This window comes from Sphaerodactylus townsendi, linkage group LG03, assembly GCF_021028975.2.
Source record: "Sphaerodactylus townsendi isolate TG3544 linkage group LG03, MPM_Stown_v2.3, whole genome shotgun sequence".
NCBI lineage: Eukaryota > Metazoa > Chordata > Lepidosauria > Squamata > Sphaerodactylidae > Sphaerodactylus > Sphaerodactylus townsendi.
The window spans coordinates 54,212,157-54,321,960 of NC_059427.1; the positions used below are offsets into that span (position 1 = coordinate 54,212,157).

General features: G+C 42.1%; 2 protein-coding genes across 3 annotated transcripts; both read left to right on the plus strand.

The window, feature by feature from the left end:
- Nucleotides 1-1,785: 1,785 nt before the first annotated feature.
- On the plus strand, nucleotides 1,786-8,404 carry HESX1 (HESX homeobox 1). Its single transcript, XM_048491502.1, has 4 exons — nucleotides 1,786-1,975; nucleotides 2,154-2,353; nucleotides 2,702-2,803; nucleotides 7,661-8,404. The coding sequence occupies exons 1-4, from the start codon at nucleotides 1,786-1,788 to the stop codon at nucleotides 7,757-7,759; spliced, it is 591 nt and encodes a 196-aa protein (XP_048347459.1). The 3' UTR covers nucleotides 7,760-8,404.
- A 15,433-nt stretch (nucleotides 8,405-23,837) lies between these two features.
- On the plus strand, nucleotides 23,838-107,808 carry IL17RD (interleukin 17 receptor D). 2 transcript variants are annotated; one of them, XM_048490722.1, is made up of 13 exons: nucleotides 23,838-24,017; nucleotides 82,521-82,578; nucleotides 86,934-87,059; nucleotides 90,563-90,681; nucleotides 91,879-91,999; nucleotides 93,958-94,002; nucleotides 94,102-94,253; nucleotides 95,395-95,460; nucleotides 96,577-96,631; nucleotides 97,988-98,098; nucleotides 98,591-98,775; nucleotides 101,722-102,661; nucleotides 106,102-107,808. In XM_048490722.1, exons 1-13 carry the CDS (start codon nucleotides 23,889-23,891, stop codon nucleotides 106,215-106,217), a joined length of 2,223 nt encoding a protein of 740 aa, XP_048346679.1. In that variant the 5' UTR covers nucleotides 23,838-23,888; the 3' UTR covers nucleotides 106,218-107,808. The 2 variants fall into 2 exon arrangements, with proteins under 2 accessions (XP_048346679.1, XP_048346680.1); XM_048490723.1 differs by having other exon boundaries at nucleotides 98,612-98,775.
- Nucleotides 107,809-109,804: the final 1,996 nt, after the last annotated feature.

Genomic DNA, 109,804 nt, shown 5'->3' on the forward strand with positions numbered 1-109,804 from the left:
GAGTTCCAAAGAACTTTGACTAGCCCAGTGGCGTAGTGCCCACCGGGAAGGGGGGGCGCAACGCCCCGGGTGGAGCCACAGTGGAGGCATGGCCAGGCTGTGGGGGGGGGACATGGCAGGGGCATTCTGTGGCAGGATGCTGCCACAGCAGGGGCACAGGGCACACATGCACCTGGGTGCAGTTTTCCCTCGCTCCGCCTCTGGACTAGCCCAAGGTCACCAAGCAGGAATGTAGGAGTGCAGAAACACATTTGGTTCTCCAGATAAGCCTCTGCCACTCAGATGGAGGATTGGGACATCAAACCAGTTCTCCAGATTAGAATCCACCTGCTCTTAACCACTATGCCACTAATATACTTGGATGGAAGACCAGCAAGGAAGCCCAGGGTTGCTGTGCAAAGGCAGGCAATGGCAAACCACCTCTGAAAGTCCTTCACCTTGAAAATCTTACAGGGTCTCTGTAAGTCAGCTATGACAGAAAAAAAAATGCTTTACTAATGTTTCTTGTCCCCAATGGGAATATTACAATAGATGGTTCCAATTTAGTCTTATTTTGTTTGTAGAGATCAGGGTTGTTGGTAATCACATCTCTCTGAAATACTAGTAACACTCCAATAAAAACTAAAGGACTAAAAAATAAAATTACACATATTTTGTCTTCCTGCCTAACAGAATTATTGCTGGGGGATCAAGTTTCCCAGCGATACCTTTAAAATACTGGAAAAACTAAATAGTTCCAAAACAGATATCTTACAGTATTTTTTGCAGCATTGCTATTTTGCTCACTCATATACTTTCATTTTTTTTGTTCGATTGTCATTATAAAAAACAAGCTTATTATGATTGTCATAAATATATAGTATAATAGAAAAGTCAATGTTGTCTCTTCAGACCTCACTAACAGGGTACGATCCTGTTTCAATCAAATGAAAGGATCATCTGCTCTTTACTTCAATAGGATTGTTCTCAAAAGTTCTGTACAAGTATTTGCTAGACTCCTCTGAGAATTTCAGCATGTGCTACCTTTTGATAAAGCTGCATCAAAATAATTGAAGTTGGAATAAAAAGCAAACAAATGCCTACCTTTCTAAAGTACTTGGTTCAACTGTTCCTGTTAACTAATCCCGGCTCTTGGAAGACAATTACACAGAGCCCTGACAACCTTGCCAACCCGCTGTAGCGTGCCTCATGCCAAACACCATTGTTATTTCATTGACCATGTTCGCTGTTACATATGCATATGAAAAACAGAAGCTTCTTCATCAGGATTACCCTAATAGCATTAAGAGATTATTATTTTTTAAATTTCATTGGAAGAAAATTCACTTAAATGAGATTACTTATTACTTGACTGGTTTCCTATCATGCAGTTATGTTTAGGTAAGTGGAGTCCACTGGAGTATTATTTCTTTATTTTTTAAAAAAGAAAAACCTGATTTTATACATTAATGGTTTCAAATAAAAGAGAGGTGCTACGTTTGTGCAGTGGCTCTTTTGAGAAAGTTAAGTCTGATGTTCTGGTTAGAGGAGATAACACTTTTTGTCCCTCTTGGTGCCCCCCTCCTGGTGTCACCATTAGTTGCTAATTACTTGCAAACAAATAAACAATTAACTCCTCGTGCCTCTTGGTGGGAGAGTCTTCATTGACATGCTAAAACTTTCTAATAAAAGATTTTAATTAATGACGTGGGGAATCCAACCCCCTTGTCAACAAAGCTATAAGGAAGACCTGCAAGACAATCCTGAGGTACGGGTGCATTTGGTAACTAGCCTGACAGGAAAAGAATGGCAGACAGATCCCTGGGTTCTGGCAATCCCACCTCTCACAATCATCAGGACAAATCCGGTCTTGGAGAAAACAAAAATGCATCATGTTCATTTTCTATTGAAAGCATTTTGGGGATGGAGCAGAAAAAAGATGGCACTCCAGCTGCAAAGCCTCACAGGCCATGGGTGGATAAATGGAATAATTTAGGTAAGACAGCGCTTTAATCTATTTTTTTTCTTTATTCTTTATGTAGTAATGTAATTTATAAATAGTGAGAATTCAGGAAATAAACTGTATGGAAAATGGCAGTTTGTCCTTAGTTAAATTAAGCAGTGCAATGTTTCACTAGATAATCTTGTAAAATTTCACATTTTTTACTTTTTAGGAGAGGATTGTAATCCTCGTTTGCGCATCCCTGCTATGTCCTATGCAGTCCCATTGTTTCATGCAAGCAACTACCCAGATGTGGAAGAAAGAGTTCTGAAATGTGAAAACTATTTTGCAGTCAATGAAAGGCTTTCTTACAAAAGGGAATTGAGTTGGTATCGAGGTAGGAGGCCAAGGACTGCATTCACTCGAAAACAGGTAGGGATTCAGTACATTTAATCTATTCAAAAATGTAAGAATGGATGTTTTGCTCAGTACATTGTTTAATAAGAGGGCATCTATTAGTAAGAAACGAGAAGTGCCTGTTGTACCAAAGTCTGTATGACTGAACCTTTACTGAATAAAAAAAGTTTTCCAAATGTTAATACGTAATTAGCACTGCTGTTTGTCCAAAATAACTTCATTGATTTCCCTTGACCTGCTCTGGGGTTTTTAAAATTAGAATCTGATCCAGAATTTAATCAGAAAATTCAAGTTGAACCAATTAACGTTACTTTTTTTCTGCTGAAAAATAAAATAAGGCATAATAGACTTTCTCTTTATTAGATTGAACTGCTGGAAAATGTTTTTAGAGTGAATTCTTATCCTGGAATTGATGTCAGAGAAGAACTCGCCCAAAAATTAGATTTAGATGAAGATAGAATCCAGGTAACGTTTAAAATTAATTAATGCAACATTTATGTGAACACAAGTGTTATTTCTGTGCAGTTTGGCACAAATAATAGTGATATAATTATCAATAGCAAAAATTATGACCTCTAGAATACAGAGTTATGGTTGCAGGAGGAAGACCTGCCCCATAACACCATATTCATTTGCATTAATGCAATCTTAATATGACATAAGTGATTGCCAGACTTCCTTGCTAGGTGGAGTGCCCATTTTCCAGGGGAGCCCTCAAATAAATGAATCGAAAAGGAATAATCAGACACTTCCATAACCTCTCTGCCAAACCCAAATGTTTGCATGAAATGTAGGGTCTATTAATTGTTGAAAAAGACTAGCTATTTTCAATTTTAAACTTTTATTAATTGGTAACTAACAACTTCCTTTAAAAAGTTCCTTGTTATAATCTATTGCTTGTAAAGGGCAATTCTAGGCAGAGTTGTACCTTTCTAAGACCATGGACTTCAATAGATTTAGTACTGTTAACTCTGTTGTTGAGAATTCTAACATACAGTCATAGTAGCAAGCTAAGAGGAGATTTTTTTCACGCATGATAGTAGTCTTCAAAATTAAAAGGGAAATTATGGATAGGTGGAAGTGAGTGCATTAAGTTGATGGTATTATGATCACTACCAGTTTGGGAAAGTACTAAAATGGCCTCTGTTGTTGTTTTTTTACAGAACATATTTGTGTTTTAAAGAGTAGCACTTATTCTTTAAATGAAAATGTTACAAATTAAATAGCCAGTTTTAAAAAAAAGTCTAGATGGAGATGAAGGAAAACTTCAGTTGGGGGGAGTTTATTCTGGCTCTACCCTTGCTGCAGGTCTACCTCTGTCTATCAAAAAATGATTCTGATTAAGAGAGGTGGGATCCAACCAGTTCTCACCACTTCTCTAGAAGTGGTTACTCATTTTTTCTGAGTGCCGAGAAGGGGTTACTAAAGCAACCTCCCTGCCCAATAGGGACTGGAGGTCCATGTGTGCGGCGGCGCCACTGTTTGAATCCCACCACCATCGGAACCTGTAATTAAAATTTCTGGATCCCACCACTGATTAAGACATCAGAATACATACAGTGAAAGAGGATACAAGTGGAACTTGAAAGATTAACAACATTTGTTCAGGCTTAAGTTTTAATGAGTCAGAATTAACTTTACAAAAACTTATGCTAGAATAAATGTCAATAAACTTTCAGGTGTCACTAGACTTCAGTTTAATTTTTGCAGCTACAGTCTAACATAGCTACATCTGGACTATGTATAAGTATACCGTTAACAGACATTCATATTAGCAAAAATGTTGTTTTTTGAAATTTGTCGAAGGGAGTTTTGACTGTTGAAAGCCCCCCCCCCCCCCCCCCCCGGCCCAAATCCTCCTAGTTGCTAAAATTCAACTGGGCTTGAATCTAACCCTTCTACTGCAGAACAACACAGCTTTCTGTTCAGGTGTAATGAGGAAATTAAAACATGATCTGCCATAAACACAAAGTAGTGAAAATACATTTGAGGGTGTAAACAGGCATGTGGACAGGGGTGAACCGGTGGACATTGTCTACTTGGATTTCCAAAAGGATTTTGACAAAGTTCCTCACCAGAGACTGTTGAGAAAACTCAGCAATGAAGGAATAAGAGGGGAAGTCCTCCTATGGATTAAAAACTGGTTGAGGAACAGGAAACAAAGAGTGGGTGTAAATGGGAAGTTCTCACAATGGAGAGATGTCGGGAGTGGTGTCCCCCAAGGATCCGTTTTGGGACCAGTGCTCTTTAACCTATTCATAAATGACCTGGAAGTAGGGGTGGGTAGCGTGGTGGCCAAGTTTGCAGATGATACCAAATTATGTAGGGTGGTGAGAACCACAAAGGATTGCGAAGAGCTCCAAGGGGACCTTGATAAATTAGGTGAGTGGGCTCAGAAATGGCAAATGCAGTTCAATGTAGCAAAATGTAAAGTGATGCACATAGGGGCAAAAAATCCAAACTTCACATACACGCTACAGGGGTCAGTGCTATCAGTCACAGACCAGGAAAGGGATTTGGGCGTCTTAGTTGATAGTTCCATGGGAATGTCAACTCAGTGCATGGCAGCTGTGAAAAAGGCAAACTCTATGCTGGGGATCATTAGAAAAGGAATTGATAATAAAACTGCAAAGATTGTCATGCCCTTATATAAAGCAGTGGTGCGACCGCACTTGGAGTACTGTGTCCAGTTCTGGTCGCCGCATCTCAAAAAGGATATTGAGGAGATAGAAAAAGTGCAGAGAAGGGCAACAAGGATGATTGAGGGACTGGAGCACCTTCCCTATGAGGAGAGGCTGCAGCGTTTGGGACTCTTTAGTTTGAAGAGGAGGCTGCTGAGGGGGGATATGATTGAAGTCTACAAAATTATGCATGGGGTAGAAAATGTTGACAGAGAGAAATTTTTCTCTCTTTCTCACAATACTAGAACCAGGGGACATTCATTGAAAATGCTGAGGGAAGAATTAGGACTAATAAAAGGAAACACTTCTTCACGCAACGTGTGATTGGTGTTTGGAATATGCTGCCACAGGAGGTGGTGATGGCCGCTAACCTGGATAGCTTTAAAAGGGGCTTGGACAGATTTATGGAGGAGAAGTCGATTTATGGCTACCAATCTTGATCCTCTTTGATCTGAGATTGCAAATGCCTTAACAGACCAGGTGATCGGGAGCAACAGCCGCAGAAGGCCATTGCGTTCACATCCTACATGTGAGCTCCCAAAGGCACCTGGTGGGCCACTGCGAGTAGCAGAGAGCTGGACTAGATGGACTTTGGTCTGATCCAGCTGGCTTGTTCTTATGTTCTTATGTTCTTATGTTTATTGAGCAACCTCAGAACATTTCCAATATATACAGTGGAACCTCGGTTTTCGTTGGTAATCTGTCCGAAAAGAATCAATGAAAACCAAAACCGATGAAAACCAAGGCAAATTTTTCCATAGGAATAAATGTAAATTCAATTAATCCATTCCAGGCACTCCAAAAAACATACAAAAACACATTTCTTGGTGAATAACCATAGTGTTTAATGCTGAAAACAGTAACAAACAATAACACTAGGATCAGCTTCAGAGCCAGTGGACCAATGTCACACCAGAGGTCTGTTTCTGACGCTTCTTTAAAATTTGTCTGAAATGGGGCAAGACATTGTCATTAAACAAGTTGCAGACATGGCCTGCAACAGCTTTGTCTGGGTTGTTTTTCTTCACAAATCCCTGCACCTTACTGCAAATTGATGAAAACTGAGGCAAATCTATGAAAACCGAGACAAAATTTTCACTTAAAAAATCGATGAAAACTGAAACCAATGAAAACCGAAGGCAATGAAAACCGAGGTTCCACTGTATATAAGAAGAAGAGTTTGGATTTATACCCTCCCCCCTTTCTCTCCTGTTGGAGACTTAAAGGGGCTTACAATCTCCTCCCCCCCCTCAACAAACACTCTGTGGGGTGTTGGGGGGGGGGGGGTTTGAGAGAGCTCAGAGAGCTGTGACTAGCCCAAGGTCACCCAGCTGGCATGTGTTGGAGTGCACAGGCTAATCTAGTTCCCCAGATAAGCCTCCACAGCTCAAGTGGCAGAGCGGGGAATCAAACCCGGTTCTCTTGATTAGAGTGCACCTGCTCTTAACCACTACGCCACTGCTGCACATATGAATGACAACTTTAAGCCTAATAAAATAACCATTTTTGTTTCATCTATATTCAGACTGGCCAAATTAGCACAATAGGCAATGCAGATGGGAGAGTGGGATAGTGTCCACTGGTTCTACAGCTCACCTACATGAAATCAGCCTAGAGTTGCCAACCTCCAGATGGGCCAGGCCTGGAGATCTCCCAGACACTAAAAAACAGTTCTCCTAGAGGAAATGACTGCTTTGGAGGGTGGACTCTCTGGCATCACACCCCATTGAATTCCTGCCCCCCCCCCAAACCCCTCCACCCGCAGACTCCACCCTTAAAATCTCCAAGAATTTCCCAACTCAGAGCTGACACCCCCAAGTCTGATGCAGAATGTACATGCATACAAACTGTACTCACAGCTTCTCTGCCTATGAACCAGCTTTTCAGTATGCAGTGGGCATTATTGTTATATTCTAGTCTACATATCTTTGAAATTAATAGAAAACTCTCCTTTATTTCAACTTCTTTTGCATTATTGTAAATACCCACTATCTATGGTTTTGACTTCTTTGCTTCAGGTGGACTTTTTGTGCAGTATCACTTAATGCTGAAGACTCAGCATGAATTAGTGAGCTCTCCTTTGCAAACTTTAGTACCCTTGTTCACATAAGTACATTCTACAACCATTGCCCAGAAACTAAGACCTTCACTAGTGAGGCCTACAGTGGTTTTACATTCATTTCAGCAGAAACGAAATCCAGTCTTTCAGAGCCACCAAATTCACACAAATATTTTAGAGTGTGTGGGCATGCGTGCAGATGTGCATTTGTGAATACATGTGTATACTAATATTTAAACTTAGCATCAAAATAGGATGTTTCTTGTATATATAGGAAAGAGCAGTATGGTGTAGTGATTAGAATGCTGGAATAGGATCTGGGAAACCCAGATTTGAATTCTTATTGTGCCGTGAAAAATTGCTGGGTGATTTTGGGCTAGTCACACATTCTCAGCCTAATCTACCTTATAGGATTGTTGTAAGGTTAAACAGATGAGAGAACAATGTAAGTCACTTTGGATTTCCATTGGGGAAAAAGGGGGGCATAAATGAAGTAAACAATTTTCCCCAATTCTTTCTATACAGTATGATGTTATTAAAGGTGAATGATAATTACAAGTATGCATTTTCTATAACTTTCAGATCTGGTTCCAGAATCGCCGGGCAAAAATGAAGAGATCACACAGAGAATCTCAGTTTCTAGTGGTGAAAAATGCTTTCCCACAAAATATGATAAAATAGGATGAATCTGCAAAAATCGCTTGTATATTGTAGCATTTTGTGAAGTGTTCATAAACTCAATATAGTATTAAAGAATTTTCACATTATTTCTTAAAATCTACTAGGATGTGTTTCAAGTAGTTTTCAAAGAGTTTAATAATTTTACTGTGGAAAATAAACTGAGAATACAACTGTTGCATGATTCCTCTTAATATTTAATTTGGCAATAGCATTTCCTTTAACAGTTTTTATATATATACAAAAAGAAGCAGTAGCAAAGCTATTTTTTTAGTTAACTGACCAAAGGTGGTGATGCACTTGTTCTGCTGCTGGGATAAATTATAAAGATTTTATGGACATCAGTGGAGCTTTACAATTTTACAAGAGATGCTATACATTACTCTTTTGTGGTTGTTGTTTCATTACTGTAGAAATTTGCAAAGTCTGTGAAATCAGGATTCCTGCAGGACTGTAGGTGGTCCTGAGGGCTAGTTTATCTTCAGGTGGTTTTCTTTTTCTTTGAAAGACAACAGAAGCATTATATGAGGCGGGGGGGAGGAAAGGGGCTTTTGTTGAAAAAAAGAGTAAAAAGCCACATGTGCTACATTGTTTGCACAGTTGTCTGGACTGTCACTATATTTAAGAGGAGGAGAAATGTCAAAAACATAAAACCTGTTCTCATTCAAACCCTCTCCTGTCATTATGGAAAACAAAGATGACATGTACAGAAATTGTTTTCAACATTTCAATGATTTATGAAAATTAAATAAAGAAACCAAAATTTCTGAAAGTAATGTTTCTTCTAATTATTCATAGAAATAAATGTGTGTTTACTGAGAATTCCTAAGATAAAAACTCCAAGTATTGACAATGTTTAGAGAAGTCTATACTGAAGAGAAAGTTGATTATAAAGGAATAGCAGTGAGTCCTCAAAGACTTTGTGCTGTTCAGTAACATCTCAATGTGTCTAGTGCATATTAACTTTGAACTACATTTTTTTCGCTAATGTCATTATTATACTAGTAACCATTTAATCAGTTATTTATGCAACCAATTGAACATCCCCATATGATGCAATCTGAGTTGTGAAGACTGTGTGACAAAAGCTAATGAATGGTCTGACTAGGATCCAGAAGCCCCAAGTATGAATCCCCAGTCTGGGTAGAGGCTCTTGGTGGGTGACCTGGGCTGCAATCTAAAGATTGTTTATGTTTTTCATATTGAAATATCCATGCAACTCTTAGAAATCTGGACCTTCTAAAATACAATTTCTCTCCTTTTCCCTCTCTGCACCATAGGGAAGTGCTTACGGTTGTGCATTGTGAAGGCAATGCACACCCATGCCTCTGGGCTAGACCCTCCAGGGGTATCATTGTGAACTCAGCATGGACAGCAGTCACAAATGCTCTGGCTAGCAAGGCTTCGGTGCAGGAGATATGCAGAGCGGCCACTTGGTCCTCGTTACAAGATTAACACGTCTAGTACTGCAGATGTGAGCTTCGGCCGCAAGATACTGCAGCACATCCTTCCTAAATTATGGCCCACCCAGGTAGGGGACACTACTTTAAAAGGTCCCATGGTAGAGAGATGTCCTACTGCTCAGGGGAGAACAACCATTGGACACTTACCTCCTCTGAGCCAAGGAGGATATCTCGCCCACCCGATCCTGGATACAGCAAGGTCCAGATTTTTTTTTTTAAAGGAGAATAAGTAGGTTCCTTGGGGAAAGTTAATTCGGGGCTAGGGACAGTTATAAGGTTAGTTCTGTTTCCTGTTAAGTTAGCAGCTGATAATTTATTCCAGTTTGATGAGGTCAGGGTCCCTTCCTCTCTCGGTTCCTTGCCTTTTTCCTATCTGAGTCCCAGTGGCTACGCCATTGTCTACATTGCTCTTCGGAGACCCCAAAACAGAGAAAGAAGAAGGGGTGACCCACCAGCAACAGGAAGCTGAAGCTTTACTTCCTGCCTTTCTAGGAAGCCAGGAAAAGTCACCCATGGTAGAGAGATGTCCTCCTTGGCTCAGAGGAGAAGGACCCTTCACGGTAAATGTCCAATGGTCGTTTTACTCGAAGTAAAGTAAAACTTTTTGGGATTTTTGGGGATTTTTGTATAACTGAATGGACAAAATAAATACCATGATTCCAAAAAGATTGCACATGTTGAAATAAAATATAAGACAATCTGAACTATTCTAAGGCACACTGAAGTTTCAAATGGCAAATAATTCTTGCTACAGAATGCTAGAAAAGCCTGCTCCATTCCCCAATCATAAGATAATTTTGCATGAGTGGCAAATGGAAAACTGGCATTTGTAACTCAATAAAGATAGCTGTTCCCACTGTTCTGTGACTGGACACCTGTGGGTGACTTTCGGAAGTCTTGACCCTGTGGTAAGGGCACGAGTGGATATAACGTGTGTGCTTTTTAAAATAGCCTTACAACTTGCCTAATAAAACCCATTTGGAAGGAAGCACCATTATTTTCAGTGGGATTTTATTACACATAAGTGCATACAGGACTTCAGAATTAATCATGTAACCGTGTATATCGACCAGCCTATAATAATTTAGCACTGAAATGAGAAATGACCATTCAGGCAGGAAAATGTACTGAGAAAAATTCACAAGTGAAGAATCAGGAGTTATAGTAAATTGAACAGACTGCCAGTTTGTAGTGTATGTGATAGGAAAAAGTGACTTTGGACCAATGAATCATTGGGTCTTCCTCTGTGATGGAACAAGAGACCCACAAATTTAGTTTTGGATCAGCTGAGCTCTGAACAAAAGCCAAATACTTAGCAACTGGATTCTGATTTGCTCATTTGACATAAAGAAATTAGACCATAAGGAAATGACTTACAAAGCATTCCAATGTTTATTTTACTAAGGTTGACAATTGGGATACTGAACAAAAGATAGCACCATTTGTAAACATCTTAATTTGTTCAGTGATGAATGAGGAGGATGCTTCTGATTCAAGGCCTGTGTAATTAAACCCCCTCTAATTTAAGATCTTTGTGACCAGTAATCACCAGATCAGGTTGTTTAAAAATCAATAGGTGCAACTATGTTATTATTCAATTGATCAATTCAGTTTTCTTAAACTTAATCTCATTTGCTTTCCTTCATTTTATAAAGCTTAATATTCTATGATTAGATCAGTTACCCTAAACCATCATTTATTTTTTGATAAAAAGGGTAGATGATGCTAAAACAGCAGTACCATAAACTGATTTCTGGATGAAAAAAGGTCAATTATTAGCAACATGAGCAAATGTCATTTCTATATACTGGGAAAAAAATCTATATTTCCCTTATAGTCAATGGACTGTGATTCGGTAATTAGAAAAACTATAGTTGCATGCAAAAAGTCTTCATCTCACTTTCTCTGGATGTGAGTTGGTTCCACTAATTTGAGAATTAAATCTTATGTGAATGAATTAAGGCTGCAGTCTTACTTATAATTACTTGGGGGTAAATCCTGTAGAACTCAATGGCACTTTCTTCAAAGTCAACAAGCACAGAGCTGCATGACCAGTTTTTCCTCATTATTTCAGCATTAACAGCTTTAGGGTACAGTAAAGGGAGTTAAAGTGTCATTGCATGTACAGCACAACACAAATATGAGGAAATAGGAGTGTTTTCTTGCATGTACCTTTGTTCTGGGAAGCCAAATCCTGAGGGTCAGTGTGGTGATGGTATGGCAGCTATCCACACAATAGCAGCAGCACTGATCAAATCCTAACGGCCGTCCCTTGGGATGGGGGTGGGGGGCATTTCCATCCACACCGTACAGACTGCACAGCTAGCATACTGGAGTCCATAGCAACTCTGGCAGTGGTACCTGATGACATTATGGTATAGTGGTTAAGAGCAGGTGCACTCTAATCTGGAGAACCGGGTTTGATTCCCTGCTCTGCCACTTGAGCTGTGGAGGCTTAACTGGTGAACCAGATTAGCTTGTGACCTTGGGCTAGTCACAGTTCTTCTGAGCTCTCTCAGCCCCATCCACCTCACAGGGTGTTCATTGTGGGGTGGGGAGGAGGGAAAGGAGATTGTAAGCCCCTTCGAGTCTCCTTACAGGAGAGAAAGGGGAGACATAAATCCAAATTCTTCTTCTTCATCCTTTTGAGTGACAATGTGCAACAAGTTAATGCCTGTTGATGAAGCTGTTGCCCCTCAATGGTATTGTCCCCCTCCATGGAGTGCCAGAGGTTGTGGTGAAAAGACACAGCCACAGCACATCCTCAGTTAGGCATGTGGCCTGAGTGTTGTCCCATAACCCACCCATGTAGCAGACTAATGCCCACCAGTCTCCTAGCAAGAATGCTCCGGGTCTTGCCCTTACAGGGAACTCCCATTTTGAAGCCTGTAGACATGCACATCTTAGCACAGGCCTAGCAATGAAAAATGGAGCCTGGATCAAACTGATATCAAAATGGCAGTGAATCACTGTGAGAGTATATAAGGAATGTAAAGACAGATCTTCAATTAATCTGCCGAAGGAGAAAGAAGAAGAAAAAAGATCAGACTGAAAGCTTCAGTTCCCACACCCAAGACCAGCAACCTAACCACTAGGCCAAGAAGGCAGACTCAAATGAGACCTGCTATCAAGCATGAGGCAGCCCTGATAGCAACACCAGCCATATTGAACCCGGCTGACAACCTTGCATTGAATGGAAAGGCTCTGGGCTATTGCACGGTTAAAAAGGCCAGAGGCAGGCAAAAGATCTGGAGCTGATGTTTTGCCCTGCTAAACTGCAAAAGGGAAAACAGGACAGCCAAGCTGAGGAGCTACCCTGGACATTGATCATTTTGGCTGAGATACCCCTTCACAATCCACCCATGCCACATCCTTGCACCCTGGCCACCCGCTGTGACAACCTGCATGGCTTATTGAGTGCCAGCAGTGCCATGAGAGAGTGTGAGAGAAATGCTCCCCCCACCCAGTAGATCAGATAAATCTCCCTTCAGACCATACCCAGTCCACCCCCTATAAGACCTGCACAAAGCAGCCAACAGAGATTTGAGTAGGAAGGGGTGGGGACTGCAGAGGGGTGAAGAGGTGACCTGCAATGCATGAATGCTCATACTGAGCCACATCATCAGTCTTTAAGGTGAGCTCCCAAAGGCACCTGGTGGGCCACTGCGAGTAGCAGAGAGCTGGACTAGATGGACTTTGGTCTGATCCAGCTGGCTTGTTCTTATGTTCTTACCACTGGATGGCATTATACAATGACATGATGGTGACTGACAACACAGATCCCAGCCTGAGTTTCCCTGAATCGCAGCCCATCCCGGCAGATGTATGAAAGGCAGAGCATTATGGGGGGATGCTGTGAGAGAGTGGGTATGGGAGGGGATATGAAGTAAACCTCATCCACTCAGACAGGGACAGAACTGTAGCTCATTCCAGACTTTACAGAACAACAGCAGGGAAATAATCACATAGTTTCCAGTGTAACCCCTGTGCCTTTGCACACTGCTTCAGGAAGCCGTGGAGAAATGGGGCAAGCAGGATGGACTTCCTGGATTGCCTGCCTGTGTGAGGATACTGCAGGAGCTGGGTGGGAACCAGTGAGTTGACAGCCCTGTGACACTGAAACAGGATCTATATTGGTCACTGCAATCAGGTTTACATAGTGTGTGAGGGGGTTGTGATTGAGTGCGAGGGAGGAGGTTTCATCACCTCTGGGGAAAGGTGCAATTAGCTGTGGCTATAATCACCATCTTGTGCTACACAAAGGTATCTGAGTGGGACTATAACTGGGGAGGGGGGGCATTTTGCCTTTTCCATCGCATGGGTGCTGTGCTGCCAGTAGGCAGGGGCATGGCTGGGTCTGACCCCGCAGGGCAAAGCAGGCGGCAAGCACAAGCATGGTCAGGTCACAGTCCAATAGGTCAAGGCATTGGAAAACCAAGGAGCAGGCTAGGAATCAACGAAGAACCAGGCACACAGTGGCGACAGGTAATACACTTGTTGCACCCAGGCAGAAGCAAGCTCACAGCAAAGCTTATACAGAGAGCCTTGTTCAGGGGGATGGAATTCTGTGAGGAGTTAGTCCTCAGATGCAGAGACTTCTAATCTCTCATACCTCGCTGCCTAACAAGCACTCCTTCTGTGCTTCTGCAGTGGCAGCCTCTGCTTCAGCCTCCTATGCACAGCTGGCTCATCACTGGGTTCCCTAGGGGAGGATTTGCAGGCTCCTCCACCTGCATGTCATCAAGCAGGGAAGGGCTGGGTGTTGGCTTTGCTGCCTGTTCTTCCCAAGAAGCAGCCAACTCTGGCTGCACTGTGTTCTCAGGTTCTGCCTCAGAGTCCTCTGTGTCCTGGTTAGTACGCAGGGGCTGGCTCATGACAGGTGCCTATGTGGTCTGCTTGCAGTTTTTGATGGCATAATTTTATTTCAGTTCTAGACAGGCATTCCCAGACTGGGATGGCTTAGGGAGTCAATAAAATCCTGACATGCCCCTGGGCCTGCCTCTTTACCAATTGGCACAGAGGATTGTGCTGGGAGTGTTTTGCTAGGGATTCAAGATGCTGCTGCACTGGAGACTGGCCATGGGGCAGTAGCAATAGAGTACCCCCCCCCCCCCCTGTATTTCCGATACATGCCAAGATATGTCTGGAATATGCAAACACTGCCGGTGGTCAGCTCCATGAGTGCTTTTGCTCCCCACCCCCCAGGATTGCACAGATAATATCTGAGGACAGCTAAAATAGAGTCCCAGGAGAACTACGGTCATTTTCTATACAGTTCAGATGAGCTCTTAGAAGGTACTCAACACATTTCTCTAGTTTACTTGGCATAAAGTTTGCATTCCATTTTCACCCTCTGCAGAAGGACCTCTGAATGAATAATAGAAAACAAATTACTATGCTTGGCAAGATTACAAAATACTGTAAATTGAATTCCTCCTAATCTATGCAGTGACAGAGCCCTCACACTTGGCAGTGAGACACTGAAGTGTCAGAGGAAGGACTCTATGTGACTGTGGGCCTATTCACTTGTTATTTTATGAGGAGAAATCTCAACATGGTACAAGTCTCCGGCAGGTCCGAGCACCAGAGCAAAGAAGAAGCTGTTTCCTTGCGCTAGTATAGAGACCTCTTAATGCATCCTGTTAACTGAAGTGTTTATAATATAAGAGAAGTGACACGAGAAGTATTTTAAACATCACAAATTAACTGTTTTCCCAGGATTCAGCCAGCTTCATTTTACTGAATATCAGAATCAACTATAGTGCAATTCTGTATGTCAAGAGTACATTTTTTAACTTTTTGAATATTTTACTTTTTATTCCATAGTTTTTAAAGAGTACATTCATGAGAAAGTTCCAGCTTCCACTGCTTGAAGGTGCAAGAGTTATTATAAATCACCCAATGGAATAAGAATCTTCAGAATCTTAATAACTTTTATGTCAAAAACATTTTTCCAGGCTTTGCTTACTTTTTGTGGTGCCTTTGCCTTATTTACACATTCCTAGGATTCATATTTCATATGAAAGCATGCATTGTTTCCTCTTGTTCTTCACTGTCTCTGTCCAATTATTTATCCATTCCACTGAATTGCTTATACCAGTTATGTCCAGTATTTTTGAGTTGCATTTGGTATGAAAGATATCAAACACGAGGAAATAAGAGAAAAAATAGAACATGGACCAGAATATTCAGTGTATAGCCTCAACTAACTCTACGTTGAGAGTTAGGGATCAAGGCCACAAGCGCACTGCAAAATTCAACATTAGGTCTCTCAAAGGGCAAGCAACATATTTTGAATCTGGACCTAGTACAGACAGAAAAACTTTTAAAATCTGGCCACGTTCAGATAGGGGCTACTTTCCTACAGACCTTGGGGAATCCCAAAGAGAAGAACTTTGCTTTTTGGTTACTGTGGGTTGAGTGGAGGAGCAGTAGTGGGAGCCGCAGGCTAAGGTGGGTGGATAGGCGAAAGGGCACTGGGAGCGGGGTGGTGATGGTGGAAGAGGAGGAGAGAGATGTCACCATTGCATGTGCCAGGCTGCTAGGAAAAAGGAAGAGCTGGAGCTGCCTCCATATAAGCCAGGCAGGTAGAGGTGGTGGCACTGTGGGTCAGAGGATGGAGAACTGGACTGCCCCCGTGAATGAACCAGGTAGCCAGGCTGGTTGGCAAGCAGGTACCCAGCAAGGGAGCAAGAGGGATACAAAGGATGGAATTCTGCCCCCCACCCCCCATCTCCACAAGTCTTGCAAGTTCTACTCTTGTAGTACTAATCTAATTCTGGACTATACCATTTTAAATTGCAGTTGGTGGCTTATATGATTCAACAAAAAAATTCCCCTGCATTTAGACAAGATGTCAGATAGCTAAAGTATGAGGCCAGAAATAATTTTATTTCCTCTTCTGCTAGCTGTGGGACCTGGAGATTCAATTACACCAAACAAATGATATAAATGACTGGATTTCTTGTGTCTTTCAGTTTTATTTAAAAGCAAAGTGGGGAGGGGTTCAGGGCCACCAAGCCCTGTTCTCTGGGCTCTTTTCCCAACCTAACTTCCTCCCCAAAAGCATAAAGGTTCCTCTGTGAAGACAATGGTTTGAACACAATTTTCTCTTACTGAGTTTGTTCATCACTTCAAGTTAGATTAGTCTCCTATTACACATGTAACAGTGAATTAAACTGTTTAACATTTTCATTTTTCTGTGTCACTTCTCCCCCTTGTGGCATCATGTAGATCTGCAGTCTTTTTCCTTTCATAAACTAGTTGAAAAGATGCCGTAAATTAAACTACAGACCTCCACTTCATCCATTTGAAGGATATTTTTGAATAAACTATTGTAAATATTGTATGTATGTATGTAAGTATATATACACATATACATGCTACCAATCGAAAATATGATTATGTTCACTTATAAAGATATTTATCCATCTGCCAAAGAAAGCTTAATCATACTCAGGATGATGGACCAACAGCCAAACACTTTGCCTTCCAAGGTAGCATCTAACTACCCATCAAAGCAGGGAATATGGAGCAAAAACCTCATCAGATTATCTCAATATATTGATAGGGGAGAAGGTGGTTCCGAGGCGTATCAGTACAAATGCATTTAGAGCTTTAAAGTTCGAAGTCAGCACTTTGAACTGGGCTTGAAAGAGGACAAGAAACCCGTGAAACTGCAGAACTATAACCACATATGGACCTTGAGCTTGTTTGGAGGTTCTAGCAGGGGAGCGCAGCTATCGTATACCCTTGACCGAAGAACGGTACACTCCTATCTGGGATGGTTGTCCTCTTCCACTGAGCGCGCAGCTTTGGGAGGGACGCACATGGAGCGGTGAGGGAGGTAGGGGGGTAGCAAATACTTTTTTTAAAAAAAAAGTGGTATAATGTTTTGATGCTTCACCAGCTGGATTCAGCCCTGTCAGTAAGAAGAAAGAAATAGCATTTTCTCAATCACTTTTGATAAAAGATTGAACAGTACAAGATTCCTATAAAAATTAAAGTCATTCATCTTTCTCTCTGCTAAAAGACAAGAATTGCAGTGTAAAATAGGAATGGGACTGAGTTCTAAACACTAAGGCCCCTTCTGCACACGCAAAATAATGCGTTTTCAAACCACTTTCACAACTGTTTGCAAGTGGATTTTGCCATTCTGCACATTCAAAGAGCACTGAAAGCAGTTTGAAAGTGCATTATTCTGCATGTGCGGAATGAGCCTAAGACTGTAGGACTATTCAGTACTATTCTATGCTGTATTCTATAAGGTTTCAATGGGTAATATGTGATTTTAATTGTTACTTTATGATGTAAGTTGTGCTGAGCCTAGCTTTATTGGGAAAGGGTAGGTTAAAAATTGAATGAATGAATGAATGAATAAATGAATGAATGAATGAATGAATGAATGAATGAATGAATGAATAAGCATCCTCACTCAACACATTTATTTAGAGTTGATTTTGCTGATTTCAACATAAGGTAAATTGAAGAAAGTGGCTTATGATAATAGTCTAAAGCCAATTTTTTTTTAAAAAAACATTTTTGTTAGTAAATCCCACTAGAATCATTAGACATTATCTAGGGTAAGGCTGCAACCGACATTTCCTTCATCTCGCAATCACTTTTACAGTCAAGAGAGCTGGGAAATGGCATTCCCTGCAGGGAGGGATTTATGGCATTCTTTTCTGCCAGTGCCAGACGTGTGAGGTTTAAATGTAATATATGTCTGCCAAAAATCTCAGGAGTTTTCCCCCTCTCTCCTTGTTCTCAAATGATAGAAGGACCTGGTGGGAAACATCTGATCAGCCTGTGAAAACTGCTTGTTTTACTGTTCGTTGTTTTCTAGAGATTTTGCTCATTCCGCAGAGGAATCCTCCTGCCCAGCATGTGTCTCCCTCCATATGGGAACAGCTGCTGAAGAAGCTGAAGTTTTCAGCTAGAAACAAGGAGGAAGAATGGCAACTAAAACCATCTGCAGAACTCATTACACTGATAGCCATGACTGTTGAATATGCACCAAGTGAAAGGTACGCATTTTTACTCAGCGACAAGAGACTATTGTGAAGAAAAAGCAACTGAATTCGAAACCCTAAGTTCAGCAGCATTTCAGAGCATCCAAAATGATGTTTAATTCTGCCATGTGATTTTTTTAAAAAACTTTGAAACCACGGACATGTAAAAATAATTAAAATATGAAAGAGCTAGATATGTTGCAGGTTATGTTCCGATACAACAGCATCCAATTAACTACTAAAAGTAGGATTGGCACTGACAGCTCTGATATGGGATATGTCAACCAGTGTCTTAGCTATAAAATTCTCATTCTTTAATGGGAAACTTGTCTAGGGTCAAAGGTTCAGTTTTCCAGACTTCCAAATTGTTAGTTCCTGGAATGTATATTGAAAGCACTTCTCACCTACTAATTGCCTTGCCTCTAAGCCACAATTTGTGGCTTCCTGCCTATCTGGATAGCAATACTTTGTTGTTAAGGCTCCTAAAAACTAGAATTGGGCTTGTCTGACTCAATGCAGATTCCACTGAACAGTGCATGATTTTGCACTTTGAATAAACATTAATAAGTTAGGGCTGCAAATTGAATAATGGAATTAGATCGGTAAGCATAGCTTAATAATTTTATAGAGAATGATTGACAACTTTAAGAGGCAAAGAAACAATTAAGTGTAGTGATAAAGTTTCTCCCCCACAGAGGATGTAAGGTCTCTTGACTTCAAAATACAGGCTTAAGCAGGGTCCTGTGTGTGTATGTTATGACAATAAGGTTGTTGTTTCCTGATGGTTCACCAAACTCCTCATGGGATGTTGTTCATTTCTGTCATCTAAGATACTTACAGTACAAACCTAAGCATGTGGGGAGACAGTACAAACCTATTTGAAAGATTTCCAAAAATGGTAAAACTTGTACCAGATTATATACAATGCTACATTATTTGTATGCCTACATTACAACTGAAATATCCATGGTTTCTTTTTGAGATCCATTTTAAGCAACACACAATACAAAGACAACAACCACCTGGTCAGGTTTCTTAAAATATAATGTATACTGTTCGGATGTAGGATTTAAGTTTGTGTATTTGTGACCGCCCAAGTGACCAAAACATGTCTGGACTCTGGTCTTTTGTGGTTTACTGTGAAATGTGTGTTTCATCACCTGTACATTATAAGCTTTTTAAAAATCTTAGCAAGACGAAAGTCTGCAGTTATTCTGCTTAAGCCTATTTTCTGGCATCAGTGGGCTGTCGGGGGGGGGGGTGGGGCTTAGTTGGTATCATAAGCCCTTCCAGCCCACTTTCCACCCACATTACTGGTGTAACTAGAAACAGTCGCACAGAACTCATCAAGACCAAAAATAACTCCCACCATTTCCCCAAGCCAGCAGTCAATCTAGCCAAGGCAGCAATACATCAGATGACAGGACATGAAGAATGAAACATCTCTTTGACCTCATATTGGGCATTCTCAGAACACACAAGGGGAGACTTTAGTCATTGGGACTCTAGGGAAAAGGCACTAAGCACAAATAGCCAAGGAAGAGAACATATATTTTTTGCCTATGTTAGTGGGGTTTCATCCCAAATCCGAAATACCAGTAGCATTGCTGCTACTTACCTTTTGGCCAGAAACAACCCAAGCAGCAGCAAAACTAATGTGAAGAGACTGGGATTGCAATCCATACCTCCCGCTGTTGGGAGCATTCCTCTAATAACACACCCAACTAGCCATACAGATCTAACACAAAGGACAGTAAGGATTCTCAAGCAACTGCCCTATCAAAACCAATCATTTTTACTAGGTCAGGTAGGACTGTAGAGCAGGGGGGCCCCACATGGTTCCCACCAAGTGTTTCTAGATAGTAAACAGGACCAGGTGGGACTTTTGATCAACCATTGAAGATTTGATTGGCCTTGCAGATTTTTTAAATTGTTACTTTGGCCACCCAGACATGAGAATCTTCACCATATGACTGCAGATAAGCTGTGGCAACCATTTTGAAGCTGGCTATTCCTATTGCAGCACTCATTTTGTGGCTATTACCACTACACCAGAATTCAAAATGTATAAGGCTAAAAAAATGGAGACCCTTGCTGTAGAAGTAGGTATAGCATACACATGGTTCAAACCCACATGGGACTAGCTACAAAACAGTCCTAGAATGAGGCCAAGGTGCAGCTGTTGTTTTCACCAAAAACAATAATTTAAGATGGGCTATTCATGCTCATTGGCTACACCTCACAACAATATGAATGCAGCAGTCCCCCAAACACCAATCTTCTGCTGCATTTATAATGTTTACATCCAAGTTCATTAATTTTGTTTTCCCTTTCATCATTCAGCCCTCTCCTGTACAGCCTTATTAAATGCTTGAAATATTTCACTCAGAATAAAACAGAGGCAAGATATGCATCAGTTTGAAACACTGCTTCAATTAAATAAGAAAGGTTTTCTGTAAATGTGACTGTTGCAGGTCCCCACCTGCCCAGGTATAAAGAAACAGATGAGATGTCAATGGCTACCAGAACAAAAAATGAGAGGCAGAACTAGATTGCTTTGTCTCTGTCACAGGTATTGAAAAGTCGAACTAGCTGAACTTTCAGAATTCTTAGATTGGGTTTTAAGATGTTTTTAAAATAGCAATTTAAATCCAAATTAGATTAAATGGGAATTCTGATGTGTGCGTGTTTATTCCTACTGCTATTATCTTAATTAATTTCACTGGAGGTTAGAGCTAGAGAGAATGGGATGGCTTCCTCTACTGACATGAATGGAGATAGCCACATGATAGAAATTATTCATACATTCCTTAGACTGGGCACACAACTATACAAAATGACAAGAACAGTGAGACGGTAATCATGATGGGTACTTTGAAGGGGATGGAAATCAGTTCCAAAGCGCTTTACTATTCCTGTACATAATTTAGTGCCCCAAAGTGACAGATATTCTAATTTTTAAATTTATTTTTAATTTTATTTTATCACAGGGAGAATTATCCTGTTTTCTACCTTCGCTAACCAGCCACATAGGAAACAATAGGACTTTATGATTTTTGGACCTAATGCAATTTCTAACGGAAAAGCAGACCCAATTAGTAACCCCCTCTTGGCACACACAAATAATTAGTAACCCACTCTCGGGAACTGGTGAGAACCTGCTGGATCCCACCTCTGCCTTCCCCTCCATGCCACCCCTCCCCCCCCTCCCCCATCCCTTTGCTCGGATGGGTGGGCCATGTCCAGATGCCTCACTCCCTCCCATCCCCCACTCCCCTCCCTTGCATGCCACCCCTCACTCCCTTCCCTCCCCCACTACCCATCCCTTGCATGCCACCCCCCCCCTTTCCTCCCCTCTGCTAGGGCAGGTGGGCCATGTCCAGATGCCGGGCCCCCTTCCTTTCCCGCCACCTCTCTCTCCCTCCCCTTGCATGCCACCCCTCCCCTCCTTCTCCTCCCTTGCATGCCACTCCTCCCAGATGTGATGTTGCTGCTGAAGAGTTTGGATTTATAGCCCACTTTTCTCTAGGAGTCTCAAAGTGGCTTACAAACTCTTCCCTTCATCTCCCAATTCAGATATCTTGAGAGGTAGGTTCCCCAAGACCCTTGGAGATCCGCTGGATTTTCTGGCAGCAGTGATAGGGACCCTGGGATGCTGGTGCAACATCCAGCGCTATGTTCCAGAGCTGGGGGGGCAGTGGTGCCCACACATCGGCGGGATCGTTCCTTCACCAGGGTTTGTGCTCCAGGGAGGGTGAATCTGCCAGTGCAGCAGCACACCACTCCCAAGAGCGGATTCAGCCCACCCACCCCCTTTGGATGGGGCACTTGGGATTTGAATGTAAAAGCCATTTCTGCTTGAGCTGTATCTTAGTGATTCTGTGGTCCTGAACAAAAGTCAAGGAGGGTCCCTGTACACACTCCCGTTATTTCCACCCAACACACTCTGAACAAGAATAAAGCACCCAATATTTACAAGGCTCCCACAGTACTGCTGTGCCACAAAATGTGGAAAGTCAGAATGTTCGAGAAGCGCATGGAATGGAATAGAACTGAAGAAGGATAGAATAGCCCAGATGGGCACTTTCTTGTGTGGAGCTGATATTGCATTGCCTCATACACATTCTGCCCTGTTTCCACTATACTGGCCTGGGCAGTTTGCATTCATGTTGTAATTTAGTTTTTATTCCTAATCCTCTTGCATTGCTCACTGAATGATCTATATTGTATGATTATATTTTTTCCCTCTTTCTTCAGTAATCCACCACGAGCTTCAATGAGAAAGATGGGCTGTAAATAAAGCATGCTCATTCACACATGCACCACACTGCCTTCCACCACCATTATCTGCCCTAAGGCTATCAATCCACCGGACCCTGAGCAAGTGCCCTAGCTGCCCCACAGTCAGACAGGACATCTTTTGTACTTTGGAAGAGATTGGTTTTCTTTCAGTCTGTTGATGACCCACAAATGACTACCATAGAAATGTGTGACAAGTTAATAAAAATGTTTGTGCCTGATTGACATTTGTGGACATAGCTGCAACAACACTATGTTTTAAAGTAGCATGAAGATACATTTTTCAATGGAAGAAATGGCGTACACACACAGTTTTTGATCCCATCTTTGTTGGCTTTGACAGTATCCACCTACCCTCTGCTGACTGATAAATAGTTTCACTCTGTTGTTTTTAGGGAGCTACTGGGTACCTATATCTCTTTGTTAATAGCTCTATATACAAATGTGAACACATTGCTGCAATGTGGCAGAATGCCTAAATCTATCTACCTAAATCTACTTTATCTATCCCTGGAGCAAAATGTAATCCTTCCATGAAATCTGAGATAGTGTCAGAAACACTGGATTATTAATTTCAGTAACTATTCTTATAAACAGAGGCAAATTAAGGAATACATTTATATCCTGCCTTTCTCACTGACACTCAAGATGGATCACACAGCACAAGACAATGGAACCCACAGGAAAAAATGAAATAGGTTTGGGATTGAAGGTATCACAAAAAGAGAACTCTAAATGCAGATCCGAAAACCAGCAGAAGCATTAACATGACCCGTTAAACAATGCAGAAATTGCAAAGTAGGATCATACTTAAAGCACCAAATAGTCCCTGCGGTGCGTTAGTACCTACTATACACATTCCTGCTATGTACCCCAAATTCCTATTTGAGCGCACTTTTGTTTCTGTGTTAACACCCCAGAAGTTAAGTTGCTGCTGTGTTCTTTGCGAAGATCCTCACCACCCCACCCGTTCCTTTCAACTTTCCTTTGGGGAGACTGCTGGTTACTCCTGAACAATTTCCCCCTTTCCTTTGATGCAAAAGCGAAGAAGAAAGAAAGAAATGTCTCACTTGGTTTTACTGCATCTCAGATGTTGCAAATTAAATTAAAGGGGGGGGGGGGGGGAGAAAGCAGGAGAAGGCAATTGACCCGGCACCTAGACACATGGCGGTCGTTGTCCAGCTCCTCGTCTCCCTCGCGCGGGGGGTGAAGGGGGGTGTTAAACAGAGTGTGGCATGTTTTAGTGCACTCCGTCGCGCATGCGTGTTGTCCTTTCTTCCCTCCCCTCCTCGGCTTTTCCAACCTGAAGTTGCTTCTGGCGCTGAGATCGCGAGCTTCGGGGCTGCAGTTGCAGGCGTGATGATGGCACCTTGGCTGCAGCTCTGCTCTTTCTTCTTCTCGCTCACCGCCTGCCTTGACGGCCAGCGGCTCACCGGGTCGGCCACAGGGACCAAGAAAGGGCCAGCGGCTGATGCTTGCAGCTGGAGGGTAAGCAAGAGAGACGGAAATAAGTTTTTGCGTTTTGGGGGTTCTCGGCGTTGCCCTGGGCTGAGCGGGTTTCCTTTTCTTTCTGCTAACTTCCGCGGATTGGGGAGGGCTGTGCCAAGGTGCCTTAGCGACCCTCTACTTCTTTTGGGCATGGGATCTTCCCGAGTCCCCGCGGGTGGGGGAGCAGTCACAGGTGGCATGCATGCTTTGGTCCGGGCGTCTTGCCATTGCTGTGCGAGGCGCGACGGGATGTGGTTGTGCAACTAATGAAAACTCTAAAACCCACTCTTCGCTTTGGGGGCATCTTGCGATTGATTGGAAAAGTTGGCAGTTGCAGATTGTGGGGTAGTTGTCGGTGGAGGGCAGCCTGCGTTTTCCCACTGAAGGAAGTCTGGGCTGGGCAAGGGTGAGGAGCAGAAGCCGACAAGTGTGAAGTCACTCCACAGGTCTTTTATCTGTCCCTCCTGCCTTCCTTTAACTAGACCTGCCCTGGGAAGAGGGGATAAAAGGCGATTGCTTTGCCTTTGTTATTTTAATGACTGGAGGCTGGTTTGGCTACAGGCCCGGTCATTAGACCGAAGGGGAAATATGTGTGCGTGGAAGGTGATAAAAAGTGTTTTAGGGCTTTACCTTTTGTTCCTGTTACCAGCTTGCTGCTTGCAAAGTTTTCTGCCTGGCTTTTCCTGAGCGTGACTCTTTTCTTTGAACAGATCTTGTTTTTTTCTGCTCCATCTTCAGCCTTATTAAAAATTCCAGATGAATGCTTGTCGAAAGGCATGAGTGACTTTCATTGCCTCTCCCTTTTTGTTCGACTGTCAGGGAGATTTCCTTGAGTTCAGATCATAACATTGAGAAGAGGGGAAAAGTTACGGCAAGAAAGCACAGCCCCCTTCACCCCGCCAAATAAAAAAAGAAAGAAAGAAAAAAGAAACTGGTGGAATTTATAGGAAGAACAAGAGAACAGACAAGTATTGACAAAAAAAATTTCAAAGGGAAAAAAAGTGCAAATGTAGCCAAAGTTTTGTAAAGAACTTAACTTTCCACTTGTTGAATTTGCATCTGGACTTCCATTAACTGATATGTTTAGATTGACAGTATGTTCAGCTGCTGTTTCTGTTGACTATTTCACATAGCAAAAGTGGTATTTTATTTGCATATTTCAAAGCTACCTGTAGGCCCTACAGATTTTAATAGTTATTAAAACATTTCATTCTTTTTTTCCTTTATATATAAGGGATATTAAGAAACATAGCAATAGTGAATGAATTGCATCTGCTTACTGTCAATGCATACACATTTCTTCTGTATTCAATCTTCTAAAAACTCTTCAGATCTTAAAACGTACTACATAATGTGATGAAAACGTATCTTCTGTTAAAACAAACCTAAAGTTACTTGTTTTCTAACACTGGAAATGTGGTCTGTATTTCCAATACATTACTTTGAATATGCTTTTCTTGATTAGTGATTAAAATATACTGATGCTGCTTGTGTGATTTTTCTTACTTGAGGACAAAAAATGCTGTGGGCTGCAGGATGGCATCCATTGTCTTTGTTGTATAGTATTTATCTTGGGCTGCATGTAAGTTTTGAATAGACTTGACATACTATTAAATGACTGATGGCCCCTGTAACACATTGTCTGCTCTGGGGCAAGGCAGCCTTTGATGTGCTACCCTGTAGGAAGTAAAAAGACTATTTGCTCTATTAAAATTCCTTGGTATTTCCTCTGTTTAACCACAGGCCACTTCCCTTCTGCCACTCTAAACACTGCAGGGACACTGACTGATTGAAAAGGCACAAGCCCTGAAGTAATTGCATCCCATTCAGACAGATATCCTTAGTGTAGCTTATTTATAATGAGTACCATCTAGATCAGGGGTGTCAAACTCATTTGTTATGAGGGCCGGATATGACATACACGTGACTTGGTTGGGCCAGGTCCGGTGGGGGGGGGAGGCGGGGTGCCTCAACACTGGGGGGTTGCCTGGACTGGGGAGCACACAGCAGGGTGCCGGTTTGGCTGGAGATGGTTGCCTTGAGAAGGCTTATCAGACCCACCAAATCTGATTGGGAGTGAGGGGAGGTTGCCTCAGCTGGTTCTTGGTCCTGATGTTGACACCCCTGCTCTAGATGAAAGATAGATACAAATGTTCAAAAGCAAAATAAAAATAAAAGTAGTCTCATTGACTGCTGAGAGTACACAGTAAGGCAAGAGTTTTGAGTTGTAGTATTTCTTGAACTATAGGTTTTACCATTTTTTCCACGCTTCTAACCTTGTTGACTCACTCAGTTGTGTGGGAAATTCTGCAGATAGTAGTTAAGAAATACTGGATAACTGCGGAATTGAAACTTTTATTGAGAAAGTATAGGACCAAGTATTTCAAAACCTTAATAGATGTAATTCCTACCACATGTGAAGCAGTTTTAAAGGTTATGAGATACAGTTTTGCTGTCCAAATGATGACTGAAAAGGAACTTGTGGTTGCATAAGGGTTTTTTTTTTTTAACCAGGCCCTGCTTGCTGAATACATTAAATTTTGCATTTAGGAAGCATTCATTCATTGATGTGCACAAATAGAAGGGGAGAGGGCTTATAATAAAGTAAGGTCAGTGGGCCCAGCAATCCAGAACATTGGTAAGTTATGTTCCTTTACAGGGGGCTGATGAGAATAATCACAAGAGTAAAATTTATGCAATGTCTAAATTGATTTTTTTTAAATGTATAATGTAAAATTAGTGAGGTAATTTTTTGAAAAGTGCAAAAATTTAATTTTTAAAATTTTCAGATGGCATTTATTGTGATGTGGATGAATACACAGCCTTACAACCTGTCTCTTTGAAGTGAGTCAGATGGCTCAGTGTACATGCTTAAGGTATATGTTGTATTAGAGATGCTGGCTAATTAAAGCTGCAAAGAACGTTGTAAAAGGCTATTTAACAAAGGCCAGCTGCTTTATCCAGCAGCTACATGAGAGCAGGGCTTTGAAGCGAACTTGCCCATTTAATTCTTCCTAAAAGATAGGACTTGAGTTTAGCATTTTACTAGGATATAATAAAATGACAGAAGTGTAGTTCCTTATTGGTGGACAATAAAACTAAAATTGTTCACGGTTTAAATGTGAAACAAATTTATTTTTCTTTAGGGATGCTAAAGGCTAAAATTAAAAGACTCAAATTCATGTAAAATTATTGTAAAATACAGTGTTCTGTTTTATCTTGTTTTAAAGTATTTTCTTTCGGTCATAATAATAGTTCATAGTGATATTTGTAGAAAAGTGTACAATGTTATTACTTTTTAGGTGAAAGCTGCTTTACTTGACGTCTTGATGGTTTTCCCCTCCTCTATTTGATTCTTAAAACAACTCTGTGAGGTAGGTTAGGTTGAGAATTATTGGCCTGGAGCCACCAGTAAGGTTTGTGGAAAACCCTGATCTTTCTGGTGCTAATTCAGTATCATAACGGCTACACCATAGTTAATAGCGTGTTCTGAGACTTTAGCATATGCCTATTTGAGGTAACTACTGTACAAGTAAATTGGAGGTGTAAGGAAGTAATCTGGCTCTTAACAGCTGTTCTACATTTTACATTTAACACATAGTTAGTTTTTAAAAAATCTCAGTTTGTGGTGAATAGTCTGTCTTTTCAAATCCACCTTGTGACTACATGCCTTCACAGATACCAGCATGTACAATTCTTAGTGGTACGTGGAGGCATTATCATTAAGACTGCTGTTTAGTATGACATCACTTAACTGGATCCCATAAGTGGGAACCATAATAGTGTAGTATTTAAGAGTGGTGGACTGTAATCTGGAGAACTGGGTCTGATTCCTTGCTCCTCCACACAGGTGGCAGACTCTGCAGAACAAGACTAGATTCCCCTCTCCTCCATTTGCAGCCTGCTGAGCTAGTCACAGTTCCCTCAGATCTCTCTCAGCCTCACTTACCTCACAAGGTGCCTGTTGCATGAGGGAAGGCAATTGTAAGCCACTTTGAGACTCCTTTCAGTAGAGAAAAGCAGGATATAAAAACCTACTCTTCTCAGCAATTGGGATTCTGGTGTTTTGACAGCCCTGCTTGCAGACTCCTTCACAAACTGCAAAAAGTGTGTAGAGACTGGGGAGCTGCTAGTGGGTGGAATCCTGCATCCTCTTTAAATTTAATGTGTACATATTTGCCTTTTGTAAAGTACAGATCTCTGTTAACCACCTGAAACAGATTTTTTCATTTATAAATACGTCCACTTGTGCCACTGAGCTTCATTATGTTAACAGAAAAAAGTCTACTGCTCTCTTCCTATTTTGCCTCAAGATATTGGGGTGAGGCAGTGGTGGGATTCAAAAAATTTAACAATTGATTGTTTACAAGCACCATTTTAACAACCAGTTCTGCCGAAGTGGTGCGAATCTGCTGAATTCTACCACTGATTTTAGGGTTCCAAGAGGGTGATACCACTTTGAGAGTTCAGAAGGATTTCAATAGTTTCATTCCCAGTGTGTTTGTATATGGAAGCAAAGCTACAAGGGTCTTATGGCGAATGAATAGTATAGTAGAGGTAGGACTTGCTGACTGGAAGTTCAGGTGGTACATTCCCATTTTAAATTTTATACTTTCTTTGCTCTGTCTGTGTAAATTGTAATCAAGTCACAAATAACTTAGGTTAACCTTTTTACAAGGCAAGAGACTAACAGAGGTGATTTGCCATTGCCTGCCTACATAACAACTCTGGTATTCCCTGTGGTCTTTCATCCAAGTACTAACCGGGACCAACCCTGCTTAGCTTCTGAGATCTGATGAGATAACCACCTCTTTAATCTGGAGGTGTGGAAACAGAGACTTGGACTGCAGACAGCATCCATCAGTGAGGTGACAGGGCAATGCCCCCTCACTTTGGGAGCTTCCAGGAGATCTGGAAAGAAAAGGGATTTGTAGGAAGGACTTTTTTCAGTGTTGGGTTAGATGCTTGGGGCAGGCCTGGATCTAGGGGTTGAGAGGGAGCAGGTGCCCCAAGTAAGTTGGCAGAGAGGGGGTGGTGACAGAAGGTGAGGGAAGCTCAGTTACCTGGAAGATATGGCTTGTTCTACAGCACACATGGGCCCAATTCCCCAGATTAGGGTGCTGATAGGATGTGAGGAATGCTGGACTGCCCAGCAGAGATGACTCATTCTGCATTGTGTACCCCCATTCCCCCATTAGGCCGCTGCTACAAGTTGGGTGGGGAAGGTAGAGGGAGACCCTGGGCCTCAGAGGGAAGAAGAGTTTGGATTTTACCCCCTTTCTCTCTGTAAGGAGACTCAAAGGGGCTGACAAACTCCTTTCCCTTCCTCTCCCCACAACAGACACCTTGTGAGGTAGGTGGAACTGAAATAGTTCTGAAGAACTGTGACAAGCCCAAGGTCACCCAGCAGGCTTCTTGTTTATGTGCGGGAAAACAAATGCAGTTCACCAAATTAGAAAACACCTGCTCTTAACCACTGCCCCACACTTGGCTAACCAAGTTGCAGTCCTTGATAAGGCAAAAGCTATGGCTGTTAGTTGAACAAGACTGAGGTGAGTGAAAAGGAGGGGTTCCTGGGGAGATGTTCAAAGATGTCAAGGTGTATGCAGTGGGAGACTTTGACCCCCAGATTACCTTCCTGTGCCTCACTAATCTCCCTCGTTTCCCTGGCCAAGGCACCCTCCGCTCTTCTACTTGCAGAACCTTCCAACTCCTTGTCTTACTGCCTATCTTCTTGGATTGTGCTTTATTGTGGGAAGGAGCGTGAGGTGTGGTTGGAGTTTCCCGTGTCAAAATTATGTGTGTTGTATTTTTTTAAAAAGTCTGTGAAAAACATCCTCCTTGGTTGGGTTTTTAATGTGGGCAGATGGCTTGAAAGAATATTCAGATGTTATAGATAAAATAATGTACTAGTGTACTTATTCATAAACAATTTAGTCTATCATTTAAAGGAGTTGTTCATTAAGTGTGTGTGTGTGTATAATCTGTGTGAGGTGTTATTTTGTATTTTAGGTCCCCTTCAAAAAGAGTGTAGATCTGGCCTTGACTTGGAGTACAGACCCCACCTTTGTTTTTATGTTCAGCTTGGGAAATTGCTTGTGTCTCAGCCAGGCTAGCTTGCCTTTTATAAACTGGATGTCGCAACAGCAGATGTTGGCTCAAATATGTGTTTTGTTAGTGGTTCACAGTCTTCCTATGCCTCAGGTGTGTTGCTTGTTGTTGCCTAGGCCTTTTTCCCTTGGGTTCAAAGTTGTTGGGAAAAGGGTACTTTTCCTTCTCCCCCATAGCATCATGGTGTATTCATGCACCTTCCAGGTTTTCTCTGACTTTCTCAGATCTTTCCCAAACCTGCTTTACTACAAAGATTTGGAAAAGATTGCTACAAAGACAAAAATGGCTGCCATGTGATCAGCAAAGTTCTCTCAGTCCTGCCATTTTCTGTGCTTCTGCAGTGGCCATTTCCCCTCATATTACTTTCCTGCCTCTGCAGAGATCATTTCCTTCATACTAGCACCAGGGAGTTTTGTTTTTAAAATTAGTAACCAAATCTATTGTTATAACAGTCTGTCTTTCAGGTTCTTTAAATTCCCAGTATTAAAAAAGTCTGTGGCCCATTCCTTACAGAGATGTGTGTTTCAACTTATATCTCTGTGATGAAAGGGTTAGAAACATATTTTGTGAAAACGAATGCTGGGAATTCAGAAGACCTGATGCACAGATTGTTATAGTATTATAAGAATGTTCAACTGTCAGTTAAAAAGACAACTGAAAAAGCTCCAGTTGTGCAGGGGGAAATGACACTGCAGAGGGACTGGGACAGGTGGAAGGCACTAGTGGGGAACATTCACAAATCCATGTGGAGAAGAACACCCTAATCAGCATTCTGTTTCCATGCAGATTCTTCCAAAATCCCTCACACAGGTTGAGAAGTTGGTAGCCTCTTCTGTTACTGTTGAGTTCCTTGTAAGGAATTGCTTCTGAATATTGTGATTTTATTTAGCTATCATTCATCTTAGAAATACTACATGCTAGGTTGCCTTGGCCTGTGCCTGGCAGTTCTGGGGTCTTTTGGGGAGCAGGAGTGGGAAAAGGAAGCATCCTGGATGCTGTAATACCACAGCTTCCCCCCAAATGCTCTAAGAATACCCTCAATCTCTGTGGCAAAGACCACAGAAAATGGGGAAATTTCTAGAGTGTCACAGAGAGGACTTTTGACATCATTTCCAGACAGTGCCTGAGAAGTGATGTTACAGAGTCCATGCAGTTGTTCACCTTACCTATTTTCTCCTTTAGTTCCAGTTCTCAAGTGCGGGTGATAAAGAGTGGGACAAGTTGTAAGCTATATTCAAAGCTTGGATAGGCATGAAATAAGCTTTGGGAGAGTAACTCGCAGGGAAGATATAGTGGCAGTGGCATGGCAGGCTTGGTGGTGCTGTATTGGTCTACTCCTAGAGAGTCACCAGCAGTCTTGAATGAGTTCTGAAATGTACTAATAATTTCTACAGTATTTCCTGGAAGGCCGTTCTACTTCATATATGCACTTACTGGAACTAGCTCTTTTCTCGGTTTTTGAAGCACAGCATTATTTAACTGAAAATGTCATTGTCAGTTTTGGTGTTTGTTGTGGGAGTAAAGCTTTTAGGGTTTGCCTTTTTTGGACTAGGGAATCAGGAACATTTCCACAGTGTAAAAAAAAATGTTGACCAGGAGTTGTAAATGCTTTGCATCATCTGCCTGCCATTCCCTTTTGTAGTACATAAATGGTTGATTCCCCACGGTCAGTTTATCGCGTGAAAAACATGGTTTCAGCAAGACCTCCCCACCGCTTAAGTGACGAACACGGATTCATCCCATCATAGTAGCTGTGGTGGTAAAAGGTGCCAGCAAAGTCACAACCAACCTATGGCAACCCCCTTGGGTTTTCAAGGCAAGAGCCTAACAGCTAGTTTGCCATCGGCTTCTTCTGCGTCCCAAGCCTGGACTTTCTCAGTGGTCTCCCATTCAAATAGTAACCAGGGCTACTCCTGCTTAGCTTCCAAGATCAGATGAGATTCGGCTACAGGCAGAACAGCTAGCCAGTGTCAAAAAGAAACCCTTCGGGCTGGCCTGGCTCTCTGGTATAAGTAGGCAACTGACCCAGTCAGTGATAACAGGCTTGATCACTGCAGTTGCACCTCGTTTCCCATTTCCAGTGGAAAGCTTGTGGATGGGGTAGATCTTGTCTCTCTATACTACAAAGTTTAAAGCCTTCCTTTAACTTTTATGTTTTCTGTGTTTGATTTATTTCATTAGAATTTCATATACCTCAGTACAAAGTGACTTGTGGACACATCTTCGATTTAAAACTGTATTTTATTTTACAAATACTGAACTATATAATGTAGTGCCATTTGGAAATCCTTGAGGATTTTCAGATATTTGAAATACTTATTCTGGAAACCACATTGCATCAAATTATTTTCTGCATGATTTTGAGAGTGCTTGTGCGGCATGGGACTACTCACTCGTACTGTTCTTTGGCTTTGAGGTCCAGAGGTTCCCCCAACCCATGAAGGTGGACATGTGAAGTTGCCTTATATTGAATGAAACCATTGGTCCCTCACAATCAGGACTGTCTACTCAAACTGGCAGTGACTCACCAGGGTTGTGATGTATGTTCCTTTAAGTATGATTGTTCCCCTAGTGCACCTAATGATTATTAAGCCTGGTATTTTATCATGAACCGGCTGTGCTTGCTCTCTGGTAGTTCTTGTTCTCTGTCTGTTCGGAGACTTCGTGTCTCCAGGCTTCTCTCTATTCAACTTGACTGCTGTCCTATGAGCATGATTAAGGATTGCTGTGTTCGCTGCGACTAAGAGACTTTACAAGGGTCTTAGGCAGAGGTCTTACATATCATTTATTACCTGATACTCTCAACTGGAGATGCTCAGGATTGAACCTGGGACCTTCTGCATGCCAAGCAGATGCTGCTGGAATGGCAGCACTGGAAGACATTGACTAGCCTGTTCAAAATCCTAAATGCTTATCCAGGCTTTCTCCCTTGAGTAGGGAAGAGAAACATTTCCTGCACTGTGCTTTTTTCTCCTCTCTTCCATCTGTAGGCTTTTATGATACTTCTAGAAGCAAGATGTTGGAAAAGGACGAAGCACAGTTGTGATCTCTGTATCAGTTCTTTTTTTATGACTAGTTATGTGATGAACTTAATCTGTGCAGCTATCAAATAATAAAGGTCTCAGGGAAATTCAAGTCCTACTTATTTCAATTATTTTAATACTGATCAGATAATCTGTTCAATTTTCACTATGTAACTTAGTCTATATCAGGGGTAGGGAACCTGTGGCTCTCCAGATGTTCAGGAACTACAATTCCCATCAGCCCCTACCAGCATGGCCAATGCCATGCTGGTAGGGGCTGATGGGAATTGTAGTTCCTGAACATCTGGAGAGCCGCAGGTTCCCTACCCCTGGTCTATATACTCAGTTCTTTTTCTGGTAAACAAATAATGAGTTAGCAATATGTTTAAATTATACAATGTATATAATATATATTGAAAGGTTGTGCAGATGTTCAAAGTATAGTGCAAAATTGCTTGTTTTTTAATTGCAAGTTTTTGGATGCAGCGATGGACAAAGCATTTTCATCATCTTAATGATCAATTCTTACTGCTGTTTTAAAGGGAATATGATTGAAAGATAGCATGAAAGTTCATTCAGTGAGTTGCTATGAATGGATTCAGTGATAAAGCAAAGCCTGCTAGAGCATATTATCTTAGTGGGCAGCCTTAGGTTTTAATTTTGAACCCTCCTCTGTCTCCAGTGGGCGGGACTAGATATCTCTGATCTGGCCATATTCAGATCCAGCCAAGCACTCAGTGACTTCCCTGACTTTTTTTGTGCATGGCTGTGGGAAAATTCCTGGTTGGCTGGCTATGAATTAATGAAAATCCTTAGAATGCTTCACTAATGATAGCTCCTGTGGTTTTAAAAAAACGCCATTGCCTTTTTTAATTTGAAGGGGGTCATGGAGGTTTACAGAAACTAAGAAAAGGTAACATCTGGTTGTGCTCTGCTGATGGCTGCTTTTGTGTGAAGAAAAAAGTCATGGTGTTTCCTCAGCATCAAAAGCTTTCAAGGTGATCCTCATAAGAATTCCTTGTAAAATGCCCCTTACTCAAGCTGTGAGTTCTAATTAATAGTACCCTACATTCTGAAATGCTGAATCTTACTGTTAACTCACAATTTTTTTAACACTTTAATCCCAAAGGATTACTGAACTATGCTAGTTTAGATAACAGGCAAATCCGAATCATTAAGTAGTTTAAGGAGTTGTCTTATAAAAATGCAAACTGAAATCAAGGTTCCTCACTAGGATGTGAGGAACCATTTTGATAACCATGATAACCATTTTGCATGCTGGGTCTAAAATATTTTAGAAACTAACACTGTGTCCCATTCCAATTTACGAGAGCCATTAAGGATATTCTCTTAATCATATTACCTATTCACCTGATTCAGCAGCAACAGAAAAATGCATCAGGTTCAGCCAATAATTGCATAAAGGGGAAGTGTTCTTAGTTCCCAGTTATGAACATTCCTTCTGTTAAACCTAAGCATTTTTTTTAGAAATCTTGTAAAATCTATAAGTGTTGGCTAGCCCTTTGGGATTCAAGGTTAACTTGATGAGCAGTTGAGGCAGGTACTTTTGTTTTGCTAATGTTCACTTTTATTATCTGCCCTGAGCTTCCAGAATGCCTCAGTAATGCATTATGTTTCTGTAAGGTGAAGTCTTGACATAAGCAGCACACTTGTCAGGAAGGAGGTGGCATGTAAACAGGAAGGGCCACTGATGTCTGATCGTGCAAAGGTGCTAGGATTCCTTAGCTGTGGAGGTCCAGCCATAAATGTCACCTTTTGTACTGGAACAGGGCACTGGATGAAGTACACCAGGGCCAGGAACAGCCATGCTTTTCTCCAGTAGGCCAGCAGTGCCATCCTAAGCAGATTTACACCCTTCTAAACACCAATTTGTATGTTGGCAGTAGGTGGATGTCCTTTGCCCTCCCATCCAAAAAATGTGAGCCAGAGCCATGTCCTTCAAACCTACATGTGTAGAAGCCCAGCTGATGTAATTTTTCTCTGTATGAACAAGCACTTCATGTGTCCTTTGAAGGGAGAATTGTACTCTGCTAAGATTGTGGGCATAGATCTGCAAGTAAGGATGATTGTGTGAGTTAGAGATGGATAAGAGGTAAACAAAAAGAGAGACCAAATGCTGGCAGGATGTGGAACTCACAGTTCAATGATTGGGGGAGGATTATGTGTCCAGCATTTCTTGGTCACAAAACTACTTTATATGGTCTTCTGCAGGCAACTAGTGACCTACTGTGACTTCTGTAAAAGTTTGCTTTCCCTCCAGTTTTTGTTGTCCTCATCAATACGAATGCATCTATTCCAAACATTAACAAAACTGTCAGTTGTTTGATGATGGGAAGTGCTGTCAAGTCACAGCTAATTTAGGGCGACCTGATAAGGCAAGAGACTTTCAGAGGTGATTTGCCATTGCCTGCCCCTGTGTCAGGCTCCTGGTATTCTTGGGAGGTCTCCCACCCAAATACTAGCCAAGGCCGATTGTGCTTAGCTTTCAAGATCTGGGCTAATGTAGGTTACTTGCCTTTTAAAAAATGCTGCATATAGTCATAGGATGAGTTATTCAAATTCATGTAAACAGACCCAAACAATTCTTACTACAGTTTTGAAGTATTAAAATACTGCATTTTGATGTTTGTTTGTTTATTTGTTTGTTTATTTCTCACATTTTTATCACGCCCTATCCCTTATGGGAGAAGTCATTGTGGGAAGGTTACAGCCCTTTATTTGCACTTGAACGCTGAATGTTTGGTGCTAGGAAATGTTGTGTAGCCTGTCTGGCCTGTGGGGGTTCAAATAACCTCAGCTAGGTGATATGTGGGCATCTACTGCGCCAGTCCATAAATCCAGTCTTCAAAAGCTGTAATATTTCAAGAGATTTCACAGGCCGAATTTTAAGTTTTATTTCATTTTTGCTGGATGTTTATTATTGTACCCATGAAAGCTTTCAGCTTTTAAAAAAATGCAAGCCCATTTAGTAAGACATAGTAAATTCTGATGGTACTATTCTGATTTAAACAGAGGGCTGTTTTAATGTTGTAAATTAACAGGGAACTTAAACTCCAGGCTCACTTTGCAAGTGAAATTTCAACAGGAGTCTACTAAAAGTTGCAAAAAGATCCAAAGGATCTTCAGTAATGTCAAATAAGGATCTTTGGTTTATATCTGTCCTCAAAGTTAAAATTTCTATCTATACAATATCCTGTAACAAATAGGCTAGGACCTGGAGTTAAGGGCCCGTCTAGATTGCCAGCACTTCTAATTTGTTTTTAAGTCTTGAACAGTTCTCTGATTGTCTTGCCAAACCACTGTTTCCTCATCAGATATGTGTTAGCAATTCTGTAACAAAATAGTTCACAAGTCTGGAAAACAATTTCCTTTAAACCAATATAGCAGTTTGGTAATTACAAAATAAGCTTTCTAAGTTAGCAATACTGTCTTAAATTCAGTCGAACCAGGGTTATCACTTAGCATGCTCCTGTATTTATACTAGTTGGAGTTAATAGTCTCTATTTACATCTCTGTAATTATATGTATACTTTATCTTCTGACCAAAATAAAGTATAAATCACAAAAAAGAGTTAAGTGTCAGCAAACTCTGTTGCCCCTTAACATGTGACAAGCTTGTATTGTGAGCTGTTTCAGAACAATAGTAGAAACAAACTCCTATCTTTTATTCATAAGGTTGGGATTATACCAGAGGGTACAGCTTAGGTATCTCCAGATAGTTGCATTTCTAAGATTAATTCACTAATCATGCCATTGACTTTGAGGAAGGATCACTAGCTGTGAAATGCCATGCAGAGATTTTAAATGGAAGGTTAGTTTATTGAAGAATGTGCTGTAAAGACAGAACTTCCTTTTTATGAATGTTTATTAGTCGATGCAAGAATCAAAGCCAAATATTGAATGAGAGGATAACACCTGCATATTTCTCAAAAATGTTAATAGATCTAAATAATTACAGTCATTCAATCTTAGCTATGTTTGACATGAGTGTTATTTGTTTTTGCTTTCAGAACATTGTGTGTAAAGTATTTTGCTTTGTGTTTGTGTTTCTGCATAAAGGATGGCTCTTCTTTCCAGTTTTTGTACAGTTGCAAAACCAGTATATTCACACAGCTGTCTTCGTATTTGCACTAGGAATACGAAAATACATGCAGTACAACACACACACACACACACACACACACACACACACACACACACACACACACACACACACACACAAGTCATTTACAGATTCTCCCACTAATTTATAAGTGTTGTGGGTTATATTTACAGCTTTTGAAATAACTTTCAGCATCATTTGAAATAACTTTCAGCATCATCCAAGGGGCCAGGCACCCAGCAGTGGTGGGCTGCTGCTCCCATGGAGGCTCCCCAGCGACATGGAGAGCTTACAACACCAAAAAGCCTCTCTGCCACCAGGAAGCCCCCATTGAGCTTAATGGACTTATTCTCCCCTCCCTGGTGGCATGAGTCCCAAGCTTGGGCCCCCAGCGAAACAGTGGCAGTGGCCGAAAGGAGCTGACTAATGTTGACCCCTCCCCCTGGGGCACCCCCACTGCACTAGTGGTAGCTGCAGGAGCTCAGGGATGCTGGTGCTGCATCCCACTGGTGGGGATGACCATGGCACCTGCATGCCGGCAGATTGGCCCCTTTACTTGGACAAGTGCCTTGGGGAGGGCAAATCTGCCAGCATGGCCGCACACCACTCTCACAGGTAGATTTACCACCACCACCCCTTAGATGAAGCTGTTTGCCTTTGAAGGAATGTGTAGAGTTTCTCAGATAAAGTTTGTTTTAGCAATCTTATCACAGGTAACACCAATCTTATCATAAGTGGTACTTGCTACCAAAGCAGGTGGAATTGCACATAAATGTGTCTTGGATCCCATTGTAAACTTTTGCTAAAACAAGCTGGATGGTTTTCACCAGTTTCCCCCTTGCTGCTTCAGGCCTCTGGCATCCCTCATGCTATTTGGGGAGTGGCTCCTCTGTCCTCCAGGAGCAACATTTCATGATGGGCTGCAGTGAGAAGGAAGAAGATGAAGTCTCATTTTGGTGGTAGCAATCCATTCTCTTTGCTGAGATATACCATGGAGTCCAATTCTGTATCTCCTTAGTGCACATATTTTAATTTTTGCCTTCTGAGAGGTAATAGCATAATAATTGCTGTCAAAATTATTAATGTGTGAACAGTAAACACATATCCTTGAAAATATGTATCATATGTTTGCAGTATAAATAAGAATAATTATCTAATGGAGATAATCTTACACAATAAATTTCATGCTTCTAATTCTAAAAGAGAAAATATTTCATAGGATTGTTTTCAGTATTCCCCAAAATCTCTTACTTTTGACCATGGATAAACTGAAAAGTCCTTAGGAGGGGGGAGGAGAGAGGTAAAAAGTTGTTTCTCAGCTTTCTCAGGTTTTTAATGAACTTTCACATTTCATTTTAACTGCAGAAGAAAGAATGAAGATGAGTGTGGATTGTTGTCATGTTTGCATGCAGCTTTTTCTGCTTGTATTGAAAATTGTGAGGAGGACTGCACGTACAAGCTGGGTTCACATGCCTCTTTTTCTTAGGTGGGGTAAATGTGACACTTGAAAGCAGTTGGAGTGAACGTAAGAGAATGAATGAACACAAGAGATCCCCTGCTGGATCAGACCAGTGTGCATCCAGTCCAAATCCTGTTTCACAGTGGCTAGCTGTTCTCCCCTCCCTAGTTTTATTCCCACTGCAACAACCCTATAAAGTAGTTTAGGTTGAGAGAGCGAGAGAGAGTGCACCTGAAGGTTATCCAATGAGCTTCTAAGGCAGAGAGAGGATTTGACCCTGGGTCTGTGGATCCCAGTCTAACAGTGTAAAACCCTTGCACCATGCTAGTACCAAGATGCTGAGATTTGAACAAACAGGCTGAAATCTAAACGTTGGTTAAACCAAAATTGTGCCCCACCCCCCAAAAAATGGGACAATGAGCTCAATAATTTTTCTGTAAATAAGAGCATAAATATTTGCTAATTTTCTCTACCACACTGTGCTACATTTTGTCAGATGTGGGTGGTGAAATTAGCTGCTTGTTGGTTGGGATTAGGCCAGTTCACATAACACAGTAGGCTGCCTGTTGGCTATGCTAATTGCTAATGGATCTCTTATGACTACTGTCAACCCGACTGTAACAAGTTGTACCATTATCTTGCTTTTGGAATTACGTAACTTTTGTCTGGTCATCAGTGCTTTTTATCAGTTTTCTCCCCGTTATATCTGTACCCTCTTTTTCTTAACCTCATACTGAAAAATGTTTGCAGAACAAATTAGTGTTAAAAAAACCAACAACCTTGGGGTGTAAAATCTGTTCTGTCGGTTTGGATTTCAAATCTCCCTGTCCCTTGCTTCTCCCCCAGTACTTATCGCAAAGAGAAAAATAGATGTGAGTGTTGGAGATGTTTCTGATTTGATCACTGGTTAGGATTAGGTGACTGGGGTTTATTTAGGATTAAATATGAATGACTTTAAATACTACATTTGCATCTGATAATTTGGCATTTGTAATGTATTTCTGATATATAGACTATGAGAGATATTCTCAAGAATAACCACTTTGCTTTGTTTAAAAAAGGAGAAAGCTGCCTCTTCTTCTTTTTTTTTGCTCTAGTCCTAACCCCTGCATTGTTGGACTGACATTCCAGAATTTTATTATTATCATACAATCAATATCAAGGACATTTAAATTTAATTTTCTGAAGAAGTCTTGTGTGTCTGCTTTTCAATTCAGACATTTCCCACATCCCCCTTCCTCCATTGATCAAAGCAGTAACCTGTGCCTCTGTTTTTGTTGCACACATTGACAGTCTATGGATAACATTACATTTTTTCAGCATGAAACCGAACACTCTAAATCCCTAAAGCAGTCTCGAATGTATGGTTAATAAAAGAATTTATTGTACTGGATGTCATCTGCTATATCACTCTGGGAACAAACCTGGCAGTGAGTGGACAGGAAATATTTCCATCTCAAATTGCTGCAGTCTTTTATGGTCTAAGGCAAAAGTGTCTGATGTCAGCAGAGTCACTGAATAGCTGTGTAATGAAGGCATTTTGTTGGTTAAATGTGCGTTATCACTTTTCAAGCAACATTAGGATCTCCTTTTTTGTTTCGCTCTGTGCACTTTAGCCTAAATGCAACGTTTGTATACTTTTATAGGTGTTGTGTCTACAGCACCTTGAACATAGGGCCTTTTCTAAATTGGCAGAGTGAATAGTATATATTTCCAGATAAACATTAGAGCATTCCCTGGAGAAGAGCTGTAAGATAAGATTGTGGACTACAGCCAAGACACTTCATAGCTTTAAACAGCTACCTTTGTAATTGGTTACCTCCTCAGTGGAGGAGCAAGAGGCATTGCTCCTGTGTACTAAGCAGGGCCACTTAATCTAAGAGTTATTACAAATGGCTCAAATACACACACACACACCGTAAGTTAAGTGCAAATGGAAACTAAAAGCAGGCAGAATAAAGCTTGACTACTGTTTTTAGTATCTAGGAATCTGATTCTGAACCTGGCCTCCCAACAAAAAAAAATCTACACAATGTGGCTAGTGCTTCAATCACATTTACAAATTGTTCATCATTCCTCATAATAATGAAATCACATCAAAGTAACACTGGGTCAGGTAGGTTACTTTAAAATCCATCAGGAAGCATTTCTTGCTCTCACGGGAGAGCATCTTGACTGGGCTGATTCACATCTGTCCATCAAGGAGGCAAGACTAAAAATCTTCCAGACTTCCTGTCTCTTGGGCAGTTACCCACTTTCTACAGTTCATTTCCTGTCTTGTTAAGGAGAGCAGGCTTTTGTAGGAGCTGCTCAGCACGGCCCCTACGGTTTAGCAGAAGGCATCTAATACTCCTATGCTTTTATACTTACTTTTTATATCCTGCACTTCAGTTCCTCCACTGGCCTACTCCTTGCCTCCCAGTCTCTTCTAAGGGTGGAGCAGCTGAGCCAGTGGAGAACACAGAGAACTTCAACAAAGCCTTGGTTAGCTTCATTTCTAAGGAGGTTGGAGGTTTCTAATAACCTGGGATTAGTAAAAAGGTTTTATTCTTTGCCTAACCATGCTTTGGATCTCTTACAGATTCTATTGGTAGATGCTCCTGGTGTAGTCCTCCTCTCAGGGGACTTGGTTACCAAGAATAGGGATAGATTCCTATGTGACCAACTAAACTGTATAAGTCAGATTAACTCTCAGAAGATCCCATGGGGCCTCAGCCCTTGCAACAAGAGCATCAGCCACATCATCTCTGTTCATGAGAGTTTCCATCATTTGGACTAGGAAGCTAATTCAGCTGATTCTGAAGGAGAATGAAAAGACCTGGAAAGGTGGCAGTGGGCTGCCTGAAGTGGTTACATTTATGGCTATTGCCACTCAGTTTCTTGGGTGAACTTTTACTTCCATCCTCTGCAGTGGTTTCCTAAGACCTTCCAGCAGCAGGTCCTTCAGGAGAAAGACATTCCCTTTGTTCTTATCTATTCTCTTTGACTGGCCCTCATGCATCAGATCCAATCCAACTAATGGCAACGAATACATAAAGCAGAGTATAATACAGAGCAGTCAGATGCCCTGATGTTCACTTGGCTACTGGGTCTCCTTTATTCCTTTCTACCTAATCTGCTAATACCAAAGGTGCAGAGGAAACTAAGAAAAAACAACTGATCTCAGCTCACAGTTGGCCACACAGACCCTTATGGTCAGTGTTACCGAAGTTATCGATAGAAGATCCTTAGCTAATTCCAGTTGGTCTTGACTTGCTTCAGGAATACCCCAATGGCACCCAGACCCATTATGGCTATCCTTGACTACAGGAAATTTGAAAGGGAAAAGTTTCTTAAGATTAGGCTATTCTACAAGGATCACAAGCACCATGCTAGCCTCTAGCAGAATTTATGCATCAAAAATTTATATCTCTTAATGGAAGGCGTATGCCAAATGGAAGCACATACCTAGATTCATCCTCCCCTATGTTACATCAAACTCTGGAGTTTGTGCAAAATGATATTCAGTCAAAATATGATATTAAGACAAGTGGCAACCCTAGCTACAGTGATCCCAGATATTTCTTTAAGGCGGCCATGTGATCATCTCTACTGACATTTGTCAGACTTCGTAAAATGAATTATCTTGCCTCACCCAACACACCCTTCAGAAGAAGGGTATTACAGCAAGTGGTGCAGGTAGACTTATTTCCCCATCTGACATGGGATGCAACTGCTTTTGGACATCCCATATCAAGATGCCCTCCCCTCAAAGCAAGAAAGGGACAATGGCACCTACCATACGGTTCCTTCTGCTCTGAGGAAGGAAGAATATCTTGTTCCACCCTGATTTAAAGTGATGGGGGATAACAAGCTGTTTTCTCCATTTTAATGCTGTCTTTTCCTATCCTAATGTGCTTCTTAAAATGTTGAATGATTTACTTAGTATTTTAGTACAGATATTCCTTTTGGGAGTTGCTGAACTGAGGAGAGTGATTCTGCCCATGAAATAGGAAGTGTAGAAGAATTATAATCCTGCCTCCTAGATGGACAGATGGGAATCACCCATGTTAAGAGGAGGAAGAAGATGATTTTGGATTTATATCCCCCCTTTCTCTCCTATAGGAGACTCAAAGGGGCTTACAATCTCCTTGCCCTTCCCCCCTCACAACAAACACCCTGTGAGGTGGGTGGGGCTGAGAGAGCTCCCAAAAGCTGTGACTAGCTCAAAGTCACCCAGCTGGCGTGTGTGGGAGTGCACAGGCTAATCTGAATTCCCCAGATAAGCCTCCACAGCTCAAGCGGCAGAGCTGGGAATCAAACCCGGTTCCTCCAGATCAGAGTGCACCTACTCTTAACCTCCTGCGCCACAGCTGCTCCCTCCCTTAAGATGCCCTCCCTTCCTCAGGGCAGGAGGAGCCCTCAGAGTAAGTGCCAGGCAGTGGCGAAGCTCCCACAGGGACATCCGGGGCGCTTTGTCCCGGGCGCCACCAAAAGAAGTCACGTGGGGGGCGCAAAATAGCCAGACCACTCTCCCTCCTTGCCTGGCGCGCCCTAATCATCTCTGTCTCTCCTGGGGCTTTTTTTTTTAAGCCGAGAAAAGTCAATACTCGCCCCGGGAGAGGCAGAGATAATGAGGGCGCGCCAGGCAAGGAGGAGGGGGCGTGGTCTGGCTATTTTGCACCCCCATGCCCAGAATGGAGGCTGCAGCACTCCTCTTGGCACTATGGGCTTGCTCTTTTTTTTAAACGGAGAAAGGTCCCTTTCTCAGCTTAAAAAAAAGAGCAAGCCCATAGCGCCGAGCTTAGAGGCTGCAGCGCCCCTCTCTCCCTCTCAGGAAGTCCCTCTGGGAGAGAAAAGGGCGCTGAAGCCTCTAAGCTCGGCACTCTCCTGCCACAGGAGCCGGGAGCGCCAAGGACCCACTCTGCCCCACAGCGAAGAAGGCTCAGCTCCCTGCTCCATGGGGCAGAGAGGGGAATGGCAGTGGTGGCCTGCTCGGTGCCACTTGCTCTCCTGCCGTGGGAGCTCCTGCCCCAGCAGGGAAAACTGCCCCACTCCATGGGGCAGCCTCCACATTTTTTCACCCCCCCATCCCTGTGCCACGGTCACCCCAAAGCACCATCGTAACTGGTGGATTAGGTAAGTGGTGGCACGCGGGGGGGGGGGGGGGGGGGCGGAAAACTCCGAGGCAGCCCCGGGCGCAGCTTTGCCCAGCTACGCCTCTGGTGCCAGGATTACTTTCTGTCACAAATAACCCCAATATAAAGAGTTGTAACAGTTACCTACAAGATCTTGATCGTTTTCTTTCTTGCATTGCCCCCTTGCTTTCTCAGTAGCCTGCTCATAGCCTTTCCAACAGCTTTCATATCGACATATGAAACTGCACGAGCATAGAGATGAATACAGTCCATGAAACTGTAGGAGCATAGTGCTGTCTGTACTGACATCCTTGTCTTGGGCTGAGGCCCAGGCATGCATGGCACCTGGATTCTACTGATCTGTAATATATAGTTGAATTGTTGACTTATTCAAGTTTGTACTGGACTCATCTTCAGTTTATTTAATGGGTTTAGTGGGAAGTATGTAGAGAATTTTTTCTCAACTGTGTTTTTTCTGTCCTTCATTGATGACAGAAAATGCATGTGAAGTCAATTTTCCCCTTTCTGAAAATGATGTTACAGTGGTCCATTTGCACCCCCTATGAGATTAAAAAGTATAGAGCTCATTTGACTAGTCAAATGTATCTTCAATTCTGAATCTGGTGGTTGTAATAAAAAAAATCTTATGGAAGTTTTTGGGAAGGTGTGTGGAATAAAGCTTGACAGGTGAATTCCTCATTAGGAACCTGGAACAGCTGAGTACATTCTGGGTTCCTCATGGCAGAATGTGGTGCATGATCTGTTTTGCCATAAAGGTGAACTCCCAAGCAGGTATGTAGCCTTGGTTTAGTAAAGGTAGTCCCCTGTGCAAGCACCGGCTCATTACTGACGCATGGGGCAGATCTCATCATGATGTTTGTTAGTCAATCCATGATTTGCCATTGCCTTCCCCAGTCATCTAAACTTTAGCCCCAGCAAGCTGGGTGCTCTTTTTATTGACTGTGGAAGGATGGAAGGTTAAGTCAACCCTGAGCCAACTACCTGAAACTGGCTTGGGTTTTGGGATTGAATTTAATCATGAGCAGAGCTTTCACTACAGTACCACTCCTCCCCTTGGGGCTCCTTTTGGTTTAGTATGCTGTTGTTTTTAAAAAGAGACCACTGGTGCAGCAGAAAAATTAATTTTAATTCAACTCGGAGACCCCAGAAAAGGGGGGGGGGCATAGCCCCTGTTGTCTCTTGTTTTTTTGCTCCTTGCTTGATGCAGTCCATCTTTTCTTGTTAGCACGTTGTGTGTTAGGGAGAAATCTACACAGTCATACTCCTTAGTTACTAATCCCTTATCACACAAGTATTGGAGCTACTTCTACTTCTTTGTTAAAGCTATGAAATGTTTATTATTTCTAGAACACTCAATACTTGAGTGATGTACCTAAATCAAAATTTTGATTGCCTCTATTATTAGCTTGTACATTTAAGACCTAAACATCCATGCAAGGAGTTTGAGAAGTCCAGGATGACAGAGTTTTTCAGATACTTCAATGCAGTTTAGTCCAGGTTTATCTTCATTTGATTTTATTCTTGCAGATAAGGAAGAAGGTGTTGCTGCAAATTAAGTGGAACAACCCAAATCAACCAGAGACTAGTATTGTGAAAGCAGAGGACACCATGGTATTTTAATGAATGGCAGTTGTGTAAGCACCTTGTAACACTCTGGCCCAATAAAGATAGGATATGTATGCAGGTTTTTGTTGCTATATGGTGAGTAGCATTCCTGAATACAGTTGTATTGAGCTGACCACCAGATGGTTCCCAAATGAGGTTTTACTCATCACAGACTTACTTCAACTAGACCTTTGTAATATCAAATCCCTCCTTAGTCTCCTGAAGAAGCAGCCATGGTATCCAAGCTAAAATGTCGGTTGATCTTGTAATTCCAGAAATAACTTCCTTTTCTCTTTTATCTTGTGGGGTGCTAAGGATATACCAGGATTGGGCTTTGCTTATTTGGAGGGGTCTCTTCACTTCCCAGTTTCTTCCTTGAATGGAAAGAAGACTTTTTTGGTAGCCTGTGGGGATGTTTTTCTAATGTTAGACTTAAAATTATGAAATGAAATTCTAAGACAGGGTTTTAAAATATGCCAAGTTCACAGTTGCCATGTTGTTGTATTTGTAATCCTTCACATTTTTTCCCTTGAAATCTGTTCCAGCTCTTTGGTATGGTACAAGTATTAAGAAAACTAATGACGGAATTTGCATTTCTCTCCTCCCCCCCGCCTTTCCCTCAAATGTGCATACTTCATTTTCTCCCACTCCTGAGGAATCTATTGAAACCATCTGTTGGCCAAACTCCAGGTACTTGCTAAGGTTTTGGAGACACAGGCTGAGCACTGTGCTTCCTAAACTCCTCTGGCTTCCTATGTTTAGACCTAAGAGTATAATAAAGCAAGCTGTCACTATAGAAATTCTTTATATTTTATTCAAAACAACTGCTAGAAGCATGCGTTCGTACCTTGCTTGGAAAAACGGACAACCCCTGCTTCTTTTTACCCAGTGGTACAGTTTTATCATCCACTTGCTAGGCATTTGACTCTGAGTCCTTTGCACAGTCGTCATACATGTCTTGATATTGCTGCCTGAAAATGCTGTTATGACTGTAAAATGTTTAGTATATCCTAGTGAGAAGATGAACTCTGGGTACTCAGAATGGGGTAGTGGATTGGTGTCAGAATAGGATTTGGAAGACCCAGGTATGAATTTTTCCTCTGCCATGCAAGCTTGCGTGGGATCTTCAGGCCAGTCACCATACATTTAGCCTAAAAGGAGATGGGGGTGATGCTGTGATCCATTTTAGGGACTCCTTGGGAGCAAAGCAGGTTGTAATTATCCAAACAAATAAATACAATGGAATAATCATGAGCATGACAGCTCCCTTCCCTTGAAACAGGTTCAAACAAATGAAACAGGTACAAACAAATGAATGGTGTTTTTTAAATAGCTGCACTTAAATTCCTGTATTAGAGGGCATGTGCTGAATATGTTAAGCATTCTGATACAGGTAATACCTTGTGGTTTATAGAATTGTTTGGCGCTCAGGTAACATTTCTGAAACACTTCCTGCCAATAACACTATAAAGAGAATACTGTTTTATGACTGAGCCTCATTATCAACCTTTATTGATTCAGTTACACTGTAAACCAGTGTGTATCTAATCCTTTCTAAAATAACATAGGTAACCAAAGCTTTGAAAACATGTCCAAACTATAAAATCACCGTTTAAGGACTTTTATTTTGCCAGTTTTCCAGTGCAGATAAAGGGGGGAATGGAACCCTTTAATAACCTTATGTTGAAAATGTAGATTCCTGCTAGTTGAAGCAAGCTAAGGAGTTGTTTGTGTTCATACAGCTGCTGAAGCATCAGGAATTATCTTTAAATCTGAGAGTGGCAATCTTTAGTACCAAGGGAATTTTGTAAACTCTCAAGTAACATGAATGCAATTATGAAAAAGGATAGAGGAAGACTCCACATGCAACAGTTGTGTATCTGTAAGATATTTTGAGTTTTCTAACTTAAAGGGGTGACATGGTACATTTTTATATGGATCACTACTTATATTACCTTTAAAGTCTGGTAACTGATTTTGTGTCTGCTCATCCTGGACAGTGCAAATAAAGAAGGCATGGGAATGGGTGCACTGGTCTTGGTCAAGACTGTGTATGGAAGCTCTGTCCCTGTGACACATCCTTGCCAAACATGCATGCTGCATGCATGCACATACAAGCTGTAGAGCTGCTGATTTTTTTCTCTCAACAGCAACCCTCCTCCACATGCCGAATATCACCATCTACCCATTTAAGAATGCAGTGTGGTACGAAAGATTGTTTGCAAAACCAAGAACACATGCAAATTCTTTTTTAAAATAATTTTTAACTGTATAGTTTGAAATTTCATTACATTTATACATTATATACATTCTCCTGGGGGCGGAGTCCATCTCGAATGGGTGTTTCTCAACCTTCTGTTAGGAAGGCAGGTCTAATTTTTCAATTTCCTGTCCCTGGCTCCTCCTCCACCTGGTCTCCAGATACTTTCCTGCCTAGCTAGGGAGAGCAGCTATAGCATTTGGCTCCACTATTTCTTTACACTCCTCCTTCATTCTCCTTCTTTCTTCACACCTGTCTTCAATTCTCATCTTTATTTCTCACCTAGATTAGCCTAGACTAACACGGAGGAAGGCAGAACACCCACTCTGAGGGCACACCCTTCCCCCCACGATCCCTTCCCGCCAAAAGCAATCCCAAGATGGCGGACGGATCTTTTTCTCCGCCCAGACTGCAATTTGCTAAGTCCGCTGCGGAGGCCACCAGGTCCTCCACTTGCAAGGCACTCGACCTCACGGAGGACAAAAACCTCCCAACCAAAGGCAAAGCAGGCGGAAAACGCAAGCAACAAACGGACGACTCATCGGCTCCAGCGTCTACCGCAGCTCCCGTTTCAAACGCGGAGGCGAAGAAAAGACGCACAGAGCAGCAGGGAACGCCGGCCCCTCACGAGCTTCAACGCTCCCAGAGCGAGGCATCGGCAGCTGCTCCGCCATCCCCCCGCACCTTCTCCGAACCGGACTCAGAGGAAAGTTTCAGGCAAGATGCAGCCGACGACGGGGGGAGCGGGATGGAAATAGAGCCGAGGGAGGAGGCGGGGGACGAGCCCTTCAACCTCCAAAGCATGACCGCGGCCCAATTCTCCCAAATTCTTAACGCGGCAATTAGCGCACACATGCAGTCCCACAATCCAGCCAACCCAGGGACTTCTTCCACCCCCCCCCAGTAGGAGCGCCATTAGTTCCACCAGGAGGCGCCCTCCCTCAGTCCATAACCCTGTAGCATTCCCAGGGGAGGAGGGCTTTAGCGGGGACGAGGCTCAGGAAGAACCTGAACACTTTTCAGACCAAGAAGAACCTCTCCCCGAAACACCTGATCATTTCACCAGATTTTTCAAATTAGAAGACCTCCCCATGCTCATAAATAAAACCATCTCAGCCCTGGAATTACAGGATGAGGAGGGAGCCCAAGACCCATCTACCCCATCCACTTCCACTAAACCCGTTAAAGGGAAACCTAAAGGAAACAAAAAAAAATTCCCTCACCAGGACTCAGCTTCCAACTATTTTCCCATTCCGGAATATTTAGAAAGAAAAATTAGAAAGGAGTGGCAACAACCAGGGGCAGCGAGAGGCTTACCCTCCACCATCAAAAAATTATACTTGGTGCCAGAATACATTAATTCCATGCTGAAAGTGCCCCTAGTGGACGCACCAGTAGCAGCACTACAATCAGGAGGTCTGGTCTCCAAAGACGGAGATGGCTTCATTAGGGATGCCATGGATAAGCGCTCAGATGCTTCATTAAGAAGGGCCCACAAATGGACAGCCACCGCAATGAAGGCGCTAGCACCATCGGCAGTAGTAGCACGCGCTCTCTTAGTTTGGGCAAACAGAGTCATGGCAATGATACCACCCGAAAGCACGGCACTCAGGGAGGGCATTCAAAGAATTCTCTGCGGAGTCTCCTTTCTAGCCGACTCTAACCTGGATGCCCTCCTCCTCTCGGCCAGATCCATGGCAGCATCCATAGTAGCCAGGCGCAACAGCTGGCTCAGGGCCTGGCAGGCAGACCCACATTCAAGGGTCCTGGTCTCAAACTATTCATTCCAGGGTGAGATGCTCTTCGGCAAGGAGCTTGACCAGGTCCTCACCGAGACTAGAGACAAAAAGAAAATAATGCCAAAATTCGTTAGGGCCGACCGTACACAATTCCAGAGAAATACGTTCAGATCGCATCGCACACTACCAAGGGCTCCAAGGGACCCCCCACGCTCCAACTGGAGAACACCCAACTCCTTTCGCGGCCGTGGCTCCTTTCGAGGACACAACTACTCTAACACACAACCCAGATCAGACAAATTTGGAAAATTTGACAAATCAGGAAGACAATGACGCCATCTCCCTTCCAGTGGGGGGGAGACTGGCACACTTCCACACACAATGGAGAGGGGAGCACATAGACAGATGGTCCCAAGAAATCATTTCCACAGGTTACCTCATAGAATTTGCTCAAATTCCACGACCACGCTTCTTCAGGTCCACAAACTCCAAAAACTCGGCCACAAACCTTCGCAATCAGGCAGCAGTGCAACACCTCCTAGACATAAGAGCCATCGAACAGGTCCCCTCAGCGGAGAGATCGTTAGGCATATACTCTCATTTTTTCACAGTCCCCAAAAAGAACGGGGACTGGAGAGCGATCTTAGACCTAAAATATGTCAACCGTCATATCAAGCTCCGTCACTTCCGGATGGAGTCACTGCGCAACATCACAGAAGCCCTCAGACCAGGGGAGTTCCTCACCTCCCTGGATCTAACAGAGGCATATCTGCACATAATGATTCACCCGACACACCGTCAATACCTAAGGTTTGTTTCAAACAACCAACATTACCAATTCCGCACTTTACCGTTCGGTCTCTCCACCGCGCCCAGAATTTTCTCAAAGATTCTTCTAGGCCCAATCACACTCCTCCGCACACAAGGGATCCACACACATCCCTACTTGGACGACATACTAATCCGTTCCCCGTCCAAGGAGCAAGCTCTCAAGGACACACAGACAGTGATACACACACTAAAACAACACATGTCCAAAAGCTGCTTGATACCCTCACAAGAAATGGAACACCTAGGTGCCATAATCTCAACAGCAAAGAACAGCCTATTCCTTCCCAATGCCAAGATCGACGCAATACAAAGGAAGGCATCCACGACAATGGCAGCCAACCGGTCCTCACTTCTCCACCTCCCAAGCCTGCTGGGACAGTTCATCGCGGCAATGGACATGGTACAGTGGGCAAGGCTCCACGCCCGCCCGCTACAAATCTTTCTCCGCCCCTTCCAATGGGACATTATGAAGAAGAGGGACCATACACTCACTCTACCGAACTCCCTAAAGTCCAGTCTCAGATGGTGGACCATCCGGAACAACTTATCACAAGGGAAGACCTTTCTTTTCCCTCAACGTCCCCAAATTTTTTTAGACGCCAGCCTGAAAGGCTGGGGAGCCACACTGAACAACAAATTCGTCCGAGGCACCTGGAGCACCGCAGAATCATCCCTTCCAATCAACATACTGGAAACTCGAGCCATCCTGCTGGCCCTCAAACACTTCCGACCACTGATCCAAGATCAACACGTCCTGATCAGGACCGACAATGTGGCCACCAAGGTATACCTAAACAACCAGGGGGGATCACGCTCATCACGCCTTCACACAGAATCAACCAAGATCCTAAGGTGGGCAGAGAAACACTTGATCTCCATACAGGCAGACCACATACAAGGGAAAATGAACGTCTCAGCGGACTGGCTGAGCAGATCCACGATTCAGGAAGCAGAATGGTCACTCAACCACGAGGTCTTCCTACTCATAACTCAGACCTTCGGACAACCGGAGATCGATCTGTTCGCCACACCGGCCAACTCTCAACTACCCGCGTTCATGTCAAGGTACTACCATCCAAGGGCACTAGCAGTAGATGCAATGACAGCACCATGGCCACCTGTGCTCATGTACGCATTCCCACCCCTACCACTACTTCCCAGATTCCTCAGGAGAGTGGCCCTAGAAAAAGCAAAGGTACTACTGATAGCTCCTCACTGGCCCAGGAGACCCTGGTTCTCGGCCATAACCGAGATGACGAGCAGCCCCATGCTACGACTTCCACCAAGACCAGACCTACTACACCAGGGACCAATTCTCCATCCGAGCCCAGAATGGTTTCACTTGACCGCCTGGTCATTGAACGAAACAACCTGAGGATGAAAGGATACTCTGACAGAATAACCAACACCCTCCTGGCCTCAAGACGCCCATCCACCACCAGAATATATAACTGCACATGGAAAGCTTTTTACAGGTGGTCCAAACGCAAGAACGTTGACCCACAAAATCCATCCATAACCAATATCCTAGAGTTCCTTCAAGACGGCGTGGATTCAGGCCTCAAAAGCTCCACACTACGCAGACAGGTAGCCGCACTAACTACTATATGGCCCTTGTTCGAAGGAACCCCAGCTTCCAGACATACGGACGTCATCCGATTCCTAAAAGGGGTGCAACAGCTACAACCGCCAACGGTCCACAGATTCCCATCTTGGCGTTTACACGCTGTCCTAACCGCTCTCACCAATCCCCCTTTCGAGCCGCTACAATCCATCCATCTAAAGTGGCTCCACATGAAAACTCTTTTCCTCATTGCACTGACCTCAGCCAGAAGAGTCTCCGAAATCAGAGCACTCTTCATAAACAAGAACCTATGTATCTTTCACTCTGACAGGGTCATACTCCGTACAGATCCGACCTTCCTACCTAAGGCGGCCTCACGGTTCCACCTAAGGCAGGAGATAGTGGTCCTAACTTCTGCCCCAATCCCAATCACCCAAAGGAAAAATTGTGGCACAACTTAGATGTAAGACGTTCACTGAAGGCCTTCATTATACGAACGGAAAACATTCGCAAGACAGAAAGTCTATTCATCAATGTCACGAACCCAAACATAGGTCACCAGATGTCAGCTGCTGCCATCAGCTCCACCCTCAAAAACTGTATCGCAGAGTCACACAGAGCTCTGAACCTTCCAGTCCCCACGGGGATCACTGCACATTCCATCAGATGCGCAGCCACCAACGCAGCCCTTCTACACCAGGTCTCAGTAGAAGACATCTGCAGAGCAGCCATTTGGTCCACACCATCATCATTTACCAAACACTATAGACTTCACTCATGGTCCGCAGCCCAAAAGGTGTTCGGACAAAGAATCATGGAACACATCATAGGAGAATGACGGCCCACCCTTTTTAGGGACACTGCTCTGGGAGGTCCCATTCAAGATGGACTCCGCCCCCAGGAGAACGGTCCATTGGGCACTTACCGTGAAGGGCCCTTCTCCTGGTGGGCCAGGAGTCCATCTCGGCCCTCCCTTGCCGTCAATTCGCTCAGGATGTGTTCTAAATCTTTACACCTATCTCTCTACACTCAGGACATAGCACTACTAAGCAGAGAGCAGCAGATGAGTGCAGTCCTTCGGGACTCAGTTACAGTTATAATTGTAGTTATAGATATAGTTAGTCTAACAACAGTTCGCTCAGTTACAAGGAGCGCAGTTATCTGTTCCTTCCTGTCCCTTATCTATTTCGTTATATCTAATTCACTGCTTTGACAGTCGGTACTGGAGACAAGGTGGAGGAGGAGCCAGGGACAGGAAATTGAAAAATTAGACCTGCCTCCCTAACAGAAGGTTGAGAAACACCCATTCGAGATGGACTCCTGGCCCACCAGGAGAAGGGCCCTTCACGGTAAGTGCCCAATGGACCGTTTTGTTAACATATTCCAAACCATACTTCTCCCCCTTTCCCCCCTCCCCCTCTCCCAGTTTTCTATCCCGTTAAGTAAGCAGCAGTAAGTTCATTCTTTGTACTCTCTTCTCCCATATTCCTTCTTTGACTCCAATTTCTTTCATCCAGTCCACAAATTGTGTCATCTTCAAAATGTCTCTCTGTTTATCTTGCCATAAATTATTTCTTGCCATTATTTCAAAAATATCCAGTTGAAATTGTTCCCATATATACTCAAGACATTTTGAAATAGTCCATTTCTTCTTATTCTTCCGTCCCAATGCTATTACTGCATATGCAGCTCTTATCATCCTTTTATACATTAATCCATATCTTTTATCCACTTTATTCTCCTCAATTATTCCTGTGAACAGTAAACCTTTGTTTAAATCTATTTTAGTCTTCACAAGTTTTTCTATATACAATATTTTCCCAATTTTTTTACCTCTTTACATTCAATCCACATATGAGTGTAATATGCCCCCAGTTCCCCACAGTGCCAACATTTTGGACTAAGTCCCCTAATCATATAGGCTAGTTGTATTGGAGTTCTATACCATTTAAGTATTATTTTTTCTTTCCAACACATGCAAATTCTTTCCTGTCATGAACACTCCTTGTGCAGTTGTGATATTTCATTAAATGCATAAGGTATGATCAATCCAGAAATATGTGCTTCACCCAGTGAGAGGGCACATGTTTCTGTTTATGAAAACAATGGGAATTAAAAATGCACGAATAGAGGATATGAAGTACTTCATTATCAATGTGAAATACTAGCTATGATGCCAGAAGTAAGGACTTAATGTTTGGCAGGTGGAAAATTGTCTCACTGATGCCTGATAGGAAAGGTAAAGTTTCCCCTTCAGTCGTGTTCGACCCTGGGGTACCTCTGCAAGCAGTGATTTCATAGGCAAGCAGTTTTTGTGGGGTAGTTTGCCATTGCTTTCCCTGGCTATTCTTTACCCCCTAGCTATGTGCTAGGAATGGATGGATGGCTGAGTTGACCATGAGCCAGCTGCCAGGATATCTGACCCACAAGGGGCTCGAACTCCTGACCGTGTGAGTGGCAGTGCAAGCACTTAACCACCACGCCACACGGCTCCTCAATGCCTGATAGATGGTCCTGAAATTACACTTGTTTTGTATAGAGTACCTTCTGTGTGATCACACCTTCTGTGTGATCAAGTTATGTGTAAGTTTGCATATTGTTATCCTAACATAAATTTATTAAAGCAATACAGATGACTGCAATTATTCACATTCTAACTAGAAGTCCATCATTCTTAATTCTTCTTCTTGGGGGTAAGACAGAAAGGTACAGGTTTGCCTAATCTTTGAGAACATTTGGGAGGAGGATACAAATGTGCAGTGTCTGAGAGGTGGAACAAAAGGAAGTATCTAGTGACTAGATCAGGTTGCCAGGAAGATTACTCCCTGGAAGGCTTTATTGTTCTCAGGAAGTCAAAACATTACTGTGTTAACATGAGAACAAAGGTTCTTCCACTCCAGAGGAAGGAACTTATAGCTGAACCAGACAATACAATGTATTAACTGAAAAGGGCAAATTGTTCCAAAGTAATGTGCTAACACCTGAGAGATCCAATTCTGAATTTTCTTTTGAAATCCAGGGAAAAAAGGAAAACAAATAGCTTTTCTCTCTGCTTGCCTCCCAGTGTACTGAGGTCTGGGAAAACAAATACTCACCAGAAGCTGAAAGGGTAACATGTGATGCTAGGGTCGTATATGGAGAAAACATCCCAGAGTTTATTTATTTATTATTAAACTTGTATACCGCCCTCCCCTGGAGGGCTCAGGATGGTTCACAACATAGATATACAACACAGGTAGATAGATAAATAAACTCCGTACGTTTAGTACTGGTCCTTATTAAAATACGGGGGGGTGCACATCAGCGGCTGGCCTCCCCAAAAGCCCGATGGAACAGCTCAGTCTTACAGGCCCTGCAGAACTCATTAAGGTCCCGCAGGGCCCAGATGGCTGGAGCGAGAGCGTTCCACCAGGCAGGGGCCAGGGCTGTAAAAGCCCTGGCCCAAGTGGAAGCCAGCCGCATCATGGAGTGGCCGGGGACCACCAGCAAATTGGCCTCTGCCAAGCGCAGAGGCCGAATTGGGACATAAATACGAGGGCCCCAGACTGCGTAAGGCCTTAAAGGTTATTACCAACACATTGAAAATGATTCAGAACTCAACTGGGAGCCAGTGCAGGTGGCGCAACACAAGTAAGATGTGATCTCTGATGGCACCTCCTGTGACCAAACGAGCCGCCGCATGCTGGACCAGTTTCAATTTCCGAATCAGACGCAAGGGAAGGCCTGCGTAGAGTGAGTTGCAGTAGTCTAATCTGGAGGTGACCGTTGCATGGAGCACAGTGGCTAGATCTGTTTGGGAGAGGAAGGGGGCCAGTCGCCAGGCCTGATGGAGATGGAAAAACGCAACCCGGGTTACATGGGCCACCTGGGTCTCCATTGAAAGAGATGAATCCAGCTGGACCCCCAGGCTGCGAACGGAAGGGGTCAGTGCCAATGAGACCTCCTCCCACACTGATGGCTGAACCCCCCCCCCCCTCACGGCCCAGCCAGAGGATCTCCATCTTCGCTGGATTCAGTTTTAATCTGCTCTGCTTCAACCAACCATCAACCTCCTCCAATCAGTGCTGTAGAGCTGCAGGGGCAGCGGCTGCTCCCCACTCCATCAACAGAATGAGCTGAGTGTCATCAGCATATTGATGGCACGTCAGCCCAAAGCTTGGTACCAGCTGAGCAAGGGATTGCATATAGATGTTAAATAACAGTGGGGACAACACGCCCCCTGAGGCACACCGGAATGAAGCAGGCACCTCCAGGAGGCTTGGTCCCCGCACCACACTTGCTGACTCCGGTCCCGGCGAAACGAGGCAATCAATTGAAGGACAGTGCCCCGCACCTCGGAAGCAGCCAGGCGATGGGTCAAAAGATCGTGATCGATCACATCAAACACTGCAGTAAGGTCTAATAATACCAGCAGCGCCGATCCGCCTCGGTCAAGCTGCATACGGAGCATATCTGCGACGGTGACTAGAACAGTCTCCGTCCCATGCCCAGCACGGAAGCCGGACTGGAAGGGATTGAAGGCCGATGAGTCCTCCAGAAAGCCCTGAAGCTGCTCCAACACCACTCTCTCAATTACTTTCCCCAGAAACGAAAGATTCGAGACGGGGCAGTAATTGGCCGGATCACCAGGATCTAACGATCTTTTTAAGTGTGGGCGGGCCACTGCCTCCTTCAACCCTTCTACTGGAATATGCTGCCACAGGAGGTGGTGATGGCCACTAACCTGGATAGCTTTAAAAGGGGCTTGGACAGATTTATGGAGGAGAAGTCGATTTATGGCTACCAATCTTGATCCTCCTTGATCTGAGATTGCAAATGCCTTAACAGTCCAGGTGCTCGGGAGCAATAGCCGCAGAAGGCCATTGCTTTCACATCCTGCATGTGAGCTCCCAAAGGCACCTGGTGGGCCACTGCTAGTAGCAGAGAGCTGAACTAGATGGACTTTGGTCTGATCCAGCTGGCTTGTTCTTATGTTCTTATGTTCTTAACCCATCTGGAAAAACTCCTTGCTCAAGGGAGCTATTGATGATGTTCAACAGGTGGGGCCACAGCTCCGCCTGGCATGCTTTAGTAAGCCAGGAGGGGCATGGATCCAGAGGACAGGTAGTAGATCTAACAGCAGCCAGGACCCTGTCGACAGCTGCTTCGGAGAGCAGGGAAAACTGGGCCAAACAAGGGCCCAGTTGTGATGCCATGACTGAAATAGCTGTATTCCTGGCTACCAGTTGTCTGACTATAGTACTTGAATTACTCCATAGTTAAACTGTGAGTTAAGCCTTCTGGGTGACCTTGGGTTCACATGGATGCAGGCAGTGGCAAACCACTTTCAAATGTCTTTTGCCTTGAAAACCCTATAGGATCGCCATAAGTCAGCTGAAACTTGATGGCACTTCCCATCATCAGCACCAAAGCTGAAGTGAGTCAGGTTGTGTTGTGATTAGAGGGTTGCATACTGAGGAGGATTTCAGTAGATGGAAAGTATTTTGTCCATGGAGCAGAACATCCTTGTTTTCTTTATATGCCATTAAAGGTTTTGTATTTGTATTTGTATTTGTTGTTTTCTCTCTCCCACTTCAGCACTAAATAATCCTTGAAATGCTACTCCTGAGTGACAGGGAATTCCTAGACACAGCATCAAACTGGAGCTGGTAGTCTGATTAGAAGGGGGAATCAATGAGGGGAGGGGAGGAACACGTAAGCCAATTCTCAGGCTGATCCAAACCATCGTGAGAAGCCTAGAGTAAAATCCCCTCTTTGCTTATGACCTTAGTCTAGTTGCTGTTTCTACCTAACCTACCTTGCAGGATTATTCAGATAACATGCAGGAAATGCTGTCCTGTTCTCCCAAGAGGAAGAACAGGAGAAAGGTAGTGGAACCAAGTAATGCATGTGTAAGTATATCATTTTGTGTTGTGTATAAGCAGAAGGAAATTGCCACCACTCAGTCTTCTACTTTGTGTGTGTGATGAACATGAAGATTTGCGGATCCAGAGGGTGATAGAGTAGTAGACCATACTTGAGACTGAGGGTGTAAAGATGGGGAGAATGCTCATTCAGCACAGAAAGACTGACTCTAGGTCAGTTTTTGATTTGCTATGCTATGTTTTTTCTTTCAGGCTGTTTGTTTTTTATAGAGAAACTTAAGAAATCGGATTACCCTACTGGCAGTCTGAAACCTGTTTTTCCGCTTCGGGATTTGTCTTTTTCTGCTGCGTGTGTAGACTATTACTTGTTCATTTTGTCCAAAAGACAGAGATTCATGCAGAGGCCACAACTCGTATATGCTACAAATGAGGATGATAGCATGTGTCATATAAGTTGCAAAAGGCACTCTTTAGAAAATATAATACCAACCGTGTACAAGCTTTTCTTTGTCTTTAATACAATTACCTTAATTGTTAAAATTCTGGAAAATTTGGCCTGAATGTTAATTGGTTGCAGAGCAAATATGATAAGATATGATGGATGTACAGAAGATGATTGGTTTACAAACATGTGATCATCACTTGGTACTGTTGGCCCGTGTGTGTAGACAGATTATCTGGGAGAACACCAAGGGTTACTTAATTTATTTGTTTAATATATTTATACCCTATTCTTCTGGAAAAGCATATGACGGATTTAAAACCACTTAAAAAGAACTGCTGCTGATTGAATCAATTCACTTATTCTTCTGCCAGTCATCAAAGTATAGATGACTCAACTGATAGACATGTAGAAATGAACCAGCCCTAGAACTACCTTCTAATACTGATTAAATTCAGAACTAATTATTTTTAAAAGCTGGTGATTTTTTCCCTCAGTCTTCCTCTTCAAAATACTTCATGAGCATGCCAATTTTCTCTCTCCTATTTCTCACTCCCCTTAACAATTTCACCTGGGCTCAACATTTCACAGCATACTCAGTCCTGATCAGGTCAGGCTTTTTGAAGAAAGGGAATCTTTTTATCTACAGTCTGATTTGTTTTCCTCCATACCTAGGGGTACCCTCTAAGTATGCAGAAACACCTGCCTTGCCTACCATTGGCCCTGTTTTGATGTTCTCCTCATAGACACTCAACCATGAACATCATTATTTGAGTGAGCATCCTAGAGTTCATGAAGAATCGGGGGTGGGGGGGTGGGGGGGATTGGTTTTGAAATATCACATGTTTACATAACCAGTCATACTCAGGATTCCATAAACCCTTAGTGTTTGAGTTGGACAATTTTCCCATCTTCCTCAATTTTTCCCTTTAAATTTTCTATATCCTTAATTTTTCCTTTTAGATTTTCTATATTCTACATTCTGTACTTCCTAGAATATGTTCTGTTCCTCATAAGGTTGTTTATTGGGGGAGGGGAAGTTGTGTGCTTAGCTAACTGATAAAGATCATATATGTTCTGCATACCTGAGTAATATAGGGAAACCTCTACTTTGTTTTTGGGTGGCCTGTTTTTTCAGCTTTCACTAGTAATCTGTTAGATATCATAAACTGAAATTACAATGATGGTTATGTGAACTGACTATTCCCATTTTTCCCCTTCTTCTCTAAATGATAAACCAAGGAATGCTCAGTGTTTTTTTTAATGCTCGGTGTTTTTTTTTAACATGATCAACAGATGAATTAAAAGTTCTCAACAGACATATTTACAGCAATAACAATGTTCTTATTTTGTATTTTTCTTTGTATTTGTCCTCAAATGGGGGTGGGGAAAGGTGTCATGGTATAGGTAGAACTTGAACCAAATTTAGGACGATTTTCTATCCAGTCAGGCAATTGTACTCTGTCACTATGAATAAATGGTAGTTTATTACGTAAAAGAACCTCACTCGCTCCTCTTTTGTATGGAGCTGTTAAAGATTTCCTGATTTAGATAGACCTCAGTAAGCAGATTCAAAATTGTACTTTGATCTAGAATCTCTTTACTTCAGAAAGAAACAAAAGCCAATTAAATGTACATGTGTTCAGATATTACAATAAATGAAGACCACTTAAATTAGGAAATTTTAAGCTGCTGTTTAGGGAGGATAGAGGGGACGGAGCCTGAGAATGTGAGGGTTGTTTACATCATTTTTTTAATATCCTGTCCTCCCTGGCCAGGACTGGCTCAGGGTGGCTAACACATATGTTAAAAAACAATAATAAAATTACAAGTAATAAATTCATAATTTAAAATTTAAAATCCCCCAATACATGATAAATACACAGAAGATGATTTAACCATAGTTACCCACATACATTCCCACATTCACTACAGTCCTAAAAATAATGGAGAGGAGGGGGTGTAAATTTTGGGGTAAGATGTTATGTTTAGGATCAGTTTCTTCAGTTGTACGTGGCCCTGTAGAATTGATTTATATCCCACAGGAGTCCGCCAGGAGTGAGTTCCTCCAAATGGGAGCCAGGGCTAAAAAGGCCCTAACTCTGGTAGAACTCAGCCAGATGTCCCTGGGGCCAGGGACCACCCGTAGATTACCATTAGAGGACCGAAGGGTCCTCCATGGGCGATATGGGAAGATGCGGTCCCAGAGATACAGTGGTTCCAGATTGCTCAGGACCTTAAAGGTTAGTACCAGAAACTTGAAAACGATCTGGAATTCAACTGGCAACCAGTGCAGCCAGTAGTGCACAGGTCCAATGTGCTCTCTCACTGGTGTCCCAGTGAGTCTCCACATGGCTGCATTCTGTGATATTTGAACAGAGCTTAGGTTTATGTGTATTCATACATGTAATATTTAAATTATGCTATTTTTGGAAGTGTCCCATGAGTTTATTTTGAGGAAGGATTCCATTGGCCAAAGATACTGACTTCAGTAGACCTTATTTCTGAATAAGTGGTTTTCGAAGTTCAAAATGAGCTTCCTAAGTCTTAACATCTCAGACAAGATTAACAATAGTTCAGAAAAGGTGGTATGCTTTATTAATAAAGGGAGATGGTTTGTACGTGCTGCTAGGTTTAATTCTTCATTTAACTACTCAGTTGTATGAGTGCAATGTATATGAATGCAATGAGGTTAGTTTTTGCATTTTTAGGTAAGCCTGTTAATATTTCAAGCCGATCAATATTTCAAACGCTTGAACAATCTTAAGAGAGCATGACAATACTAACCTTAAAGCCTACGGTTTAATAAACCATACATATACATAGTACTGATGATTTCTCTTTTTTAAGTTCAAATTTTAAAATGTTGGTTCCCTTGTTGGAGCATGAAATTAGTAACACATGAATTTTAATTAACAGCATGTGAAGCCTTAATTGTGATTGCTGTTATGGTCTAGTGCACAGGGCTGTGCTTTAGGGGGGTGGGGGGGGAGGGTAGTGATTTCCTATCTCCATGACACAATCTCTGTAACTAGTGTACACACAGATCTGTGTGTCTAATGCTGGTTATTAAAATTGATGGTATGTCTCAGGACCACCTTGACATATCATATCATCATGTTTGTATATTGGATATAGCAAGTGATGGGATTCAAATAATTTAACAACTGGTTGTTTACAAACACTATTTTAACAACTGATTCTGCCGAAGTGGTGCGAACCTGCTGAATCCAACCACTGGATACTGCCCAGTTGTTGAAAGAGATCTCAGTTATTTTTATACAGGTAGCTTATGAAGGTAGTTTGACTTTTTGGAGCTCACATTGTTGTATCTGAAGTTCATCCTAGACATCTTAAACATTATTAAAATACTCATACCCCACCTTTCTTCTTAGCTCACAGTGGCTTATTTATTATGATTTTATTGCACCTTTTCTCCAAGGAGCTTAGGGTGGTTTACACTAATGTCGTCTTTTTCCACTTTATTCTCACAACTCCATCAGGCCAGTTTGGCTGAGAGAGTAATTGAGAGGTCATCCTGGAAACTTTTATGGTGCAGACTGGAGATTTGATCCTGGGACTCCCAAGATTTTTTTCTAGTTTATCACACTAAGCACTATACCAGGGGTAGGGAACCTGCGGCTCTCCAGATGTTCAGGAACTACAATTCCCATCAGCCCCTACCAGCATGGCCAATTGGCCATGCTGACGGGAATTGTAGTTCCTGAACATCTGGAGAGCCGCAGGTTCCCTACCCCTGCACTATACCATGCTCGCCTTTGTGAAATTAGGCCTGTCTCTCTGTATTCAGTAACTGAGTTTACTGATTTGTTTGTATTTACACTATGTTAGTATCTGCACTATGTCTGTACAAATGTATTATGTGTTAACTCCTTCAAATGATAGGCTATGATGTGTGAAGTGGCTTGCAATCATTTTATGTTAGTATAACCTAAAACTGCAGAGGACTCTGATTCTCACTTGAAGTAAAGGTTTGTCATTAAATTTCTCTGTTAACTCTCAGTTATGGTGCACAGACCAAAGGAAATTTATTGAAACAGCTCCAGGCAAGGGAGATTTGCTTTTTAGCAATAATCAGAACAAATTAAAAGCTGCCCGTAAGTTCAACAAATGTTAGTGGCTAATTGACAACGACTGTATAGCCCTAAGGCACTACACTTACATTTATAGTTGAAGTAAGATCTATCTGAAACAAGTCTTAATTGTGAGCTAATTAAATAGTATAGCTGCTGCTTGCTAGTTTGAATTTCAAACCATGTGTCTGTAGGTGTTTTATTAAAGTCACATGTTTGGAGGACAAAGTAATATGCTTTCAAGTTCAAAGCTCACAAGGAATGACCATAACAGATAGGAACTTATTTAGTTTAGCCATTTAAGGTCTTTATTCATTACTGAGGCCTCCGGCTGTGTCGCACAGGCTTGATTCCAACTCGTGCTTACCTGGCACAGCCTAAATACAATTGTTTGATTTCCAATGGAGTAGCTTGCAGAAATTCCAGTCACTTTTCTTAAGACTTCTTTCTAGTGAAGTTCTTTTGTCCATAGCGATGAATTTGATTTGAATGAGTGGCAGCAATATATAAATATTGTTGTCAGGTTGGAAAATGATAAAGTAAAGTTTATAAAAAGGGACTGGAAAGATACAAATTCAAACAGAGAAAATAGGAACCAAACCAAGTCTAATCTATTAGTACCGGTAAGCATTTATAAAACCTTCAATTTGCTGAAAAACCTTATCCACAAAAAGCCTAAAATAACATAAATTAACAATTAGGTATCAATAAAATCTTCCACAAACATATTTGCATATGGAAAAAAATGAAAGGGGATTATTTCTTAGGATCAGTGGGTCTTATTGTAATGTGCAGGTCCACTGGCAAAGCTTCTCTTTATGCAATGCACACGGCTCTCTCCCTTTCCTTGAACATCTTTTGGGCACAGGCAGCAAAAGAAGACTATTAGCTTTATACGGCACTTTCATGGTTTTCAGAAGGATATGACTGGCCACTGTTCATATTGGATACTAGGAGAAAGAGCTCTTCGTAGGAGCTGAGCTGTTCTTGAGGACTTGATCTACCAGTGTTGCTTCTCTTAACATGGTTCAGCTCCTCCTCAGCATCTTCCAAAGGATGAAAGAAAAAAAAGCACTCCAAGATGGGTGATAAAACCTCAGTGAATGCTGTTCTGTACCAGCTTCTAGCTGGGGGATCTTTATGAGGTACAGCATTAAACCTCTCATAATTCTGACGTGATTTCTGTGGGAAGATCTTATTTTCACAATTGTGAGTTCACCTTCTATTATGTATGGACAACAAAAGAAATATCCAAGTATGAAGGGGGGAACATGGAAAAGTATCAAATAAAACCAAGTGGCATTCACCAAAAATATCTGAAATTGTAAAGCAACATGCACATACAAGAAAAAAAAATCACATTGCATCCAATAACTCACTGTTCATACAATATATCAACATAACAATCAAATGTCAGACAGTGGGCACAATGGGATAATTATTAGCTCTAGAATTATGAAATAAATTCCATTGAGGGCTGACCTCCAGAATGTGTCCATTTATCAGAGCAAAAGCAACTCGGGCATGCCTCAGCTGCATTCTATGGGCCACTACCCACTTACCTCACTAAACTGCAACGCCGCTGCGACCCCGCAATGAAAAGCCTCCGTGGCTTCTGACCACGGAGACATTTGTTCCCCACACGTTTGCAATTCTTGAAATAACGCGGGCAGCAAAGAGCGGGAGTTCCGTTGCAATGAGGGGAATGGAGCGCTCCGATTGGCCGTCGAACGTGTGCGTCATGAGTTACGAGAAAGTGGCGGCCAGCCGAGGGCGGGTCTCCAGTGTGATTGGCTGGGAAGAGGTTGTTTATGATAGGTTCGCACGAGCGTGAGTGCGGCGTCATCAAAGAGGCTCTAACAGCCCTCTATTAAGACGGCGGCAAATGCTGACGTCAGCAATAAATCGTTGGCTGCGCTTTCTGTGGAGACACGTAATAAGCAGTGTTTGAAAGTGAAAGCAGAAGCCAGCTCGCCGCATGCGCCTCTTGTACTTCCTCATTAAGCCGGCGCCCGACATTTTCCATTTGCTCCGCACGCAGGCTTTGAACAAGTTGAGGCGTGAAGGCGTGACTTCGACTGGATGTCGACACCGTGTGTCTACGTCATCACTACGCGCACTTTTAGACGGGGACACCCCCACTTAACAAGATGGCGCTCCCTGTTCCCTGATTGGCCGTGAGCTGCGCGTCACAGCGAATCAGCCGCGCGCAAACAGCCGAGGTTCCCCACAACCCCGCGGCACCCACGGGTTTTTTTAAAAAGTTGCTCTTTTTAGCGGAGCTAATTTGCCGCGCAGCCAGGAGGCGGGAGAGAGGTAAATCCCTGGCAGCCGCGCAGTGAGCGCCGGAGATGTGGGGAGCGTCCAGGACCCCCGTGGCTTTTAAAGAGGTGACCCCGCGGCTTATGGTGAGTGGATAGTGACCCTATTTCATTCTTGTCCAATCCTTTCTATTTGTGGTTTCACTGTAAAGGTTTTGGTGCCTATTTTGATCTGTTGTTGTCATGTTGATACATTTTTAAATAGTGGATATAGGATACAATTTTTTTCTTGTATGAGTAATCTGCATTACAGTCTCCTTTTTCATTGTGTGGATATCTATTGGATTTTTTCTATATTTTTCCATTCACAGTATCTCCCTTTGTCTTTAGGTACGTATTGGAGGGATAACCTTTCTTCTTTTTTCTATTCTGTAGGTCTTTCCAGCCCTTTCTACCTATTCAGAATGCCTATGTAAATGTTAATTTTGTCTCCTGTCAAAGTCAACCACTTCTCAAAATGAAAGAAAACATTTGGCATCCATCCTTCCATGTTTGCCTGCCAATGCAGTTGTCTTAAACAGACATTATCAAGCATCCAGGAAGCAGTGAGAGCACATGGGGGAAAGTCCTTCACAGTCCTGTTGCCCACTTTTGCCTCCTTCTCATTCTCTTAGTAAATATCTCTTCTCTGTAGTTATACAGCCCTGAGTTTTATGGTGGCTGCAAAGTGTCCCGCTCCTGCCCTCTGTAATATATGAAATACTATGCAGTGGAAAATAGAATGAAAACTAACTTTTATATCTCAAGTGTAACTTTTATACCATTTTATGCAAGCATGATGACTGTGTTAGGACTACTTTGCCTCCTTGGTGCCACTTTTGTGTGAACTCAGACAATTAAGAGTTTTCCTTCTTCCAAACTCAGTGTGCCTTAGATCAGAGTTTTCTGCGGTTTCCAAAAGCATAACTTTTCTTCTCCCTTTGCAGGGAAAGTGAAGGGAGACAGCATGTGTTTGACTTGCATTGAGTTTTTTCGCTCCTCCCTGCCTTCTCTTGCCCAACTAATAGCTGTTTCTCCCAGTCTTCAGGGCAGCAATTTGGAGTAAACAGGAGAGCTTTCTTTTCATTTTAACGTTGTCAATTGCTGGAACAGTAGATTGGTGAAATCTACATGAAATTTACATGGACTAGCAAAATAATACTAGAACCAAGATGTTACCCTCACAAAAGGCAGCAAAGAACAACCTCCCCAGCTGGAGGTTTCACAGAAGGAGCGGGTGTGTAAAATGGGGGATTGAGTCACTGAGGACAAGTCAGTGGCAGGAAAATACCATTTAAACAAAATAAGTGGGAAAAACCCATTGTGAAGCTAACAGCCGTAGGGTAAGCATTGCATGCATAAAGGGCCATAGTGGTCTGAGTACATGCATACATATTTGGGATGCCTCTCTACCATTCCCTTGACAATGTTTCTTTGACGATATCCATTTTATTTCCAATCTTCTGTGAAAGGTTATCCCCTTATACTAGTTTACACACTCAACAGAATCAAATGGCAGTTTCAAGAACTGACTGCAGGTTTGTCTATTGGGGGCTTATTGCATATTTAAATGTGATCTCATGGGTGATGTCTTTGTTCATATATAGATACACTAGCAGGATATCCATGCTTCACTACGCATACTTCATCACAGCCTCTCTATGAATTTTGGGGTGACATTCAGCATACTTCTTTACAGCCTGTTTGTTAACTTTGGGGTGACATGCAGCATATTTCCTCACAGCCTGTCTGGTTGGTTGGTTTTCACATATTTTGCAGCAGCTTCCTGTAGTTGTCTTTTTCTAATGCAATGTGTAAATCGCTTTCTGGTTTAATTCTTCTTCTCCCTTTAGCTGTTTCAGCAGAAAGAACAGGTTCGTATACGTTGAGGAGGGTGGTGTTAGAATGCAGTTGGCACACCATTGGATCAATTGTGCTTCTTGTTTGATGGGCATTAGCAGAACTTGTCAATGCGACAAATGGAGTTAGAGCTTCAAAGTGCCCTTCGTTAAAATGTGAAACAAAGCTATATATATAAACGCGAAATAGCACTGACTGACTGATTCATCAAAAGAACTCAAAAACTCAAATACTATGTTGAAGGACATGAAACTTGTGGTGTTTTACTGTCACCCTTAGAATGATCATGCAGATGGCCAGAGTTTAACAGTAAACATCTAATGAGTGGAAGTGAATATTTTGGAAAATCCTTTCTTAACGAGCACCTGAAGCACATAACAAACTGGAGTGCCAAATTTCAACCTTGTAGTTTCAGTGGTTTTTGAGTTCTTTTGATGAGTCAGTCACTCAGTCAATGAGTGGTATTTCACATTTATATATATAGATAGTATGTTAGAGAGAAGATGGGCTGATCTCATTTCTTCCATATGTCTTCCATATGAAGACATTTCCCCCCATAGTGGGTCATTTAAATATGCAAACCCTACAAGCATCCTAGGAATATAATAAGCAATCTCTCATGGTAATAATCTCCTCAGTGCTTGCTTGGCAGCTGTGCTTTTGAGTTACTGTGTTAGTGCCAGACATGGGCCATATATGAGGCAGTTGTATGAATATTGACATCCTGCCACAATCCTTTCAAATGTTAATGTTTGCAAAATTGTGTTCCTGTTCATAATTATCAGGTATCGCTTGGCACTTCTTACCCGCAAGTCAATGTCAGCTTAGACTGACTCAAGCTGGATACTATTTCTAAGCAGTTCATAAGGACACTGGCACTGAGTGGGAATGGTTGCTTATAGTTTATAAATGGTATCCCTGAAGAATTGCAGTGTATGCCTTAGTCCTCTCTGTTTGCTGGCAGCATTCCTTACCTAAGGGAAGGTAGTACTACAGCTGGTTTTGTTGTTTCCTTTTGTTCAACAGTACCCATGCCTTGTAAGTCTAGACTTTTTAAGCAGTTGATGTATGCCTACACTCCAAGAGCTTACTCAAGAAAATAGAGGGATATGTATGTTTGTTTATCTCCCTTAGTCTCACACCAGGTTTCACTCGCTTTGCATTCTCCCCCTACCCCATAATACCCACACTGAGTTCACGTACTCTGCAAAATCCAATCTCTACTTTGGGATGTGTTAGTAAGCGGATCGTGGCTATATCCATGGTTGATAGAAAATTTAATATATTATAGTGAACTTCAGCATTGGATACAATAATGTGTTTGCAGGGGACGAGGATTTGTCCCCATGAAGCACTTTCACAGCTCCCCAAGGCAGCCCTAAACAGCTCCCCAAATCTTGCTTCTGGGGTACATTGGACATGGAATAAATGTAATGGACATGAAACATTGAGCAACATTTATTGATTGGTTAGATTAGAGTCCAGTAGCAATTTACAGACCAACAAGAACTTCCAGATATGAGCTTTCTCTTCATCAGATATGAGTAGGAATGGAGATCTGCATGTTGTGTTGGCTGGCTATAAAGTCATATAACACTTTTGGAAAAGTGCTCCAAACTTATTTGAAAGGCAAAGTGGAAATTCCTCAGAGCATGGGAGCATTGTTGTTTTACCATAAAATAAGGACAGTGCCTCATAAATTGGAATTGTTGGGTATATGTCTGCTATATGGTTGTCAGAGGAGCCCTGTGGCACAGAGTGGTAAGCTTCAGTATTTTGATAAAAGCTCTGCTCATAACCTGAGCGCAGTCCCAAGGGAAGTTGTTTTCAGGTAGCTGGATCAAGGTTGACTCAGCCTTCCATTCTTTGAAGGTCTGTAAAATGAGTTTGCAACTTGCTAGGGGTACAGTGTAGGTGAATAAGGAAGGCAGTGGCAAACATTGTGATGTGACATTACCCTATGGGTCAGTAATGTCCTGGTGCTTTACTTTCTTATATGGTTGTCAGTGTACATACCAGTACATGCTTTCTGATGTGAGCTGTGCTTGTGTAGGTCTTTAAACATGTTGCTAAGGACTGATCAATCTGTTGTAACTAGTTGTTGTGGGTTTTCCGGACTATGTGGCCATGGTCTGGTAGATCTTGTTACTAACGTTTCACCTGCATCTGTGGCTGGCATCTTCAGAGATGTATCACAGAGGGAAGTCTGTTACACAGTGTCCAGTGAGAAGGGAATGTTTTTAGTGGGGTATATTGTTCATGTCCCAGGGTGGGGAACCAGTCAGTAAGTGTTTGGGTGGAACTTGCTATGCAAAGGTGTGGTTGATAGTGTTGTATTGCGGGTGGGTTTTTTCAGTCCAGGGGAGTAATTCACATTTGCATTCCCACCAGCCACAGATGCAGGCGAAACGTTAGGAAGAAGATCTATCAGACCACAGCCACACAGCCCGGAAAAACCCATAACAACCAGCTGAATCCAGCTGTGAAAACCTTCAATAATGCAATATGTTGTGATCTTTTTATTTCAAAGTAACTGAATCCAAGACATCTTTTCACTAGTAGTACCAGTGGGCTGGTAGTAAATGACTGAAAAGATTTTCTTCTGTTGCTTGCAAGACATGAATGAAGAACTACAGAAGAGGCTAGTGGGAGGTAATTTTGTCTCCTTCCTGTTTCAGGAAGCCGTTCTTAAACTTGATATGCTTAAAGCCAAAGATAAGATAAGCAAATGAAAAGGCAGCTAGACAGGGAAGCCAGATTACAAGGTACACTCTGAAAACACTAAACAGTATTTGTTTTGATCCTATAAGTAGCAGTTTACATCTCTTTAAAAGAGATATCTACTGGGTGCATTGTTTAATTACACCTGACTTTGATTCTAAAGTTAGTCAGCAGTATTGTATGTTTATACATGTTTTTGATGGAGGTCTTCTGTTTTCTGTGCCTTTGTTGCAAACTTGGCATCCTGTAAGATGTGTTTCAACTGGAATGGTTGTTTGTGTCTTAAAACCCTTAAAAAGGACTGGCAGGGAGTAGGGGCACATTTGAGCAGCAGAGTACATGGTTTGCATGCAGAATATACTGGTGAAATAGTTAAATGAGATTTCCTTGAAAATATTATTATTAGATATCGGAGGTTACTGGTTCCTTGGGCTTTCCCCATTAGACCACTGAGACTTACAAGGCCTCTTCACCAAACAGTTACTTTAATCTTTGAACAGTTGATACTTAGAGCTTTATATTTACAAAAATTACTAAACTTAGACAGCATCCTCCTTGGACATATACAGGTAAGGGACAGTAAGTCCATGTCATCTGCATATATAGAGAATTTCTACAAACTGAATGAGGGTAGAAAAGACTCTTCAGAAGAAAAAGGAGATTGGATTTATACCTTGCTTTTCTCTTCCATAAGGAGTCTCCAAGCGACTTACAAATTCCTTCCCTTCCTCTCCCCACAACAGTCATCTTGAGAGGTAGAGAGAGTTCTTAGAGAACTGTGACTAGTCTAAAGTTACCCAGCAGGCTTCATGTGCTAGAGTGGGGAAAAATCCATTTCACCAGATAAGACTCTGCTGCTCATGTGGAAGAATGGGGTATCAAATCCAGTTCTCCAGATTAGAGTCCACCACTCTTAATCATTACACCATGCTGGCTTTCCACACCATGCTAGCTCTCCCAATAACTTCTCAACAGTATTATAAAGATGCAAGTTAAAGAATATCAGAGCCAGAATTCAGAGGTGTAGCTCCAAGGGGACAGGGGGATGCACCGGGAGTGCGCCCCTGTGGAGGTGTGATGAGGGCGTGGCGGGGGTGTTCCGGGGCCGGGGGGTGGAGGATGCACCAGTGCACTGGGCACTTTTCCCCCTTGCTACGCCTCTGCCAGAATGCAACCCTGTTTTGTCCTCTGAAATTAATATTCATGCTCAGCCCTGAAATTCCTTGTATGACAATGAGCCAGCCACAAATTTTCTCATGACCTGAACAACCTTACAGGGTTGCTGGGATTAATGAGAGTGAAAACCCTATGAGTGTTCTTCTATGCTCCTTGAAGGGAGAGAGGGATGATGATAAGATAGATCTCATGTTTAGTCCCTGACATTTCTACTTAAGGGAGTGAAAATAGGATGGGACAAAGATGCAGCCAGAGGTCCCTGAGAATTGCTAGAAAAAAGAATAGATAGTTCTGGGCTGGACAGTGAACCCAAAGTCTGATTTGGTAGTAATCTCATTCATATGTGGCTCAATTTTAGGGCATTGTGCTAGTCATAGCTTACTCTAAAAATGTATGTCAAAAAACTAGGACTGGTAATTCAGATGTTGTTACCACTTGTTGAAGTTACTGTGAAGCATGCATGGTGTATTAAATGAACTTGCAAACAGGATGCATGCTGAAAATGTTTTCCCCCTTTATAGCAAGCACCTTTTCATCTTTAACTCCCATAGGGATATATCATAGACTGCTGAGCAGGAATGGCATCTGGATTCCTGTATATATTTGAGAAGCACAATTACTATTCAAATATCACCTTGAATGTATAGGAACTTGGTTTTGTTCCCATGTTCTGTGTAATGAGTTTGCTTAAATGTGTCCTGACTGGAATGCTTCAAAAATAGTACCCACTTTTTTGTTTACAATGGGCTGCACAACTGATACAATGTATGGCATTATATGCCTGTGCTACTAGTAGTAATAATACCAAACCATAAGTTCTGTTAATTCTGAATACTTAAATATGCTTTATAAATGAAGAAATCACAGCCGGAGTTTTAATAATGAGTACCATAGCTGGAAGCTGAAATATAAGAGGCCGGTACTTCCATTTCTTCCTCTTGCCTGCAAAGCAGTTCACCAGTGCATTCTCACAGAATGAAAAGGCACTTAAGGTGAAAAACAAACTTTTACCCTGGAGTTCCTAACCTGAATTCATTTGTGTTGTAACTCCATAGGAGGTAGGGAATGAATTTAATCCATTGATTGTACTGAGAGACAAGAAAACAATGCCTGGGTTTTTCTGCCACCGTTCTGGAGGCCAAGAGTAAGGCTGAGGGGGGCGCTTTAGTGAAGCTGCCCAGGCGGGTTTTGCGAAACCTTTGTGAAAGAAAGGAAATAATTGACTGTAGTAAGATAATGTAGTATTTATTTCGTTGTTAATTCTTCAGCTTCCACAGTTAGTGATCTTTAAAAGAAGCAGAAGAGGGAATAGTGTTTATGGAAGAACTTATTTCAAGGAAGAGAACCTCCTCCCCCCGCTTCTATTCAGAAAATGCACACTGTGTTGATTACTTTTGCAGGATTTCCAAATGGTTGTGAGTACTCTGTAGTTTCTTAACTCACTTACAAAAGTATGCCTTGTTTACATTTTGCTACAATAACAGAAATAAAGCTGCGTTGAGGCTAAATATAGTACATGTGGGCTAAATTCCCTCGTATAAGGTATATGTGACAAAACTGCACAAAAACAAAAATCAAACGATGTAAATATTCTTTAAGTTATATGTATAATAAAGAATCTTAAATAAAGGTCTCTGGGTTTTTTATGTATTCAAAAATGTTGTGCTATACAAAAATTTTTTCCCACAAAGTTATTGTACATCACTCATGAGACTCAGTCCCATAAATTTTGTCGATGCACGGGGTCTAAATGAAATCCCAGGGTGTAGCAGTGTTCTGATATTTTACTTCAAAAGAACATGATCAGTACAGACACTCAGTATGCTGCACCTTTGGTTGTAGTGCTCAAGGACACCATAAGTTAGTTTGGAGGTTTGTCTTTTGTTTGTAGGTTAGCCATTGTAACCAAGGAATTTACATAGCTTTCTTGTTCGCTGAAGAATTTCAGCAATTGTAATAGAAACTTATCAATATATTTAATGTTATGCCCCTGTGATTGCATCTACAAAGGGAAAAGCTCCAACTCCATTAAGTTAAAGATTTGTGATTATGGATCCCAGATAAAAAAACATGCTATGAATGTGCCCAACATTTCATTAGACATGGTCATACAGAAAACAAGCTTTGATTCCTAATACTTTGGACTTTAAAACCTGATTGTTATGACTATCTTGATATACAATGTACACTAATGCAGCAGGAAGCCGAGTTGATCTTTTTGTAATTCATTTTTATTTTATTATGTGGAATACATATAAATTAACAGTCATTCTGACTTACAATGGTCCTAGTAATAACAGAGTAAGATCTACCACATCTATTAAGAACTATGTAGTTTACATATGTAAGTAATAGTTACACAAGGAACAGTATTTTAAGATTTTGGTACACACATACAGTATGAAAATACAGATATAAATGTGCGATAACAATTATAAATAAATATATAGGTAAAAAACAATAATAAATAGATTAATAACAAATTAATTAATAGATTAATAATAATAGTAAATTATGCAGATAGTAGTAAGGTTCTGTTTTGAGGGTCAGAATTGTATAGATATTGCAGTAAAGGATCCTATCTTTACTGTTCAAGTTCAAATCTGTGACCCTCAAAAGACCCAGTGCCTACATAGACTTCATTTGCTCTCTGTAGTTCAAATTGTGCATTGTACCTTTAACATTACTTTAGACCAGTGTTACTTGCCTGATTACATACACATGTCCCATTTGGTAATTACATGGGGGGCCAATCCTCCTTGGATGCCATTGGAGACCTTTTTGTGGTATCAGGCATCCTTGGAGAGCTGCACTTCTAACAGGAGGCTGTGGGTCATTGGACAAAGGGCCTTTTTTCTTCAGGGTAAGATATAGCAATTGATTTTTAAGAGTAACATTTATTGCAGTATTGATAAAAATGTGAGGTCTTATGTTGACCCCATATATTACAGAAATGAAAAACTGATCAAGGAATTGTGGTAGGAGTTGACCTGCCTCTCCGAAGGCTTTTTGCTCCCTTATATGAAATTTCTACACTGAAGAAGAACTTTACAGGATTCTCTGATTACCAGAGAAATGTCTGGTATCCTGTTCTTGTGTACATTTGAGATGCTTTGTTATCCTTTTTTTTGCTTTTATGAATTTCTTAAATATTTTGTCTTGCTGTTGTAGTTTTGAGAAGTGCTTAAGAAACATATTTTAAAAGCATTGATTTGATCCTAATTTGTATTCTTAGTTCCAATTAATGAACATTCTGACTAATATATTTTTGACTTTAGTTTGTAAAATATATTATTTAATTTAGTCCCTGTGTGTCAACATAATTTATGGAACTGAGTAAAAAAAGTGTTGTATAGTAACTCTGTGAAAAAATTTTTTGTGTGTGCAGCACATTTTTGCATATACATAAAAGAAATAAGAAAGCTTTATTTAAGGTAATGTTCTTTATTACACATATACCTTAAAAATACTTACATCAAGTCAGATTTTTGTTTTTGTGCAGTTTAGTAATATACACCCTGTGTAAAAGAATTTAGCACACATGTACTATATTTAGACTCAATATGGCCTTCTTGTTACCATTATTCACCCGTGTTGCGATTTAGTGGTTCCATTTACATTTTACTACAAGGTATGTGTACCTCTTCAATTTACTTTTCTCCTTTCAGTTAGTTTTATTTAGCTGCTGAATAATTAAATAATGAACACTGTGACCTCAGTGTTCTTGTGCTTTGTACATACATAAGAGACCTTGGGAGAAACCTTGGAAGTAAATCTGTGCTGTTAAATCAGTAAAAAGAGCTGCAATCTGTAGCAGCTGGTGTTTCCAGATCTGCCAGTCCAGGTGGCTGATAACCTAGCCTGGGGGGGAAGTTGTTAAAACCTTCTGTTCCGAGCCCAATTAAAGGTTCCCAAAGACCACAAGCAAAGAATACTTTTAGTCTCTGTTGAAAAGTAACATATTTCAGTAAAGTGTACTTCTTGAATTCATCTCCTCATGATCAGATGATCATTGTGGCCATTATACTTTTTTTTACAACAAGGGCAAACAATATGTACCTGCAGTGATTAAAGGGTTTAATGCCAAGGTATCCCAGCAGCTTCTACATGGAGTCTCGCTTTGGATAGCTTAGTTGAGCAGGTACAATCGAACTTAGTTGAGCAGGTACAGTCACGATTCCTGTATAGGCTCCTGGGTATGCCCCACTGTGTGCCCTACGCCGCTCTGTACCTTGAAACCGGACAACATCTATTGGAGACAAGGACCTAGCTTGTCACTTTTAAATTTAAACTCAGATTGCAGCAGGTATTGCATATGTACTTTCAAGCGTATCTTGTAGCAGCCATAAATGATGGAAATATGACTTTAAACATCCTAATAACATCCACAGAAGCTAAATTATTGTTTGGATACATGCTTCACAGGACATTTACAAGATAATTTAGCAAATGTATGGATAAGTGACTTCAGTGGAATTTGGTTTCTGCCAAAAGGAAGAGCGGTTCAGCCAGGATTAGTCAAGACCAGTGGTGGCGAACCTTTGGCACTCCAGATGTTATGGACTACAATTCCCATCAGCCCCTACAATTAGCCATGCTGGCAGAGGCTGATGAGAATTGTAGTGCACAACATCTGGAGTGCCAAAGGTTTGCCACCATGGGTCAAGACCAACAGTTGAGCCCTGCCTTCCCCAGGGCTTAAAACACTATGCCAAGGAGAACATGCTCCAGGGGAGGGCCAATTGTTCAGCCCCACCTTCCACTCACTCAGTGGAAAAGACCTCTGCCTAAGAGAAATGACTGTATGCGAACTTTCTCACCTAGGAGGTAATATGAGAAATATTTAGTCTGTTTTGTTGTGTTGTTATGTTCAGTATGATGACTTTTGTAAGCTGCCTCAGATCCTGTTTCATAGCTGGGGTGAAAGCACTTCAGAGTTAAAAACATTAACTAATTAAATGAAATAGACCAAATGACATAAGGTTGGGCAAGCATTGTAAATATATTCTCATTGGCAGCTTCCCTGTAATTGCTGACAACTGATTTCAGCTAATAAACCATAAACGATATTGTTACTTGCAAGTTCACTGGTATGGACAGGTCACTCTTAAATAAATAGATCAATAGAAATGTTTATACCCTACTCGTCGTCTTTGTAGCAGCTTGACCGGCCTGATTTTATCAGAGTTTGAAAGCTAAGCAAGGTTGGCCGTGGTTGGTGCTTGGATGGGAGATTACCAAGGAAGTCCAGGGTTTCTGTGCAGAGGTAGGCAATGGCAAACCACCTCTGTTAGTCCCTTGCCTTGAAAAGCTCCATCGTCCTGGGGTCAGGTGTGACTTGATGGTACACAGTTTCCTTTTTGTGCAGGAGGTAGTTTTTGTTGACTGTCTTTGATCCAGATAGGTATGGTCAAACTGGAGTGAATGTGGTTCTAGTGCAGGCTTGTTACTGAAATTTATATGTCTGGGTAATATAAAATTTCTTTCTTTGCTAAGACAGTTCTCCTGGAGGCGACCTCAGGCATCCTGATTGGGTGATTTCCAACCCTTGCTCAGGGAGGCAGGACAGATTTCTTTTGTCACTTCCTGTAGAGGGTTGGACCGCCCTTCTGGATCCAGTTCATTTCCTGCCTAGCAGCAGGGAGAGCAGGACTTGGAGCTAGCTCCAAGAAAAAACTTGGAAAAATCCTTTTCTTCTCCTTTCCTTACCCTCGTGGTGCCGTTTCTTCTCCGTCTATCGTTGTAAGTCTGTCTGTGTGTGTGCGTTAGCGTCTAAGTCTCCCCCCCTCCTGCCTTCTTTCCGCCCACGCCTCGTTACCGTGCAAACGGCCGCCATATAATGGCCGCCTATAGATCTTTTTCCCCTCCACCCGAGACCTTTGGGAGGTCTGCAGCAGAGGGGACGAGGGCAGCCACCCGTAAAGGGTTGCGCAGACCCGAGTCACCCAGCGCCTCCTCTGAGGCTTCGATTGCCTGCACGGTTGCCTCCTCCATTGCCGCCTCAACCGCCAGCGCGCCAACGGCCAAAGCCGGAAAAGGCGCGAAGAAAAAAGCGGGCAAGAAAGGGAAGGAGGCGAAGCGGCAAAAGCGCCTAGAGCCTCCGGCGCAGGAACATTCTTCATGGAGCACCAGCACCCCTACTAGGGCCGCGGAAGGTGTAGCTCCGGGGCACGGCCAGACTCCCAGTTCGCAGAGAAGCGCGGCAGCGCAAAGGGAGGCCCCTGACGAAACGGAACGGGGAGAAGGCGCGGCGGCCGCCATTGCTGACGACGCCATTGCTGACGACGCCCCTCAGGAGACACAGGGCGCCATTTTGCAACCCAGGCAAGATCTTGCAATTAGGGGAGGGGGAACCACAGCAAACCCGCCTAACCCCTCACTGGCCAACACACACTCCTGGGCTAATGCCTCCCCAGACCAAATGATGCCCATGTTCCGAAAAGCCATGCGGGAGGAGATTAAAAAAGATAAGCAGAGACACAGGTCCCGCCACAGAACCGGCCGCAGGAGGAGACGCAGGTCCTCGTCCTCTTCCTCCTCCTCCCACACCCCACCCCCGCCCCTCAGATACAGGGATCCCCTTAATTTACCAGATGAAGAAGAGGGAAGTGAGGGGGAAATCCGGGACTCTGATCATTTTTCTGAGTTAGATGAAACTCCCACAGAAACCAATGAACAATGCAAGAGGTTTTTTAAGCAGGAGAACCTTGCCCTGATGATGGCCAAAACTATCTCTTCCCTCGAGTTGCAGGACTCCGCAGACGCAGAGGACCCTGCCACCTCCTCCAAGGGGTCCCCAAGGGAAAGAAACAGATGTTTCCCCAAGATGAGGACCTACCACCAGCCTTCCCACTCCCAGAATACTTTGAACGCCACATTAGGAAAGAGTGGCTGAACCTAGAGGCTAGCAGGAGTTGCCCCTCATTCCTCAAAAAATTGTACGTGCTACCAGATCACATCCACGCCATGATCTAGACACCCCTAGTGGACGCCCCAGTTGTTGCCCTCCAGTCAGGGGGACTCGTCACCAAGGACGGGGAGGGGTCCCTTAAGGACTCCTCAGACAGAAGGGCAGACGTCTTCCTTAAATGGATACATGACCAATGTATTGTCGAAGGCTTTCACGGCCGGAATCACTTGGGTGCTGTGTGGTTTCCGGGCTGTATGGCCGTGTTCTAGCAGCATTCTCTCCTGACGTTTCGCTATTGCAGAGCCCTGTGGCTGGCATCTTCAGAGGATCCTCTGAAGATGCCAGCCACAGATGCAGGCGAATCGTCAGGAGAGAATGCTGCTAGAACACGGCCATACAGCCCAGAAACCACACAGCACCCAAAGGATACATGACCGCTTAGCCCTGACTATCAGGGCACTGACCCCCTCTTCCACCATGGCTAGAGCAGCTATAGTCTGGGCCAGACGCATCCTTGCCATCATCCCCCCAGAACTCCAGGGTATCAGGGAAGGCATGGAACGCATGCTCATGGCCGTCTCATACTGGGCCGACTCCACATTCGACGCACTCACGTTGGTCTCCCGCATCTTAGCACTAGGCGTTGTAGTACGCAGACAGGCATGGCTCAGACAGTGGTCAGCAGACTTTCACTCAAAACAGGTAGTCTCTACATATGATTACCATGGCTCCCGTCTCTCTGGGAAGGAGCTTGATGCTGTCCTAGTTGAGTCTAAAGGCAACAAAAAGACCATGCCTAGGTATGTTAGAGCACAACAGGGCTCCTCCAACTACAGGTCATCCTCCACATTTAGATCCCAACGCACTCTTGCTCGGGCTCCCAGGGACGGTCGACGCTGGCAGACCTCCAATCCCTTCCGCAAGCGGAATAATTACTCCTCCAATAGCTTCAGCAATAACAACTTCTCTTCCTTTCGTCCATCCAATTTCCGACAAGCGAACAGAGGTGGACGGTTGGCCCCGAACGACCGCGGTAACAGATCCTGACTTACACGGGGTACCGGTCGGCAGTCGCCTTCAATTCTTCCAGCACATCTGGGTAGGCGAACACGTTGACCGATGGACCAAGGAGGTAGTCTCCTCGGGATACCTCATCGAATTTGCACACCTACCAAGACCCCGTTTTCGTCACTATCCGACAGCCTGCAACCCAGACAAGGCTCACAGAACTCAGGAAGCAATCTCTCATCTACTCCAGATCAGGGCTATAGAGCCAGTACCTCCCTCAGAGCGTTTTGCCGGCATCTACTCCCATTTCTTCACCGTGCCCAAACGCAACGGCGAGTGGAGGGCCATATTGAACTTGAAGTACGTCAACAAATTCATCTGGCTGCGACGCTTCAAGATGGAAACCCTGAGGTCTATCGTAGAGAACCTCTGCCCAGCAGACTACATGACTTCACTAGACCTGACAGAAGCATAACTTCATGTGCCAATCAACCCACGACATCGGCAATATCTCAGGTTCACAGTGAACAACGACCACTTCCAGTACAAGGCCCTCCCCTTCGGACTCTCCACAGCCCCGAGAGTTTTTTCAAAGATCCTTCTAGCCCCTCTCACAGCACTGCGGCTCCAGGGCATTCACGTCCACCCTTACCTGGACGATATCCTCATTTGATCCAGGTCCAAGGACATGGCCGTCCAGGACCTGAGGGTGGTCATGACGACACTAACCAATCACAGCTTCCTGATCAACAAACAAAAAAGCTCCCTAACACCGGCAACGAGAATGCAACACCTCGGAGCGGTCATAGACTCATTACACAACTCACTTTTCATTCCACACGACAAGATCAGGAAAATTCAGTCGTTAGTGAACACGTTTCTGCCGGCCAAACAGGCCTCGATATTGCAACTCGCCCGCCTGATGGGCCTACTGATATCTGTCATAGACATGCTGCAATGGGGGAGGTTCCATGCGAGAACACTGCAATGCTTCCTCAGACCCTATCAAGACCAGATCATGCAGAAACAAGACCGGTCGGTTCCACTCACCATCCAACTCAAAGCCAGCCTAGCCTGGTGGTCGCAATACAAACATCTCTCCACGGGCAAGATCTATCTGCAGGAAGACAAACTACAAGTCTTCACTGATGCCAGCCTCAGGGGATGGGGAGCTTCGTTCCAGAAACACATCGCACAGGGCCTTTGGTCAACATCCCAGTCCCAGATGCCAATCAACCTCCTCGAGATGATGGCAATTCGACATGCCCTGCAACACTTCAGCCCCTACATCCAGGGCCACCACGTCACAGTGAGGACGGACAATGTGGCAGCCAAGGCTCACCTCTCAACAATCAGGGGGGCTCACGATCGATCCGACTACACCGCGAAGCAGTACGCATCCTCACATGGGCGGAAGCCCACCTCAAGTCCCTATCGGCAGATCACATCAGCGGCAACCTAAACATAGAGGCAGACTGGCTGAGCCGACAGACAGTGCTGGAAGCAGAATGGAAACTCCATCCATCGATCTTCCAGCAAGTAACACAGAGGTTCGGCATGCCATCCCTAGACCTCTTCGCATCGGACAAGAATCATCAGCTCCCAGCCTTTTTCTTACAATTCAGGTAACTACCAGCTACCCAAAGGGCTCCAGAGCCACGAGATGCCTTGATACTACATGTAGCCGCGGAAACTCCTATAAGCCCTTCCTCCAATTCCCATCCTGCCCAAATTGCTGGAGGGAAGATATGGAAGGAGGTGAGATCAGAAGTTATCCTGATCGCCCCTGGTGGCCAATTTTGTGAGCGACCATGGTTCTCCTCCATACTGCAACTGTCCAGCGCTCCACCCATGCAGCTGCCGACACCAGAACACATGCTGTCTCAGGGTCCAATCTACCACCCGGACCCCCAATGGCTGTGCCTAACCGCGTGGAACTTGAACGCGAATCGCTAAAAAAGAAAGGCTACTCCAAAAAGGTAATAGAAACCATCATTGCCTCACGCAAGGCGTCTACCAACCGGATCTACGACTCCTCGTGGAGATGCTTCGTGTCCTGGGCAAACAGAAATGCAGTGAACCCTATCAATCCTAGCATCCCGCAAGTCTTGTCATTCCTTCAGGAGGGATTCGAGCGCGGTCTCAGAAGCTCTACCCTGAGGAGACAACTAGCAGCCATCGCCTCCATATGGCCTCGCCTGCAAGGATCTCCACTATCTAGACACCCTGATGTCCTCAGGTTCCTAAAAGGGGTTAAGCAGAAACAGCCGCCAGTCATTCACCGCTTCCCCTCGTGGAAACTGAACACGGTTCTCAACGCGCTCACCAAACATCCCTTCGAACCGATTCAGACCATGCAGTTAAAATGGCTCCGCATGAAACTCCTCTTTCTGATCGCAATAACATCCGCAAGGAGAGTCTCGGAGCTACGTGCTCTGTCTGTCAACTCTCAACTATGCATCTTCCATAAGAATAAAGTTGTACTCAGGTTGGATCCCACATTCATACCAAAGGTGTGGTCTCCATTCCACCTAAAGCAGGAAATAGTTCTGCCAACATTCTTTCCGTCACCATCACACCCCAAGGAACACTTGTGGCATTCACTGGACGTTAGGCGAGCCCTTAAGGCCTTCATCATCCGCACGGAAACGATCAGAAAAACAGAAAGCCTGTTTGTGAATGTGTCCGAACCAAAACTGGGAGCCCAAATGTCATGCGCTGCCATCAGCCAAACCATTAGATCATGCATAGTAGAAGCGTACAAATCCGCAAGCCTTCCCATACCAGCAGGCATCACAGCACATTCCACTCGCAGCGCTGCCGTTAACGCAGCTCTTAGGCGTCAAATTCCGGTGGAGGACATATGTAAAGCAGCCACTTGGTCCTCCACTACCTCATTCATCAGGCACTACAAATTACAGTCCATTGCAGACAACGAAACTGCCTTTGGGCATCGTGTGCTTGAACACATTTTTGGAGAGTAGTATACCCACCCATTAGGGGACACTGCTCGGGGAGGTCCCAATCGGGATGCCCGAGGTCGCCTCCAGGAGAACGGTCCATTGGTAGACTTACCCTGAAGAGGCCTTCTCCTGGATGGCGGCGGCGAGGCATCAACTATTGAGAAGAAACATTACAGCACACGATCACCATAGTCCTTACACATGAGGTACCCTCCACAGGGTTAGGAAACCTCCAATTAATTAGGTCAGAGAGTTCACGTTGTCTCATTGACCAAGTTGAGTTATACAGTTGTTTTAATTGTTCTAACGAATTGTTACTTCCTGTTGCTACTTATATGTGTCCTAGTTTTTTCCTTCCTTTCTACTATACTGCTGAGCAAATATTCACTGGATCCAGAAGGGCGGTCCAACCCTCTACAGGAAGTGACAAAAGAAATCTGTCCTGCCTCCCTGAGCAAGGGTTGGAAATCACCCAATCAGGATGCCCTCGTCGCTGTCCAGGAGAAGGCCTCTTCAGGGTAAGTCTACCAATGGACCGTTCCCCCTCCCCCTTTGAAGTTTCTGTTTCGTTCTGTTTTTGTTTCCCATTGCCTTTCTGTCATTTTGCATAAGACTGTAAATTTTCCAACCTTTGTATATAGCTTTTTTCATTCTTTGACTGTATTTTTGTTACAGTGAACATAAAACTATGTTGACATAATCAATTGCATAAGGTCAGATTTATTCTATTTTGTATCTCTTCTTTGTGTTCCCGCATAAGTCTACAAAAGGTTGTGACCTTTTTAATGATAAGGTCTTCAGCAATCAGGGGCTGTTTCAAGTGGCTTGATATTTTGTTGTATAACATCTGGGTCTAGCTAAAGACAATCTTCAGTTCCTCTGAGCTGAGCAGTAGAGCTCATAGGTTTTTTCTTACCTGATTATCAGCCTAAACTAACTCACAGGATTATTGTTGGGATGGAATGTGTAGAAGATAACCATGTATTGCTGCAATAAGCTCAATGGAGGAAGGGCAGGATAAAACTGGTTCTCCGCACTTGAAAGTCTATCTTCATATTATTAATATTCTCTTCTCCATTCACATAACACAGTACATAATACATACATCTCTTATCTCATATATGACCAAGGGTCTACATACATCTCTTATCTCATGAATTAGTTAGCTTTAATTTTTTTTAAATCCTGACATTTGGTCTGAGTTAAAATCCCCCAAAGAATATTCAAATGAGATTTTGTGAGAGCTGGGACATAACTACTGTCAAATCCAAAGCAACTTCTCTCGCACTAACTTGTCTCCTTTTTTTGACAGGGTCTGGCACCAGTTGGAAAAAATATTGGGCTCCTCAATATCACCTTTAAGTATGACAGTAAGTTCCTCTTTAAAAAATAACCTGACACTTTACTAATTAATATATGTTGTTACTTGAATATTCCATTCCAATCCATTATAAAAGATAAAGTGGCAAGAGTGGCCGTGAAAGTATTTATTAAACTGAACTACTTTTATCCATTTAGCCATCCACAGAGACTGTTAACTGATCTGATGGTTCAGAACAGGTTACTAATGATTACTAACAGCACATTAGAAGAGTAGGGTTTTAAACTCTGATTTTTCTCTTCCTTGGCTCACAATCACATTTCCTTCCTCTCCCTACCTCAGACACCTTGTGAGGTAGGTGGCAGCTGAGAGTGTGGCAGCTGAGTGGCCCAAGGTCACCCAGCAGGCTTCACTTGCAGGAACAGGAAAACAAATCCCATTCACCAGATTAGAATCCGCTGCTCTTAACCACTACATCACATGGGCATAGTTTAAGAACAGTTAAAACATGCTGCTGATAATCTCTTCCTTCCAGCGGCCATTACATGCTTGTCAAAACTAGATGGTATCACATTGCTTCCAGATGATACTAAATGGGTATGTTATTCAGAGGGGGTGAAAGACAGACATAAATTGAACATTGCTGGAGAGTGAAGTTTATTTAGAATTGACCAAAGTTCAAGCCCAGAGTAGCTGCAGAGTCTTCTTGAAGCTGCCTCCTCTTACTGAATGAAATGGAGTGGAGGGATTCTGGATGAATACAACGTTTAATTAGCCTAACACTTAAATACAGTATTTTTTGTCTTACATGATTAGGGTATCTACTCCGTTTAGTCCTATTATTACTATTTTGGCAATTATTCAGTCATATTTGACAGAAGAGCTTTGTTCTCCATTTTTATCTTCTGGGATAGATTTGCAAATAGGAGATTTCTGGAATGGACTTCTTTGTTAATATGACCTTGCTCCTTATCAGTTAATGAGAGCCAGATTTCTTTTCTAGACAGCATCATATTAGTTCAGGCAATTAGCTGTAATACCTGGAAAAAGCTGCCCTGTCATGAAAGAAAGAAATGTATGCCATGAGATAGCTGTTTTGCTTCAATATGGCTAAAGCCTGTCAAACATTCCAGCAGAATCCCAATGACACAGTACAATTTTTAGAGGAAAAGAAGCTCACAGTGGCAGTGCAGTGATTCTGTTTCGTCTCCATATTGTTGCCACCAGAATACACCCTCAAAAGGGTAGAGCCCAATGCAGGGACTTAGGTATAGATTTTTAATGGGGTGGGTTCGGGGGGAAGGGCCATTCCCCCACCTGACCCTGGGGGCGTATCCACGCCTACCCATCCCTGCCCCTGGCCTCATTGCTTATAAAAGCAGCTCTCTGAGGCCAGGGACAGCAGACTCCCCTGCCCCGCCTGCCCCGCGCCCCCCCACCGGCTGGGCTCCCAGCCAGCAGTCCCTTTTGCCTTCCCCTCTGGGCAGAGGAGTAGCTAGGGAAAATGGAGCCCGGTGCAACATCTGAGTCCCTCCCAATGGGCAGCTGCTGTGATGCTGGAATTCACCCCCAAACACCATCATTTTCAATGATGTTTAAACTAGGGAGCCCAGATTCTCTTTTTAAATCCACCTTAAAGGGAGAATCTGGGGTCCCCAGTTAAAACAACATTGAAAGTGATACTGTTTGGGGGTGGAGTATCCCCCACCCTGAAACAGCATCACTTCCAATGTTTAAACTGCGGACCTCAGATTCTCCCTTTAAATCCATGCCAAAGGGGGTGGATTTAAAAGGAGAATTTGGGGAAATTTGGGGAGTGCCTGCTGTCAGGATGCAATTTTTAAGTTAATAGCACCAAACTTTCAGGGTATCTGTAGGAGACTCTCCTGATGATACCACCCAGGTTTGGTGGAGTTTGGTTCAGGGGGTCCAAAGTTATAGACCCTGAAAGGTGTAGCCCCCATCTCCTATTAACTCCCATTGGAAGCAAACTCAGATTTTGCACCGGGCTCCATTTTCCCTCTATGCCTCTGCCCAGAGGGGAGGGCAGAAGGAACTGCTGGCTGCCGGCTGGGAACCCAGCTGGTGGGGGGCAGGGCAGGGCAAGGGAGTCTGACATCCCGGCCTTGGAGAGCTGCTTTTATAAGCGTTAGGCTGGGGGCGGGGCTTGGGGAGGCATAGCCATGCCTAGTGGCTGGTGGGGGTGTGGCCACACCCCCGAACCCCCACCATAAAAAATCTATACCTACGCCCCTGGTTCTTACTATTCACCAAGGGACTCACTGACCATATAGGGAAACTGATGAAGAAACATAACCTAAAAACAATCTACAGATCGACTAAGAAAATTCAACAAATTCTACGTTCAGCAAAGGATAAGAGGGATCCTCTAACTTCTGCAGGAGTCTATCGTGTGCCATGTAGCTGTGGACAAGTCTACATAGGGACCACCAAACGCAGTGCCCAGACACAAATCAAAGTACATGAAAGGCACTGCGGATTAATTCAGAAAAATCAGCAGCAGCAGAACACGTGATAATCCAAGGTGGGCACATAATATTATTTGAAAACACAGAAATTCTGGATCACTCTGACAACCACTATGTCAGACTACACAGAGAAGCCATTGAAATCCACCAGCACATTGACAATTTCAACAGAAGGAAGAAAACATGAAAATAAACAAAATTTGGCTACCAGTACTGGAAAACACTAGAATCAGGACAGTGACTAATGAACACCACCCAGACAAAGGATGTTTCCAGGCAGTAAGCAATCAAAGGGATCAAAAGGCCAGGTTACTACTATGCAGATGCCCTCACATGCTAAATGGGTGGATCCCACCCAACACATGCAAATCAAGCTTGTTAATTGCACAGGCTACTACTATGCAGATAGAAAAAAACATCAGGCGAAATGTCAGGAGAAAATGCTACTAAAACACTGCCATGCAGCCTGGAAACCACACAACACCCCAGTGATTCTGGCCATGGAAGCCTTCGACAATACAGAGATAAATTTCTCCTTAGATTTCTGCAAGTGAAGGAGCTAGTGACTCTTTTTAATGGAAGCTAGGAATTCAGAGAACCTGTTACACCTATTGTCACAACAGTTTATCAGTACAATTATATTTTACTATCAAAGTTTTTTTTTAATGCAGTGGCAGGGGGAGGAAATGGCTGTCATGGGACTTTGTCAGGGAAAATGGCTGATGTGTGGATGGCACTGATATGGTAGATATCCAGGCTCTGCTGCAGTCTTTCCCAAAACTTCAGAGCAAAGATCAAAGAACAGCTAGGGAAACCCAGGAGGTGCAGAAATACGTACCACAGTGCTGTGAGGAAAATAAGGGGGGGAAAACACTGCTTCCTAACAGCATTGAACCCAGGGGCAGTTGGAAATGACCATAGGCAACATTACCAGTCTAGTGTTGAAAAAGAAGAGGCCTGCAACAGTCAGTTGCTCAGACAGGGATAATGCCTCAGCAGTGGCAAAGAATTAGTTTCTTGGCATCACTTGATTTCTAAACCAGAAAGTTTTTAGGTTGTGGTGCTAATAACTCTTTGGAAATATCTACAGCCCTCTTCTCTAACTAGGAGTTTTGGTGATAGAAGGAGAAGATAGCGCCTGCTGTGTTCAGGTTTGGTTTGAGATCTTGAGGCTCCTTCAAGACTTACTTAGCAGCAAAAGAGTGAATAGACAGTTTCCAGAATAATTGAAAAGTTCTCTCTATCAAATGTCGAATCTAATTATTACACCCATCATCTGGGGAAATAAATCTTTCTGTATCTACTTCTGCAAAAATAAATTCTTGAGCATGTTACTGTTGAAGATTTTTAACTGTTCTGAGTAAGAATTATTTTTTACTTGATTATAGGCTGAAATAAATGTTTCTAATCTGTACATTCTAATATTTTAGCAAACTGTCACTTTTTGGCATTAAGCATGTAACTTGGATCTGAAATTCAAGGATATCTGCTAATTGGATCCAGATGTTGTAGGAAGCTGTTGCTCCAAGCTGTCCATTAAAATACAAGTTTCTGTTTTCTGAACAGGAAGCTCTTGCTGTCATTCATTTGAATTTCCACAATAGCATTTCAGAGCCTGCTGTAGCAAGCAGGATCTGGTTGTTGAATTATGGCAAGTGACATGTTTCTAGGACACCTTTCATTTTAAATTGACACGCCACATATTTTGGTATTTCTGTCTGCTTGCCTGATATGGTAGCTTTAACTGGTTTGCATGGTCATGGAATAAACAGAGTTATATGGACTGAAAATCTGGCCAATAGTAGTAAAATCTGCAGCTGGACTTTTTTCTTTGGGGTTGGTTGAATATGAGCTGCTATAATGGTGCAGTGTGTCTTTGACAGATTGAAATGCACACAATGGTTTTCTTTTTCAGACTGTACGCCTTATTTGAATTCAGTGGGGAAACATGTGATTGGTGATGTACAGAACATCACCATTAGTCAGTATGCATGCTCTGATCAAGTTGCAGTAATCATACTGTGGACAACAAATCCCATTGGTAAGTTGCAGGAAATGAATGTGGGTCATGCACCTATTTGGTTCCTATCTGTGACTGTATAACACAATAACAGAAATTATTTCACCAGTGTTGTTTCAACCTAGCTAGAGAGGCTACCACCATAGTGTGGAACATCCAGAATGTTTCAGGTGTCTTATAATTTAGTATTCTAAAGTAACGTATGTCTGCATTTTCTATGTAACTATGTTTGAATCTTTTTGTTGGCTGTGTTTTCTATAACCTGATCTGGCATTCAGAACAAATGAACAAGGAAAATCAATAATAATGAATGAAATGAATAAAACCATTAACACAGAACAGTGAAAATAGCAGCATAAAAACACCCACAGGTGGATAAAACCATCTCTCTGCCAGTCCCAAAGTAAAATTGTGTTACTTCAGCACTAATCAGTCAGCAAAATGGCATGGCAAATAGTCAAGTTGTCACCTGGTCACCTTTAAGGCTAGGTGCTAGGAGAATTGTGTGGGAAGGTACTACCCTAGAAAAGGTGCTGCCTGTCACTAAGACTAGCATTTATCACAGAAAATGGGAGTACACAGTGTTGGGCAGTGGTGGCAAACCTTTGGCACTCCAGATGTTATGGACCACAATTCCCATCAGCCCCTTCCAGCATGGCCAATTGGCCATGCTGGAAGGGGCTGATGGGAATTGTGGTCCATAACATCTGGAGTGCAAAGGTTCGCCACCACAGGTGTAGGGCATCATATGGAAATCTTAACTAGTAGGTAGGTTGGTTGTGGGAGACAAAGGATCTTCAGCTGACCTGGTGTCAGACTGTTCAGGATTTCATAGGTCACCTGCATTTTAAATTGTGCCTAAAACAGATTGGCAGCCTATTAAGTTATTTAAAGTTGGGTAGAATATTTTGTCTATAACTCACACCAGTAAACTGATATGCTTCCACATTCTATACTATTTGAAGTTTCCAATCTGCTTCAAACACACAGCCTGTTGCCTGCATGTGAATTGGACATTAATAGCCAAATCATGATTCTGAAGAAAAGTCTATGACTTACACACTACTTGAAACTAGTTTAAAGTTCTCTGCCCCACAGGGGAGACCCAACCCTCCATTTGTAGGCATGAATGTTATAGTAATCTCAATATCATCATCTGTTAAGTCTAACCCAGTGGTTCTCAACCTTCGTATTAGGAAGGTCGCGGCATTAGGAAGGTTGAGAACCACTGGTCTAACCTAAGTAAAGCTCCTAACACTGAAAAAATGACTATGCAAGGAATTGCAGATAGTCCAGGCTTAGTAGTGTTTACAGGTTCAAGATATTTCAAAGTTGTATTTCTTTGCACAAACAGTTCGTTAATTTTTAAAAAAAAATGCTAGGTATAAAAGCCACCGAGAATTTATTTAAATGACAGAGAGTTAGACATTGAAATCAATTGGACCCCCCCCCCCCCCCACACACACACACCCCTCAGGTAAAGGTATTTAAAAATTGTAAGCTAGTTCCCTAAGTGGATTCTAGAAATTGTGATAAAGATACAATTAACTAATGGAATTCTTAGATATATAAAGATGCAGCCAAAGTATTAACCACAACAATAACTATGCACTTGAAGCAAAATTGTCAACATGTTGCATGCGTGTTAATTGTACTGGAAATGGAAACTCTTTGGCCCTGAAAATAGGCTTTGTAACATAGTGGGAGTACACTTTAAGTCAACCACTAAAACACTTTGGGAAAAAGAGATGTGTAAAGTCTGATAAATAATTGCAGCATATTTCATTATATTAGATAGCTGGTGAATTTGAATAGAAGACAATGATTAGTTTCTAAGAAGGAATGTGGAAGTGATGTATGGTGCTTCCAAGTGTACAGAGTTTCTGAATGGCTGATCTGTAGCTGAAGGTTTGGCTGAATCCTATCTCTATGGGATGCAAAGCTTGGTGTTTTCTCTTGTAATGATCAGAAGTTAATCCTTTTGAAAGCATCACGAGGGAACTGTAGTTGAAGGGTCTCAGGGAGTCAGATAACTCTTTTCTTTCATCGACTGTATGCGAACAGATACATGCTTTTATTTCTCTAAATATTAAGAACACAGTGGGTGGCTTGACTGGCTTTCCAATTGCAAGAGTGTTTAGACCCAAAAGATACTCCTGCAGATGTACGCACTTGGAATACTAAATTAAAACACAACCAATAGGCAGACCTAGGCTATGGTGATCAGTTTGTATTTGCGTACTCTTAGAATATGGAGAGTTGCCGCATTTTTTTGTAGTTGCACACCGCTGTTCTGAGGCTAAATTCTTTTATGTCACTTAAGAAAAATTGTTTTCTTAAGCAATGGTATTCTTACTATAAACTGCATAGACTTCCAAATTAGCTATACCTCTACTTGCCTCTGAAACTTTCAACATTAGGAAGAAAATATTCTGCACTGGTTATGCAGATAATCTACTCATCAAAGTCTGTGTTCAAATATCTGTCCTTGTAATAATCTCATCACATTAAAATTTAATCTTCTTTAATGAATATACTTAGAGCTGATGGCTCTATTTAGACATAATTAATGAACACAGGTTTCTTTGTGTGTGCTTATTTGGCTCATGTTCTTGGAGTATAATTGAAGAATTTCTGATTTCAGCAGTCTAATTTGTTGTAGCATCCAAATGAGGGCACTTGACAAAACTGAGGTTGGTTCCATCCTCCTCAAAACTGGTTGGTATCAGTTGCATAGCTACCACGAGGGGGGGGGGACCTTTGGGGTCACACGGGGGCGGAAAATTGCCCCCCTTTCCCCCTCGCCAGGCTTCTGCCGAGCCAGCTTTGCTAGGCCAGGCCCTGCAGAGGACGCTACTGGGTGCCCCTGCCTGGTCCCGTCCCACCAGCCAGGCCCCGCCGCCCTGGAGCAGCCAGGCTGCTTTTTCAGCTGGCTGCGCTAAGGTAAGTGGGGGGAAGACAGAGGGGGTGGGGACCTGTGGAAGGGCGTGGTCCTGTGCTTCCCCCCCATTAATTTTTGTTCAGCCAGCAGCCCAGTTAGGCTGCTTTTTCTGCTCCTTGCTGTACCAAGGCTTCATCAGCTTCTGTACCGATAAAGCTGTGGCCATTTTCAATTCCAGCTGGTGGTTGTGGCCTCATATGTTTTTTGTTTTGTTTTTTTGGGGGGGGGGGGCGTGCCTTGCCATCTCTTCATCCCTTTCACCGCTGGAGCAACAATTGCATGTCTGAATGCAGCTTCATTCTACTGAGCAAAATTTAACCACAGAGCTAACACTGTGTATGCTGAAGAAATATGTAAGGTACAGACCAAACTTTGTGCTTTTTTTAATGCACCAGGAATTTTTAACATCCCAGAGGGCCCTTTTGACATTACTCAGCAGTGTGGGAGCTGTTACATTGTGTCTCCTTCCTACACAACTTCAGTAATTATTGGAAGTGTGAAGTCACATGGGATGAGCCAGCTTATGAATAGGAGTCGTTAATTATACATAGTCTTTATTTGTGTTTTGTTTAAATACCTGCAGGAATTGAATTTCTGAAGGGATTTCGAGTAATACTTGAAGAGTTAAAGTTGGAGGGAAGACAATGTCAGCAGTTGATTTTAAAAGACCCAAAACAGCTGAACTCGAGTTACAAAATGACTGTAAGTGATCTACTTTTGGTCACTATTCTAATAATCTTGTATAATGTGTTGAAGACATAACGTTGACACTTTGGAATGTTGAATTGTATGGCTTGACATCTCTGACCCTTTAGTTCACAAGAAGCCTCACTGAAGTTGGTGACACTTTTCATGACAGGCTCTTTTCAGAAGTATGGTCTTGATTACTGGTACACAGGGGAAGTACTTGCTAAATGTTACCATTTTTAGGTACAGCCCTGCATCCTAGCATGCCACAGTTCTCGTTTCAGAAGCCTAGCGCTCAAATGTGTTTTCTTCTTTGGCTTCTGTAATCATGTAAACTTCTGATGAATCCTTGTGCTGCTGAAAGAGATTGAGATCACCACATGGTCAGCAGGTATTGATCAGCAGAAGGAGCATTTTTTTATATCAGGAGTTGTGCATAATAACTTGTGTGTATATTTGGTTCATTAAATCTTAGGTTTGAATGTATAAATGATAGGACTGCCCTTGACCCTCACTGCCATTGCCTGATCTCCTCATTCCTGTGGTATGTGCCTGTAGCTCAGAGTACTGAAATAGAGAGTGGGATGCTCATGTGCAGCACAAGACGGCATCTGCATAGAACCGTGTTGGCGAACCTTTGGCACTCCAGATGTTATGGACTACAATTCCCATCAGCCCCTGAAATTGGCCATGCTGGCAGGGGCTGATGGGAATTGTAGTCCATAACATCTGGAGTGCCAAAGGTTCACCACCACTGGCATAGAAGGTGGGCATTGCACAAAACTTCAGTAGAATAGTTGTGACTATGAAAGTAATTCCAAAACTCGCAATGTGTTTACGACACAGTTGGCTGTTGACCCAATTGAATGGCTCTCTTCAGCTGCACTTTTGCCCCAAAGGAGAAGCCGTAACTATTGCCATTCTCTGTAATCACTGGAGCATGGACTGCTGCTCTTTGTGGCTTCTGCTGAGATCTCACTGTTCAAAGGGAATCCATTTGTGAAGTACTGTGAGCAAGACTGCTTCTGGGAGTCTTCTGGTTGGAATGCTATATTAGGGAACTCTTCTCACTTCATATTTGGATAAACAGCAGCTGTAGACATGTGTTGGGAAAACATGTTCATGCACACAAATGCACTTGCTCATTCTAGTAACCACAGGTGAAACATTAAAAGACATAACTGACTGGCTCTAATTTTTTTTCCCCCCAAGGGAGTGGAGTCTCAGCCTTTTCTAAATCTGAAATTTGAAACGGATTATTTTGTAAAGATCATTCCTTTTCCTTCCATTAAGAATGAAAGTAACTACCACCCATTTTTCTTCAGAACACGGCGTGAGTACAGTAATAATGACTTGCATTTAAAAAATAGTGATCTGTGTCTTCAGTGTTACTGAAAATAGTAGCTATTGGAACTGCGTACATCCACTTTTAACTAAAATTTGTGTCAAATTATTCAAAACTGTTTGGAGACATTGGGAAGGTTGGCAATAGGGATCACATTTGACGTTAGAGAAAATGGCAGGAACGTTTTGGTAGATTCAGCTGAGCACTGATTAATCTAGTCATATAATATTATGTTTGTGTGCCGGTCCCAGTTGGTATGCCTGCCCGAGTGAAGGAGGTTGCTTTTAAAATGTTAAAATTTCATAGTACTGGTTCATGCATTCATTTTGGATGGAGAGCAAATCTCAAGTTCCTCTTCAGTTGTGTACACAATATTTAGTGTGAATTAGAACTGACACACCTGTGAGTAGGGCCTTGCCATAATTCATACCTCTTCTGCCTCCCCGCTCTCTTTTTGAGTGTGGGTATATAACAAGATCAGTGCATACTTGAGCAGGAATTTCCCCTTATACACATGAGTTTGTGTAATAGATCTATATGCAGTAGGGAAGGTTATGTCCTCTGCTCCTTCATCTTACACACTGGTCACCAAGGTGAAAATGTTTACATGACACAGATACACAACTTCTGATTTTTCTCTGAACTTGTGCTTTGAGACTGTGTTCAGGTGACTGGCTGGGAAGTTTGCATTATGTGTCATGTAAACAAACGGAAGCTGAGACTGGGTGATACTGGCTGGGAAGGGTGATGTTGGGGTTGGATCATCTTGGATGGAGCAGAGTTAGTATTTGAGAGCGGGCTGAGAGCTTGGTGGTGTTCAGGGAAATCTATCAGCTGCATCCGGTCCTCCAATTCTCTCCCTTAGACTCAGCTGATCTGTCTGGCCTCACTTATTCATGCTTTTGTAACCTCATGGCTGAAAACTGCAGCTGATTATGAATGGAGCAGCCTGTTAATTGTTAGGGATTGGGCAATGGAAACAGTTGTCACCTGTCTTTAAAAAGCTGCATAGGCTGCCAGCTTGTGGTGTTATGACCAAAAAGCCATTTACATCCTAGGACCCATCTTAGGATTCTCTTCTTTCATAAGTCCCCATGTGCCCAGTGCAGTCCTCAGGCTGCCACCTACTGGCTGTTCCCCTACTAGAGTAGCTCTTTTTGCCTCAACTGGAGCCTATGCTTTTTCTTCAGCTCCTATGAGAGGTGACGGGTACCATTCCTAGAAATATTCAGGAGGTATTACAAGGCCATTTTATTTGCCAAGGTTTCCAGAGAGGTATAAACTGGAAGCATCTTTTGGGAGGAAGAGGGGAGGTATGAAACCATGAGTTTTAATGTATTGGTTTTAAATTGTAGTGTTTTAATCATGACAAACTGCCTTGAGCCAAAAATGTGGAACATAAAATTTTTAATAAAAAATGTTTTTGGCTTTATCCTCTGTGGTTTCTTTTTAGGGAACACAAACTATAAGTTATTGATGAATAGATTCTGTCTCTTTCTTACTTGGTGAGGTCTCCTAGGTTGTCTGCATAGGGAAATGCCTGCTTTCAGGGTACAGTCCATTTCTTTTCGCCCTTCCTGTTGATCACTGCCTGTGTTAAGAGGGGCCAACAGCCGCTGCTAGTTGTGATTCTGATGTGAAATAAACATTCAGTTTTTGTCTCTTCTGGTAAAGAGGCCATTTTCTGATTGTATGTATGTGAATGGATTTAATATTTGTAAATAATTAATTGCATATTGATTATCACTGAGGTGAAACTTTAAAAACTTAGCTTTAATAAGCAGTGTTCAAAGCATTTCATTTACACTATCAAAGTAAGTTAGGTCCACTGTATTGCAGGCTGTGAGTGAATTGCTTAACTATAGTGACCTATTGAGTTGATGGTAAACCTCATCAGCAGATGACCAGAAAATAATTATTCTTGTTTTGTCTGTGTTTTTTATTAGCTTGTGAATTACTTCTGCAGCCTGAAAATCTTGCCTGCAAACCTTGTAAGTAGTAGTGTTAGCTGATTCACATTTCATGAAAGTAGAAAACAAGTATTCTTGAACTGATAATGCCTCGGTAACTAAATAACTCTTCTCTCATAGTTTGGAAGCCAAGGAATCTGAATGTTACACAGCAAGGTTTTAATATGCATGTATCTTTTGACCATGCTCCATACAATTTTGGATTCAAATATTATTACCTGCACTACAAACTGAAAAATGAAGGTCACTTCAAACAGAAGGCTTGCAAACAGGTATGCAGAGTGTATGCAATGCTATATATATTAAATTGTTAGCTGTGAAGTGCTGTGAATTGCTAGTAGATCTCTTTTGTAATACGTGTAGTTACAATTATTATTTAATGGACTGAAAATGAACTTGCTGGAATGGGATTCATTGGTAATTATAGCTGTGCCAAGAATGTCCTGGGCTTCTTACAGGCACATTTGGAAGTTTCAGTCATTTTCTAGGAAAAGCCCATTGTGAATGATCCAACTACAGCTAAGTTCTTTCAAGTATGATTGATTTGGTAAAAGTTTAAATATGTACTAAACTCTCTCACTGAAAATCTGTGTGATATTGAAGTCTTCTGTTTGGCTAGTTCTGCTGTAAGATTTTTCTTCAACAACTCTGTGCCACAGCATTGACACTTGAATGGCTATTTATGGTCATTTAGCATGATGAAATTCACCCTTGGGTTATGCAAAGCACTTCAATAATGCATCACCCCACTGATAGAGTATTGGTTTATCTGTATATAGCTTTAGTAGCTAGATGTAACTCTTTGCCTTTTTACAAACGTTCACACTTTTTGAATCTAGCAATAGTAAGTACATGTACTTTGTTTAAGAATTGTTCAAAATGATATTCTTTGAAATCTGCAGAATCTAAGTGTTATGTTTTTGTTGCATGCCGTAAGGCACTGCACAGTTCTAATTTCCTAGAGTTAGATGCCAATTGCTTTCAATCAGATGCATTCAACTCTGGAATCTGCTCCCCTGGGCACTTTGCTAGACACTTGGCTCTGAGCCAGTCTATGGGTTTAGCTGGGTTCTCTGTTGTTGGCTGTAGAAAAGAATAGAGCCTGGTGCACTTCTACAATGGAGGCCTTTTGATTTTGGACTCAGTGCTTTGTGTTTGTTAAAACGAGCACTCCGAAAGGAGGGGAGCAGTCTATAAATTTGATAAAATTAATAATAATTTATTAGACCAAAGATTCAGAGGGCTTTGTGCTTCGTCGTGCTGTTCTGCTTTTGCTTTTTTTGTACCAGGAGAATTTTGTATGCTCAGAAACAATATGAATCTCCAAACTGGCAACCCTTAGTATAAATGTACTTTCTGCTAGTTTTAAACCCTTACGTTTTCTGTAAAACAATTGCCTTTATATCTGCACAGGATAAAAATACAGATTTCACAAGCTGTGTTCTTCAGAACGTCTCACCAGGAGATTATATAATTGAGGTAATATCATTTATTTTTAATTTCAAATCTACAGAAATTGCTTTCTATTTGGAATCAAATCAGCAGTATTCTGCACTTTGGAGACATTTTGTAGATGATGAGGATATATGCTTGCTATATAACTATGCTATTGTGAAAGAATACTCTATATGACCATTTACTTGTCAAAAGTCGAAATGAGGAGGTGGGGAACAAATAAACCTGAAAAATAAAACCAGCCAAACACTCTGCACCATGCAGAATGACCTACAGTAAATGATAAATAAATGTCCAATCTCCCCTTAAACATCTCCAAGGAGGGAGGACCCACAACATCCCTGGGCAATCAATTCACCACTGAATTGCTCATATAGTTAAAAGGTTTTTTTCTAATATTGCTCTGATAGATCTGCACCTGTAATTTAAATCCATTATTGCAAATCCTGTCCTCCATTACCACCTGAAATAGCATCCTACCCTTCTTCAAATACTTAAAGAGCATAATCATATCCCTCCGCAACCTCCGATTCTGCAGGCTTTACATTCCTAATTTCCATAGCCTTTCTTCGTAAGACTTCGTCTCCAAACCACATGGGACATGGACAGTATATACCCCACTAAACGTTCCCTTCTCACTGGACTCAGTGTGTGACAGACTTCTCTCTGTGATACACCTCTGAAGATGCCAGCCACAGATGCAGGCGAAACATTAGGAACAAGATCTACCAGACCATGGCCACACAGCCTGGAAAACCCACAACAACCAGTTGAATCTGGCCGTGAAAGCCTTCGACAGGACTAGAGTAACTCTGCATAGAATTGTTCTGTTAACCTATCTGAAGTATCCAGATACTTCTGAATGACCTCTGCATTCATAGATACCTGCAAACCCTCACTGCTGAACCTGTTGACAGTGGAGAACCGTTATTGAGGGTGATATGAATGTTGTTATATTGACAATTCACATAGGTAAATGATTACTTGATGGTTCAATCACTGAAATGCATGTGAACTAGTCCATTTCTTACTAGTTTCTATTTTATTCTTGAAATCTGGATACCTAACAGTGATTTGTCTGTAAAATTAAATATTCCTATATCCTCTTTAAAATAAGTGTTTTTCTGCTTTCTTTTAAAGCTGGTTGATGATACAAACACAACAAGGAAGACAATACATTACGCACTAAAGCCAGGTATGCTTCTCCCTCCCCCCTCAGAACCATGTGTTTTTTGCCATTTCCATCTGAAGGTTAATTATCTGTATATTTAAAGTGTTTTTAGCCCACCCTCCCCTCAGAGAGCTTGGGATGGCACATTGTTTTCCTCACCAGTTTTAATCTGCAGCTAGAATTTCTTTTTAGGTTTTACTACATTTACCAAAAAAAAACCCCAAAACTGAAAAAACATTATCTCAGTTAACTGTTTGTTCTGAATCCTCTTGTAATATCAGTTATATCTTGGAGGACGAGGAACAGTAAATGGATGTATAAACACAGTTCAGTTCCTTTTTTTTTGCCTCTTGTCCCTGTTCCCACATAATGCACGATGAACACTACTGAACAATGCCAGGTGCGTTTGAGATGAAGTCATGGTGCGGGCAATAGGAAGCAGAAACAAACCAAAACCTGCTACACAAAGGCTCTTGGCAAGAGAAAGTAGCGTGTGTGAAATACTATAATTAGTGAGTCCATTGGATAACAATAATGTAAACAGCCACACAGAAAAAAATGCACATTCAACAGAGCAGCACATTTTGTAACATAAAGAAACAATTGACAAGCAATACCTTGACACAAGTCAAGGAAAAAAAGTTTTTTTAACCCACGTCCAAAATCAGTGAACGTCCAGAATAGACCTTTGGGCAAGCAGAATGAAGACGGGGTCCTGGTGTCTTTTATGCCTAGTTTGCTTCAAGCTTGTTCACTCTGTTATAAGATGAGCTGCTTGCCTCTATACAAGATAACTTTAGATAGAATCAACTTGTTTGTATTCCTGGATATTCAGTTGGCTAGGCAGCAACAATATGTAATATCAAAGTGCTGAATCAATGGGAAGATATTTCATGGGCACAACAGTATGCTCTCATCTGCCTACAGCATTTTTACTTCCCTGAATTTAGAGGATATTTTGTCACTGTCATGGTAATTGTGACAATTTATGAAAAATGTATAGCAAAACAATTCACTCCCAGGGTGTTTGGTCACGTACAATCCTAGTTTCTTCCCTGCTTTTTTTCTGCTGGCTAACTAGCCAGCCAACCAAACTTTTTTAGCTTTTCTAGCACTTGGACCAAAAAGGTTGCATCCCTGAGTCTAAAGGGCACAGCAAGATAATGCTTCTTATGTACAAATTATACACAGCAATGGAAGAAAAGTCACCCGCCTCCCAAATGCATGCATTATGGTAGCCGTGCATGAAGAATAAATGCAGTGCAAAAACATTCTATAATGTAATATTAGTGTGAAAAGTGATTGTTACATTGTTTATGCCAGAAGAAACAAGATGAGATTTCAGTGGAGTTAATTTTAATTTTGTCTTCCTTTTTGAAGTTCATTCCCCATGGGCAGGGCCAATAAGAGCAATAGCAATCACTGTTCCCTTGGTTGTCATCTCCGCATTTGCTACCCTTTTTACAGTGATGTGTCGTAAAAAACAGCAAGGTATGTATTTTTCCATGAAACTGGTCTTAAAGGAGTGTATGCATAGCAGGGCTGACATCAAGAATGAATGGTTTTGATTAAAAGCCGGATTCCATTCTCCCTCAAACTATCTTGCTACAGGAATTTCCATCCTAGAATTAATCCTGTGGTGAGATTGGGCTATTTCGCTTAATGTCCCTGGGGTGATGAGGTTGGACTATTCTGGGCTATAACGGCTGCTATTTGGCCTATGGCAACTGGACTGTGGTACAAATTTGTTAACCCATGCTTACAACTAAATATTCATGCACAGATCTTTGTTAGATTGTCTTGAACTGCATAGGCAATATTGACAAGCAGCTGTGACTTCATCTAAATGAAATAACAGAAGAAGATGGAATTTTACAGTATTTGGAGGAAGAAAGACAAATGTACTGATGTATGAAGTTGGAGAAGAAATTGCAGTGCTTGTTATGTATGTAGATAGTAAAATACTTCTCTCTTTCAATTTAGAAAATATCTATTCCCATTTAGATGAGGAAAGTTCAGAATCTTCAACCTACTCTACCGGCCTCCATGTGGAAAGGCAACGGCCACGGCCCAAAGTGTTTATTTGCTATTCCAGTAAAGATTGTCAGAAGCACATTAACGTCATCCAGTGCTTTGCTTATTTTCTTCAGGACTTCTGTGGTTGTGAGGTAAAAATCTTTGTGGTCTGGCACTGTTCGTGGCAAAGAACTATGGTGGCAATGCAGTATATTGAAACCATTAAATGTTGTCAGATCCTTCAAATTCTAGTTTGGTATTTAAAATTACCTTTTTTCCAGATCACCTTTTAAAATATCTTATACAAATTCTAGTTTTGTCAGAGTCAACATGAAAAAGTTAGTCTGTGGAACTGACTTAAAGGGGTTTTTTGTTTAGCGTTTGATACAGTTTTTGCAAAGATTAAATAGAAATTTTTTGTCATGAGCAGATCCATACATCAAGTCTGACCTCTAGTGGCCAAGCAGTTTTTGTCTTTGATTTTAGGTGTTTTTTTCCCGAGTGATGGTCACTGCAGTTTTTTAAAGGGTGCAAATTAATGCTTCAGCCAGAGTTCACCATCCCTTTGCACAGGATAGAAGCTTCAGTATTGGGAACAGCTATGAATCTACCATTGCTCAAGTGACCATGGTTGCATGTAGGCAATTGTTCCATGACACTTTTGTGGAATTAGTTGTGCAAAGTTGCAGTTTTATCAACTGCAGCTTTTTAATAACATATTTTATTATTTTTTCACTGAATTAAAACTTAGTACAGAAAAAGGGAAAAATAATGATAAGGATAATAAATGGATCTACATTAATAACAAATTGAACTGAAAAAATATACCCATTACAATTCCAAATGTAATGAAAAAGAAGGAAAAACCTTTATGTATATTGATTTGATAGTTCCTTCATACTAGCATACTTCTTAAAGCTATATATTAATTTAAACTCTAGTACATTAGGATCATTTTAGTAAAATATAAACTTAGCACTACTTTAAATGCTGTAATATTTGTGATAAGACTCCTCATTAGTTTGATTCATATTCTGGACTTCTGTTCAGTTAATTTTGCCATACAAAGGTGTTCTCTCATTTAAACTTGCCGAACGCTTTCGAATTTCTGTATAAAAACATCAACTGTACTTACTACAACTGGTAAATTAGTAAATAAATTCATATTGAAGTTATATATGTTAGAAAGGTATACATTAATTTATGCGGTTATACATCAAAATCATATTAGTAAAATATAAGTAAAATATAAACTTATGCTTAAAGAATATCACGTACCATTCTAAATATTTTAAGGAAAGGGAAGAAAAAAAGATGAAAAAAGGAGCGAAACAGCAGACTATCCTACTCATATGATCAGTTCAAAGTGACATTATGTAGCATTGTATATTTGATATTTTTAACATTCTATTATAAATTAATATCCAAAATTTTAAGAAAGATAAGAGAAATTTCCCCCAGTATTTTTAACCTTTTTCTTGCAGTCTTCTAAGTAGATGATCTATAAAATATCCTTTTTTTCTTATGGAATTTGTTTTTAAAGTTTCAAAAAAGTCTGATCAGTTTTCTTGCAATTTTTTGGGTATGTGACCTTTTATTTTTACTGGTGACTTTACTCTAAGATCAGTCCTGAAGTCTTCAAAGAAGTCTTCATCTGTTTTCAGGGGTGTGTTGTGGTGCAATATATATTGTAGTTTACCTCCTTTATTTATTTACTTTATTTATACTCAGTCTTTCCTTCCTAGCAGGACCCAAAATTGCTTATATTATTTCCTTCATTGTAACCTTGCAACAATCCCATGAGGTAGGTTAGGCTGTGATTGTGCAACTGCCTCAACAAGCTGCTGTGACAGAGTAGGGATTGAGACTTGGGTCTCTCAGACCCTAGTCCAGGGCTCTAACTATGTGAACAGTGAACTCAAGAGAGGGAGCCAGCTTGGCTGCAACCACTTGGATGCCCCACTCTGTCTTCATTTAGCATCAAAAACTGCTAGCTTGATAGTGATTTTTGTGAACTGCTTAAAATGATGTTGGTAGAAAACACTGGATGGGCTAAGGCTCCATTCTTCTTTGCCCGATAATCACTTAGAACAGGGGTAGGGAACCTGCGGCTCTCCAGATGTTCAGGAACTACAATTCCCATCAGCCGCTGTCAGCATGGCCAATTGGCCATGCTGGTAGGGGCTGATGGGAATTGTAGTTCCTGAACATCTGGAGAGCCGCAGGTTCCCTACCCCTGACTTAGAAGAATGGGAATAATACAGGAAATGCTTTTATCTTCTTACTTGTACTAGCTGTGTATAGTCATATTAGAGGGACATAGGGGCACAGATGGATGCAGACATCTGAATTTCTGGTGCACATGTTTGTACCTTCTCAGCACTACTTTGAATCACAGATGTACCTGCACCGGAATAGATGAGGTTGCTGAACACAGTTTGTATTCTGTGTTTTGACAGAATACAGTGGAGAGAGGGTAGCTAATGTGCTAGATATTTTCTTGAGTTGCTAGAGACAAAATGGTTTAGTACTTTTAAAAATCCACTAATCTGTATTACTTTTTGTATATATTGGTCTCATGGAGCTAATTTTATTCTACTTTTTTCCCCAACAAGATGCTTTCTTATCCTATAAGATTTCTTTTTCTATTGCAGAACCTTGTGAGGTTATCAGTAGTTTTCATAAAGACTGGGTCATTTCAGACAACACAGCTGCTTCTTGGAAGGTCAAATTAGTATAACTTGTTGGCTTTCACACAGGTGTTGAACATTCAGTTCTGCAATAGTGCTGACACTTAGTTTAGAGGTACTGTTGAAATGGAAGTCAAGATAGCTGCCTGCCTATCACCCATGTGTAAGCAGCTTACAAATACAGCCAAGCTATGAGCCAGTGTCATCTCCATAGGTGTATGTGATGGTCATGGTTGGAGGGGGAGTCTTGTGATATGCAGACTGGCTCTAATTCTTCTGGGCACATATATCTTGGTAGTAAGTCACTGCATGAGTATGGGTTTTTTCATTCTATGTCCATGCTAGCACATAAACACACATGTTCCTATAGTTATCACCTCATGTTTAAGATCATAATTCTTTTTGCAGGTTTCTTTGGATTTATGGGAGGACCTGAGGATTTGTAAAGAAGGGCAGAAAGAGTGGCTTCATCGAAAAATCAATGAGTCCCAGTACATCATTGTTGTATGTTCTAAAGGAATGAAGTACTTTGTGGAGAAAAAGAACTGGAGGCACAAAGGCTTCAGGGAAAGGGATTCTGGAAAAGGGGAACTCTTCCTGGTTGCTATATCTACCATAGCAGAGAAGCTGCGTCAGGCAAAGCAGAATTCACATGACCTCTGCAAGTTCATAGCAGTTTACTTTGATTACTCCTGTGAGGGTGACATTCCTGGTATTCTTGATTTGAGTACAAAATACAAGCTCATGGATAACCTACCTCAGCTTTACTCTCATTTACAGTCCAGAGATCTTGGTCTTCATGATTCAGAACTGTATCCTGTACATATCAGCAAAAGGAATTATTTCAGGAGTAAATCTGGGCGGTCCCTTTATGTAGCCATTTGCAACATGCATCAGTACATTGATCAGGAGCCTGACTGGTTTGAGAAACAATTTGTTCCTTTTCTTCCGACTCCTTTACATTACCAAGAGCCTGTGATGGAAAAATTTGACTCTGGATTGGTGCTAAATGACTTAATCAGCAAACAAGTGACTGATGGGGATTTCTGCCTGAAAGCAGATGCAAATATTATCCAGTCTTTAAATTCAGACTCTCACAGTATGATGCAGCATTTGAATCTTGGAGAGGACAGAACATCTGAGGATATTCAAAATACCAGTTCCATTCTTCAGCCTTTGTTGCATGTTGTAAAAGCTGCCAATCTTCCAGATATGCCTCGGGACTCCGGAATTTATGATTCTTCTGTTCCTTCTTCTGAGTTGTCACTGCCTTTAATGGAAGGCCTCTTAACAGACCATACTGAAACCTCTTCAATTACGGAGAGTATCTCCTCTTCATCAGGACTGGGTAAGATGGAAGAGCAGAGTCAGAAACCAGTTACTCAGCCATTCAAAACACACTTCATTGGATCAATTAGGGATCAATTTATATGAGATGGAACAAGATTGGTAAGGCTTAGATCAATTTTTTTGCCATCAAGTCACTGCTGACTTATGGTGACCCCGAAAGGTTTTCAAGGCAAGAGATGTTTGGAGGTGGTTTGCCATTGCCTGACTCTGCATCATGACCCTGGTATACTTTGGATGACTCCCATTCAAATACTAGCCAGGATCAGGGCTGACTGGCACAAGGTCACCCAGCAAACTTCCATGGCTTGAGTAGGTATTTGAACCTGGGTTTTCCAAGACTTTAACCACTACACCACTCTGGCTTGCCACCTAGATTGAATATCATTGGTAACATCTAGGGTTGGTCAATACTAAAAAAATTCGGTAAAATTCGGATTTGGGTATTTTGGGGCATAAAATGATTTGTCAATGTCGGAATCCAATCCACCTTAGCCGATTCGGATATACCAGTGAACAAATCCGAAAAAATGCGAATCGGTCCGCTTTTATTATTTTTTTTTAGATTTTGGCTGGTGTTTTAGACGTTTTGGCCTGCAGTGGACGGCAATTTTAAAAGCTGGCACCAAATTTCAGGATATCCATCTGGAGACTGTGTCACGGTAGTCTCTCAGGATTTGGTGCAGTTTGGTTCAGGAACAGTTATTGACACCTCAGAAATTTATCCCATTGTTTCCAATGGAAGCTAACACGGAGATGGGGCTACACTTTCGAATGTCCACATAACGTTGGACCCCTGAAATTAACTTCCTCAAACCCCTTGGGAGTACCAAATAGGGACAGTACATTTATGATACCCGAAATTTTGGTGACAGTAGCTCTAAAACTGCACCCCTCAACAGTCACTCCAAAAGAAATTTCCCCCAGATGCAATGCTCTGTAGTGGCTGGCTGGCTCCATTGCAGTAATAGGAAATTTAATGGGAGGGGCTGTGGAGTGCACATTCTCATGGTAAACCCAATAAAACTTTCAGAGGTGTCTTCAGGGAGGTCTCTTCATGACACCATCCAGGTTTGGTGACCGCTTGCTTCAAGGGTTCAGTACTGTTTGTAGGTAGGGTCCATCTCCCACTGCCCCCCATAAGCAAAGTTCCTAAAACCTGGATGGTGTCATCCAAAGACTCTCCCTGAAAGATAATTCTGAACATTTTGTGACTGTACCTTTGATAAATGTGTGCCCCACAACCCTCACCAGAACTTCTGATGACAGCAATGCAGAAGCTCACTGCAGAAAAAAAAAGGAGCTGAGCCAAAATTTTTAGGGTAGATCTTATAGGAGCGCATTTTAGACATATCAACATTCGAAATATCAGAGGTATGTGGGGAGATTTGTCCTGATGACACCCCCCACACTTGGTGCAGTTTGGTTTAGGGGGGGGCCAAAGTTATGGACCCACACTCAAAATGGTAGCCACCCTCTCCTTAGCTCTCATTGGAAACAAATGGGGATAGAGGAAGGCCCCTTGAGGGGAGATAACTTGGCCCCTGAGTCCCTGGCTGCAGCTTGAGAGTCATCAGGACAGTCTCCTGATGATACCCTTAACTATGGTGCCACTAGCTTTTAAAAAAACTTCAAGGTTTCATGTTTCACGCTTCCTGCACATGAAGCCTGCTGGAGTGAGGTGTGATTTGAAACGCCAAACCAGCATTTTAAAGCTAGTGACTTCTAAACTCAGGGTAACATCAAGGAGACTGTCCTGTTGATACCCCCCCCAAAGTTTGGTGCAGTTTGGTCCAGGGGAGCCAAAGTTATGGATCTCCTCAAAGGTGTGGGCTCCCCACTCCCTATCAGCTCCATTGCTGGAAACAATGGGGATAGTTGCTGCTTTTGAGGGTCCATTACCTGAACCAAACTGCTGCCAACTTGGTGGGCAACTTATCAGGACAGTCACCTGATGATACCCTGATAATTTGGTGCCAATACATCTCGTCCCCTAACCCCAGAGAATTTGCCCAAGATTCTTTGTTCTGCGAGCTTAGCTGTATTAACTGTCAATGGGGGAATTTCTGGTAAGAGGGCTGTAGAAGTGCCTTCTGAAGATATGGTCACAAAACTTTCAGGGTATCTTCAGGAGAGTCTCTCTGGGTTGTACCATCGGGTTTGGGGAATTTTGCTTCAGGGGTTTAATTCTGCCATTTAAAGGGTGGGGCCCATCTCCCGCTTTCCCCTGAAGGGTTAAACAGATAATACCCTATGGAGTTGAAATGTGCACTCCTACATGTATTGACAGCAATGCAGCTAAGAATCTTGCTGTATCATTACCCAGAAGAGATACTGCAGGAAGTGCATTTGTAGATGTATCGGTACTCCAATATTTCAGTGTATCATCATCAGGAGACTGGCCTGATGATGATACCACTCAAAGACTAGTGCAGTTTGGTTCAGGGGTGAAGTTATGGACCCTCCAAGGGAGTAGCTCTCATCTCCTTAGTTCCCATTGGAAAGAATGGGGGATAGGGACACCACTTTTGGGGGTCCATAACTTTGGCCCCCCTAAACCAAAATGCACCAAACATGGAGGGTATCATCAGGACAGTCTCCTGATGATACTCTGAAAATTTGGTGCTGATATGTTTAAAAATGTCTCCCCTGCAGGCCGAAATGTGAAAAAAACACCAAAAAATAAAAACGCAATTCGGCTGGTAATCCGAATCCCATGGATTCGGATCTGTTTGGATTCGGACAGCTCAGATTCGGCCCCTGCTCATCCGAATCCGTCCGAATCCGTGCAGATTCGGTAGAAATTCGGATTTGGACTGTCCGAATCTCCAACCTTAGTAACATCTTAGTGACATCAGATCACCAGAATCATGAGTATTACCTAAACATGCACAGCTCTCCATCTATCCAGATACTGTGCTTGATTCACCCTCACCCTGGGGGTGAGAAAGCTGTACCACTTTATTAGGTTGTAAAACTTTTATTAGGTTTTAAATAGGGGAGGTCATTCCTTAAGTGAAATCTCAACTATGGCCCCTTCCACACATGCAGAATAATGCACTTTCAATCCACTTTCCGTGCATGCATTATTCTGCATGTGCGGAAGGGTTCTAAGAGAGAGCTCTACAGATTAGTAGTGCAGGATATTCAGGTTCTGTACCTTGACTATTGGAACTGTTTCATAAAGTCTTTAATAGGACTACCTGTAGATTCTCAAACAACTTTCTTTAGCATGAAGGTTAGTAACAACTTTTAAAAATGAAGACCAGAGGATTCTTAAATCTTTCAAGGTATATTTGTGTTGCAAACTGCTAGAAAGCATCTTTCCTCTGTTTTTGAGATTATTTTCCAGTGATAGTAATGCATTAGAATAGGATACTTATTACTGGAAGTTTAATATTTTGTAAATAATTAGGAAATTTCCAATGTTTTCCTTCCTAGGAGAAGAAGAACCTCCCATGCTTTCTTCAGCTCGCACCCTTGTACCTGAAATATGTAAAGCAGAACTTCATTGCCATATTCACACTGATGAACTGCAGGCAATTGCACCTTTATAACATGTCCCAAGATTTTTATGCATTGCCACTTTATCAACTGCCTCGGTGCATGCATTGTTCTCTACATCATCACAGCCACTTGACTGACTTGAAGGAATGAATGCTCTCCTGGGGGATTACCTGCTCCTTCCAAGGGGAGTTCATGGCCAGTAGATTTTTCTATAGAAGATTTTAAAAAGAATTTTCTGGGTTGATAACTTTTCTTTTTAATGACTGAAATTCTTCCTAGAACCAACTTGGATTTTATGGTGAATTTATATATAAAGAAATATGCATACCTACTTTTTAATAAGAAAAAAAATATTTTGAAGATGTAAGGTGATTAGCCAGAAAAGTTTGGCTTTTCTGAGGGAAGGGAAAGTGGGATTCACAATGATAAAATGCCAAAGACTAGCCTTATTAGAAGAGATAGGTGTTATTAACAAATCAATATCTCAATTTTTGTTAAACTTTTGCTTGTGTTTATCTGGCCCAGAGTTTCTGTTAGAAAGCTAAACCCACCATGTTTCTCCCTTTATGTTGTGTGTCCTTTGTAAACCCGTAGACATATTGAAATTAATCTTGATTTTGCCATTTCAGTATGACAATTAATGTTACTGTAAACAGATTATATATGCTGGTTCTCCTGTGACATTCATTTCAGAATGAATTTGTTGCTTGTGGAAACGTGCATCTCTGTAACTTCTTTTAACTCCCTGATGTTGTAAAAGCTAAAGTATTACTTGGAGTCTAGTAGATTTGTCAGAGTTGGAGGCAAAAAGTATGGTTTTGAAGCTGAAAATCTGTATATATATCAGATAAAATACCTGTAACATTATGCTAAAAATAAGACATGGCTCAGTAGTAGAACATCTGCTTTGCAGACATAAGATCCCAGTTTCAGTCTTGGGCATCTCCAGTTAAGAGTATCAGGTAATGCAAAAGGCCTCTGTGTGACCCTGCAGAGAAATTGCAAGTCAGCCAATACTGACCTTGATGTGTGAGGCCAAGTTGATGTCTACCAAATCAAACTTCTGCCTGCATGATCCCATTTGGTACCGACACTATGGGTTTGTTGTATACATTTTTATTATGCATATATACATCACATTATTATATATTTTATTCCCAAATTTCATATTTATTATTCAAAGAGTTAATCTCCAACAAGACAAACCAATAACTTATGTGAAAGAACTAGGAATTCACAAATGATAGCTTTTTACACATGCAAACTTATTACTTCTAAAAAATTCAGTGGATCGATGAACAAATTCTCCAAATACTCCAGTGCCTCACAGACCTCAATACAAATATCAACCAATTTGGCCAAAACCCTGTAAAAAATAAGATCAGCCTCCAGTGCAGGCCAAACTTGGTTAAATCTATGAATGGCTAAGTAATAATATGGTATACATTGTTAATTGTAGATTTTGATATTTTCATCTGTTGTAAGTAACAAAAGTACTGCTATAGTATGTAGCAGGCACTTAGCAGCATAGAACTGTAGCAGCATCTCTTGAACAGATAAGTTGTAGCTCCAGTCTCTACACATCTCTGTTCTGACATACAACCAAATGTGAATAATAAATACTATAACCACTGTTTTGAAGTTTGACTTCCAGCTTCCTCGTCATTTCACTACAATCCTAGTTGCCATCTTATTTGCCACAGATTCAGCAATATTCTTTAGTGAAACCTTTTTATCCATTGTATCAGTGGACAGTTGTTGAAGGCCAGTTTTCATGGCAGTATTATTTCAAAGATATTGGAAGACGGTCTCAGCTACTAATAATGGTATATGTGTATGAGAACATGCACATTGCTTGTGCATATGCACATTCTTTAATCATAAGAGGTATGGAGCTTTTTGCTCTAAAATGTTTGCCATAGTTCTTCAAGATCCACTGACGATAGACCCAAAAGACATTTAAAGTTTAGCAAACATCCCATTGTTAAGAAGGGTACTCCTCTTGTTCCAGAATTACTTCATTAATCTTGATTTATACTCACTGTCCAAACTGGCAACAGAATTTTGCTATCTGTACTTTTAACTTTGTTGGATGGTAATAGTGTGTAGACACAAGATTTCTTGGGTGAAAATTATTAAAAGATAGTATCAAGACTTCTTGCAATGTAGAACTACATTTCTTCTATTTGATGTTCCAGCACTGTTTGATGAAACATTATGGCATCTTTCATAATGTGAAAAGTTTCCAAAGCAGTCTAAGGTTCAAACATTTTATACTGGCATTATCAAGCATATGCTAAATAAATGCATCTAGTTGGACTGTAACTGCTGCATTGAAGGGCAATGGCAGCTCATAATTTCTCACTTCATTATAGCTTGTAAGGCTACTAAAGTTATATATGATGGCAATTACTTGTCCTGAATTACCATGCTAGAGTCTGAATATGTATGGGTTATGGAAATATTGTATGTTCAATGGCTTTTCTTCTGTTTACCTCCCACTGTTATAACTGTATCTATCTTTTATCACTGCTCCTCCAATGCCACTCATTCCCATTTCCTCATGTAATGGATATTTATCCCAACCATGCACTCCCGACAAATAGCTTTGTGGATTATCAATACCTTGTGGCATTCCTGAAGAGTGGTATTGCTTTCTTTTTCATATTGTGTGTGCCTACACAGTTACAGAACTACACAGCACTTCTCTTGCCTAGTAAGATCATGATGATCATATCAGCTTTAATTCCAAGAAACTGGTTCATTTTGATTACTGACATTGTTGTCACAAGTTACATATTTGGGAAAAAGCATCAAGCTCTGACAAGAATTTGCAGCACCTTACAGTTGATGATGTATCTCAACACTGAGTCTTACTTGATGCATACAATTTTAAAGCTCTTTTGGGTCAAGTTCAAAGTTTAGTTGACAGTATTTAATAGAATTCTACAGTAGGCTATATGTGAAGAAGCTTGTTGATGCCACTATAATGACATAATTCATGTGCTTAGAGTATCCTGAGAAACATTGGATGAAATGTAATTAAGTTATAGCGGAAACTGTCTAGAGCATTAGAGGTAGTATTAATATAACATTCTTCATACATTTCCTGTGTGCCAGTTTCCAGTTCCATTTTACCTCATGTTATTAATATGCTGGACTACTATGTAACTTCTCACTGGATAGTGAGTACCAATTAGCTAGTCAAGCATCCCTGAGGAGTCCAGATCTGTTGCCAAGTTCCAACCTCCAAGTCATTCCCTGGTTCTGGATTACTTTAAGAAAAAATTAGCAATGCTGCTAGTGGCTAGGAATGAGGCTGGAATGGTGACAACATAAGAGAAACACTGGAGATTATATATGCAAGGGCTATAAGCAAAGTCTGTGTGATGGTAGCCATGATGCAAAGGCCTAGAAAGTGAGTTCTCAAAACTATTGTATGACTGCTGCTTAATGTGCACTACCAAAGCAGAGACAGTTGGAAAATTAAACAAGTGAGAATAAGTTATTCCAAAAAGGAATTTGTGATTCTTTGGCTAGTTTAAAAGAGAAGGAACTCTGAAGAATCACTGCAGTAAATTATGATACTTCCACATATACTAACTATTCTAATTATTTTAAAACTTTGCCCTGCCTG

Bases quoted from the DNA above. Each gene is read 5' to 3' on its own strand.
- IL17RD (XM_048490722.1), top strand. From the start codon at position 23,889: ATGATGGCACCTTGGCTGCAGCTCTGCTCTTTCTTCTTCTCGCTCACC. The intron at 94,254-95,394 runs GTATGCAGAGTG...ATATCTGCACAG, and splicing joins AACAGAAGGCTTGCAAACAG to GATAAAAATACAGATTTCAC. The intron at 96,632-97,987 runs GTATGCTTCTCC...TCCTTTTTGAAG, and splicing joins ACATTACGCACTAAAGCCAG to TTCATTCCCCATGGGCAGGG.
- HESX1 (XM_048491502.1), top strand. From the start codon at position 1,786: ATGGCAGACAGATCCCTGGGTTCTGGCAATCCCACCTCTCACAATCAT. The intron at 1,976-2,153 runs GTAAGACAGCGC...TTTACTTTTTAG, and splicing joins GGATAAATGGAATAATTTAG to GAGAGGATTGTAATCCTCGT. The intron at 2,354-2,701 runs GTAGGGATTCAG...TCTCTTTATTAG, and splicing joins CTGCATTCACTCGAAAACAG to ATTGAACTGCTGGAAAATGT.